Raw genomic sequence first — 110,401 nt, forward strand, 5'->3', positions numbered from 1 at the left:
CCATTTTTCTTTTCCTTTCTTTTCCTTTCTCTTTTTTCTTTCTTTCTCTCTCTCTCTCTCTTTCTTTCTTTCTTATTCTTTCCTCCCTTCCTTCTTTCTTTTGGAAGGATTTGATTGTTGATTTGATTGATTAAATATAAATTTAATAAATGATGAATAATAATAATACTACCTGCTTTGGGGGAGGATGAATTTTTCCCCCCTCGGGTGCCGAAATCAAGGCTTGGGGAGATGCGACGCAAGGTGATTGTATCAGAAATCAACCAATCGAGCAATAAAATAATTCACTATGCTGTGAAAACATTGTTTTATTTCTTATAGGGTGTCAAACTCATTTATCAAGCTGGCCCCTCCCACTCTCAGCCACGCCCAGTGAGGTCCCAAAAGGCCTCGGGGTCTCTAAGGGAGTAACCAAATGGAAACCAAGGTGGAAGGGACCCTGGAGGTCTTCTAGTCCAACCCCTCCGCTGGATCTGGAGACCTCCATCTCTATTTCAGAGAACATGGGTGATTGGTTTGTTCTTTACAACCTGTAGCGAAGTAGCGCACACATCGTCCAGTGGCAGGTGGTTCCAGTGATTAATGGGAAGAAAGAAAGAGCGAGAAGGAGAAAGAGAGAAGAAGGAAAGAAAGAAAGAATGAATGAAATAAGGAAGGAAGGAAGAAAGAAAGAAAAAAAGGAAGGAAGGAAGGAAGAAAAAGAGAACCAGGAAGGAAGGAAAGAAAGAAGAGAGAAAGAAACAGAGAAGGAAAGAAAAAGAGGAAAAGAAAGAGAAGAAAGAGAGGAAGAAATAAAGGACGAGAAAGAGGGAGGGAGAGAAAGAAAGAAAGGAGAGAGGAAAAGATAGGAGGAAAGAAAAAGAAGAAAAGAAAGTGGGAAGGAGGGAGGAAGAGAGAAAGAGAGAGAAATATAAAAGGAAAGAAAAAGAAGAAGAAAAGAGAGAGAGAAGGTAAGAAAGTAGGGAGGGAGGGATGGTGGAAAGGAACAGAGAGAAAGAAAAAAGAGAAAGAAAGTAAAAGGAAGGAAGTTAAGGAAAGAAAGGAGAGAGAAAGAAGGAAAGAAAAAGGAACAGTAGGGAGGGAGGGTGGGAGGAAGAGAGAAAGTGAAAGAAAGAGGAAGAAAAATGAGAAAGAAAGTAAGAAAGAAGGAAGGAAGGAGAGAGAGAGGAAGAGAAGGAAAGAAAAAAGAGAGAAAAAAAGAGAAAGAAAGTAGGAAGCGAGGGAGGGAGAGGGAATGAGAGGAAAGAAAAAGAGAGGAAGAAAAAAGCAAGAAGGAAGAAAGAAAGAAGAAGGAAGGAAGGAAAGAGAGAAAGGAAAGGAGGGAGGGGAAAAGAAAGAAAAAAGGAAGGAAGGAAGACAGACAGACAGAAAAAAAGAAAGGAAAAGAGTCATGTGCTTTCCCCGCAGAGGACAGGCACCCCCGGAGCGGGGAGGGGAGGGGCCGCCCCCCGGGCGCTCTCATTGGCTGGCTCGATCCTCCGTCTCTCGCTTTCTTTCACTTTCTGCAGCTTTCGCTCTCTCGCGGATCAGGTAGGGCTGAAATGGGTCTGGGGGCGGCTCAGAGGTAAAGGAAGAAGGAGGAAGGAAGGTGGAGGAGAAGGGGAGGAGGTGGTGGAAGGGAGGAGGAGGAAGAGGAAGAAAGGAGGAGGAAGAGGAGGGGGAGGGACGAGGAGGAGGAGGTGGAAGGGAGGAGGAGGAAGAGGAAGAAAGGAGGAGGAGGGGGAGGGACGAGGAGGAGGAGGAAGAAGAGGAGGAGGTGAAAGGGAGGAGGAGGAAGAGGAGGGACGAGGGACGAGGAGGAGGAGGTGGAAGGGAGGAGGAGGAAGAGGAGGGGGGAGGGATGAGGAGGAGGAGGTGGAAGGGAGGAGGAGGAAGAAAGGAGGAGGTGGAACGGGGGAGGAGGAAGAGGAGGGGGAGGGGGGAGGAGGAGGAGGAGGAAGAAGAGGAGAAGGTGAAAGGTAGGAGGAAGAGGAAGAGGAAGAAAAGAGGAGGAGGAGGTGGAAGGGAGGAGGAGGAAGAGGAAGAAAGGAGGAGGAAGAGGAGGGGGAGGGACGAGGAGGAGGAGGTGGAAGGGAGGAGGAGGAAGAGGAAGAAAGGAGGAGGAGGGGGAGGGACGAGGAGGAGGAGGAAGAAGAGGAGGAGGTGAAAGGGAGGAGGAGGAAGAGGAGGGACGAGGGACGAGGAGGAGGAGGTGGAAGGGAGGAGGAGGAAGAGGAGGGGGGAGGGATGAGGAGGAGGAGGTGGAAGGGAGGAGGAGGAAGAAAGGAGGAGGTGGAACGGGGGAGGAGGAAGAGGAGGGGGAGGGGGGAGGAGGAGGAGGAGGAAGAAGAGGAGGAGGTGAAAGGTAGGAGGAAGAGGAAGAGGAAGAAAAGAGGAGGAGGAGGTGGAAGGGAGGAGGAGGAAGAGGGGAGGGGAGAAGGAGAAGGAGGAGGAAAAGCAGGAGAAAGAGGAGAAGGGGAGGAGGGGGAGGAGATGGAAGGGGGGAGGTGAAGGAGGAAGATTAGAGGGGAGGAGGAGAGGAGGAGGTGGTAGAAGGAAGAAGAGGACAAGAGGAGGAGGTGGAAGGGAGGAGGAGGAAGAGGAAGAAAGGAGGAGGAGGAGGTGGAAGGGAGGAGGAGGAAGAGGAAGAAAGGAGTAGGAGGAGGTGGAAGGGGGGAGGAGGAAGAGGAGGGGAGGGACGAGAGGAGGAGGTGGAAGGTGGAGGTAGGTGGAAGAGGAGGGGGAGGGGGGAGGAGGAGGAGGAGGAAGAAGAGGAGGAGGTGAAAGGTAGGAGGAAGAGGAAGAGGAAGAAAAGAGGAGGAGGAGGTGGAAGGGAGGAGGAGGAAGAGGGGAGGGGAGAAGGAGAAGGAGGAGGAAAAGCAGGAGAAAGAGGAGAAGGGGAGGAGGGGGAGGAGATGGAAGGGGGGAGGTGAAGGAGGAAGATTAGAGGGGAGGAGGAGAGGAGGAGGTGGTAGAAGGAAGAAGAGGACAAGAGGAGGAGGTGGAAGGGAGGAGGAGGAAGAGGAAGAAAGGAGGAGGAGGAGGTGGAAGGGAGGAGGAGGAAGAGGAAGAAAGGAGGAGGAGGAGGTGGAAGGGGGGAGGAGGAAGAGGAGGGGGAGGGACGAGGAGGAGGAGGTGGAAGGTAGGAGGAAGAGGAAGGGGAAGAAAAGAGGAGGAGGAGGTGGAAGGGAGGAGGAGGAAGATTAGAGGGGAGGAGGAGGAGAGGCAGAGGTGGTGGAAGGGAGGAAGAAGAGGAGGAAGTGGGGGGGAGAGGAGGAGAAGGAGGAGGAGGGGAGGAGGAGGGAAGAAGGAGGAGGTGGAGGTGGAAGAGGAGGGAGGAAGAGGAGGTGGGGTCTCCTTCCCCAAGGAGAGGCTCTTGGCAGCTTGGCTTCTCCCGGGCTCCCTCAAAAGAAAAAGGGAAGGAGAGAACGAGAGAAGAAGAAAGAGAGAAAGAAACTATGAAGGGAGGGAGGGAAGAGAGAGGAAGGAAGAGAGGAAGGAAGGGGAGAGGGAGAGAGAGAAGGAAAGAAAGAGAGGAAGAAAAGAAGAAAGAAAGAGGAGGAAAGAAAAAGAGAAAGAAAAAATGAGAAAGAAAAGAGAAAGAAAAAGAAGGAAAAAGAAAGAAAGAAAGGGTGGGTGGGTGGGTGAGAGAGCACAAAAGAAAGAAAGAGAAGGAAAGAAAAAGAGGAAGAGAGAGGAGGAAAGAATTAAAAAACAGGAAGAAAAAGAGAGAGAGAGAGAAAGAAAAGGAAGAGAAAGAAATAAAAGAAAAAGAAGGAAGGAAAGAGACAGAAAGAGAGGTGGAAAGAAAGAATTAGAAAAGGAGAGAGAAAAAAGAAGAAAGAAAAAGAAAGAAGGAAGGAAAATAGGAAAGAAAGGAAGGAATGAGAGAGAGAAAGAAAGGGAGGGAAGGTGAGAGAGAAAGAAAGAATAGAGAGGGAAAGAATGAGAAATAAAAGAGAAAGAAAAAGGAAGGAAGGAAGATAGGAGAGAAAGCAAGGAAGGAAGGGAGAGAAAGAAAGAAATGGAGGGAGGGTAAGAGAGAGAGAGAAAAGGAGAGAAAGAAAGTGAAAGGAAAGAAAAAGGGAGAGAAAGAATGAAAGAAAAAAGGAACAGAAAGAAAAAGAGAGAAGGAAAGAAAAAGAGAGACAGAAATAAAAGAAAAAAAGGAAGGAAAGAGAAATAGAAAAATAGAGAGAGGAGGAAAGAAAAAGGAAGAACAGGAAAAAGAGAAGAGATATAAGAGAAGAAAAGGAAGGAAGAAGAAAGAAAGAAGGAAGAAAGAGGAAGGAAGGGAGAAAACAAAAAGGAAGGAACAAAAGAAAGGGAAAAAGGAAAGAAAGGAAGGAAGGAAGTAGAAAGAAAGGGAGGGAGGGAGAAAAGAAAGGAGAAGGGAAAAGGAAAGAAAGGGCAGGAAGGAAAGATGGAAGGAGGGAAGGGACAAAGGAAGGAAGAAAGGAGAGAGAAAAAAACAGCTTTGGATTCTGATTTCTCCCCGCAGAAATTTTGAGGAGTGGGAGATCAGAAGTGGCTTTGAAGGAAGGATGGATGCTGAGAGAGGTAAAAGTTCCTTTTTTATTTTTTTATAAAAAAAATTATTGATTTTCATATAAATAATATAATAATATAATAAAATATAAAATAATATAATATTATAAAATATATAATATATACTATACCGTAACGTAACGTAACGTAACATAATATAATACCTCAAATGATTATAGGAGGTAAAAGTTCCTAAACTTATCCCGGATAGATTTTTGGGGAAACCCAGAAGAAAGGCAGAAGGGGAGGGAAAGGGAAGGAGAAAGAGGGAGGGAGGGAGGAAAAGAAAGGAAGAGGGAAAGAGGGAATGAGAAAAAGGAATGAAGGGGAGGAAGGAAGGAAAGAATGAGTAAGAAAGTAAAAGGAAGAAAGAGGAGAGAAAAAAGGAAGGAAAGGATGTAGGAAGGAAGATAGAGGATAAAGGAAGAAAGAAGGGAGGGGGAAAGAGGGAAGAAGAAAAGGAAGGGAGAAAGAAGGAGGGGAGGAAGAAAGGAAAGAAGGAGGAAAATAAGAAAGAGAAGGTGGGCGATGAGGAAGAGAGAAACAGAAAGAAAGGAAAGAAGGAAAGGATGAAGAAAGGTAGCAAAAATAGAGGATGAAGGAAGAAAGGATGGAGGGGGAAAGAGGAAAGGAGAAAAGAAAAAAGTGGGAGGGAGGAAAGGAGAAAAGTAAGAAAGAGAAGGAGGGGGGAGGAGGAGATAAACAGGAAGGAAGGGATGAAAGAAGGAAGAAAAATAGAGGAGGAAGGAAGAAAAGAGGGAGGGGAAAAGAAGGAAGGGGAAAAATAAAGAAAGGAGGATAAGGAGAGAAATAGGAAGGAAGGAGTGAGGGATGAAGGAAGGAAGGAAAATAGAAGATGAAGCAAAAAAGGAAAGGGGAAAAAAGGAAGGATAAAAATAAGAAAGAAAGAAGGGGGTGAAGGAAGGAAAGAAAGAAAAAGTAAGAAAGGAAAGGAGGGGACGAGAAAGAGAGAAACAGGAAGGAAGGGTAGAAGGAAGGGCAGGATGGGGAATGGAAGAAAATAGAGAAGGAAAAAAGACAGGGAGGGGGAAAGAAGAAAGGAGACAAATGGGAAAGAAAGGAAGAGGGGGAGGATAGAAAGGAAGGATGGAAAGAAAAGAAGGAAAAAGAAAGGAAGAAACATAGGAAGGGAGAAAAGAGAAAAAGGAAGAAAAGAAAGAAGGAAAGGGAAAAAGGGAAAGGAAGGAGGGAAGGAAGGAGAAAGAAAGAAAAGAAAGGGAGGGATGGAGGGAGAGAGAGAGAAAGAGAGAAGAAAAGAAAAAGTGAAACAAAGGGAGAGAGGAAAAGAGAGGAAGAAAAGAGAGAAAGAGAAAGGAAGGAAAGAGGGAGGAAGGAAGGAGGGAGGGAAGGAGGGAGGAAAAAAGGAAGGAAGGAGGGAAGGAAGGAAGGAACAACAACACTCCAGGAGTACAGTGGATGTCAGCATTTCTGTAACACTCTCTTCAGAATCCGCAGGAAACGATGCCGAGCTCCGGCTGATTCTGGTTGGAAAATCCGGAGGCGGGAGGAGCGCCACGGGCAACACTATCATTGGCCGGAAGGCATTCGAGTCCATCGTGTCAGCAAAAACCACCACCTTAAAGTGCCAAAGGGCTCAGGGAACCTGGCGCGACTGGAAGCTCTCCGTGGTTGATACATCGGCCATGTTCGACGCTGATGGCTACACGCCTACGGTGCGACAGGAGATCATCGCTTGCGTCCGGCTCTCCTCACCCGGCCCACACGTCTTCATCTTGGTGACCCAGGTGGGACGCTTCACCGCCGAAGATGCGGTGGCCGCCAAGTGTGTCCGGGAGATCTTTGGGCTCAAGTCGGTCAGTCACACCGTCATCCTCTTCACCTGCGTGGAGGATTTGGGCGGGGGCTCTCTGCAGGAATATGTCTGCGGGTCCGACAACAGGAACCTGCGTGACCTGATCCGGCGGTGTGGGAATTGCTTCTGTGGGTTCAACAACAGGGCTGCCGGCGCTGAGCGGGAGAGACAAGTCTCTGAGTTGATGGAGATGGTGCAGGGAATTGTTTCCCAGAACGGCGGTCGATACTACATCAACCAACTGTACTTGGAGCCTGACTTACAGGATGAGCATGTCCAAATGGTCATCAAGCAGAACCAAGAGTCAGCCCAAAGAAGTAACATGTTCTCTGTCTGCTTCCTTCTGTTCTGTTGTGTCATTTGTGTTTGCAGACCGGTGTTGTCCTGCCTGAAATGTGTATTTGCCGTGGCGTTTTCTCGCCTGAGGAGTGCATTTGCTGTGGCGTTTCCCGGCCTGAGCAGCACATTTGCCGCGGCGTTTTCCCGCCTGAAGACCGTATTTGCCCCAGTGTTTTCCCGCCTGAGGACTGCATTTGCCGCAGCATTTTCCTGCCTGAGGAGTGCATTCGCCGCGGCGTTTCGATACTTCTCTTAAGTATTCGAATCCCGACTCAGTTTTGCCTCCGGGTGATGAGAGTGACACTAACTAACACAAACTTGTAGCATTTTGAAGACTTGTCTAATTCATGGAGATCTTTGTCATCCTCCAGAGAAAAGTGCTACAAGTTAGCCAAGCACTCTGAGCACGTTCTGAAGTAAAATAAAACGTCCTGAGGTAAAGTTAAACATCCTGAGATAAAAATGAAACATCCTGAGGTAAAATCAAATGGCCTGAGGTAAAAATCAAATGGGGTACAGAAGACAAGAGAAGAAAATAGGTGGGGGGAAAGGGAAACGCCCCCTTTACCCTTGTGGCAACCAATCGCAGCGTAGATGACCTCATGCATGAGTCAGTCTGCAACTAATCAATACAATGATGTGTTCTGGCCTAGTATATATTTTACTGTTCCAGTTACTAAATTCAATTTCCAACAGCAAGAGAGAAAAGAGAAGAGAGGAGAGGAACTGAACTTTACTTGGAATATATGTCTTTATTGCTCAGGTTTCTTTCAATATTCTCCCTCTTTCAATATTATCAATATTTATTCTTGGTGTATTTACAGCAATAGCACTTAACGTACAATTTCATATCATTTTTACAGCCCTCTCTAAACGGTTTACCGAGTCAGACCCCCAACAATCTAGGTCTTCATTTTACCGACCTCGGAAGGACGGAAGGCTGAGTCAACTGCTCTGTTTCCATTCTTTAAATATCTGGGGGGAAAACCCAAATTCTTAGGGCTGACTGAATTGTCTGAACGGCTCCCCCCCGGCCCCTGACAAAGCAGCCCCTATTTGAGGTAGTCCTCAACTTATGATGGTTCATTTAGCAACCACTGAAACTTCCTTGGCGTGGGAAAAAAATGTGAACCAGGACCATTTTTCATCATTAACAAGGTTTTTTCAGTATTTCCCATGTTCACGATTGGCATGTGGGCGTTTGACTGCGACTCACATTTATGACGGTGGCAGTGGCCCAATGCATGTGTGTTTGTTTGTGTTTGTGACACAATCCCTTTTTGTGACCTTCCAACGAGGCAAAGTCCATGAGGAAGCCGGGTTTGCTTAACGACTGTGGGGATTTAGTTAACAATGCTGAGGAGAAACATTGTCATAGGAAACCGCAGGCTCACAAGAAACATCTGGCTCAGCAACATAAATTGCAGGGGAGGGCCTTATTTGAGGTCTTGGGTCAAGGACAAGCTGCATGGTATTCTCTATATCAGTGTTTTTCAACCAGTGTGCCGTGGCACACTAGTGTGCCGCGAGACATGGTCAGGTGTGCCGCGAAGCTCAGAGAGAGAAAGAAAACAAGAGAGAGAGAAAGAAAGAAAAAAGAGAGAGAAAGAGAGAGAGAGAGAGAAAGCAAGCAAGAGAGAGAAAGAAAACAAGAGAGAAAGAAAGACAGAGAAAGAAAGCAAGAGAGAGAAAGAAAACAAGAGAGAAAGACAGAGAAAGAAAGCAAGAGAGAGAAAGCAAGAGAGAGAGAGAGAATAAGAGAGAAAGAAAGCAAGAGAGAGCAAGAAAGAAAGAGAGAGAGAGAGAGAGAGAATAAGAGAGAAAGAAAGCAAGAGAGAGCAAGAAAGAGAGAGAGAGAGAGAAAGAGAGGGAGGGAAGGTGGGAGAGAGAAAGACATAGAGGGAGGTAGGGAGGGAGAGAGAAATAGAGCAAAAAAGAGGAAAGAAGGAAGAGAGAAAGAAAGAGGAATGGAGAGAGAGAGAGAAAAAAAAGAGGAAGGGAGAGAAAGAGGGAGGGAGAAATAGAGCGAAAGGAAGAGATAATTTTTGTCCAAACTTTTTTTAGCCCCCCCCCCCTCAATGTGCCCCAAGGTTTTGTAAATGTAAAAAATGTGCCATGGCTCAAAAAAGGTTGAAAATCACTGCTCTATATAACATGTTTCGCTTTCCCGTAACTGGTCAAAGGAATCTCGACTTTTCTTTTGAATTTTCCCTGGATGTGTTACGGTAAGTATCGAAGAAACATCCTGAGGTAAAAATCAAACATCCTGAGGTAAAAAAATCAAACATCCTGAGGTAAAAATAAAATGTCCTTAGGTAAAATCAAATGGGGTAAAGAAGCAAGAGAAGAAAAAAGGTGGGGGGAAAGGGAAACACCCCTTTTCTTTTGAATTTTCCCTGGATATGTTAACTAGCAAAGAAACATCCTGAGGTAAAAATCAAACATCCTGAGGTAAAAAATCAAACATCCTGAGGTAAAATCAAATGGGGTACAGAAGGCAAGACAAGAAAAAAGGTGGGGGAAAAGAGAAATGCCCCTTTTCTTTTGAATTTTCCCTGGATGAGTTAAGTATCAGAGAAAATGCAAGCGGCTATCTGAGGTTCCAAACTGTGAAGAGTGCACCCCTTTTTTTAATCATACCCTGCTGAATAAATTGGAATAAAAAAGGCATTCTTGTCCTGGGTTTGCTTATTTATTCATTTATTTTTTTTGATTGATTGATGATTGATATGCTGCCCCTCTCTGAAGACTGTATCTACTGATTTAAAAAGAGCAGGCAGGTGGCTGGGCGCTAATAAAGATGGCACTAATAAAGATCTTTCTTAGATGTTGTTCCCTGTGAATTCATCTCCTTAACCGTCGGCGGTAGTCTAAAGCAAAGAACACAAGTTGGGCAAAGTCTCTTTCCTCAAGTTGGGCAAAGCCTCTTTTAAACATCCAGAGTTAACAAATCAAACATCCTGAGGTAAAAAATCAAATGTCCTGAGGAAAAATCAAATAATAGCCCATAATCCACACCATCTGACTCTTGTTGGCAAAACACCCGGGAGCAAGTTGCAGGAAACCTGATGGATTTCAACCAGGAAAGTTTTTGAAGTCGAAGATTTAGGACAGAATGAACAAAGTTGTTTCCCACAAATTGGTCTGCTGTTTTCCTCACTTAAATAGGCTATGGGAGTGGCAGGGTGAGAAACCAGTGGGTTGCTTTGGAGGGTGGCGCTGGCCCGGGTGGAAGCAGGGCCTTTTCTGCAGCATCCCTCTTCCCTCTTTGCATTGCCCTTCATGATTTTTCTTAGCTGTCGTTCTCTGTGAATTAATTTCTTTAACAGTTGGCAATAGTCCAAGCCAAAGAACACCAGTCAGACAAAATGTCTTCGGATAAGAGTCGATAATCTACACAATTGTAATGTTGTTGGGAAGGAAAGAAAGAAAGAAAGAAAGAAAGAGATGGTAGATAGCAAGGAAAGAAGAGGAAAAAGAAAAGGAAGAGGGAAAAGGAAAGGAAGGAAGGAAGACAGACAGACAAAAAAAAGGAAAAGAAACAAAGTTGGCAGGAAGGAAAGAAGACATAGAAAAAAAGAAGGGGAGGGAGGGAAAAGAAAGAGGCAAGTGTAGTGGACGGAAGGAAGGGATACAAAGATGGAAAGAAAAAAAAGATGGTAGGAAGGAAAGAAGAAAAAAGAAAGAATGAAAGAAAAAGAAAGGAAGGAAAGGGAGGGAGGAAGAAAGAAAGATGGCAACAAGGGAAAAAAGGAGAAAAATAAAAAGGGAGGGAAGAAGGAAAAAGCAAAAAAGAAAGAAAAAGGAAGGAAGGAAAAAAGGTGAAGGAAGGAAGGAGGTAATGGAAAGGAAGGAAAAGGAAAGAGAGAGAAATAAATAGATGAGGGAGGGACAAAGGAAGGAAAGAAAGAATAAAATGGTGGGAAGGAAGGAAAGAAGACAAAGGAAAGAAAAAGGAAAAAAGAAGGGGGAAGGAAGAAAAAGAAGGGAAGGGAGAAAGGAAAGAAGGCAGAAAAGAAAAGAAGAAAGGAAGGAATGAAAGATTGATTTGATTATTTTTATTTTATTTTCTATTGATTTGATTTCCTTATTTTTATTTTATTTTATTTTACGGCCTGCCAGGTCCCTTCCGACTCTGGTCTACTCTCAATTCCTTGCTGCGCTGATGATCCCTTCCAACTCTATTGTACTGCCCTTCTGGAAGGGTTTGGATGACCGCCAAACCCCCCCTCGCCCCACCCCATTTTTCATTTTCACTTATTCATTTGTCCAATACATAAATACATTGGAAGAAAATAGACATGTGATAATATAAAAGAGGGTGAAGGTGAACTTAGAGGAGAGGATATATGAAAGGAAGAGAATGTATAAGATAGGTGAAAGAAAGGAAAGACTATTGGACAGGGGACCTGGAGAGGTCAATCGTGGAGAGTCCAGGAAGAAGTTTTGGGGGTGTTCCCTTCCGACGGCGACCCGTGGTTTTTTTGTGTGTGTGCGCGTGTTGTGTGTTTGTGTAAGAGAGAGACTTTTCTCCAACCACGCGATTTCCAAGAAAAACCCCTTTCGCTTTCGTTGTTTCTCGGGGGAAAGTGGGGGGGGGGGGCGAGCTGGGATGCTGGGCGCAGCCAATGGGAAGGGAGATTCCGCCCCCACCCCCGCCTAGAGCCCCATCCCCCAACTGCCTCCCCGAAGAAGAAATTCAGACAGAGAGAAGCGACCCTCACGGATTGTTCGACGGCTCAGGTTGGGGTCCGTCCGGTCAAGACTCTCGGTTGGGGGGGCAGAAAAGTGGGGGGAGGCAAGCTGGAAGCCCCCCCCCAAGAAGAGGCTCCGCTGGCTTGGCTCGCGGGGTGGGGGGGAGTTGGAATAGATGATCCCCGAGGACGTCCCTTTATAAAACGGGCTAAAGGGGAGCGGGAGGGGCTGGTTGAGGGGGGGAGGGCATGCCCCCCCCAGTTGGGGTCCCTCCGATTCCTCCCTGGGTGGGGTGGGATGGGAGCTTCCTGGCTGGGTCTTTACTTTCCCTCCCTCCCTTTTTATCCCTCTTTCCTTCCCTCTCTCTCCTTCCTCCATCCTTCCCTCCCCTTTTCCTTCCTCCATCCTTCCCTCCCCTTTTCCTTCCTTCCTTTCTTCCCCCCTCCCTCTCTTCTCTCTCTCCTTCCCTTCCTTCCTTATTTCCCTCCCTTCCTCCTTTTCCTCCCTTTCTTTCCTCCATTCCTATCTCCTCCTTCCTTCTTTCCTCCCTCCCCCCTGCTTATTTCCCCCCTCCTTCTTTTCTCTCTTCCTATCCCCTCCCTCCTTTCTTCTTTCCCTCCTTTCCCTCCCTCCTTTCCCTCCCTCCTTTCCTCCCTTCCTATCTCTTCCTTCCTTCTTTCCCTCCTTCTATCCTCCCTCCTTCCTTATTTTCCTCCTTTATCCTCCATTCCTATCAACTCCCTCCTTCTTTCTTTCCATCCGTCTTTTTTCCCTTCCTATCTCCTCCCTCCCCTCCCCTGTCTTTCCTTATTTCCCTCCTCCTTTCCTCCCTCCCTATCTCTTCCCCCTCCCTTCGTCCTGCCTTCCTTATTTTCCTCCCTGTCTTTCCTCCATTCCTATCATCTCCCTCCCCTCCATTTCTCCTTCCTTCTTTCCCTCTTCTTTCCTTCCTCCCTTCTTTCACTCTTCTCATTGAGCATTGAGTGTGGCTGGTCAACCAGGTTTGAATCCATCTGGAGGTGTTTGCTGTCCATCCCACATTTTTTCTGCTTTCTCTTGTAGCGGGTGATGGGGTTCGCTTGGAAATTCCGTAAGGCATTTGACACAGTCGACCAAAACCGATGCTCCAGTTTGTCAAATGCCTTACGGAATTTCCAAGTAAACCACATTCCACGGCATTCCTCTGGTCCACTAATTTTCTTTCTTTCCTCCCTTGAATTTCTCTGGCCTCTTTTGAGGGTTGGGGGGAGGAAACTTCCTGACTGATACCCACTTTTTTTGCTTTTCACACAGAAACATCTAAATTTGCGCCGTGCGATTTCTAAGGAAATGTCTGAAAATATGCAAGGTAAATTGGTTTGGGCGGGGAGGGGAGTAGTCGGTAAGAGCTGTGGTCCTGGTTGGGGCGGAAGGGCTATGAGGACCTTATGCTTGTTAAGCGCTGGGAAAACCTAGGAGATTCGAACGACGGGAAGTCCTCGACTTTACGACCGGCATGGAGATCCCAATATTTCTGTCATTAAGTGAGACATTGAAGAGAATTTTGCTCTGTTTTACTATTTTTCTTGCCAAGTCTTTCCAGATGGGAGACTACAGGTAATTCTCACCTTACGACCAAAATGGAATCCTAAATTTTTTGGTCATTAAGTGAGACATTTGTCAAAGGGAGTTTGTCAAAGGGAGTTTCCTCCCCCCCTTTAATGTCATTAAGTGAATTGGGCTTCCCCGTTGAAATTTGCCCATGGTGCGCGCACCCACTGCGATGGTCATCAATACAAATTAGTTGCCAAGGGTCCGAATTTCAATGGCGTGATGGGGGAATGCGAGAACAACCGTAAGTGTGAATGAACGGTAATAAGTCCTCTTGGCCGTTGTAACCTTGGAGGTCCGTGAACTGAACTTTTGTGGTTGAGAATTGCTGGTAGAAAGGAAGATTCATTGGAAGGTTAAGTTCCCTATAGGAATCTGACTTACTAAAAGTCGGGGGAAATAAGTGGGAGATAAGAAAGACATTGAAGATGGGGTGGATTTAGATGGCTTATGAGTGCTCAGGGGTTCATGACTGACAGATGGACGGACGGACAGAGAGATAGATAGATAGATAGATAGATAGATAGATAGATAGATAGATAGATAGATAGATAGATAGATAGATAGATACCATAGATGGATATGATAGGTGGATGGATGGATGGATAGAGATGGATGGATGGATAGATAGATAGATGGATACCATAGATGGATATGATAGATAGATGATAGATAGATAGATAGATAGATAGATAGATAGATAGATAGATAGATAGATACCATAGACAGATAGATACCATAGATAGATATCAGAGAGATACCATAGATGGATGGATGGATATAGTGAAGGGCTATCAAATTTTTATGCGAGATGCCCTGCATTTTCTTTCAACATCTTTTGGTGCAAATTGGGTGCTCTGGGTTAGAGCTGCATTTTCGCTACCCTACTGCATTTCCCCAGTCTGGTCAGCAGCCCACCCCTGGATGGATAGATAAATAGATAGAGGAATAGATAGAATAGATAGTTACCAAAGATAAATACCATAGATAGATGATAGATAGATAGATAGATAGATAGATAGATAGATAGATAGATAGATAGATAGATAGATAGATAGATAGATTAGGTAGGTAGGTAGATACAATAGATACCATAGATGGATGGGTGGATGGACAGATAGACAAAACCATATAGATACCATAGATGCATGGATGGGTGGGTGGGTGGATGGGTAGATGGATGGATGGAAAGATAGATAGATAGATAGATAGATAGATAGATAGATAGATAGATAGATAGATAGATAGATAGATAGATAGATAGATAGATACCATAGATGGATATGATAGGTGGATGGATGGATGGATAGAGATGGATGGATGGATAGATAGATAGATGGATACCATAGATGGATATGATAGATAGATAGATAGATAGATAGATAGATACCATAGACAGATAGATACCATAGATAGATATCAGAGAGATACCATAGATGGATGGATGGATATAGTGAAGGGCTATCAAATTTTTATGCGAGATGCCCTGCATTTTCTTTCAACATCTTTTGGTGCAAATTGGGTGCTCTGGGTTAGAGCTGCATTTTCGCTACCCTACTGCGTTTCCCCAGTCTGGTCAGCAGCCCACCCCTGGATGGATAGATAAATAGATAGAGGAATAGATAGAATAGATAGTTACCAAAGATAAATACCATAGATAGATGATAGATAGATAGATAGATAGATAGATAGATAGATAGATAGATAGATAGATAGATAGAGATAGATAGATAGATAGATAGATAGATAGATAGATAGATAGATAGATAGATAGATAGATAGATAGATTAGGTAGATTAGGTAGGTAGGTAGGTAGGTAAGTAGATACAATAGATACCATAGATGGATGGGTGGATGGACAGATAGACAAAACCATATAGATACCATAGATGCATGGATGGGTGGGTGGGTGGATGGGTAGATGGATGGATGGAAAGATAGATAGATAGATAGATAGATAGATAGATAGATAGATAGATAGATAGATAGATAGATAGATAGATAGATAGATAGATAGATATAGATACCATAGATGGATGGGTGGATGGATGGATGGACGGACGGATAGACAAAACCATATAGATACCATAGATGAATGGATGGGTGGGTGGATGTATAGATAGATAAATACCGGTAGATAGATACAGTACATAGATAGATAGATATGATAGATAGATAGATAGATAGATAGATAGATAGATAGATAGATAGATAGATACCACCATAGATGGATGGATGGATGGATAGATGGATGGACGGATGGACGGATAGACACCATATAGATACCATAGATGAATGGATGGATATATGGGTGGGTGGGTGAACAAATAGATAGACACCATAGATAGCTATGATAGGGAGGGAGGGAGGTGATAGGTTGTGATAAATGTTAAGTTGTGATAAATAAACCTAGATGAGGGGTGAGAGAAAGAGGGGGGAGGGATAGAGGGAGAACGAGAGAGCGTGTGAGATGTGAAACTCCAGGAAAATCAGGAGATTTGGGCAGTTCAAACAAGTCTCAGGATTTAGGGCCCGTTGAAGCTCCTTACAACAACTGACCTAATGGTTAAGGGAAATGAGCGAGAGATAAGAAAGGCTGAATTTAGATCTCTCGTGAGCCGGCAGGGATTCACGACCGACAACTCGTTTGACACCTCCTCCGGGCATCTCCCGCAATGCTGCTAACCAGTCCTCTTTCTTCTCTCTCCTTCCCCCCTTTGGGTTGTAGGGCCCGAGCGACGGATCGTCCTCGTGGGCAAAACCGGCCAAGGGAAAAGCGCGACAGCAAACACCATCCTTGGAAGGAATGTCTTTAAATCCGACATCAGTAACATTTCCACCACCCAGTGTTGCCAAAAGGAGGAGACCATGCTCCATGGCAGGAAGGTGGTGGTGGTTGACACACCCGGGTTCTTTGACACGGGGCGTACCAAGGAAGAAACGGCCAAAGAAGTCAGCAGGTGTGTGAAGTTTTCCTCCCCGGGCCCTCACGTCATCATTCAGGTGATCCGTCCAGGATGTTTCACCCAAGAAGAGAAGGATGTAGCTCGCTTGATCAAGGAGATCTTCCATCTGAAGGCCAGCAAATACATGATCGTCTTGTTTACCCGCAAAGAGGACCTGGGAACGAAGACCCTGAAAAAATTCATCGAGGAGGGGCACCAGGAGCTGGTCGACCAGATGGCGCAGTGCGGGAACCGCTACCTTGCTTTCAGCAACATTGCGAAAGGGGAGGAACAAGAAGCTCAGATGGAAGAGCTGATGACCATGATTGATCAGCTGGTGCAGGAGAACAAAGATGCCCCTTGCTACACAGAAGATATGATGGAGGAAGACAAGGAGAACCTAAAAAAAACCCAATATCGTTTCTGGTCGTGGTGTTCTTTGCTTTAGGCTCCTCCCCCCCCCCAAAAAAATTTCTGAGCTTCTGCTCCACAATTCTGCGTTTGTGATCTTTTCTGCTCCATCTCCGAATGATCCAGTTCTCTGTGTTCCTACTTTCTTTTCCATCTTCCTTCCTTCCATCCTTCCTCTCTCCCTCCCTCCATTCATTCATTCATTCATCTTTTCCTTTTCTCCCTTTTCTTCCTTCCTCCCTCCCTTTCCTTCCTCTCTGTCCTTCCTTTCTCCCTTTTCTTCCTTCCTCTCTCCCCCCTTCCTTCCTTTCTTCCTCTCCTTCCTTCCTCCCTTTCCTTGTTTCCTCTCCCTTCTCTATTTTAAAAAAACAACAACCTTCCTCCCTCTTCTTTCTTCCTTCCTTCCTCCCCCCTTTCCTTCCTTCCTTTCTTCTATCTTTCCTCCCTCTCCCTTTCCTTTGCTCCTTCCTTCCTCCTTTTCTTTCATTCTTTCTCTTTCCTTCCTTCCTTCCTTCTTTCCATTCCTCCCTCTCCCTTTCCTTCTCTCATTCACCCTACTGCCCCATCTTCTTTCTCCTCCCTCCTTTCCTTCCTCCCTGTTTCCTTTTTGCCTTCCTCCCTCCCTCGCTCATACCACCTCGATGCTCCATGAGCTGCACCAGTTACCGATTGGTCTCCCAACGCAATTCAAGGGGTTGGTTATCACCTATAAAAGCCCTATATGGCTCAGGACCACAATATCTGTGGGACTGCCTTCTGCCACATACCTCCCAGCAATGAATAAGAACACACAGAGTCAATCTTCTCCACGTCCTATCAGCCAAACAATGTCGGCTAGCGGGCCCCTGTGGAAGGGCCTTCTCGGTGGTGGCTCAGGCTCTATAGAACCAAGTGTTTCCAGAGATTCATATCCTTCCGACCTTACCGGCCTTCCAAAAAGCTGTAAAGACCTGGGTGATGCGGCCAAGAATGATAAGTGACAGAGAGTATACGTGCTTTAACGGTGTTTTGCTAATGAATGTTTTATATTGTTTTAGAAATTACTTTTATTTGTTGGAAGTCGCCCACAAATCAATACATTCATAAACTGACAAGTCGATAAATTGATAAATCAATAAATCGACCAACCAATCAATCAACCAATCAATCCCTTCCTGTTTCCTGGGGTAAATTCATATTTTCTTAAACGTGGCTACCTATTTTCCACAAAGCCGTCTGCTTGCCTTTTTTTAATGTACCCAATAAATCCCCTCGCTTATCCTCAAGTTGTATGTGTGCGTGTGTTGTTTTGCGGTGGGGAAATCGGGGAGGTAGGGGGGGTGTTTTGGCATCTCCGAGAAAGGCTTCGAGGACCCCCGGTTGGGAAAACAGAAGCAACTAGCTCTTTGAAACATCTAGTTGGAAATTCAATCAGATGTGGCATCCCAGTGCGCGGAGGCAAGTGGTAAGAAGGAAATGTTGAGACTGGGATTTGATTCTGGATGAGGAGGCCGACCTGGCATGTGTGACTGAGACTTGGCTGGGCCCAGAGGAAGGAGTTCCTCTCATGAAATTTGCCCAGCTGGGTTTCAGGTATGGCATCAACCGCGACCCCAGGGAAGGGGGGGAGGAGTGCCTATTATAGCCAGGGAGAGCCTGCGCCTAATTAGACTCGTTGCTCCAGAGATTGTGGGTTGTGAGTCCCTCCTTGTGAAGTTGGACTTAGGGGTTCAGGTGGGTTTGTTACTCACGTATCTGCCTCCCAGCTGCGTGCCAGCAGCCCTGCCTGTGCTGCTTGAGGAGGTAGCCAGGCTGGCGGTGGGATTCCTCAAACTTATAGTCTTGGGGAATCTTAACCTGCCGTTGCTCAGCGAAACCTCTGGGTTGGCACAGGAGTTCATGGCCACCATGACAGCCATGGACCTGACCCAAGTAGTACAGGGTCCGACTCACGAGGGAGGACACGCACCCGACATGGTATTCCTCTCTGAGCAATTGAGTAATGGTCTGAGACTAAGGGGCTTAGATGTGTTGCCTTTGTCATGGTCAGACCATTTTCTATTACGGCTGGACTTCCTGGCTCCAATCCTTAGAAACATAGAAACATAGAAGACTGACGGCAGAAAAAGACCTCTTGGTCCATCTAGTCTGCCCTTTTACTATTTCCTGTATTTTATCTTAGGATGGATATATGTTTATCCCAGGCATGTTTAAATTCAGTTACTGTGGATTTCCCAACCACGTCTGCTGGAAGTTTGTTCCAAGGATCTACTACTCTTTCAGTAAAATAATATTTTCTCATGTTGCCTTTGATCTTTCCCCCAACTAACTTCAGATTGTGTCCCCTTGTTCTTGTGTTCACTTTCCTGTTAAAAACACTTCCCTCCTGAACCCTATTTAACCCTTTAACATATTTAAATGTTTCGATCATGTCCCCCCTTTTCCTTCTGTCTTCCAGACTATACAGATTGAGTTCATGAAGTCTTTCCTGATACGTTTTATACTTAACACCTTCCACCATTCTTGTAGCCCGTCTTTGGACCCGTTCAATTTTGTCAATATCTTTTTGTAGGTGAGGTCTCCAGAACTGAACACAGTACTCCAAATGTGGTCTCACCAGCGCTCTATATAAGGGGATCACAATCTCCCTCTTCCTGCTTGTTATACCCCTAGCTATGCAGCCAAGCATCCTACTTGCCTTTCCTACCGCCCGACCACACTGTTCACCCATTTTGAGACTGTCAGAAATCACTACCCCTAAATCCTTCTCTTCTGAAGTTTTTGCTAACACAGAACTGCCAATGCAATACTCAGATTTAGGATTCCTTTTCCCCAAGTGCATTATTTTACATTTGGAAACATTAAACTGCAGTTTCCATTGCTTTGACCATTTATCTAGTAACGCTAAATCATTTACCATATTACAGACCCCTCCAGGAATATCAACCCTATTGCACACTTTAGAGTCATCGGCAAATAGGCAAACCTTCCCTACCAAACCTTCCCCTATGTCACTCACAAACATATTAAAAAGAATAGGACCCAGAACAGACCCTTGTGGCACACCGCTTGTAACCTGACTCTGCTCAGAATACTCGCCATTAACAATAACTCTCTGATGTCTATGCTTCAGCCAGCTTGAAATCCACTGAACTATCCAGGGATTAAGTCCAATCTTCACTAATTTATCTATCAGCTCTTTATGTGGAACCGTATCAAAGGCTTTGCTGAAGTCCAGATAGGCAATATCCACGGCACCACCTTGATCCAACACCTTTGTGACATAGTCAAAGAACTCAATGAGATTAGTCTGACACGATTTGCCTTCAGTAAAGCCATGCTGATTTGGGTCCAATAAGTTATTGTTTTTTAGATGCTGATTTATCCTCTTTTTGAGTAGAGTCTCCATCATTTTAACTACAACTGATGTCAAGCTAACTGGCCTGTAGTTACCAGCTTCTTCTATACTGCCCTTCTTGTGGATAGGCACAACACTGGCCATTCTCCAATCCTCAGGAACATCTCCTGTTAACAGGGATTTGTTAAACAAATCAGTCAGGGGGGTAGCAATGATAGATCTGAGTTCTTTAAGAACTCTGGGGTGGATGCCATCTGGACCCATTGCCTTATTTATCTTTAATCTTTCAAGTTCTTCTAAGACATCGGCTTCTAAGATCACTGGAGCTGAATCCGTACAGCTGGAAGCAATGCTATATCCCTCTATAGTATTATTATTATTTTGTAAGGTGTCTTTTGAGAAAACTGAACAGAAGTAGCTATTGAAATGGTCAGCGATCTCCTTATTCCCATCAATGTATGTATTATTCCCGGTACTAAGCTTTGTGATGCTGCAGTTTTTCTTCTTCCTATCACTAATATATCTGAAGAAGGTTTTATCCCCCTTCTTTACAGATTTTGCTATTTCTTCCTCTTTTGAGGCTTTAGCAGCATATATTATCTGTTTCGCCTCCTTCTGTCTCATTTTATACACCTCTCTATCAGCTATACTTCCAGACTCTTTATACCTCCTATAGGCAGCCTTTTTTTCCTTGACTATAGCCCTTACATCATTGCTAAACCATAGCGGTTTCTTCTTCCTTTTACCTTTAGTTACTTGCTTTACATAAAGTCTTGTGGCTTTTAAGATGGCCTTTTTTAATACAGTCCACTGGGTGCTTGCTCCTGCCATTTTATCCCTCCCCTTTAATTCATTATTTAAATATTCCCCCATTGCATTAAAATTTGTTTTTCTGAAATCCAATACTTTGGTTGCAGTATAGGATTGCTCACCATCAGTTTTTACATCAAACCACAAACATAGATGGTCACTGCAACCTAAATTTTCTCCCACCTTGACCTCTGAAACCCGATTCCCATTGGTAAAAACTAAATCTAGAATATTCTCCCCTCTAGTTGGTGTCTTAACTAGCTGTGCCATAGCTGCTCCTGTAAAGGCCTCTACTATATTCTTACTTTTGCATGTAAGGGCACTGGGGATATTCCAGTCAACATCAGGCATGTTGAAATCACCCATAACCACAATATCTCCCTTTACTGCCATTAGGGTAATCTCATCCACCATCTTGTTGTCATGTTCCTCAGATTGCCCTGGAGGCCTATAGATCACCCCAATTCTAATGTCAGAACCGTCTTTATTTTGCATGCAAATCCAGAGGGTCTCCAGATCTTTACATGTATTTTGAATTAGTATTGTTTTTAGACTTTCTTTAACATAAATGGCTACTCCACCTCCCCTTCTCTCTATTCTATCCTTCCTATACAGTGTATATCCTGGTATGGATATTTCCCATTCATTAGAATCCCTAAACCATGTCTCAGTTATGGCAACCAGATCCAAATTATCTCTAGATATTATGGCCATTAACTCACAGAGCTTGTTGCTCAAGCTTCGAGCATTTGTGTACATTACCCGAAGAACATTATTTTCATTATTAGTTTGCCCCTTATCATCAGCAACTACATCTATTTAATTTACAGCTCCCTTTTCATAAGCTTCCAGAAACTGATTTATCCTCATTGGTCGGGGACAGAAATCCTCCACATCTGGTACATCTCTGTCCCCTTTACCTAGTTTAAATGCCTGTCCAAAAAAGTTCTGAATTCCTCACCGAGCACCTGGGCACCTCTGTATGATGGATGCAAACCATCCCTCTTAAACAACTCCCTATTAGACCACCTATTGACATCATGACTTACATAACCAAAACCTTCAGCTTTACACCACTGCCTTAACCACACATTAAACTCTCTGATACAACTTGTTTTACCCTCCTGGCCACAAACCGGTAACACCTTCCCCGCAGGGAGGTGGAACCGATTAAGATGTTCCGCCCCAGGCACCTGATGGATCCAGAAGGTTTTCAGAAGGCGCTTGGGGTTATTCCAGATGCACTCATCCACAGTTCGGCAGAGTCTCTTGCTGAGGCTTGGAACAAGGCTGCAGCGGTGGCTCTCGACCGGATTGCGCCATTGCGACCTCTCCGCGGCATTAGACCCCGTAGAGCTCCATGGTACAATGAGGAGCTCCGAGAGTTGAAATGCCAGAAGAGTCTAGAGAAGCGATGGGGGAAGAGTAAGTCCGAATCCGATCGAACACTTGTAAGAGCTTTTATTAAGACTTACAAAGTGGCGCTCAAGGCCGCAAGATGCACGTATCATGCCACCTTGATTGCATCAGCGGAATCCTGCCCGGCCGCTCTGTTTAGGGTGACCCACTCCAGTGGTTCTCCTCCTACCTCTCTGGTCGGTTGCAGTCGGTGTTAGTGGGGGGTCAGAGGTCGACCTCTAGGTCTCTCCCTTGTGGTGTGCCTCAGGGGTCGGTCCTCTCCCCCCTGCTATTTAATATCTACATGAAACCGCTGGGTGAGATAATCCAAGGGCATGGGGTGAGGTATCATCAGTATGCGGATGATACCCAGTTGTACATCTCCACCCCATGTCCAGTCAACGAAGCAGTGGAAGTGATGTGCCGGTGCCTGGAGGCTGTTGGGGTCTGGATGGGTGTCAACAGACTCAAACTCAACCCAGATAAGACGGAGTGGCTGTCCGTCCATAACCCGGGGGGGGGGGAATTATTGACCCCCTCAGAGAGGGTCCGCAACTTGGGCATCCTCCTCGATCCACAGCTCACATTAGAGAAACATCTTTCAGCTGGGGCAAGGAGGGCGTTTGCCCAGGTTCGCCTGGTGCACCAGTTGCGGCCCTATCTGGACTGGGACTCACTGCTCACAGTCACTCATGCCCTCATCACCTCGAGGTTCGACTACTGTAATGTTCTCTACATGGGGCTACCTTTGAAAAGTGTTCAGAAATTTCAGATCATGCAGAATGCAGCTGCGAGAGCAATCATGGGCTTTCCAAGATATGCCCATGTCACACCAATTCTCCGCAGTCTGCATTGGTTGCCGATCAATTTCCGGTCACAATTCAAAGTGTTGGTTATGACCTATAAAGCCCTTCATGGCATCGGACCAGAATACCTCCGGGACTGCCTTCTGCCGCACGAATCCCAGCGACCGGTTAGGTCCCACAGAGTTGGCCTTCTCCGGGTCCCGTCGACTAAACAATGTCGTTTAGCGGGACCCAGGAGAAGAGCCTTCTCTGTGGTGGCCCCGACCCTCTGGAACCAGCTCCCCCCGGAGATTAGAGCTGCCTCCACCCTCCTTGCCTTTCGTAAAGTTCTTAAGACCCATCTCTGCCGTCAGGCATGGGGAAACTGACACATCTCCCCCGGGCCTATACAGTTTATACATGGAATGTTTGTGTGTGTGTTTGCTTTTAATAATGGAGATTTTAGTGTTTTTTAAATTATTAGATTTGTTTTTTACATTGTTCTTGTTATTGTTGTGAGTCTACGGATAGGGGCAGCATACAAATCTAATAAATAAAATTTGGCCACGCGGTTGTCAGTCCTGGCTTTGCCCTGTTTGTTGTTCCCTTGACGTTGTAGGAAACATAGAAACATAGAAACATAGAAGTCTGACGGCAGAAAAAGACCTCATGGTCCATCTAGTCTGCCCTTATACTATTTTCTGTATTTTATCTTAGGATGGATATATGTTTATCCCAGGCATGTTTAAATTCACGAGCCCTTTCCCGATGTTGTTTTTACTCAGAGGTTCAAGACAAAAGGAGAGAGCTCCAAAGGTAGAGCAGAAGAGGGAAAGGCAGGTAGCCCTCGAGTTACAACCCTTCCCTTAGGGAGCAGAATTACAACAGTGCAGAAATTTGAATTTGAAAATGGAAGCAACTCGCTTTCTGGTTTCAATTTGAAATTTTGAATTTGAAAAAGGAAGCGACTAGCTTTTGGATTTGGTATTTGAAATTCGAGTTGGAAAATGGCGGGTGGGCAGATCCTCACACAATATTCAGATCTAATCAAAATCTCACTCTGAGGCACGCCAAATCTTTCGCAAGGAGGTGCGTGAGCATGAGATTTCGGCAGTTTCACAAAGGAAGGCAAAACCCGGCAAAATCTCACACTTGCCCGTGTTCTCGCACAGTATTTCTTACCTCTTTTATCTTATATATTCTCTATATATATATTCTCTTCCTATCCACTTCCCTTCTTTTTACTTCCTATCTTTATATATATATTCCTAATGTATATTCTCTCTCATATGTATTGTATACAGTATTGGACAAAGAATAAATAAATAAATAAAGTATTTGACTTTCCGCACATGCACAGGGAGTGAATCTCGCTCCAGCATGTGTATGCGCCACGGTTGCGGATCTCCATGGGAAGTGCACTGATAGTAACAGAAAGCAGAATCTGCCACTGCTTCTGACTTAAAGCCCAAGGACGTAGAGCGGACAACAGATACAAACTTAATGTCAACTGCTCCAAACTCAACTGCAGGAAAGACAACTTTAGTAAGTGAGTAGTTGATGACTGGAACTCCCTACCGGACTCTGCAGTATCGTCACCTAACCCCGCAAAGCTTTACCCTTAGCTAGACTATCCACTGTTGACCTCTCCTGATTCCTAAGAGGTCAGTTAGGAGTGTCGTAAGTGCGACAGTGTGCCTTCCGTCCTCTGTCCTAATTTTTTTCTCTTACTAGTATCATGTACTTGACAAAACAAATAAAACAAATAAACAAACAAGTAAATAAATAAATAAACTCCCCTAGTCACTGCAGAACGATACCATGGTCGATACTATCAAAAGCCTTTTTGCTTCCTTTCGTTTTGTTTTATTGCGAGTTCAAAGCATTGTTATATCTTTGTATACCACCCATATGTACTCGACAAAACAAACAAACAAACAAACAAACAAACAAATAAATAAGTTTCCTAAAATGTCAAGGGAAGGACAAGCAGGGCAAAGCCAGAACTGACAACCGTGCACCCAAATCACCGAATCTTAATGGTTCCTTCTTTCTACGTGCCTCCACGCACTGGGATGTCACAGGCAATAAAAATCCAGGTGGGCCTTTCTCCCCCTTGAGCCTTTTTCCCTTGTGCTGCTGGGTGGGGGAGGGGGTGCTCCATCAAAAAGGGGGAGGACAGGGAAGTCCACCTGTTTTGAAAAGATAAGGGAGGAACGGACGGAGCCACCTCTCACCTTCTTGGCCTTTCTTTTTTTTTTATTTAAAATAAATGTTTATTGTTAAAATAAATTTTTATTTCTGTGTTAAAAACACAGAAACAGATCATTGTCTTGTCAATTTGTAAGTACAATTGTAAGATGTCTGTTGTATGACAGTACAACATATATCCCCTTCCCTCCCCCCTCCTCTGCTGTTTCTTTTACAGCTTATCTCGTTATAGATTCACGGTCATTCGTATCAGCGATAGAAATAATAATAATAATACAGGTAAAAAGAATTTATCAGCAAATAAGTAAAGTATTAATCATCTATATTTGGATTGTTTTTGTATTTTCTTTTACTTTTTATTTTAACCTTATGTACAGCTATTCTTTTTTCGGTTGTTGTTTTTTTAAAATAGATTTTTTATTGGTTTTGCACATAAAAGTTACATAAACAAACATAAAACAGTGCACAGTGCATGTGCCCATCACCCAACTGACAATACCACCACCACCACCACCAATTGCGGGCGGTTCAAATATTTACTAGTTTATATATCTATATCTCTATCTCTATCTATCTCTATCTATCTCTATCTATCTACCTACCTACCTGTTGTGGTTCAGCCTGGGACCCCTCCGGGAATGGCTGATTTGCTGTCGGTGTCCAGCTCAGAGGCTGAGGACCAGGAGGGGCAGACTGACGAAGAAGCTGAATCCCAGGCTGAAGATGAAGGACAGCCAGAGTTCCACCAGGGGGAGCTCTCCCCAGCAAGCAGCCTGGATTCCCTGGGGGAGGATGCTAGTGACTTCATAGATATGCGACAGAGGAGAGCTAACGAGAGAAGAACGCAGTTGGCTAGGTATTACCAGCATTAGTGGTTGCAGCTGGGTTTGGGTGTGGTGCTCTTGGGAAAGGATAAAAGGTGGCCCCACCCTTCCTGGCTTGTGGAGTTTTATCTTGGAGATTCGTGAGACCTGTCTGTGAACTTTGGTGGCTACAATCCTGGTTTGTGCCTTGGACTCTTGAAACCTTGGGGGGGGGGTGCCAGCAAGAAGCTTTTGGAATTGACTGGACATCAGGACCCTGTTGTAAAGTATTGTAACCTGTCTGCTGTGAAGACAGGTCTTCCTTTATGCTTATTTTTTCCTGCTATAAATTACTTTTGGATTTTACCAGAGTGTCTGGCTGTTTTTTCAGTGGGTGTGGAGGTCTGGGAAAACCCAGACAGAACACCTACCTATCTACAATCAAGCATTTTTTTAATCCTATCTCTTCCCTTCTATTGATGCACCTGGGCTTTGATTTTCCACCAAGTGATATCCCGGCAGCGCTTTGCAGGTGAGCACTTTCGCTTCCGGGCTCCGAAGAAGAGCGACTTTTGCCCTCTTTAGGGGAGAGCCATGGGTAGGGGAGGGAGGAGGCCGAGAGGGGGAAGGCTAGGTTATGGGGAGGGAGGGAGAGACAGGAGGCGGCAGGGAGGGGAGAATGGAAAGGGCAAAGAAGAGGAGGGAGGGAGGGAGAGGGAGGAGGAGACAAAGAGGGAGGGGAGGGGGAAGCAGAGAAGGGGAGGGAGGGGGTGAAGGAGAGAGAGTGGAAGAAGGAGACAGGGAATTCGGGCTGGCCCTTCAAGACCCTAGTCACAATTTCCCACTGTTGTCCCTTCTGTGATTCTGGAAGAGACTGGAGCAGGGGGTTGGGCTGGATGACCGCCGAGGTCCCTTCCTAGTTTGATTGGGTCAGGGTTCTCCTGCTGGAGCAGGGGGTTGCACTAGATCAGTGATGCCAAACCACAGGTGGCACATGGAGCCATATCTGCTGGCACGCGAGCTGTTGCCCCAGCTCAGTTCCAACGTGTAAGCATGTGCCAACCAGGTGATTTTTGGCGGCTCACACTGAGACTCTGAGAGGGCATTTTTGGCTTCCAGAGAACCTCTGGGGGGATGGGGGAGGGTACTTTTACCCTCCCCCAGCCCCAGGGAAGGCTTTGGAGCCTGGGGAGGGTGAAACATGAGCCTCTTGGACTCACTAAAAGTTGGGAAATAGGCTGTTTCTGACCAGGGGGCAGGAAAAGCTGTTTTTGCATTGAATTATGGGCATAGGCACTCGCACATGAGCAATAGCACTCAGACACGCTATTTCGGCACCCGAGGAAAAAAGGTTTGCCATCATTGGACTAGATGATCTCCAAGGCCCCTTTTCTAAATTTCCCTCAGTCTAATTTCTCTCCTTTTACCTCAATGTAATTTCTCTCCTTTTCCTCTCAGTTCTCTTTCCCTATTTTCTGTCAGTCTAATTTCTCTACCTTTCCTTCAGTCTCTCTACCTTTCCTGTCAGGCCTCTTTCTCTACCTTTCTCTCAGTCTAATTTGTCTTCCTTTCCCTTAGTCTAATTTCTCTACCTTTCCCTCAGTCTAATTTCTCTAGATTTCCTCTCAGTCCTCTTTCTCTATCTTTCTCTCAGTCTCATTTCTCTACCTTTCCCTCAGTTTCTCTACCTTTCCCATAGTCTAGTTTCTTTACCTTTCCTCTCAGGCCTCTTTCTCTGCCTTTCCCTCAGTCTAATTTCTCTAGATTTTCCTGTCTAATTTCTCTCCCTTTCCCTCAGTCTCTCTAACTTTCCCTCAGTATAGTTTTTTTTACCTTTCCTCTAAGGCCTCTCTCTACCTTTCCCTCAGTCTAATTTCCCTAGATTTCCTCTCAGGCCTCTTTCTCTATCTTTCCTTCAGTCTAATTTCTTTACCTTTCGCTCAGTCAAATTTCTTCAGATTTCCTCTCAGGCCTCTTTCTCTACCTTTCCATCAGTCTAGCATCTCTACTTTTCCCTCAGTCTAATTCCTCTACTTTTCCTCTCAGGCCTCTTTCTCTAACTTTCCCTCGGTCTAATTTTTCTACCTTTCCTTCAGTCTAATTCCTCTACCTTTCCTCTCAGGCCTCTTTCTCTACCATTCCCTCAGTCTAATTTCTTTAGATTTCCCCTCAGGCCTGTTTCTCTACTTTTCCCTGTCTAATTTCTCCACCTTTCCCTCAGTGTGATTTCTCTATCTTTCCTCTCAGGCCTCTTTCTCTACCTGTCAAGTCATTTGCACCCCTCCCCCAGTCTCAAGGATAACATCCTGAATGACAGAATCACAGTGACTCAGAAGGGACCTCCGAGGTCATCTAGTCCAACCCCCTGCTAGAGAAGGAGATGCTTAAGCATATGCGAGTGGGGAGGGGACTTCCGGGGTCATCTCGTCCAGCCCCCTGCTCAAGCAGGTGACCCTGACAGAATCACAAAGCTGGAAGGGACCCCTGAGGTCATCTAGTCTATCCCTCTGCCCAAGCAGGAGACTTATGGAATGAAAGGGTTGGACAGGACCTTGAAGATCTTCTAGTCCAACCCCTTGCCCCAACAGACGACCTTTACAGGATTACAGAATCGGAAGGGACCTCGGAGGTGATCTAGTCCAGTCCCCTTCTCAACCAGGAGACATAACAGAATGAGAGTTGGAAGGGACCTCAGGGGTCATCTAGGCCAACCCACTCCTCAAGCAGGAGACCCTCCAGAATCACACAGTGATTCTAGGGTCATCTAGTCCATCCCCCTTTCACCCAGGAGACATAATAGAATTTATAGCGGAAAGGGACCTTGGAGGTCATCTAACTCTCTGCCAAACAGGAGGTCATCTCCTCCTCTCCATGGGATGTATGTGGTCCAAACCTGCCCCCACTCCCCTCCCTCCTCCCTCCCACAATCCCAGGGATGGAGACAGGACCTGCATGTCAACAGCCAAAAACAAAAGTCAAAAGCCCAACAATACTTGGAAATCACGTGAGGGCCAAGAAAAAACTGAACGGAAACACCATAGACACACACCCAGCCAGTGTCAACACAAAAGGAATGCCAGCTCACCGCAAACAAGGCTATTTTTCTCCCCGTTCTTGAATTGAACAACGGTGCTTCTGATTGTGTTCCCTCAACCACTCCAGCAAAGACCAGCTTCCCTTTGAGAGACCTTGGAGATCATCTACTCCATCCCCCATCTCAACCAGGAGACAGTAACAGAATTAGAGTGAAAAGGGCCTCAGAGGTCATCTAGTCCATTCCCCTTCCCAACCAAGAGACCTAACAGAATTTATAATGGGAAGGGGACATTAAATGTCATCTGGTCCAACCCTATGCTCAATAAAGAGGCTGACAAATTTGGAGGGGATATTAGAGGTCATCTAGTCCAACCCTATGCTGAATAAAGAGACTGACAGATTTGAAGGGGACACTGGAGGTCATCTAATTCAACCCTACGCTCAATAAAAAGACCGCCAGATTTCAAGGGGACACTGGAGGTCATCTAGTCCAACCCTATGCTCAATAAAGAGACTGACAGATTTAGAGGGGACATTGGATGTCATCTAGTCCAACCCCATGCTCAATAAAGAGACTGACAGATTTGGAAGTCACATTAGAGGTCATCTAGTCCAACCCTATGCTCAATAAAGAGACTGACAGATTTGGAGGGGACATTAGAGGTCATCTGGTCCAACCCCATGCTCAATAAAGAGACTGACAGATTTGGAGGGGACATTAGAGGTCATCTGGTCCAACCCCATGCTCAATAAAGATACTGGCAGATTTGGAGGGGACATTAGAGGTCATCTGGTCCAACCCCATGCTCAATAAAGAGACTGACAGATTTGGAGGAGACATAGAGGTCATCTGGTCCAACCCCATGCTGAATAAAGAGACTGACAGATTTGGAGGGGACATTAGAGGTCATCTGGTCCAACCCCCTAGTCAATAAAGAGTGACAGAGGGGACACTGGAGGTCATCTATTCCAACCCTTTGATTGATAAAAAGTCTGACAGATTTAGAGGGGACATTGGAGGTCATGTATTCCAGCCCTACGCTCAATAAAGAGAATAACAGATATAGAGAGGTCATTGGAGGTCATCTAGTCCAATCCCATGATCAATAAAGAGACCGACAGATTTAGAGGGGACATTGGAGGTCATCTATACCAACCCCATGGTCAATAAACAGACTGAGAGATTTAGAGGGGACATTGGAGGTCATCTATTCCAACCCCATGCTCAATAAAGAGACTGCCAGATTTAGAGGGGAAATTAGAGGTCATCTAGTATAACCCCTTGATCAATAAAGAGACTGATAGAGTTAGAGGGGACACTGGAGGTAATCTAGTCCAACCCCATGCTCAATAAAGAGACTGACAGATTTGGAGGGGACACTGGAGGTCATCTAGTCCAACCCCATGCTCAATAAGAAGACAGAGGTAGAAGGAACCCTAGCGTCCTCTAGTCCAACCCCCTCCTCAAGCAAGGTACCCTTAGAGAATAATAAGAGTTTGAAGGACCTAAGAGGACATCTAATCCACCACTCTGAGAAGAGACCCTGGAGGTCATCTAGTCCAGCCCTCTGCTCAAGTGGGAGACCCTGAAAGAATCATGGAAGGAGAGAGTCACAAGGGACACCAGAGGCCATCTAGTCCAAGTGGGAGACCTGAATCATGGAAGGAGAGAGTAGAGAAGGGACCGTGGAGGTTATCTAGTCCATCCTCCTGCTCAAGTGGGAGACCCCTAAAGAATCATGGAAGGAGAGAGTGAGAAGGGACCCCGGAGGTCATCTAGTCCACCCCCCTGCTCAAATGGGAGACCCTGAAAGAATCATGGAAGGAGAGTGAGTAGGGACCCTGGAGGTCATCTAGTCAACCCCCCTGCTCAAGTGGTAGACTTACAGGTTTGGAGGGGACATTGGAGGTCATCTAGTCCAACCCCCTCCTCAAGCAAGAATCATAGAGTTCGAAGGGGACTTCGGAGGTCATCTATCCTATGTCCCAGCAAGAGATAGGCCAAATTAACTCTTTTGGGGGGGGGGGGTTAGATTATCTCTCCCTGCTTTCCCCCGCCCACCACCACAAGACGACCCCCCCCACTCCAACACTGGTCCAAACTGGGACGCTGTTGACTGGGAGGGAGAAGGTGGGCCTGGCCCTAAATTTGGGGGAGGCGAGGAGAGGGGGAGGAAGGTGGAAGATGGGTGGTGGAGGCGGGGGGGGGGTTGAAAGCCCCCTCCTCACCCCCTCCGGCGTGGGTGAGGGCTGGAGAGGCAACGGCGAGACCCTCAACCACCACAGAGTCCAGAGGGGGGGGTTGGGGCGAGAGACTGCGCAGGCGCGTTAGGGATAGGGTGGGGAGGGGGGCTCCCCTTCCCTATTCGTATGGAGGGGGGGACATAACCCCCCCTCACCTCCCGGCCACCCGCGAGAAGGCGGGGAGGAAGCGGGCGGGCGGGGTGGCAGAGGCGAGGCTTTCCCTCACTTTCCCTTTCGCTTTCCCTTTCTGGGACTTTCGCCGAAGGAGCCGCCGAGGAAGCCCGACGCTCTGCAGCAAGCAGGCGAGTAGAAGAGGGGAAGGGGGGAGGGAGGGAGGAGGGAAGGGGTCCACTCGGGAAGACCCCCCCCAAAACCCCCACCCACTTCAACCCCCCTCCCTCCCCACCGGACTCCCCTCTCTCGGCTCTCTTGTTGCTTTTTCCCCCAAGAAGAAAGTGGAGGGGGGGTTCCTTCTGGATGACCTTTGAGGTCCCCCCCACCTCTAAGCTCATCTCTAGCCCCTTTCTGGGGGCGCCGGGGAGGGAAGAAAGAGGGGGGGGCGGTTGGGTTTTCAGGCTGGTGTGTGTGTGTGTGTGTGTTTTGAATGCAATGGGTTTTTTTTTTTTACTATTTCTCCCCACTCCCCCGTAGAAGACATCTCTCTCGCTCCCCCCCAAGTGCTGGGGTGGGGGGGCAGCCTCCCCCAAAATAGCATCGGCTGGACCATTCCAGGGTGACAGGGGGGGCAATCAGAAGCCAGGTGAGAAAATATGATTTGAGGGTTAGATGGGTAGAGGCTTAGAACAAACTCCCAGCAGAGGTGGTTGGTGAATCCACAGGAACTGGGATCAACATAGACCCTGAGATATAATACAAGGTGGCATACAAATCTAAATAATAATAATAATAATAATAATAATAATAATAATAATAATAATGTTGTTGTTGTTGTTGTTATTATTATTATTATTATTATTATTATTATTATTATTATTATTCCATCGATCCCAGTCCTAGAAGACCCAACTTGGACTCCCCCTAGACTAGAAGACCTCCAAGGTCCCTTCCAGCCCTTGGATTCTATGACTTGGACAGGGGGGTTGGATTAGAATATTGGTAGGCCACTTCTGTGACATGTGGACTTCAACTCCCAGCATTCCTCAGTTAGCATGACAGTCTTCTGGGAAGGCTCAGCCAGGCCATAAATTTGTGTAGGCCAAGGCTAGGCTGAACTGGCTCTTTCTATGACCCGTGGACTTCAACTCCCAGCATTACTCAGCTAGCCTGGATTGGCTCAGGAATAGTGATGGGTGAACCCAACGGTGTTCAGCTTTGGCGAGTTCGGATGAACTTCACACAAAGTTTTGCTGAACCCGAACGGTCTGTGGCGTCAAAGCTCCGCCTCCGGAATCCCATCATTTTTTATTTTTACGGATTTTTTATTTTTATTTATTTTCATTTTTACGAAAAAGGACGCTGCAGTGGCGCCGCAAGCAAAGAGAAGTCCTTTCACGTAAAAATATTCTTTTTATTTTTACGTGAAAGGGCCTCCCTTTGCTTGCAGCGCTACTGCGGTGTCCTTTCACATAAAAATATATTTTTTAATTTTTACATGAAAAGACCTCCCATTGCTTGTGGCGCCGCAAGCAAAGGGAGCTGGGGAATCCCACGAAGAGATTCCAGGGGTGGAGCTTTGACATCACGTATACCGGCAGGTTGCTAAGCATGCCAAGGTGATCACTTCCTGGATTCCGGGGCAGCCCTAGAATAATGGAGGGTGGATGGAATCCAGGAAGTGATCACCTTGGCATGCTTAGCAACCTGCTGGTATACGTGACGTCTAAACATTGCCCCCGGAATCCCTTCTTGGGATTCCTCAGCTCCTTTTGTGCCTCCCGACCGGCCGACAGCTCCCCAGTGTTCGCCTTCCTCCACCTCCACCGGCGCCCGGTTCCTCCTTCTCTTCATAGCAGATGACAGCCGGGCGATGGCTTTTGCGGCATTCGGCATAAACGCCAAACTGGAGCACAATTTTTTCAAAAAAATTAGATTAGGCTTCGGCATGCCGAACACCGCAAAATTTGGTACAGACCCAAATTGTGCGGGTTCAGTTCGCCCAACACTACTCAGGAATTCTGGGAGTGGAAGTCCACAAGTCCTAGAAGAGACCACTTGGCCTCCCCCTAGACTAGAAGACCTTCAAGGTCCCTTCCAGCCCTCGGATTCTATGATCTTGAGGGAGGGGGGCTTGGATTAGAATATTGGTAGGCCAAGTGGGCTCTTCTGTGACATGTGGACTTCAACTCCCAGAATTCCTGAGCTAGCATGACAGTCTTCTGGGAAGGCTCAGCCAGGCCATAAATTTTTGTAGGCCGAGCTGGCTCTTTCTATGACACATGGACTTCAACTCCCAGCATTCCTCAGCTAGTCTGGATTGGCTCAGGAATGCTGGGAGTTGAAGTCCAACAAGTCACAGAAGAGTCCACTTGGGCTAGCTCTGGCCTAGGCGTCCACTCATTACTCCAATGCTCCATGCGCTGTGCCAGCTTCCGATTGGTCTCCGCTCCCAATTCAAGGAGTTGGTTCTCCCCCATAAAGCCCTACGTGGCTTATTACTACACAAAGCTATCATCATACTTATATTGTCTCATTTACCTCAGGCAGGGCTCCAGAGGGTATCGCCTGTGGGCAGGGCTGTGAGGTGTCCCTCAGCTGGAGGGGCGGGGCCTGTGCTGAGGAGAAGGCGAGGGCATGGCCATTTTGTGGCTCTCTTTTTTTCCTGCCCTTTCTGAGGGGAGCAGCCACACCTCCAATTTGCATACTCCTGCCTACCGGGCACTTGAGAGCCGGGATAGGCCATGTTGGCTCTTCTGGGACTTGTGAACTTCAACTGCCAGAATTCCTGAGCCAATTCAGGCTAGCTGAGGAATTCTGGGAGTTGAAGTCCACAAGTCTTGGCCTAGCTCTGGCCTAGGCGCATCCTTGATACTCCAACGCTCCGTGCACTGCGCCGGCTTCCGATTGGTCTCTGGTCACAATTCAAGGGGTTTGTTCTCCCCCACAAAGCCCTACGTGGTCTACATATGGGACCGTCTCCCCACGACCAATTAGAGCCCGCAGGGTCAGCCTACTCCGGGCCCTGTCGATTAAACAGTGTCAGTTGGCAGGGCCTTTTCTGTGGTGGCCTCTGCTCTTTGGAACCAACCCCCCCACCTCCCAAGGTCTGCATGGCCACCTTCTGAAGACTTGAAAACCTGGCTTTGCCGGCAGGCCCAAGAGCCGCGAGTGATTGACAGCTGTCTATCCGGCCGAGACGCAAATAGTTTTTATTAATTATTTACAATATAACCTAAACAAACACAAACGTACAAACTACACAGAAATAAAGAAATAAGGTATACATACAATGGATATAGAATTAAAGTATAAATGCATTATGTCCTAGTTGGGTTTTCAAAATATGCGCTGACTAACAATGAATGTTCGGATGGACCTAGGCTGCAATTTTTATAGTTTTTATTTAGTTTATTTTTTTAATTTATTATTAGAGTTGAAAGGGACCATGTAGGTCATCAAGTCCAACACCCTGACTGAGCAGTAATCCTAAAGCACCCCAGCCAAATGGTGGTCCAATCTCCTCTTGAAAGTGTCCAGAGTGTTCACAACCTCTGCAGGCAGCTATTGACAATTAAGACATAGAGCGTAAACAAATGCACAAACTACATAGAAATATAGAACGTAGGTACAAATACAATATATATATATATATATATATATATATATATATATATATATATATAGAGAGAGAGAGAGAGAGAGAGAGAGAGAGAGAGAGAGAGAGAGAGAAATAAAGTATAAGTGCATTATATACTATTCGCTATGTACACATCTCTATCCTAGTGGAAATGTAACCCAAAACAAGCAGGCCACACCAAGTGTCATCGAAAGAGTTGACTGGCACTTTGAACAGTTTTTTTAAAAAATTGAATCTATTTTGCTTTGTAATGCTTGTTGTAAGTGGCCAAGCGCTTAGATAGATAGGTAGGTAGGTAGATAGATAGATTTAGATAGATAGATAGATAGATAGATAGATAGATAGATAGATAGATAGATAGATGTAGGTAGGTAGATAGATAGATAGATAGATAGATAGATAGATAGATAGATAGATAGATAGATAGATGTAGGTAGGTAGGTAGCTAGAGAGAGAGAGAGAGAGAGAGATAGGAGATAGCTAGATAGCTAGAGGTAGGTAGGTAGACAGGCAGGCAGGCAGGCAGACAGACACAGAGAGAGAGAGAGAGAGAGAGATTTCGTTTTTGCTGAAGAAAACATTTTGCAGGAACGTGTGAGGCTGCAGCCAGAATGAGAGACTGGGCCACGTAGCTGCTAGAGGAAGGAAGTGGGCGGGTGTCCCCTAGCTAAGGAATTTGACGAAGGAATCAGACAATGATTTGTGACGTGTCAAGTTAGCATTTGAACAAGTCACGGATCCAACCGTTAAATGGGCACAAAATTTTGGCAACACAACAGAATTGGGTAAGTGGAGAGAACAACACAGGGACTCTAGCAATGGCCCTTGAAGAGAACGTTTTATGGGATGGCAGACGTCATCCAGAAATAATAATAATAATAATAATAATAATAATAATAATAATAATAATAATAATAATTTTAAAAAAACTAAAATCCCTGAAGGGGAGAGAAAGAGGAAATAGGCGGAGAGAGGTAGAGGTGGGTTGCAGAGATGGAAGGAAGGAAGGAAGGAAGGAAGGAAGGAAGGAAGGAAGGAGAGAAGGGAAGGAAGAGAAATGTGAAACCAGAGTGATTATTTATTAACAGGATAGGCAGATATGACTATAAAAGAGACCAGCTAGAAAGATCTAATAATATATGTCGTGGATATGTTTGTACGGTGTATGCATTGATATGAATATGGAGCTAATAAAATTGTTTTTTAAAAAGTTTCTATGGAATTTGTTTCCCTGACTCCTTTTAGGAGAGGGCAACATATAAATAACAACAGCAGCAGCAACAACAACAATAATTATAATAATAGTCACATTCCGAGGAGTTTGCATAATTCATGGGAAGGGAGGGAGGGAAATGGGTGGAGTAAAATGCTTGTTGGCCCGTCCAGAGGATTCCTATTGATGTTGGGCATTCTGGTGACAGTCTTGCCTTTGGTTTTCAGGGACTCGACCTCCTCCTCCTCCTCCCGTCTGGCCTGGTTTATTTTTTCATTCTTCCTTCGGCCTCTTGTCGATTTCCTCGGTTACATTGTTCCTGCTAGATGACCTCCAGGGTCCCTGCCAACCTTGTGATGACTCTGATTCGGTTCGGGTCTCCTGCACGAGCAGGGGGTTGGACTAGCTGACCTCCCGAGGCCCCTTCAAACCAAAGAGTTTGCGCTGGACAACCTCTGAGGTCCCAATTCTGTCCTTTCCTTCTTCCGGGGGGGAGGGTTTGTTGTCTCCTGTGTGAGTGGGGTTTGGGCTAGATGACCTCTGAGGTCCCTTCCGGCTCGTTCCTGATTCTGTTCCTTCCCCCCCTCTCCGCACCAGGCCAAAGGAATCCCCTTGCAACCGCCGGAACCCGAAAATGGCCTACCAGTCAACTTGTGAGACCGACCACGTAGATCTGAGACCTTCTGAAACGGTTTGTGTGTGTATGTGTGAAAGTATGCATGTTTTGGAAAGGGGGGAGGTTCAGAATTTGGGGGGGGACAGAGAAGCCTCGAGGGACCTCCCCTTCCCACTTCTTGTTAGCTGGGGGAAGGGCTACCCAGCAGCTTCGGGGCAGGGCCTTGGATGTGGTGGCTCTGGTTTCTAGGAAGGAGACAGCTGGAACTCCGGGCATCATGAACTGCGTCTGACCTCTGTTTCCATTCCGCTCTTCCAGGAAGTCACGGACGAGGAGTCAGTGGAGGGTAAGCGAGAAGACCACGCCCGGCATCGGAGGGTGGTGGCAATGGTTTCCTTAGGGGCCTTCAATGCACTCGGAGAGCCAGTGGATCCCAGTTCAGAAGGGCCGCGGTGGTGGATCTCTCCCCATAGCCTTGGCTGAACCACTGTGGGCCCTCCAGGGTGAACCGAGGGAGGATTGGGAAAGTTCTGTGCAGTTGTTGGGGGGCGTGCCCTATTCAGCCTGCTGCAAAATGGCACGGTGGCGTCTCTCCAGCCTTCGGGAGGCCAAAAATGGCCGGTATCCAGATTTCGAGCCCTTCCAGTCGGCCTGTTTTCGGCCCTCCCAGAGCCTTTGCGCCAGCCTGGCACTTACGCGGCATCCAAAATGGGCCATGTGGAGATTGCAGGGACGGACGGGATAGGGAGGGTGCTGCCCGCCGTGTTCTTGCAACTATTCCTGTGGCAAAACGGATGTAAAAATTAACCTCCGGTTCTGGTCAACCCATCCTTACCAGCTGACTCCCCCCCTTGGTGGTAGCCCCTTCGCCACTCGAGCCCCTTCCCACCTTCCGTGAGGGTCTCTGCTGCCCACCAACTGTCCCCTTTGGCCTCGGTCCGCAATCTGCTGGACTTTAGGGTCTTAGACGGTGTCCGTTTCGGGGCTCGAGGATGCCCCGACATGCCAGAATATAGCCCCCCCCCCTGTGAGTCTTCCTGGGCATGTGAGAAATCTGTTGATTCCTTTGTGTAAGAAAGATTGAGGAAGGAAGAAAGAGAAAGAAAGGGAGGGAGAGAAAAATAGAAAGGAAGGGAGGGAGGAAGAGAGAAAGAGGAAGGAAAGCAAAGAGAAAGAAAGGGGGAGAGAGAATTAGAGAGGGAGGGAAGCAGGAAGAGAGAGAAAGAAAGGGAGGAAGGAAGAGAGAAAAATAGGGAGGGAAGGAGGGAGAGAGACAGAAAGGAAGGAAGGAAGAGAGAGAGAAAGAAAGGGAGAAAGGAGGAAGAGAGAGAAAGGAAGGAAGGGAGAGGAAAAAAGAGGGAGGGAGAGAGAAATAGAGAGAAAGTGAGGCAGGAAGAGAGAGAAAGAAAGGGAGGGAGAGGAGAGATGGAGGGAAGAAGGGAAGAAGGAAGAGAGAGCAAAAGAGAGGAAGATTTCTAAAAAAATTCTGACATCCCACCACCGTTCCCCGTAAGCTGCGCCCATGAGCAGGCGCGCACCCCCAAATACCCCCGCGCATGCCCTTTTCCATGGGCGCACGCTCCCCATCCCCCTGCCAGCCCGCAGGGGGGCAGGGAGGCACCGGCAGTAAAAGGAAAGGGAGCCGCGGCCACCCCTGCCTCCCCACCATGCCTCCGACCCCCTCGCGCCCCTTGCTTCTCGGCCCTGCCCCCCGCTCGCCCAATCCGCCCTCTTTCCTCCTCCGCCACCTCCTGCCTTGGTGCGCGACTTCTCCCACGGCGGCGGTGGCTGCGAGACGAAAGCGCTGCCAGCCAGGGGGCTGCGAGAGAGTGCTTTCTCCGCGGGCTTCGGGAATGCCCGTCCCACCCCTCTCGCAGCCCCTTCGCTGGGAGTGCTTTCATCCCAGACTTCCAGCAAGGGGGCTGCAGTAGAGGCAGGGCAGGCGTTCCCGAAGGGCAGGGTGATCAGCTGTGAGGCGGAGCTCTGGAACTGAGGCACTGATGGCGAGGGGGCTGGGAGAAAGCGCTCTCCCAGCCCCTTCGCCGTCGGTGCCTCAGTTCCGGAGCTCCGCCTCACAGCTGATCACCCTGCCGCCGCCCCACGGCTATTGCCCAATGCCACTGCTAAGAGAGAGAGAGAAAGGGTGGGGGAGAGAGATAGCAAGAGAGAGAAGAGAAAGAAAGCAAGAGAGATAGAGAGAAAGAGTGAGAGAGAAAGAGAGATGAAAGGGGGAGAGAGAGCTAGCAAGAGAGAGAAGAGAAAGCAAGCAAGAGAGATAGAAAGAAAGAGTGAGAGAGAAAGAAAGCAATAGAGAGAGAGAGAGAAAGAGAGAGAGAAAGAGAGAGAGAGAGAGAGCAAGAGGGGGAGTGAGAAAGAGAGAGAAATGACTCTTGATTTAAAGCATATGGTAAAAAGCACCCAAAAAATAACATAGAAAAAAAAACCAGCCATTTGTGTGTGTGTGTGAACTCTTGAATCATTTCCAGTAGCTCACCTCTAATTGGAAATGGTTCAAGAGTTCACACACACACACGGGGGGAGGAGACAGGGATGGAAAAAGAGAAGATAATAATAGTAATAGATTTTTGTTTTGTTTTATTATTAATTTCTTTTAATTAAAAAAAGGGAATTTTTTTCTTATTTATTTATTTATTTATTTTTCTATGCCGCCCAGTCCCAAAGGGACTGTCGCTCAGACACTATACTTTTCCGCCCACACCGAAAAAAATTAGAGGGAACATTGCATCCCACTTCCAAACCAATGTGGAACATCTTACTTGATAGAGATCCCTTTGCTCGATCCCTTTGCCTAACATCATCTTCCAAATTCGCAGGGGGAGACGACGAACTCCGGCTGATCCTCGTCGGAAAGACCGGCGGTGGGAAGAGCGCCACAGGCAACACCCTCCTCGGCCGGAAGGCGTTCGAGTCTGTCACGGGGCCCCAGGCCACCACCCTGCGGTGCCAAAAGGGGCAGGGGGACCTGCAGGACATGAAGATCTCTGTGGTCGACACACCTGCCATGTTCGATTCCCATGACTACAACGCGATTGTACGGCGGGATATCATCGATTGCGTGGAGCTCTCCCGGCCCGGCCCCCATGTCCTCATTTTGGTGACCCAGGTGGGACGCTTCACCGCCGAAGATGCCACCGCTGTTAAGTGCGTCTGGGATATCTTTGGGCCCGGGGCTGCCCGCCGCACGATTGTCCTCTTCACCTGCGTGGAGGATTTAGCTGCAACCCCCCTGCAGGAGTACGTTCGGAAGTCCAAGAACGACAATCTGCAAGAAGTGATCCGGCGGTGCGGTGACCGCTTCTGCGGGTTCAACAACCGAGCCGAGGGTACCGAGCGGGAGAGGCAGGTCTCAGCGCTAATGGTGACTGTACAGAAAACCATTGCGGCGAACGGGGGCGGATACTACACCAACCAGCTATACCAAATCGGTCACCTAAGCGACGAGAACGTCAAAGCGTTCCTGGCTGAGAAGAAACCAGGCAGAGAAAGGGCCTCCTGGAGACGCTGGAGCACCACCGAAATTGTGACAGTGGCTGTGTCAGTCTGCTTGTTTGTGCTCATTGTGGTTGCCATTGTTCTCATGGCCTGCTATCTGTGAGAGGATGTCTCCTTTGGAACCGTCTGGTTCGGGTCCACCACCAAATGAGACCGGAGAGAGACGTCGACAGATAGTTCAGACTGTGGAAACAACGATTGCCACCTACCTGCCTTCCACTCAAGGCCTATAAATTCCATATATATATATATATTCTGTGTATTCCATTTATATATATAAATATATATTCTATAAATTCCATATATATATATATATATTCTATATATTTCCTACATATACAGTGGTACCTCATCTTATGAACTTAATTCATTCCGTGACCAGGTTCGTAAGAAAAAGTGCGTTAGAAGAAGCAATTTTTTCCCACAGGAATCCATGTTAAAGCAGATGATGCGTGCAAACCCATTAGGATAATCCAAAACTTTAAGGCGTAAGTGGGGGAAGCAGTGGTGGCAAGAGGGGAAAGTGGCAGAAAGTGGGGGAAGTGGCAGCAAGAGGGGAAAGTGGTAGCGACGGGGCAGCGGTAGCGAGCAGGGAAAGTGGTGGCTCGAGGGGAAAGTGGGCTTGAGCAGAGGAAGCAGTGGTGAGCGGAGGAAGTGGTGGCGAGTGGGGGCACCAGCAGTGAGAGGGGAAAGTGGCAGCAACAGGGGGCAATGGCAGCGAGGGGGGAAAGTGGCACCAAGAAGGGGCAGCGGCGGCGAGAGGGGAAGGTGGCAGCAAGAGGGAGCAGCGGTGGCAAGCAGAGGAAGCGGTGGCAAGTGGGGGCAGCAGCGGTGAGAGGCGAAAGCGGCAGTGAGAGGGGGAAGGGGCAACGTGTGGGGGGAAGCAGTGGCGAGCGGAGGAGCTGCGCAGGGCGTGAAGGATGGCTAGGCTGGGAGATTGAAGCAAACCGAGGTGCTGGGGCGGGTGCAGAAAGCTCACGGATGCACCGCCTTCTCTCTCTCCTCCGACACCTTCGCGCTCTGCAATGACGGTAGGGGAAGGGATGCGGGGGTAGAGACCACGCACGGCAAAGCCTGGCTCCAGTTCCCTAGCAACCACCAGAGCCGGGAAAAAGCGCTTGTTTTGGCCGTGGCTCACAGCAGCCGCCACCGCCGAGAGAGAAGTGCGGCAAGCAATGCATGCTCGGGTTCATAAGTGGAAAACAGTTTGTCAGAAGAGGCCAAAAAAATTGCGAACCCCCCGTTCGGATCTAGGAAAGTCCGAAAGTAGAGGCGTTTGTAGGTAGAGGTACCGCTGTATATTCTATATATTCCATATAGAAGCCCCATGGCCCACTTCCCTGCCTTTTTCCAGTATGAGATTTTTTATTTTTCTCCACCATAACGTAAAACCATATATAGTTATAAACACAACAACAATGCTTCAAATCATTCATGTACATAAAGTTTTCTTTTCTTATTGCTCCCTCAATGGAGGCTCTGATCTCTCTTCAGCTAAAATTTTCTATGAATTTTGTACAATATTATCAATTCTTAAAAATCTAAATAAAAATGTTTCCTCTCCCTCTTACTATAAAAAGTTACATCAATGCAAAGAATAATAAAATCTAAATTTTATTACTTTTTTAAAAAAAAAATCCTGCCTTTTGAGGGGAGCTGTTGCTGTTCTACTGCTTCCTTCCTTCCTTCTTTCTTTCTATTTCTTTCTATTTCATTCTTTTGTTCGTTCCTTCCTTTCTTCTTCCTTTCTTTTTCTTTATTTCCTTCCTTCCATCCCTTCCTCTATTCCTTCCTTTCCCTCTTTCCTCCCTTCCCTCCATCCTCCTCTATTCCTCCCTCCCTCCTGCAAATCCTTCCTTCCCTCTCTATTCCTTTGCTCCTTCCTCCCTTCCCTCCTTCCTCTTCTATTCCTTCCTTCCTTCCTCCTTCCTCCTCTATTCCTTCCTTCCTTTCCCTCCTTCCTCTCTTCCCTTCCTCCTCTATTCCTTCCCCCCTCCCTTCCTCCTCTATTTCTTCCCTCCTTCCTTTTCTATTCCTTCCTTCTCTATTCCTTCCTCCTTCCTCTACTCCTTCCTTCCTCATCCCTTCCTTCCTCTTCTATTCCTTCCTTCCTTCTCTCCCTCCTCTATTCCTCCCTCCCTCCCTTCCCTCCTTCCTCCTTTAAATTTTGGAATTTTCTTCTTAAAGGGCAGTTATATTAAAACAAGGGTTAAAAAACACAGATAAGTGAGAATATAAGAAACGGACTGAACATTAGTGCCTAAATTTAGTAGAAAAAAGCTAATAGCTGTTCTGCCGGGCTCTCTGATAGAAGCCTCCCGAAAATTCAAGGGTATAAATTTCAGACACGCACGTTTGAATGTTCAAAACAATGTTCTTTATCACAAAATTCAAAAGAAACAAAGCACCCTTTTTGTATTGCAAAGAGCACTCTTCCCCAAAACAACCTTGTAGGCTGTACAAGTCCCTTAACCAGTCCTTAAGTACTTAGCTAGTAGCTGTGAAGAAACGTCACAGCCCTCCTTCTTCCAATGAAGTGAAACGCACACACTTTACTCTGCTTTGGTGTCAAAGGTGTGAAAAATCCACAAAGTTCAGAAACAGCGAGGCACGATCCAAACTAGCACACTGCTATTTATAGCAGCAGTCCTAATTACTGGAGCTCCACCCAAACACAGGTGGTCTCTCTTATCTCCTGTAATATGTCCTCAATTGGTCTTTTCTACGCATAACTCTGCGCCTGCGTGGGTCCAAGCCTTCCTCATCTGAAGTGACTGAAGATAAGGAAGATTGGCTTCCTGGGCTGTGTGCCAAGCCCCGCTCTTCCAAGTCACCCCCACCTTCTTCATCTGAGGAAACTGCACTTCCTGACTCTGCCGGCAACAAAACAGGCCTAGGACATGTTGACGGTTCCCCTGCTTCCACCTCCACATTCCCTGGGGCAGGAGCTGGGCCAGAGCCAACCACAACAATAGCTGATATAAATTTTGACAGCTAGCAGTGTTTTGAACCTAAATGAAAACAAAACAATCTTTGAAATCCAGATGACAAAATGAGACAAGATAAATAAGGTCTATCGAAACAAAATAGATATATAATTAACAACTATTTTACACCTTTACTACACACAGCTCCCTTGGATTTCCTCCATCACGTATCCATCAAGGACTTCGCACACATCCGATCTTGAGTCGTCATGTCACTCCTGAGTCTAGTTCCGTGTGTTTCCCCCCCCCAAAAAAATTGGAGGAGGGTTTAATCCGCTGGGGATTCTTCCGGCTTCCATGGCCGCGCAATACGAATCCTTCCTGCCGTCGCGTGATATCATAACATTCTTTCCCCGTTATTTTTTTTGTTCCGTTACACCAAGCGGGAAGAGTTCCAGTTTCGTATCAAATTTCAGCCTGGGGATTTCCGGATTTGATCCCGAATTTTATTTTTTTAATTTTGAAGCACAAAAGCACCATGGACCAGTTGTCCCTTGGGATCTCGACGGCACATTCGCTTTCCCCTTGGTGGCTGGCCATTTCAGGGAAGCCGGTTGGTGCGGCACCGGCAGGAAAAAGGGAGACGTTGCCAGCGGTTCTTTCCTTCGCTCAGCTTGGCCTTCCATTTCTCTAATGGCGTTTTGCCCCCCAAAATAAGACCCAGGCGTCTGTTTTGCGCGGAGGGCTCTGTAAAAAGCTCTCGGGGCCAGGATGATGAATCCGTGGTATGAGTGGTACGCAGTGGTACGCAGAATCATATCAAAGGGCATGCGAGACGTTGCCATGAGTCAGCTCCAGCACATATGCATGGGCTTACTAGCTAAGTTTTGGCCATGGAAAAGGCCGTTTCAGCCCCCCAAAGGCTCCTGGGAAGCTTCTGTGATGCTGTGGCATGCAAAAACTCCACCCAAGGGGGAAAATTGGAAATTCGGAAAAACAGACTCCCTGGTTTGCCCCTATTTTTCACACTCCAGGCCTTCCAGAAGCTTCCTTGAAGATTTTGGAGCGCGGAAAACAGCACAACAGGGAAAGCGGATGTCTGTTTTTCCGAACATCCAGGTTTCCTGTTTGACCTTTTTTTCACAGTCGCTGATGAGATTAGAATAGAATAGAATTTGTATGAGAGTAGAATTCAGAATAGAATAGAATTCGTAATAGAATAGAGTTCAGAATAGAATAGAATTCAGAATAGAGTAGAATAGAATTCAGAATAGAATAGAATTCAGAATAGAATAGAATTCAGAATAGAATAGAATTCAGAATAGAATAGAATTTTTAATAGAATAGAATTTTCAATAGAATTCTTAATATAATAGGATTCAGAAAAGAATAGAATTCGTAATAGAATAGAATTCGTAATAGAATAGAATTCAGAATAGAATAGAATTCAGAATAGAATTGAATTCAGAATAGAATGGAATTCAGAATAGAATAAAATTCTTAATAGAATAGAATTTGTAATAGAATAGAAACTAATCAATGAAGGGGACATCTGGGGCGCAGCCCGGTGAGCAGGCAGGAGAGAGCAACACTCCGTTCTCTCAGACCTGGGTCCTGACATTTAGAGGCCGAAATTTTGGCACATCCACACCGGAGGAGTGGGTGAAGAAGCGGCGGTTCCTTCGAGCGTGGTGGTGGAAAGCAAACACCCTGTGTGAAGAAAGGAGAGCTGCCAAACTCCGACGCAGGAGAGCTGCCAACCAACATGGCGACCGTAGTGCTGTGACTGCCCATTGCAACAGAGGAAGCAAGGAAAGATATTACGATTCTGTTTTTACGAGTAAAGAGACCCAATACGGCAATTAAGCAAAATATTGGAGTAGATAAATAAGCGATAATATAGCAAGTGAGACAGTAAATTATAAAAGAAACCACTAAAGTTAAGTAGTGGCTACCTGGCGGTGGGGGGAGCGAAGAAGAAAAAAAGAAAAGAGAAGGAGACATAAAAGCTAGTACACGAGCTGTGAGAACGCCAAAACAAAAAAGCCCCAATAAAATATTGGAAAAACTAAACTTTATAAGAAAAGGGACTGTAATTGAAATGGACTGTTAGCTGTGTATCCTGAAAAATGCTGGTGATCTAGTTGACAGTTTTATTTAACCACGGGAGTGGATTTGATGGCGATGGTGGTTTCACGGAGACGGAGACTACGGAGATTGCGGAGGTTGTGGCGTTTGCAGAGGCAGAGTCTGAGAGCTGAAAAGAGCATTAGCCCTTTAAGTGACGGTAATAGAGTTTGGAAGAATGGAAGGTACCGGCAGGAGGAATCAGAGGAAGGTGATACAATCCGGAAAAGAAAGATAGAAGGAACCAGAGGGAGACGAGTTAAAGAGAAAGAGTGGCGCCATTTAACAAACGTGTAAAGAGGAGGGGGGGGAAAGGCGAACAATGGATAAAGGAAACTTTAACTTCAACATTAACTGGGGCAAAGGAAGCGGTGAACTAAAAGAATTAGAGGAGGAAATGGCAACAGATGGTAACAGACAGTGACAGAGAACTCTGTTTTCTAACCTTTTTTCTTTCTGGCGATCATTGTGAATAAGGAACTTGAAAGACGAAGTATCTAAGACGAATTAAGAACTGTGAAAAAGACTCATAAAAAAACCAACCTAAATTAACTTAAATCTTTGATGAATTGAACTCTATTGATTGAACACTATTAACTGTTAATTATTAATTATTACTATCGCTATTGCTATTACTATTGATTGAAAGGGGGGAAAGAAAAAAAAGAATCTTGTTTACTATATTATAAGTGTTAATAAGAACGTAAGATTTATTAAGGTATTTAAGATAGTTATTTCTATAATTAGCTACATAATTACTGAAACATCTTTCAGCTGTGGCGAGGGGGGCGTTTGCCCAGGTTCACCTGGTGCACCAGTTGCGGCCCTACCTGGACCGGGAGTCATTGCTCACAGTCACTCATGCCCTCATCACCTCGAGGCTCGACTACTGTAACGCTCTCTACATGGGGCGACCTTTGAAAAGTGTTCGGAAACTTCAGATCATGCAGAATGCAGCTGCGAAAGCAATCATGGGCTTCCCCAAATATGCTCATGTTACTCCAACACTCCGCAGTCTGCATTGGTTCAGTTTCCGGTCACAATTCAAAGTGTTGGTCATCACCTATAAAGCCCTTCATGGCACCGGACCAGGTTATCTACGAGACAGCCTTCTGCCGCATGAATCCCAGTGATCAGTTATGTCCCACAGAGTTGGTCTCCTCCGGGTCCCATCAACTAAACAATGTTGTTTGGTGGGACCCGGAGGAAGAGCCTTCTCTGTGGCGGCTCCAACCCTCTGGAGTCAGCTCCAGAGATTAGAACTGCCCCCACTCTCATTGCCTTTCATAAACTCCTCAAAACCCAACTCTGTCGTCAAGCTTGGGGGAACTGAAACATATCTCCCTGCCTATGTAGGGTGTTTTTTTTTGGTATGATATGACTGTATGTATGTTTTTTTATATATTGGGGTTTCTTGTTTTTTAGACTTTTTAAATGTATTGTTATTTTAGATTCTAACTATTAGATTTGTCATTGTATATTGTTTTTATCATTGCTGTGAGCCACCCCGAGTCTACGGAGAGGGGCGGCATTCAAATCTAATAATAATAATAATAATAATAATAATAATAATAATAATAATAATAATTTGTTAGTTGGGATTTTCTTTTTTGTTTTATGAATTATTACTAAAAGATTTAAATATTATCAATAATATAGATCAATCAATATACATTAAGATATAGATTAAGATCAAGATTAAGATTGATTTAGAATTAAATTCATTTAGTATCTACATTACAATATATGTTGGGTTTAACAATTTTAAAACTAATAATTATTAATAATATTACTATATATAGAATCATTATTTATTCTTCCTATTGAAAGGGAAATGCTGAGGAAAATTGTATGGTACAGTGGACTGAAGTAGTTAAAGCAATTAAAATGTCAACATTTCAGAAATATGTAAAAAAACCTCCCTCTAACCCAATCTTACCAACAGGTTCATCCTCAACCAAAAAATCAATAACCAGCATGTTAGCAACCGAAAAAACAAGCAATACTTCACAATCAACACAGGAAACATTATTGGCAATCCAAGAAGCAATGTTAAAACTCCAGGAAAAAATAGACAGAAATCATGAGACAATGAGGGAAGATATGCAAAGAATGGATAATAAAATAGAAATAATCCATCAAATCTTAGAGAAAAATGCAAAAAGGATAGAACAAATTGAAAAAAGAGTGGAACAAAATGAAAAAAAAGTAGCTACAATAGATCAAAAGCTTATGCTGATGAACAAAGAGTTAGAAGAATCAATAATTAATTTACAGATGGACAGAGCAGAGTTTTATATTAAAGTAAAATATAGAAGAAGATAAAAATGAAAATCGAGTAGAGACAATGACAGAAATGATAGCCAATATTCTACAAAAAGATAAGCAAGAAACTGCAAATGGAATAGATGAAATTTACAGGGTGCATAGTAACTATGCCCGGAAACATAAGCTCCCTAGAGAAGTACATGTGAGGTGTGCCAAAAAAGAAATTAGAAATGAAATATTAAAAATTACAAAAGATGAAACAGGAGTACATAAAGGGAAAGAAATTAGAATTCTTAAGCAAATACCAAAAGAACTAAGGGACAACCGAAGAGGATATCGGCCATTGGCAGAACAATTAAATAAAAGGAAAATCTTCTTCAGATGGTTAGTTCCAGAAGGAATGCTTGTCACATGGAAAGGGAGAAAAATCAAAATAGACAATGAATTAATGGCACAGGAATTTTATGAGGAATTTATAGTAGAAGAAAGATCAGAACTAGAAAGCAAAAGTCAGGAAGAACAACCCTTAATAGACCTAGATAGTGGGAAAGAAGGAACATCCAGAGGTAAAGAACAGGAAGAAGAAAGAATGCTCACAAGAGCACAGAAGGAAAACAGAATAAATAGAAGGCAAATACGGAACTAAGTGGGTGTGGAAAGAATGGTTAATCTACTCTCAATCAATGTAAATGGTTTAAATTCATATGTCAAAAGAAAACGTATATTTAGCTGTTGTGGTTAGCTCTGGCCCTGCTCCTGCCCCAAGGACTGTGGATGTGGGGGAGACATCTACATGCTGCAGGCCTGTTTTGCCCCCAGTGGAATCTGCTGATGAAGGCTCCTCTGACCAAGAAGACATGAGTGACAGGGAGGAGGAGAGTGTGGCAGACAGCTCAGATCAATTATCTAGCTTCTCCTTGGATTCAGAACAAGAGTTAATGATACAGCCACGCATGTGGAGAACGATGCATAGGCAACAACAACTGAGAGATTATTATCAAAGAAAATGAGGCCACCTGTGGTTGGGTGGGGCTGTGGTCATTAGTGATTAGGGTTTGGCCATTGTGGAGGATTATCTGATCGTTGTGTTTCATGACTGCTTTGCTGCCTTTGATCTTTGTGTGCTAATTTTCCCCCGCTTTGAAACTAACCCAGAGCAAAGTGTGTTTCACTTTGTGAAAGAATAAGGACTGTGAATTGCCTCACAGCTGCAAGCTAAGTATCACAGAACTGATAAAGGACTTGTACAAATTACCAATTTGTTTGGAGACAAATGCTCTTTGCTATACCAAAAGAGTGCTCTGTTTATTTGCATTTTCAGTATAAAGAACATTGTTTTGAATTTTCAAACGTGTGTGTGTCTGAAATTGTATCTGTGCATTTTTGGGAGGATTCTACCAGAGAGCAAACTACAAGAACAAAATTTGAATATTATCTGTTTACAAGAAGTGCACATTTCACAAGAAAATGAAAAACAATTAGAAAATGAGAAATTAGGAAGAGTATTTACAGCCCTATCACATAATAAAAAAAGAGCGTTTGCGGTATATGTGAAAAAAGAACTAGATCCCCAAAAAATATATGCTGACAAAAAAGGAAGAATCTTAATAATCTCAGTTTTAATTTTCAATGTACAAGTAACACTAGTAGTTATATATGCACCAAATAAAAATCTTAAAACCTTTTTTTATAATTTACATCAGAAATTAGTAGAATTGGAAGTTTATTATTTATTTTATTTATTATTTAGATTTGTATGCCGCCCCTCTCCGAAGATATTTGTGTTATTGGAGATTTTAATGGTATAATTGATGCTATTAAAGATTATAAAATTGTTAATAAAAATTTATACAAAAAAAGAAAAATGCTCCCGAAAACATTCCACCAAATGTGTGAAGAATTAAGTTTGAGAGATTGTTGGAGATTGTGGGTTACGCGCCATTTTATTCAGACTTTGCTTAATGTCAAGGCTGCCAGTCAGAATTCAGACAAATAAAACTCAGAGTCCTTTCATTTAAGGTTCAAAGTGAATTTATCAAAATCAGAACTTGAAACATCAAAAGCAAAGCAAAGTCTGAATAAAATGGCTCATAACCCACATACTAAAACCCCTTATTTCACCCCACTGTTGGGCATCCGCCCAATCTCCATTGTCCAGACGCATCAGGTAGTCCAAGATGCTCCTCCCAGGCTTCTCAGGAATGTGTCTGTCTAACGGTCTCCTCCATACCTGGGAAAACAAAACTTAACACAACTTTTCTCCTCCTGCACACTTCCCAACCCCCGTTTATTATCTACCCCTCCCCGTCTCTATGTCAACCAAGCAAAGAATGCAGCAGCAGGCAGCGCAGGTTGACATTAAGAAATAAAAATAAAAGAGAATACACATTTTATTCTAATGCCCAACAAAGCTGGTCCAGAATAAATATGGCCTGGGCTAACAGCAAAGTAGAAAATTAATTAACCCAGATTCAAATTGATATAAACGATTGGGCAGACCATAATCCAATAAAAATTTTATGGAAAGGTGAAGTTAGGAAAAATAAAAAATGGATGTTAAATTTGCAACTACTAAAAGATCAAGACTATATAGGTTGGATCAAAAAAGAAATGGAATTATTTCTTAAAGAAAACAATAATTCAGAAACTTCTTTGCAGAATTTATGGGACACAGCCAAAGCTTACCAGAGAGGATTAACAATAGCCTATGCATCCAGAAAAAATAAAGAAAAAAGACAAAATAAAAACGAATGGATATGTAAATTGAAAAACCAAAATATAAGACAACAAATTACACTAATTAAACATAAATTAGAACTATTAGACCAAGAAGCGGTAATAAGAAAATTAAGAGCAGTAAAACAAAATCAATTTGAAAATGCAAACAAACCAGGTAGATGGTTATCTTATAAATTGAGGAAAGAAAAAGAAAAAAATTAATTCAACAGTTAATAGATAAGAATAAAATAACACACCATCAACTAGAAAGAAAGAAAGAAATAGCATTAGAATACTATAAAGAACTATATCACAATGATAACATTAGTGAAGATGATATATTAAAATACTTAAAAATCTAAAATTAAGTCTATAAGCAAAGAAGATAAAGAAATGCTAAATAAAGAAATAACTAAAGAAGAGTTAGAAAAGGCAATCATGAAACAGAACAATAATAAAACCCCTGGGCCAGATGGACTTCCAATTGAATTTTACAAAGCAACACTACATATAACAGGAGACCTATTATTAGAAATTTACAATAATACGTTAAAAAATGCAGTATATTTTATTTATTTATTTTATTTATTGGATTTGTATGCTTCTATCATGGCAAGAAGCCAATATAACATTGACACACAAAGAAGGAACAGATGCAGATCAAATTAAAAATTACAGACCAATATCTTTGCTGAATGTAGATTGCAAATTATATATGTCATATATATATATTATAGCAGAAAGACTGAGAAAAATATTAAACAAAACAATACATCCAGACCAGAATGGTTTTCTGCCTAATAGACAAATCAGATACAATACTAGAATAACCTTAAATATGTTAGAATACTACGAAACCCATAGTGACAAAGAATTCACAATGCTATTTTTGGATGCCAAAAAAGCTTTCAATAACTTAAATTGGGACTTCTTTAAAAAATTAATAAAAATTATGGAATTTGGACCAAATTTTGAAAATATGATAAACAAAATTTACAAAAGGCAAGGATTCTAATTAATGGAGATCTGACAGATACAGTTGACATTAGGAAGGGAGTGAGACAAGGGTGTCCGCTCTCCCCTTTAATTTTTATAATGTCAATTGAAATCTTACTAAATCAAATCAGGGCAAATCCTCAAATACAAGATTAAACAACAAATTTACAAAACACAGGCATTTGCAGATGATCTAGTTTTCTTTCTAGAAGAGCCAGCCATTTCAATATTACATCTACTAAAAGAACTGGAAACATATGGAAATGTAGCTGGTCTTAAAATAAATAGGAATAAAACCAAAATACTAACCAAAAACTGCAAACAAGACCAAACTACGACATTAATAGAAAAAACTGGATTTCAAATAGAAAAAAAAATCAAATACTGTACTTAGGAATTTGGTTCACATTGAGATACTCATCTTTAAAAGAATTAAATTATACGAAATTCTAAATAAAACTAAAGAAGACTTAGAAAAATGGTCCAATTTAAATCTATCTTTAATGGGAAGGATTAATACTATAAAATCTAATATACTTCCAAGACGGCTATATCTTTTTCTAACAGCACCAATTCAATTAGATTAAAAAAAATTCTCAAATATAAACAGAATAATTTCTAAATTTATTTGGCACAACAAAAAACCAAGTATAAGTATTAAAGCATTGCAGGATTCAAGAGTGAAAGGAGGATTTGGCCTTCCGAACTTAGAATTATATTACCAGGCAGCCAAATTATTATGGATCAAAGAATGGATCAATTTGGACAATACTAGAATACTAACAATAGAAGGACATAATATTAACGAGGGTTGGCATGCACATTTGTGGGAAAGGGAACATATAAAACATTCACATTTCAGACAGCACCAGATTTGGAGTACCCTACTGGAATACTGGCGGAAAGTAAGGAAAAACAAATTAAGGTCCCTTTCAACTCTAATTAGAATTAGAATTCGGAAGAGAATTCGGAAGAGAAAAGAATAGGATAGAATTCAGAATAGAATAGAATTTGCAATCGAATAGTATTCATAATGGAACAGAAACTAATTGATGGAACACATCAATAAATGGGTGGAAACTAATCAAGGAGAGAAGCAACTTAGAATTAAGGAGAAATTTCCTGATTGAACAGTATAATAATAATAATAATAATAATAATAATAATAATAATAATAATAATATAACGCCCCTCTCCAAGGACATGGAGCAGGAGAGGAGTTGCCTCCAGAAATTCTGACGGCTTCACCACTGGATGTTGTCACTTGTCTCAATTTATATGAAGGTCTGCTACTCAAAGGGGGAGGCTGGACTAGAAGACCTCCGAGGTCCCTCCCAGTTCTATTCTATTCTGATGTAATCAAGGGGGATTCCCTCTTCTCTGAGTCATGGCTGCCCCAAAGATACTGTTTTAAAAATGCCCCCTGGGCCTCTCTTGGCTTTTGGTTTCTTATCTCATCCCCGAACCTTCATCAGAACCTGAGGAATCTTCCAGGATGAGGAACGAAACCTCTTCAAGGGAAAAAGAAACCCACCAAGCGTCCGGCATGCTTCCATTCAGAGTCCAGGAAAGAAAGAATTCCAACTCCATTTGATCGAGAGGAGACCTTTTATTGGACAAGCAGTGAAGGCGACCAAAGCAGAGTAAATTATGAGTAAAAAGCCACGTAAAAGGCATAGGCGAAGAAACCCCCAAACCCTCCCCCCAGGCAATTCATCCAATCCCCATGTCATGAGAGGTCAGGTGGGGCACACTGGCTGTTGGGTCTTCTCCCACCGGCCTCTCGAAGCCGTTGACCTTGAGCACGCAGTAAAGACCGCCACGTAGTCTGGACGAGTAAATCTCTCCGAACGATTTATTTCACAACAAACGGGACAACCACCAGCATGCTTCCCCCGCTCCCAAATACCTAACCTCCCCCCCGTTACTCTGACAAGAAAAATGGACGCTGACCCAACATCCAGTGGCTTCAAAGCACCACTGGGATGAAGAAGCGGCCAAGGAAAGCCGTGGTCATCTCCTCCAACCCAGATAGGTTCGAACGGCATCTTTCCAGGATCTCCGTCAGGGATCAGAGGATGGTACACAACCCCAGAGGTACGTATCTCTTGTCTTTCTCCAACATCTCTTTGGTGTAATAGGGTTTGGCTCCGTTGTCGCGGACGAGGGCGTCCACCATCTGAATCAGCTCATTGACCTGCTCCCATCGTTCCTCCTCTCCCGCCTTGTTGTTGAACGCCAGGCACCGATTCCCACAACTCTTGATTTGCTCCCTCAGAGGCACCAAGCTTTTGCCTCCCTCGGACAGCATCTCTTGGAGAGGGCCGCCCTCCAGATCCTCCTTCCGGGTGAATAAGACGATCATGTAGGCCTTGACTTTGAGGTTGAAGATGCTCTTGATGATCTGGGCGACCTCCATCTCCTCCTTGCTGAAATGGCCCAGGCGGATGACCTGAAGAATGACGTGAGGGCCAGGCGAGCAGAAATCCACACATTTCTTGACTTCCTCAATCGTCACAGACTGTTCGCAGTTGGTATCAAAAAAGCCCGGTGTGTCAATCACAGCCAGGATCCTCCCATCCGGCAGGACACTCATGGCCTTTTTACATTTGGCGGTGATGGATCTGGCCTCCATCCTGGATAGAAATGCTTCCTCCCCTAAAATGGTGTTCCCGGTGGCGCTTTTCCCGTTGCCCGTTTTGCCAACCATGACAATCCTCAGGTCTGAAACTGAAAGGAAGAGAAAGGACAAAGGAGTCAGAAGCCGCCCCTCACTCGTGTGGAAGACAATGAACAGAACGGCAAGAAGGACACAAGTGACCAGGGGAAAGCAGAATGGCTTCACTCGTTCTTTGCACCCGTCGGTCTACAAGGAGATGGAAAGAGTCCAACCCATCAAAAACAGGATGATAAAAACCAGACTAGACATAAAAATGAACGGAAGTGGGAAAATGGTAAAAATATATCCCGGTCTTGCTAGGGAGAGGCAGGTATGGAGCTAGCCGTTCCAGGGGAAGGAGGGATCGCTGCTTAGTAGCAATCTCTTCTTCCGGCACCTTGAACTTAACTCAAGGCACTGGTAATGAGTGTAATTCTGGCCCTGGGCTCAAGCTGTTGCTACTCAAAGCCAGGTCGGTGGTAAATAAAGCTCTCCTCATCCAGGATTTGATCCTGGATGAGGAGGCCGACCTGGCTTGTGTGACCAAAACCTGGCTGGGCCCGGAGGGAGGAGTTCCTCTCTCTGAAATTTGCCCAGCCGGGTTTTGGATATGGCATCGGGGAAAGGGGGGAGGGGTGGCTATTATAGCCAGGGAGAGCCTTTGCCTGCGTAGACTCATTGCTCCAGAGATCGCGGATTGCGAGTCCCTCCTGGTGAAGTTGGACTTAGGGGTTCAGGTGTGCTTGTTACTCACGTACCTGCCTCCCAGCTGCATGTCAACAGCCCTGCCTGTGCTGCTGGAGGAGGTAGCTGGGTTGGCGGTGGAGTTCCCCAGACTTATGGTCTTGGGGGACCTTAACCTGCCATCGCTTGGTGAAACCTCTGGGCTAGCACAGGAGTTCATAGCCACCACGACAGCCATGGACCTGACTCAAGTAGTGCAGGGTCCGACTCATGAGGTGGGGCACGGACCCGACATTGTATTCCTCTCTGAGCAATTGAGTAATGATCTGAGATGAAGGGGCTTAGAAGTGCTGCCTTTGTCATGGTCAGATCATTTTCTACTGCGATTTAACTTCCTGGCTTTAATCCTTCTCCACAGGGAGGCAGAACCGATTAAGAAGTTCCGCCCCAGGCGCCTGATGGACCCAGAGAGCTTTCAGAGGGCGCTTGGGGTTATTCCAGATACACTCATCCACAGTTCGGCAGAGTCTCTTGCTGAGGCCTGGAACAAGGCTGCAGCGGAGACTCTTGACCAGATTGCGCCGTTGCGACCTCTCTGTGGCACTAGACCCCATAGAGCACCATGGTTCAATGAGGAGCTCCGGGAGTTGAAATGCCAGAAGAGATGTCTAGAGAAGCGATGGAGGAAGAGTAAGTCTGAATCCGATCGAACACTTGTAAGAGCTCATATTAAGACTTACAAAGTGGCGCTCAAGGCGGCAAGAAGTGCGTACCATGCCGCCTTAATTGTATCAGCGGAATCTCGCCCGGCCACTCTGTTTAGGGTGACCCACTCTTTTCTTAACCAGGGGGGAGTTGGGGAGCCCTTGCAGAGTAGTGCCAAGGACTTCAACACATTTTTCGCAGACCTCGACTCCGATTGGATAGCAGAGTTGACTGACAATGAGTCAGTCGAGGTGACTGCGGCCCGTACTTGTCCACCTGTCTGGGAAGAGTTTGATCTGGTGACACCTGATGAAGTGAACAAGGCCATTGGAACTGTGAGTTCCGCCACCTGCTTACTGGATCCGTGTCCCTCCTGGCTGGTTTCGGCCAGCAGAGAGGTGGACATGGAGCTGGGTCCAGGAGATTGTCCACGCCTCCTTGGGGAGGGGATCCTTTTTGGCTCCCTATAAGGAGGCGCTTGTGCACCCTCTCCTCAAGAAGCCTTCCTTGGACCCAGCCATACTTAATAACTATTGTCCAGTCTCCAACCTTCCCTTTATGGGGAAGGTTGTTGAGAAGGTGGTGGCGCTCCAGCTCCAGTGGTCCTTGGAAGAAGCTGATTATCTAGGTCCCCAATAGTCAGGTTTCAGGCCCGGTTACAGCACGGAAACTGCTTTGGTCGCATTGATGGATGATCTCTGGCAGGCCCGGGACAGGGGTTTATCCTCTGTCCTGGTGCTCCTTGACCTCTCAGCAGCTTTCGATACCATCGACCATAGTATCCTTCTGTGCCAGCTGGAGGGGTTGGGAGTGGGAGGCACTGTTCTTCAATGGTTCTCTTCCTACTTCTCCGGTCGGTCACAGTCGGTGTTAGTGGGAGGTCAGAAGTCGACCTCTAGGTCTCTCCCTCGTGGGGTGCCTCAGGGGTCAGTCCTCTCCCCCCTGCTATTTAATATCTACATGAAACCGCTGGGTGAGATCATCCAAGGGCATGGGGTGAGGTATCATCAGTATGCTGATGATACCCAGCTTTACATCTCCACCCCATGTCCAATCAACGAAGCAGTGGAAGTGACGTGCTGGTGTCTGGAGGCTGTTGGGGCCTGGATGGGTGTGAACAGACTCAAACTCAACCCTGATAAGATGGAGTGGCTGTGGGTTTTGCCTCCCAAGGACAATTCCATCTGTCCATCCATCACCCTGGGGGGGGGAATTATTGACCCCCTTGGAGAGGGTCCGCAACTTGGGCGTCCTCCTCGATCCACAGCTCACATTAGAGAAACATCTTTCAGCTGTGGCGAGGGGGGCGTTTGCCCAGGTTCGCCTGGTGCACCGGTTGCGGCCCTATTTGGACTGGGAGTCACTGCTCACAGTCACTCATGCCCTCATCACCTCGAGGCTTGACTACTGTAACACACTCTACATGGGGCTACCTTTGAAGAGTGTTCGGAAACTTCCATTCGTGCAGAATGCAGCTGCAAGAGCAATCATGGGCTTTCCCAAACTCCGCAGTCTGCATTGGTTGCCGATCAGTTTCCGGTGACAATTCAAAGTGTTGGTCATCACCTATAAAGCCCTTCATGACACCAGACCAGGATATCTATGAGACCGCCTTCTGCCGCATGAATCCCAGCGACCGGTTAGGTCCCACAGAGTTACTCTCCTCCAGGTCCCGTCAACTAAAAAATGTTGTTTGGCGGGACCCAGAGGAAGAGCCTTCTCTGTGGCGGCTCCGACCCTCTGGAGTCAGCTCCCTCCAGAGATTAGAACTGCTCCCACCCTCCTTGCCTTTCGTAAACTCCTTAAAACCCACCTCTGTCATCAAGCGTGGGGGAACTGGAACATCTCCTCCTGCCTATGTAGTTTTCTGTGTATGATATGACTGTATGTATGTTTTTTTATATATTGGGGTTTCTTGTTTTTTAGACTTTTTAAATGTATTATTGTTATTTTAGATTCTAACTATTAGATTTGTTATTATATGTTGTTTTTATCATTGCTGTAAGCCGTCCCGAGTCTACGGAGAGGGGCGGCATACGAATCTAATAATTAATAATAATAATAAATAATAAATAGTAAGAGAAGACCTGAACTCAGGGGTGTTGAACTCGATTTCACTGAGGGCCACATCAGTGTTGTGTTTGACCTCAGAGGACTGGGGGGTGCATAGCCAGCTTGATGTCACTCCTGTTTCGGTGCCTGGGCTCTTCCGGTGAAAACATGCCCCCAGGCTCCATTTTCAGTTATGATGAGGTCCTACAACCTTGAGGAAACGGAGCTCAGAGGCACGACCAGGTTTAATCACTCCATGGGCCGGACCCACTCCTAGGCCTTCAGTTTGGACCCCTCACCCCCACGCTTAACTACTATAAATCGTAATGAATATAAATACCAAGATCGGACGGATGGCAACTCAGAATTCTGAGGGAGCCGGCCGATGGGCTGTCTTTCTCCATCATGTCTTTGGTGTAATAGGGGTTGCGTTGGTTCTTTCGGCGGAGGGCATCCACCATCTGAATCAGCTCGGCGACCTGATCCTGCTGTTCGTCCCCTTCTGCCTGGGTGTTGAAAGCCAGGCACCGATTCCCACAACTCTCGATTAGCACCCTCACAGGCCTCAAGCTTTCGCCTGCCTCAGAGAGCATCTCTTGCAGAGGGCGACCCCTCAGGTCCTCCTGGGTGAACAAGAGGATTGTGTAGGCCCTGGCTTTATGGCTGAAGAGGCTTTTGAGGATCCAGGTGACCTCCATCTCCTCCTGGCTGATGTGGTCCAGGCGGAGGACATGGAGAAAGACGTGGGGGCCTGGGGAGCAGAGGTCCATGCATTTCACCACTTCCGCAATTGTCTCCAACGGACGGCATCTGGTATCGAAAAAGCCCGGCGTGTTGACCACGGCCATGGTCCTCCCATCCGGCAGGACAGTCGTTGCCTTTTCACATTGGACGGATATGTTCTCGATCTTGGGTATGAATGCTATCTTCCCTAAAATGGTGTTCCAAATAACACTTTTCCCATTGCCCATTTTGCCGACCATGACGATCCTCAGGTCCGAAACTGAAAGGGAAGAGAAAGGACAAAAGGGTCAGAAGCCGCCCATCGCTCACCGGAAAGAGAAAGAATGGGGGAGAATGGCGACCAGGAGAAACTCGTTCTTTGCACCCGTTGGTCTAGGAGGGGAGGAATGAGTCCGACCCACCAAAAACGGGATGATAAAAAACAACACTAGAAATAAAAATTAACCTCAGCGAGAAAATGGCAAGAAGACATCTGTGTTTCTCCCGGTGAAAGCAGGCTCCATTTTTAGCTGCAATGACCTCTGTGGGTTGGCCCTTCGCTATTTCCAGGGCAACCCCATGGACCAGATTTAATCACCTGGTGGTCCACCAGGCTCCATTTTCAGCTGTGACAACCTCCTACAACCTTGAGAAAATGGAGCTTGGAGGTGCCATGGGCTGGTCCTTCACCGATCTCTGGGGTGGCAGAGGGTCGGAATATTTCAGTGTTGCTGGGGAGAGGCAGATATGGCGGGGGCCACGGAGTTAGCCGTTCCAGGGGAACGAGGGACCGTTGCTTAATAACGGTCGCTTGTTCCAACTCTGTGAGCCCAATCCTGGGTACTGGTGATGAGTGTAACTCTGGCCCTGGACTCAGGTTGCTGCTGCTTAATGCCAGGTCGGTGGTAAATAAAGCTCTCCTCATCCGGGATTTGATCCTGGATGAGGAGGCCGACCTGGCATGTATCACTGAAACCTGGCTGGGCCCAGAGGGAGGTGTTCCTCTCTCTGAAATTTGCCCAGCTGGGTTTCAGATATGGCATCAACCTCGACCCCAGGGAAGGGGGGGAGGAGTGGCTATTATAGCCAGGGAGAGCCTTTGCCTACGTGGACTCATTGCTCCGGAAATTGCGGGTTGCGAGTCACTCTTTATGAGGTTGGACTTAGGGGTTCAGGTGGGCTTATTTCTCACGTACCTGCCTCCCAGCTGCGTGTCAAAAGCCCTGCCTGTGCTACTCGAGGAGGTAGCCGGGTTGGCGGTGGAGTTCCCCAGACTTATTGTCTTGGGGGACTTCAACCTGCCGTCACTCGGCGAAACCTCGGGGTTGGCACAGGAGTTCATGGCCACCATGACAGCCATGGACCTGACTCAAGTAGTACGGGGTCCGACTCATGAGGGGGGGCACGCACCTGACATGGTATTCCTTTCCGAGCAATTGAGCAATGGTCTGAGACTAAGGGGCTTAGAAGCAGTGCCTTTGTCATGGTCAGACCATTTTCTACTAAGGCTTGACTTCCTGGCTCCAATCCTTCCCCGCAGGGAGGCGGAACCAATGAAGATGTTCCGCCCCAGACGCCTAATGGATCCAGAGGGTTTCCAGACGGCGCTTGGGGTTATTCCAGAGGCACTCATCCACAGTTCGGTGGAGTCTCTTGCGGAGGCCTGGAATACGGCTGCTGCGGAGGCTCTCGACCGGATTGCGCCTTTGCGACCTCTCCGTGGCGCTAGACCCCGTAGAGCCCCATGGTTCAACGAGGAGCTCCGGGAGTTGAAATGCCAAAAGAGACGTCTAGAGAAGCGATGGAGGAAGAGTAGGTCTGAATCTGATCGAACACTTGTAAGAGCTTTTATTAAGACTTACAAAGTGGCGCTCAAGGCGGCAAGATGCGCGTACCATGCCGCCTTGATTGCATCAGCGGAATCCCGCCCGGCCGCTCTGTTTAGGGTGACCCGCTCCCTTCTTAACCAGGGGGGAGTTGGGGAGCCCTTGCAGAGTAGTGCCGAGGAGTTTAACACGTTTTTCGCTGATAAAGTCGCTCAGATCCGGGCCGACCTCAACTCCAATTGTAAAACAGAGTCGACTGACAACGAGTCAGTCGAGGTGACTGGGGCACGTACTTGTCCACCTGTCTGGGAAGAGTTTGATCTGGTGACACCTGATGAAGTGGACAAGGCCATTGGAGCTGTGAGTTCCGCCACCTGTTTACTGGATCCGTGTCCCTCCTGGTTGGTCTCGGCCAGCAGGGAGGTGACACGGAGCTGGGCCCAGGAGATTACCAACGCTTCCTTGGGGAGGGGAGTTTTTCCATCACTCTATAAAGAAGCGCTTGTGCGCCCCCTCCTCAAGAAGCCTTCCCTGGACCCAGCAGTACTCAACAACTATCGTCCAGTCTCCAACCTTCCCTTCATGGGGAAGGTTGTCGAGAAGGTGGTGGCACTCCAGCTCCAGCGGTCCTTGGAAGAAGCCGATTATCTAGGTCCCCAGCAGTCGGGCTTCAGGCCCGGTTACAGCACAGAAACCGCTTTGGTCGCGTTGATGGATGATCTCTGGCGGGCCCGGGACAGGGGTTTATCCTCTGTCCTGGTGCTCCTCGATCTCTCAGCGGCTTTCGATACCATCGACCATGGTATCCTTCTGCACCGGTTGGAGGGGTTGGGGGTGGGAGGCACTGTGCTTCAGTGGTTCTCCTCCTACCTGTCTGGCCGGTTGCAGTCGGTGTTAGTGGGGGGTCAGAGGTCGACTCCGAGGTCTCTCCCTTGTGGGGTGCCTCAGGGGTCGGTCCTCTCCCCCTTGCTATTTAACATCTACATGAAACCGCTGGGTGAGATCATCCAAGGACATGGGGTGAGGTATCATCAATATGCCGATGATACCCAGCTTTACATCTCCACCCCATGCCCAGTCAACGAAGCGGTGGAAGTGATGTGCCGGTGCCTGGAGGCTGTTGGGGCCTGGATGGGTGTCAACAGACTCAAGCTCAACCCGGATAAGACGGAGTGGCTGTGGGTTTTGCCTCCCAAGGACAATCCCATCTGTCCGTCCATTACCCTGGGGGGGGAATCATTGACCCCCTCAGAGAGGGTCCGCAACTTGGGCGTCCTCCTCGATCCACAGCTCACATTAGAGAACCACCTTTCAGCTGTGGCGAGGGGGGCGTTTGCCCAGGTTCGCCTGGTGCACCAGTTGCGGCCCTATCTGGACCGGGACTCATTACTCACAGTCACTCATGCCCTCATCACCTCGAGGTTCGACTACTGTAATGCTCTCTACATGGGGCTACCTTTGAAAAGTGTTCGGAAACTTCAGATCGTGCAGAATGCAGCTGCGAGAGCAGTCATGGGCTTACCCAGGTATGCCCATGTTTCTCCATCACTCCGCAGTCTGCATTGGCTGCCGATCAGTTTCCGGTCACAATTCAAAGTGTTGGTTATGACCTTTAAAGCCCTTCATGGCACTGGACCAGAATATCTCCGAGACCGCCTTCTGCCGCACGAATCCCAGCGACCGATTCGGTCCCACAGAGTGGGCCTCCTCCGGGTCCCGTCAACTAAACAATGCCGGTTGGCGGGCCCCAGGGGGAGAGCCTTCTCTGTGGCGGCACCGGCCCTCTGGAACCAACTCCCCCCGGAGATCAGAACTGCCCCTACTCTTCCTGCCTTCCGTAAACTCCTCAAAACCCACCTTTGCCGTCAGGCATGGGGAAACTAAACATCTCCTCTGGGCACGTTGAAGTTATATATGGTATGCCTGTATGTGTGTATGTTAGTATAGGGGATTTTCTTAAACTCATAATATTTTAATTAATTGGATTGTATTGGATTGTTTTTCACTTGTTGTGAGCCGCCCCGAGTCTTCGGAGAGGGGCGGCATACAAATCCAAATAATAAATAAATAAATAAATAAATAAATAAATATTTGCAGGGTGGCCCCATGGACCATATCTAAGACCCTGTGGGCCAGATTCAGCCCCTGAGCCTTGAGTTTGACCCCCCACTTAACTACTCTAAATCTTAACAAATATAAACCACCAAGATCTGTCGGATGACACCTCAGAGTACTGAAGGAGCCAACAGATGTGAGGCCCAAACCATTGTACCATATTTTTCACAGACCCTGGAGGACCAGGGAACAACCTGAAGGTTGGAGAAGAGCTGATGGAAAGTGGACCCAGGAAACTATTATGATAATTGATATCAATTTGCAGGGACTTCCATAAGACATTCAACAGAGTAGACCACAAACTGTTTCTTCGTTAGCTAGAAAAAAATGGGGGATACACAGAATCTACCCCTGATAGATTTGTAACTGGCTGATGAACCACCAAGAGTGGTCCTACATCTCCATACAGGGATGTAAGCAGTGGGATACCAGAAGTAGGCCAAATACTCTCCGGTACCTTCAGAAATGACCCAGAGGAAGGAATAAAAGGGGGACTTGTCAACGGTCCAGAGGACACTAAGGAGACGGGAATAGCCATCACCCTGGAAGAGCGGCTGAAGAGGACAGCTCCCACCCTCGGCAAACCGAGACATACCTGGCTCACTTGCACCCACATTGCCTGACTGGGCTGCACCCATGTTGCCGTCTCTCGGCTACTCCTGCGACGATCTTCAGGTTTTCTAAGAGGAAGAAGAAACCAAGCAGGGAGTTGAGGGGCTGGAGAAGGAAGGACGTCCAGGGAGCGAAAAGGAACAGAAGGACCGAAATGGGAGGGGAAGTGGGGTTTTTTCCAGGGTTGTCGTAATGGTGAACCGTCACACCGCGGATGGTCGAAAGTCAAGGATTGCCTGTAATGACGAGAGTGGTGCAAGTTTTCCTAATGTGATGTGTTCCCCCCCTACTTTCCTTGAATGTATTTTCAATGTAGAATACGGTGATACCTCGTTTTACGAACCCCGCTTCATACGGATTTTTCAGGATACAAACCCGGTGCTTCAGATTTCTTTGCCTCTTCTTCTGAACTATTTTTACCTGACGACCCTGAGCGGCTGCCGCTGGGATGCCCCACCTCCGGACCTCCATTGTCAGCCAAAGCGCGGGGATTCCCCTGAGGCTCCCCTCGCTGGGATTCAAAGCAGCGCCGGCAAAAATGAAGGGAATCTGCTGACAACGGAAGTCCGGAGGTGGGGATTCCCAGCGAGGGGAGCCTCAGGGGAATCCCAGCGCTTCGGCTGGCAACGAAAGTCCGGAGGCAGGGATTCCCAGCGGCGTAAGGCAAAGGGGGTGACTTTTGGGATGGGGTTGCATGCATTATTTGCTTTTACATTGATTCCTATGGGGAAAATGGCTTTGTCTTATGAACATTTCATCTTACGAACCTGGTCACACAACGAATGAAGTTCGTAAGACAAGGTACCACTATATACCTGGATTACGTTTTGGCAGCAAAATCGTTCCTCCCATCGGTTGTTATCATAAATATCCCTCCGATTTGAATTGCTTTAAAGGAAGAGAGGGCAAACTCGACCACATCGGGGGCCTCATCAATGTTATGCTGAAGGGGTGGCCAGGGGGGCATTTGACACAGGCTCAAGTCACACTTTCTCCTGTCTCTTTCTTTGGACAGGACTCTCGCCAGCCTCCAGCAGCCCTCTGCTGGCCAAAAACCAGCTCCAGAGAAGCCCCAGGGGGCCCTGTCAGTACCATATCCTTTATTGGTTGGGTTTCCAACATATGAAGATAAACCAGCATTGTATGTTAGGAGAAAATAGTGGTGTTACTTTAAGAGCTGGGTAGCAATTATGAGCCGGGCTGCAATTTAGCCCTACAAGGAGACCGATGTGCCGCCCTCTGCCCCCTTCTGTGGTTGTATCCTGTAGTTGCATACTGTTATGTTGGGCTTTGTTGCACTGCATCTGCTCTGTTGCCTTACACTGTATTGTCGGTGATATATGCGGGTTAGTATCGATGCACTTTGCTGTGTGCAAATAAGAGAACATGTTATATCGCTGTGTGCTAAATGATACACATGTATGCTGTGTGCAAGTAAGAGATTATACTATACTGTTATGTGCTAAGTTTTGCTGCTTGCTATTACTATCAGAGAATAAACTGGGCTGATACCAAATTGGTGACGGTATATCTGCTGCGTGCAATATACTGTGTAGAATATACTCTAGCGCAGTGGGCTAAATGGTATATGTATGTGCTGTGTGGGTTACAAGCTGTGGTCACAAGCAGCGGTCATCCTCATCTTCGAAAAAGGAGATCCCGGCCTCGTTGAGGACTGCACAGCGATCTCTCTGTGCTGCGTCACCTGCAGAGTCATGGAATCAATCATCAACCGATCACCACCGATAACATGGCCGCCCTCCAGAAATACCTTGACTTTGTGTCTGAATGGTCCAACACCTGGCAACTCCAAATCTCAACCAACACATGCTCTGTCCTACATGTTGGCAAAAAGTATCAGAACACTAAATACAAGCTGAACAAACACGACCTAAGCGTAGCCCATAAAATCATCGGCTACAACGTCCTTCCTGTTAACGACTACTTCAGCTTCAACTACAACAACACCCAAGCACATAACAGATATAAACTTAATGTAAGCCGCTCCAAACTCAACTGCAGGAAATACAACTTTTGTAACCGAGTAGTTGATGCAGGGAACTCACTACCAGACTCTGTAGTATCCTCACTTGACCCTCAAAAATTTACCCTGAGACTCTCCATGGTCGACCTCTCCCGATTCCTCAGAGGTGAGTAAGGGGCGTGCAGAGGTGCCCCAGCCGGCCTTCCGTCCCCTCCCCTGATGTTTCTCTCTCTCATTTGTATCATGGATGTAAACATCGTTGTATCTTTACATACCCCTGGTATGTACTTGACAAGAGAAATAAATATAAATAAATAAATAAAAATAAATAAATAAATAAATATTTTTTTCTTTCATTAAAACCTGTTGCAAAGAGAGAAAGAGGAAGGGTGGGAGGGAGTGGGGGAGAAAGAAAGAAAGAAAGTTAGTTCAGGCTTATTAATATAAATATCCTTTCTCTCGTTAAGACCAGTTACAAAGAAAGAGGAAGGAAGGAAGGGAGGGAGGGAGGGAGGGAGGGAGGAAGAGTGTGTGAGAAAGAAGGAAAGAGAAAGATAGAAAGAAAGAAAGAAAGAGAGTAAGTGAGTAAGTAAGTAAGTTCAGGCATATTAATATAAATATTCTTTCTCTCCTTAAGACCAGTTACAAAGAAAGAGGAAGGAAGGAAGGAAGGAAGGAAGGGAGAAAGAGTGTGAGAAAGAAGGAAAGAAAAAGAAAGAAAGAGGAAGGAAGGAAGGAAAGAGGGAGAAAGTCAAAGAGGGAGGAAGGAAAGAAAGAAGAAGGGAAGAAAAAATACAGAAAGAAAGGAAGGAAGGAAAGACAGACAGACAGACAGAAAGAAAGAAAGAAAGAAAGAAAGAAAGAAAGAAAGAAAGAAAGACTGACCTGAGAACGGAAGAGAGAAAGGGACCCTCTGGAGCCAACGGATCAGAGACCCCTCCCCTCTCTTCTTTCCTCCCTGCGGGGGGGGGTTCCCCCTCCCTCCCAGGGACTCCCCCGCCCCCCCAAAGAAAAGGAGGGAGGGTCGCAGTCTGGAAGTCGGATGAGGCGGGGCCCCTCCCTCCCCCCTGCTGGGAGCCCCCCCCCCAATTGGCATGCCCAGCCTCTGCGCCTCGGCGTGGGGGGAGGGAGAACCAGCCCCCCCGGGAAGCCCACCTGAACGGCTGCGTCGCCTTCCCACGAGCAATTTCGGAACATCGACGCTGGGCGCTGTCGCTTTCCCTCCAACTTTCGCTTTCGCCATCATCGAGTGGCAGGAGTTGGGAGGGAACCTGGGAGGTCATCCGGTCCAGCCCCCTCTTCCAGCAGGAGACCCTTAGAGAATCATAAGAGTTGGAAGGGACCCCAGAGGTCATCCAGTCCAGCCCTCGAGTTGAGCAGAAGATGCTTATACAATCACAGAAGAAACGTTTGTTATCTAGTCCAACCCCCTCCTCAAGCAGGGGACCCTGACGAAAATAAAGAACAGAAAATCGGAAATCTCCTTTAGTTCTGCTGCTTGGGGTGGAGGGTTGGGCTGGATGACCTCTGGGGTCCCTTTCCAACGCTTTGGTTTGGAAAAACCCCTTTAGTAAATATATGTACTGTACATTGCAAAAAAGAAGACAAACAAATAATCTAACGTTCAGACGGGTAAATACTTAGACAGTTGTACATTCGCTTCTATATCCATGTATATAAATATAAATACAAATACAAATACAAATATACGTACAAATATAAATATACAGCTCAAAAAAAAAATTAAAGGGAACCCTCAAAGAACATTTCCGAGATCTCAATGAATGAAATATTCTCACTGAATTGGCACAACAGCCAGTGAAATGGACTGTCAATCAGTGTTGTTTCCCAAGCGGACAGTTTAATTTCACAGAAGTTTGATTTACTTGGAGTTATACTCTGTTGTTTAAACGTTCCCTTTATTTTTTTGACCACTGTATAAATATATATAAATAGTTTTTATTGTATTGCTGATTTTATTGCTATATTTTTATTGTTGTTTTATTTATGATTATTGTTAGCCACTCTGAGATAGATAGATGATAGATAGATAGATAGATAGATAGATAGATAGATAGATAGATAGATAGTAGATAGATAGATAGATAGTAGATAGTTGGATGGATGCAGATAGATGGATGGATGGATGGAGGAATGGATGGACAGACAGACAGACAGACCTATTAATATTCTAGCTGTTGGAAGGCGGGAGAGGGTGTGCTCGGACTAGATGACCTCCAGGGTCCCTTGCTCAACGCTTGTCATATGTCTCTGGGTGCAACGGGGGGGGGGACGCCCCAAAGTAAACTGAGCGGGTGGGAAGAAGAGGCAGGAAAGCGAAAATCGCAGGGAAAGGAGAAGTGAAAGCCGGGAGGGGGGCGGCGGCGGGGCTGCCTGGAAGTCCCGTGATTGGAGCACCAACCCCCTCCCCCACCCACAGGAAAAGGGGGTCGCTTCCCCCTCCCTCCCTCCCTCCCCGCCCCAACGGAAGGGGGGAGAGGAGAGTCGGGTGTCCGTCCGCGAGGAGGCATCGGGAAGGTTCTCCTGAGTGGAGGGTCCGACTTGCCGACCTCCGGGGACCCCTTTGCCCGCTCCGCTCTTGAGAGCCGCCTGCCGGGTTGGGAAGGTGAGTCCGCGCAGAGGGAGGGGGGAGAAGAGGAGGAGGAAGAAGAGAGTTAGCCCAATCCTCCCCCCCCCCCGCACACACACACTCTGGCTGCTTGCGATTGAAAAGCTGTGTGTGTGTGTGTGTGTGTTGGACTAGTTGACCTCCGAGGGTCCCTTCCCACTCTCTTCTGATTCTCTCCCCTCCCAGGCTAAAGAAATCCCCTGGAATCCCCCCCCCAAGAATGACCTACCAGTTAATTCCGGACACAGCCTGGGTGCAACTAATGGTATGTGTATGTGTGTGTGTGGGTTTAAATTCTGAAGTGCCCCCCTCAAAGAATGAGGGTCACCCTCCCCCTTTCTCCCTTGCTTGACCCCCCCCCTGCCTTCCCTCTCCCCCTCCCTCCCTCTCCCTCCTTGGCTCTCTTCCAATCGTCTCAACCCCCCCCCCCATTCATTGGGGTGGGAGGGTCATTTTCTGGGGGGGGCAAGGCTTCTTGGGGGGGTGGTCAAGACCCCCCATTCTGACCCGTCTTTCCTTTCTGCCCTTTCCAGGCCGCCGCCAATGAGGACATCACACCCGGTAAGCAAGGAGGCCCCGCATGACTTTTGAGGAGGGGGCGGGGGTAGTCTTACAGGGGTCATCGGCATGCTTGGAGAGCCGGGGGACTGAGTCTTCACTGGCAGACCAAGGAGGCGGAGCTGAGACTTGGCCCATACCCAGTCCCTAACTCTCCCTCCCTCCCTCCCCAAACCTCCCAGGCCACCTTCCCCTTCAGGGGCTAGCCTGCTTTGCTCCCTGAACAGACGGCGTCAGAGTTGCGGGCTCTCTAAAGATGAGCTGATTCGCCACGTGGCCTGTTCTGTGCTCTCTTGACCTCGCGACGTGCCAATGGCACCCTGAGCAAGTTGCGGCCTTCGGGAAATACAGGTGGCCGCCGCTCCAAAAATCCACAACATGCCGTGCTGAGAAATGAAGGCCATGAGCAACCCCCCCCCCCCAGTAATTTTTACCGGAATCATGCCGGTGGTGCATGCCTGGAGCGAGACTCCGTGCTCTATTTCTACCTCTATTTCTACCACCGGAATGTTGTTCCTGGCATTCCGGCGCGTGGCCCATCCCTGCTTCCGCGTGACAGACGTCTCCCGGTTCCTATTTTTCTAATGTCGTCTTCCAAATTTGCAGGGGGAGACAACGAACTTCGGCTGATCCTCGTTGGAAAACCCGGCAGTGGGAAGAGCACGATGGGCAACACTCTCCTTGGCCGGGAGGAGTTTGAGACCCTCATGGGACCCAAGGCCGCCACCCCACCACGGTGCAAAAAAGGGAAGGGGACCCTGCAGGGGAGGAATATCTCCGTGGTTGACATGTCCGGCATGTTTGAGTCCCACGACTACAATGAGATGGTACGACGAGAGATCCAGAATTGTGTGGAACTCTCCCGGCCCGGCCCCCATGCCCTGATTCTGGTGAGCCAGGCAGGACGCTTCACCGCCGAAGATGCCACTGCCGCAAAGTGCGTCCGGGATATCTTTGGGCCTGGGTCTGCCCGGCACACAATCGTCCTGTTCACCTGCATGGAGGATTTAGCTGGGACTCCCCTGCCGGAGTACATTCGGATGTCCAAGGACAGGAATCTGCAGGAAGTCCTCTGGCGGTGCAGCGACTGCTTCTGCGGCTTTGACAACCAGGCTGAGGGCGCCGAGCGTGAGGGGCAGGTCTTGGCGCTCATGGAGGCGGTGCGGAGGACTGTTTCAGCAAACAAGGGCAAATGGTACACCAACCAGCTGTACAAACAGCAGGACTTACAAGACGAGCACGTTGCGGAGTTCCTGGCCGAGAAGAAATGGAACCGAGAAAGGGCGGAACGGCGATCCTGGTGCTCGGTTGAAGTGGTGAAACTGGTCGTGTGGTGTGGCTTGTTCGTGGCCGCGGGGATCATTCTCATGAACCACTACATGTGAGGGGACATCTCCTTCGTAACCGTCGGGTTTGGTCCCGCGACCGGACATGACAGATACAGCCGTTGACGGAGAGTTCGGACTGCAGAAACAACGTGTGCAACCTGCCTGCCTTCTGTTGAGGACCTGCCGTATTTTGGAGACTATAAGACGCCACTTTCCCCCCACTAATAATAATAATAATTAATAATAATAATTTATTAGATTTGTATGCCACCCCCTCTCTGAAGACTCCAGGTGGAGGTCCAAACCTCGGTCTCCGGCGCTGAGTCCTCGCCAGCCTCCCGACACTCTGACTTTGGATCCTGGCTGTATTTCACTTTCTCAACTTGGCCTCCCCACGTTTCTCCAAAAAGAAGACCTGATCTTCAATTTTTTGGGGGTGGGGGGATGCTCCAAATTAAGCACCAGGACTTATTTTCAGGGAAACACAATATGGTGAGGCCACGGGAAAGCTGAGTCAGTGGATCGGGCCAGGCAGCCGCAGAAGTCTCGTCTTAGCACAGTGGCCCCATGGATGGAAGCCCAGGCTTGTGGCGGAAGACGGGCAATTCTGACCTGCAGCACGGACGGCCAGCAAACATGAGCGAAATGGAGAGGAGCCTCCTACAGATGCCTGCCCCACACCGAATAGAAGATAGAATAGAAGACAGAACAGAAAATGTTATTGTATTGCTTCTTCCCCACCTTTTACAGCCCTGTTTACTCCCAGGAGATTCCGAGAGAGGCCCCACAGAGGCTTCTTCCCCGCCTTTTCTGGCCCTGTTTCCTCCCAGGAGATTCCGAGACAGGCCCCACGGAGGCTTCTTCCCTAGAAAGGTTCATAAGTAGAGGCGTTCTTAGGTGGAGGCACCACTGTCCAGGAGCATGCTAATACAAGATTGAATCCAATCAGAGGTCCGTTTCCAGGAGAGGGAACCGAAATGGCCAGCAATGATAGGTTGCCGCTTGCCAATCAAATGGACTTACAGAATGTCAAATCTGGCATTGAACTGGGGCCTTAACCTCGAAGGCTGCTTTTTGGTGAATTCAAGTGAAGCCACGAAATTGTCATCTAGTCCAAGGGGAGGCCACGTGGGCTCTTCTGTGTGCCTTGGGGACTTCAACTCCCAGAATGCCTGAGCCAATCCGTGCCAGCTGAGGGATTCTGGGAGTTGAAGTCCACCTGTCCTAGAAGAGCCCACTTGGCCTCCAGCTGGTGTAGGGTGACTCCGAATCCTCCTAGTTATGGCTGGGTCTTTCTTTCTTTCCTTCTTTCTTTCTTTCTTCCCTTCCTCTTTCTTTCTTTTCTTTTTCCTTTCCTTTTCTTCCTTCCTCTTTATTTCTTTCCTCCCTCCCTCCCTTGTTCTTTTTTCTGTCTTCCTTCTTTCCTTCCTTCCTACCATCCTCCTTCCTTCCTTCCTTCCTCTTCCTTCCTCCATCCATCCATCCCTTCCTTTTTTCCTGTCTTCTTTCTTTCCTCACTTTTTCCTTCCTTCCTTTTTTCTTTCATCTTTCTTTCTTTTTTTCTGTCTTCTTTCTTTCCTTCCTTCCTAGCATTCTCCTTTCTTCCTGCCTTCTTATCTCTTTCTTTCTTTTCTTTTTTCCTTTCCTTTCCTTTTTTTTCTTTCTTTTTCTGTCTTCTTTCCTTCCTACCTACCATTCTCCTTCCTTCCTTCTTTCTTTTTTTCGGGGGGTGTATAATTGTTATATTTCTTTTTCTTTCAACATACAATAAAACAACCTGAGCCATAGAAAACACAGAATCAATGCTTAAAATAATAATTAATAATATTTCTTAGATATGTTAAACATTCTGCAAGAGAGAAAAGCGCTAATCCTACTTTCCATCTGCCCCTTTTATCCTCTTCTTTGCTAAGTTAATTCAAATTCACCACACGTGAGATATATTTCATCTACAAATAACAATATTATAAAATCCAGTCCCTTATACATTATTCCCTTTTTTGATTTATAATAAAACATCAACATCTGAACCTCTTAACTCAATATCTAATTTAATCCTTTCATCTCTGGCCAATGCTGCCACCAGTCTTTCTTTCTTTCTTTCTTCCTTCCTTTCCTCCCTCCCTTTCTTTTTTCTTTTCTTTTTTCCTCTTTCTTTCCTTTCTTCATAAAATCCTCCTTCCTTCTTTTCTTCCTTCCTTCCTTCCTTTCTCTTTCTTTCTCCTTCCTTCCTCTCTCTCTCTTTCTTCATTTCTCTCTTTTCTTTTTTCCTTTCCTTTCTTCCTCTTTCTTTCCTTCCTTCCTACCATCCTCCTTTCTTTCTTCTTTCCCTCTTCCTTCCTCTTTCTTCCTTTCTTTCTCCTTCCTTCCTCTCCTTCCTTCCTGTTTCTTTCTTTTTTCTGTCTTCTTTCCTTCCTTCCTACCATCCTGCTTCCTTCCTTCCTCTTTCTTTCTTTCTTTCTTCTGGTCTCCTTCCTTCCTCTCTCTTTCCTTCCTTCCTCTTTCTTTCTTCTGTCTTCTTCCTTCCTTCCTTCTTTACCAGCCAAGCCTTTTCTCTGAAGAGCTTTCCCTTCCCCTGAGGAACCTTCTAGGACAAAGAGTGAAACCTCTTCAAGGAGAAAAAAACAAAGCCCAGTAGCATTTTTGGGGGTGCGGTGGGGAAAACACGACCGAGACAAAGCAGCCCAGGAACACCGAGGGCATCGACTCTGACCCAGGCGGGTTGGAACGGCACCTGCCCATCTGGGGTGAAGGCGCCCCTGGGTCATAGGATGGCAGAAGGCCATCCCTGCGTGTGTCTCTTGTCTTCCTCCAACATGTCTTCTGTGTAGTCGGGGTCAGCTCTGTTCTCGCGGATGAGGGCATCCACCGTATTCCCTGGATTGGACTGCAGTGTACACCCTTAAATTGTTTATGACTATATTATTATTATTATTATTATTATCACTATTATTATTACTATTATTATTATTACTATTATTATTATTATTATTATTATTATTATTATTATTATTATTTAGATTTGTATGCCACCCATGTCCAGAAGACTCCAGATTATTATATCCAGTTATAATATATATAACTGAGTATGACAAATAATAATAATAACGACAACAACAACAATCATAATATCAATCACATATTCAGCTGCTGCAAAAAGATCGTGCAGAGTGACTACAAGCATAGACACAGTATTGTGGCACGGATGATCTACTGGAATCTACTGCATCTACCTTTGTAGCAGGCAGCCTTATAGTCTTGAAATAATTTTATTTCCTGTACCGGTCAATAATTTATCTAATATGCTTGGTGTCAAATCTATCCCATGCTCTTTTGCATCTGCTTTGTATCTAAATTGTATCTGCACACTTGATTGTTATATTTTGGTTGCCTAGTTATTATTTTATTATTATTATTTATTAGATTGGCATGCTGCCCCTCTCCGAAGCCATGGAGATGGGCGGGAAGTTCTTCCCTGCTTTTAATTTTTCCTGTTCCATCTAGGATATTTATTTATAGAATTAATATACCCCTCAGCTATTATGGTTTATGTATGGTTTGTTTGGGTTGTATGATGGTTTTTTTATTATAAGGGTTTTTTAAATTGCTTGGATTTCTACATTGTATATTGTTCATTGCGAGCTGCTCAGAATCCTCAGAGAGGGGTGGCATACAAATCTAATTAATAATAATAATAATAATAATAATGTTGTTATTATTATATTATTGTAATTGTAATTATTATTATTAATAATAATAATAATAATAACAACAATAATAGCAACAACGATAATGATAATGATAATAATATATTTACTTATTTACTTGTTTGTCAAGTAGGTATTGGAGGTATACAAAGATATGATACTAGTAAGAGAAACATTAGGACCGGGGCTGTAAATCTCGGTACTATAATATAATGTTTTCTTTATATTTCTGTCCATATTGTAACAATAATAATAATAATAATTATTATTATTATTATTATTTATTAGTTGGTATGCCGTCCCTCTCCGAAGACTCGTAATTGTAATTATTGCATCTCTTAATAGGTGTTTTCTAAAATACCATTGGGATTTTCCCTTTGCTCCACAGAAAAAAGTGCCAAATATATATTACTGAGTATGACAAATTAAAAAAATAAAAATAAAAATAAAATTCAACACCATCGTACTGGACATTCTCTTAACCAAACTCAATCAGCTAGTGGGACCTGAACACACTTGTAAGTGGATCACAAGCTTCCTAACAGACAGGAAGCAGCAGGTGAAGCTAGGAAAAATCACATCAGATACATGTACAATTAGCAAAGGGGTCCCTTCGAGGCTGTGTAGTCTGACCCCTTCTCTTCTCTCTATACATTAATGACTGCATCTCAAACAATCCATCTGTTAATCTACTGAAGTTTGCAGACGATACAAAAGTGATCAGACTCATTTGAGACAATGATGATTCCGCATACGGACAGGAGGTTGAACAACTATCCTTGTGGTGCGACTGGAACAACCTAGAACCAAACACACTCAGAACCGTAGAAATGATGGTAGACTTTAGGAGGAACCCTCCCATCCTTCCACCTCTCACAATGCTAGGCAACACAGTATCAACAGTAGAGACCTTCAAATGTCTAGGTTCTGTTGTATCTCAAATGGACCTAAAATGGTCACCTAACATCAAAAGTGTCATCAAAAAAGCACAACAAAGGATGTTCTTTCTGCACCAGCTCAGGAAGCTCAAACTCCGGGACTGCCTTCTGCCGCACGAATCCCAGCGACCAGTTAGATCCCACAGAGTTGGCCTTCTCTGGGTCCCGTCAATTAAACAATGTCATCTGGCAGGACCCAGAGGAAGATCCTTCTCTGTGGCAGCCCCGACCCTCTGGAACCAGCTCCCCCCAGAGATCAGAATTGCCCCCACCCTCCTCACCTTTTGTAAGCTTCTGAAAACCCACCTCTGTCGTCAGGCATGGGGGAATTGAGATATTCCTTCTCCCCAAGCCTATACAATTTATGTATGGTATGTTTGTGTGTATGTTTGGTTTTTTAATAAGGGTTTTTTAACTATTTGAAATATTAGATTTGTTATATGCTGTTTTGATTATTGTTGTTAGCCGCCCTGAGTTTACGGAGAGGGGAAGCATACAAATCTAATAAATAAATAAATAAATAAATAAATAAACTGCCCAAGGATCTGCTGATCCAGTTCTACAGAGGAATCCTTGAGTCTGTCATCTGCACCTCCATTACTGTATGTTTCGGTTCTGCAACCCAAAAGGACCGACACAGACTTCAGAGGAGAATCAGAACTGCAGAAGAAACAATTGCTGCCAATCTGCCTTCCATTGAGGACCGAGTCAAAAAGAGGGCTGTGAAAATATTTACTGACCCCTCACATCCTGGACACAAACTGTTCCAACTCCGACCCTCAAAACGTCGCTGCAGAGCACCGCACACCAAGACATGAGGGCAGTTTTTTCCAGAACGCCATCACTCTGCTAAACTAAGAATTCCCTCATCACTATTTATTACTATTTACTACTATAGCGCTACTATTTCTACTAGTTATTTCTCATCATTCCTATCATCCTTTTCCTCCCACTTAGGACTGTATGAGTGTAACTTGTTGCTTGTATCCTAAGATTTTTATTGATATTGATTGTTTCTTCATTGCTTATTTGACCCCTACAACAACCATGAAGTGTTGGACCTCCTGATTCTGGACAAATGCATCTTTTCTTTTATGGACACTGAGAGCATCTGCTCCAAAGACAAATTCCTCGTGTGTCCCATCACACCTGGCCAAGATCTATTCACATTGGGATTTTCCCCATGCTCCACAGAAAAGAGTGCCAAATATATATTACTATGACAAATAAAAATAATAAAAATAAAATTATTATTATTATTATTATTATTAAATTTATTAATTACACCCCTCACAACAAGAAAAATACAAACCATCTAGAAATCTAAATCTAAAAAAATACCATCCTGTTTTGGGATAGTCTAACCATGGGGGGGGGGGAGTGCAAGTATATTAATATCAATATTTTAAAATTGACTCATTATCCTCTTGTCTGTTAGAATGAGAAGGGCATAATGAGTCCACTTTAAAATAAAATATTTCATAACAATCAACCGAAGAGAAATTATAAGACAGTTCAGTTCATGGGTCAAACAATATGCAATAACTGCATATAAAATTTGATATGCAGCATTTCAACAGCCAGGAGAGAAATAAGATTTTTCTCTCTCCCTTTTTATAAAATGGAAAGTCTAAAAACTTTTGTCTTTGTTTCATTTTGGGTCTTTTTTCCTGTTTTTGTCCTTTCTGGTTGACTTCTTGACTTCTTTGCTCGTCGTTGCTTCGGTTATTATGATGATAGACATAATATAATCTATTATATAATATATATTGTCAGCTATTCTTGTCAAAATAGATTTACATTTTTTTAAAAAAATAATAATAGTACTGCATATCCATATTTTTGGAGAGGACCATCAAGACCTCTTCAACTTCAGGGTACGGAGCAGGAACCCCTCCCCCTTCTTTTCTCTCCCTTCCCCCCAGGAACAGGGGTCAGAAATTGGCTCCGGTCTCCCACTCTGGGAGGGGGGAAAGGCTGGACTAGAGGACCTCTAGGGTCCCCTCCAACTCCGCTCCCCTGTCCCCAGTGGAAAGTTGGTAGGCATCCCCCCCCTTCCATTCCACGTCGAACAATATCCACTTCTTCTATCTACCTACCTATCCATCCGTTTCTCTCTCTTCATACATCCATCTACCTCTCTATCATATGCCTGCCTGCCTGCCTATCTGCCTATCTATCTATCTATCTATCTATCTATCTATCTATCTATCTATCTATCTATCTACCTACCTACCTAGCTATCCATCCGTTTCTTTTTTTTAAAAAAAAAATCTCTATTAAATTTTCCTATGTCATTCCAATCACACATTATTTTGGATTACAGATTATACATGATCTCTATTAACATTCTGACAATAAATTTTGACCAGTTTCATTTCATTATATACATTGTATTTCATATTTTTAAATTCTAAAATCTATTACGTTCAGTAATTTTACATGGTAACTGTAGGTCGTTTCAATTGTGCTGTTGTTTCATATTGTATTGCTTTTATATTCTCTTTTGAACCCATTCATGCCATTTTTGCCATGTTCTTTTTGATTCTATGTCTTTATTTCCCTTAATTGAGTTCGTGAGTTCGTCCATCTCCACACAGGCATATATCTTATCCGTTTCTATCTCGCTATCTGTTCCTCTACCCATCCATCCCTTTCTATATCTATCTATCTATCTATCCATCTATCCATCCATCTATCCATCCATCCATCTACTTCGCTATCGTCTGTCTGTCTGTCTTTCTCTCTATCTACCTACCTACCTACCTACCTACATCTATCTAGACTAGTCCAAGAAAGAAACCCTCCACCGTCGCCCAGGATTAGATTCCGCCACACACGCGTCTTCCCTTCCAACCCTCTTCCTGTGTCTCCGTGGGGGCCAGTTTGGAAGGCGCGCCCCTCCCCCTCCGTCCCACCTTGAACAAACACCCGCGTGTTGCCAAACGGCGGGAAAGGGAAAGGAAAGCGAAAGTGGCCTGCGACCTGTCTGCCTGGATACCACGTGATTGCAAGAAAGAGAGACCCGCCCGCCCGCAGGAAAAGGGAGGGGGTGCTGCCCACCCAGGCTGTTTCCCCCCCCCACTCCAGGCTTCCTCCCAGCGGACGGTGGTGGGTGGGAGGGGAAGAGAAGGGGAGGGCGGGTTTCGATCCTGTGCCCTGAAATTTTATGAAAACGTTCACACGAGGCGTTTGGACCAAGAGAGCAGAAAACCAAAAACGGTTTGCAGAGCGGGCACTCTTCATAAGAGAAAAGACACTTGTACAGAAGCTAAAGAGCAGGTTCTATACTATTACACAGAATTCCTTGCCTAAATATGGTCTACATCCTCTTTCCTTTCTCCTAAAGATGAATAGTTGGGCAAGGTTGCAAACCCTTCCTGCCCCTCCCCCTCCCTCTTGCATGTAAGCGGGAGCCCTTCCCCCCCTGCCTGGGGTGGAGAGCGGGGAGGGGGGCCAAGCTGGGGAGGGGAGACCGAGGAGGATGGAGCTCCGCAGGGAAGAGAACGCAGAACAGGCTGCAATTCGGAACAGAACAGAGAAGGATGCAGAACAGAATGCAATTCTTAATAGAATAGAACTTGGAATCGATTTCAGTTTTCCCCAAAATTAACCAATTACTAATAGTTGTTGTTGCTGCTGCTGCTGTTAGGAATAGAATAGAATTCAGAATAGAATTTGGAATAGGAATAGAAATGGAATAGAATAAGTAAAGTAGAAAAGAATGAGTAGAATAGAATGAGTTCGGAGATTAGAATATATAGTATAGAGTAGAGTAGAATAGAATGAGTAGATTAGAATGAGTAAAGTGTAGAGCAGGGGTCCCCAAACTTTTTACACAAGGGGCCAGTTCACTGTTCCTCGGACTGTTGGAGGGCTGGACTATAACAAAACCCTATGAATAAATCCCTATGCACTCTGCACATATTTTAAAGTAAAAAACAAAATGGGAACATGCTATTTGGAGGGGGGAAGAAGTTTGAAATTCATATATGTTTATGTTTTGTTTTTAATTTTCTTTTGTTAACATCTGATTGGCTATACAAGGTTTTCTTGGCTTATAGAAAAATGTATAAAGAAAGAAGGAAGCACTTTGGCATAATGGTTAATAAGTTAGAAATATAATTGGTGCTGTACCTTTTGAAGGGACGTTAAGTAGGGAATTTAATTAAAAGAAAATGAATGTAATTGGATGAGGAAATTAGACAAAAAACTTTTGCAACTTTTTTGATGATTGATATTAGTGACTAACAAATACCGCATTTTATTCATGGAAAATCAGATGGTACACTGTGTTGTTTGAATGTATGTTAAAAGAAAAAAAATTCCCCCCCAAACAGTCCTTCCTTCCTTCCTCTGTCCCTCCATTCCTTCCTTCCTTCCTTCCTCTCCACTTCTCTTTCCCTCCCTCTCTTTTCCTTTTCTTTCTCTCTCTCTCTCTTTTCCCTCTCTCACAAAAACCTGTGCCCTGCCATGCGACTCGGGGGTGGGGGGGAGGGAGAAGCTCCGCAGTGAACGCCCAAATTATCAATATGTATTTAAAGTATGCTTAACGTTCAACAAAGCCAATGTCTAAAAAATATGAGAGAATTCTTGAAAAATGAGAGAAAATAAGAAGGTGGTTTTTTATGAGGGTGTTTTTTTAATCCCCACAAAATATCCTGTGAGAAAGCTTTTTCAATTTAACACATAGCTGAGACCCATGTAATGTGATGATCACTTATTGTTTCAAAGAACAATTCCAATATTAAAAAGTCTAAGCGGGCAGGATGAAGTAACTTGAGGGGGTGCGTCTCTGTCTCTCTCTCTCTCTGCTGAAATAATGAGCCTCCCTGCAAGTCAACTTACGGGAACGGTGGAGAGGAGGCGAGGCAACACTTCTGGTGTAGGCACAAGTCTTCTGCTCTTGTTTCCTGGGGGATTTTTTTGCTTCCTGCTTCTTCCCGGTGGTGGGAAGAATATCAGCAGGAGGGGGTGGTGCGTGGTCCCCGGACAGAGCCGGAGAAGCCGGGCGGGGCTCAGAGCCCATGGGACCTTCTCCAGGCCCACACCAGATCAGCTGTCGGGCAGGAGAAACGGTGCCGGCTCTACCGCACAGGGTTTGAAAAACCTGCATGGAGTTTGTTTTTTGCCTGCGTGGCCACACGACCACCCAGGCTAGAGAGAACAGTGGGCAGGAGCACAGGATGCGGGTGCCTCCTGTGCCTCTGCTCCCGTTACTCACCCACGGGCCAGATAAAGGGCCTCGGGGCTGCATGCGGCCCGTGGGCCGTAGTTTGGGGACCGCTGGTGTAGAGTATAGAGTACAGTAGAGTAGCATGGAATAGAATTCAGAATAGAATAAGATTCAAAATACAGTAGAATAGAATTCAGAATAGAATTTGGAGTTGGGATAGAAATAGAACAGAATAAGTAAATTAGAGTAGAAAAGAATGAATAGGATAGAATGAGTTCAGAGAATAGAATAAGTAGAGTACAATAGAATGAATAGAATGGAATGAGTAAAGTATATAGAGTATAGAGTATATAGTACATTAGAGTAGAATAGAATAAGTAGAGTAGTATAGAATGAGTAAATTATAGAGTAGAATAGAAAGGAATAGAATTCAGAGTAGAATAGAATGGAATATTGACAAAATTGAACGGGTCCAAAGACGGGCTACAAGAATGGTGGAATGTCTTAAGCATAAAACGTATCAGGAAAGACTTCATGGACTCCATCTGTAGAGTCTGGACTGGAGGACAGAAGGGAAAGGGGGGACACGATGGAAACATTTAAATGTTAAAGGGTTAAATAAGGTTCAGGAGGGAAGTGTTTTTAATAGGAAAGTGAACCCAAGAACAAGGGGTCACAATCTGAAGTTAGTTGGGGGAGAGATCAAAAGCAAATGAGAAAATATTATTTCACTGAAAGAGTAGTAGATCCTTGGAACAAACTTCCAGCAGACGTGGTAGATAAATCCACAGGAACTGAATGTCAGACTTCTATGTTTCTATGTTTCTAGCATGGTTTTGCTTCTGCACAGGAGAAGACTCTTAAGGGCGATAAAGCACTTATTGAAAGAAGGAAGGCAGCTATCTAATAATAGTAACAACAGAGTTGGAAGGGACCTTGGAGGTCTTCTAGTCCGACTCTCTGCTTAGAGGTTACAAGACGGGCGACAAAAATGGTGGGAGCTCTTCAGCATCCAACTGATCAGGAAAGACTTCATGGACTCCATCTGTCTAGTCTGGAGGACGGAAGGGAAAGGGGGGGACACCATGGAGAGATTTAAACGTGTGAAAGGGTTAAATAAGGTTCAGGAGGGAAGTGTTTTTCAGTGAATCCAAGAACAAGGGGTCACAATCTGAGGTTAGTCGGAGGAAAGATCAGAAGCAACATGAGAAAATATTATTTGACTGAAAGAGTAGTAGATCCTTGGAACAAACTTCCAGCAGATGTGGTAGATAAATCCACAGTAACTGAATTTAAACATGCCTGGGATAAACATAGATCCATCCTAAGATAAAATACAGGAAATAGTATAAGGGCAGACGAGATGGACCATGAGGTCTTTTTCTGCCATCAATCTTCTAGGTTTCTATGAAGAGGGGGAAGAGGAGAAGGAAGAAGAAGAGGAAGAGGAGGTGGAGGAGGAAGAGGAGGAGGGAGAGAAGGAGAGTAGGAAGTAAAGGAAGAAGAGGAGGAGGAAGAAGAGGGGTAAGAGGAAGAGGAGGAAGAAGAAGAGGAAGAGGAGGTGGAGGAGGAAGAAGAAAAGGAGGTGGTGGAGGAGGAAAATGAAGAGGAGAGAGGAGGAGGAAGAGGCAGAGGAGGAGGGAAAGGAGGAAGAAGAAGGAGGAGGTGGAGGAGGAAGTGGAGGAGGCGGGAGAGGAGGAGAGGAGGAAGAAAAGGAGGAAGAAGAGGGGGAGGAGGAAGGGGGAGGAGGAAGAGGTGGGAGGGGGAGAGGAGGAGGAGGAAGAGGGGGAGGAGGAAGAGGTGGGAGGGGAAGAGGAGGAGGAAAGGACGGTGAGATGCTAGATGTTTTGCCGACGTCTCATGACCGAAACATGGAACGCCATCAGTGTTGGAAAGGAGGAATGAAGAGGAGAGTTGGCGCAAGAGCCTCTCCCTCCCGCATCCCGGCGGCTTGCATCTAAAAACGGAGGTTTTGGGGGGGCAGTTGGGTCTGGATGACCTCCGAGGGTCCCTACCGCGGGATTGGGTGGCCTGGAAGGCAAATCCATTCACGTTGCAGCCCCTTTCACTCTTGCAATGGGTTTTCATTGATTGATGGATGAGATGGGTATGCAGGGTGGCTGGAGATGGAGTTGGGAGGGGACCTAGTCATCTAGTCCAGCCCCCTCCTCAAGCAGGAGACTCTTAGAGAATTGTCTGTCTGTCTCCCTATCTACCTCCCTATCTTATAAACCTACCTGTCCCTATTTTATCTACCTATCTCTATCTTATCATCTACCTACTTATCTACCTCCCTATCTCTATCTTATCTACCTACCTATCTACCTATCTCTATCTCATCTAACTCCCTACCTACCTATATCTTATCTACCTCCCTATCTTATCATCTACTTACCTATCCTATCTACCTACCTATCTCTATTTTATCTACCTATCTCTATCTTATCTACCTACTTACCTATCTTATCTACATACTTATCTTATCTACATACCTATCTCTATCTTACCTATCTATCTATCTACCTACCTATATCTTGTCTACATACCTATCTTATCATCTTCCTATCTCTATTTTATGTACCTACCTATCTATCCTATCATCATATACCTACCTATTTTATCATCTACATACCTATGTCTATCTAATCTATTTATCTCTATCTTACCTCCCTCCCTCCCTCTATCTTATCTACCTCCCTATCTTATCATCTACCTACCTATATTGTATATACCTACCTACTTTATCACCTACCTACCTCTATCTCATCTATCTACCTACATACCTATCTCTATCTTATCTACCTACCTATCTTATCATCTACCTATCTCTATCGTGTCTACGTACCTACCTACTTCTATCTTATCTACCTATCTATCTTATCATCTACCTACCTACCTATATCTTATCTACCTACCCACCTCTATCTTATCTACCTACCTATCTCTATCTGATCTTCCTACCTACCTCTATCTTATCTATCTACCTACCTACCTACCTCTATCTTATCTACCTACCCACCTGCCTCTATCTTATCTACCTACCCACCTCGATCTTAACTACCTACCTATCTCTATCTGATCTTCCTACCTACCTCTATCTTATGTATCTACCTACCTATCTCTATCTTGTCTACCTACCTACCTAATCTACCTACCTACCTACCTCTATCTTATCTACCAACCCACCTCTATCTTATCTACCTACCTACCTATCTCTACCTTGTCTACCTACCTTTCTCTATCTTATCTACCTACCCACCTCTATCTGATCTTCCTACCTACCTCTATCTTATCTATCTACCTACCTACCTCTATCTGATCTTCCTACCCACCTCTATCTTATCTACCTACCTACCTACCTCTATCTTATCTACCTACCTACCTAATCTACCTACCTACCTACCTCTATCTTATCTACCAACCCACCTCTATCTTATCTACCTACCTACCTATCTCTACCTTGTCTACCTACCTTTCTCTATCTTATCTACCTACCCACCTCTATCTGATCTTCCTACCTACCTCTATCTTATCTATCTACCTACCTACCTCTATCTGATCTTCCTACCCACCTCTATCTTATCTATCTACCTACCTACCTCTATCTGATCTTCCTACCCACCTCTATCTTATCTATCTACCTACCTACCTCTATCTGATCTTCCTACCTACCTCTATCTTATCTACCTACCTATCTCTATCTGATCTTCCTACCTACCTCTATCTTATCTATCTACCTACCTACCTACCTCTATCTTATCTACCTACCCACCTCGATCTTAACTACCTACCTATCTCTATCTGATCTTCCTACCTACCTCTATCTTATGTATCTATCTACCTATCTCTATCTTGTCTACCTACCTACCTAATCTACCTACCTACCTACCTCTATCTTATCTACCAACCCACCTCTATCTTATCTACCTACCTACCTATCTCTACCTTGTCTACCTACCTTTCTCTATCTTATCTACCTACCTACCTACCTACCTCTATCTTATCTACCTACCCACCTCGATCTTAACTACCTACCTATCTCTATCTGATCTTCCTACCTACCTCTATCTTATGTATCTATCTACCTATCTCTATCTTGTCTACCTACCTACCTAATCTACCTACCTACCTACCTCTATCTTATCTACCAACCCACCTCTATCTTATCTACCTACCTACCTATCTCTACCTTGTCTACCTACCTTTCTCTATCTTATCTACCTACCCACCTCTATCTGATCTTCCTACCCACCTCTATCTTATCTACCTACCTACCTACCTACCTCTATCTTATCTACCTACCTACCTAATCTACCTACCTACCTCTATCTTATCTACCAACCCACCTCTATCTTATCTACCTACCTACCTATCTCTACCTTGTCTACCTACCTTTCTCTATCTTATCTACCTACCCACCTCTATCTGATCTTCCTACCTACCTCTATCTTATCTATCTACCTACCTACCTCTATCTTATGTATCTATCTACCTATCTCTATCTTGTCTACCTACCTACCTAATCTACCTACCTACCTCTATCTTATCTACCAACCCACCTCTATCTTATCTACCTACCTACCTATCTCTACCTTGTCTACCTACCTTTCTCTATCTTATCTACCTACCCACCTCTATCTGATCTTCCTACCTACCTCTATCTGATCTTCCTACCCACCTCTATCTTATCTATCTACCTACCTACCTCTATCTGATCTTCCAACCCACCTCTATCTTATCTATCTACCTACCTACCTCTATCTGATCTTCCTACCTACCTCTATCTTATCTACCTACCCACCTCGATCTTAACTACCTACCTATCTCTATCTGATCTTCCTACCTACCTCTATCTTATGTATCTATCTACCTATCTCTATCTTGTCTACCTACCTACCTAATCTACCTACCTACCTACCTCTATCTTATCTACCAACCCACCTCTATCTTATCTACCTACCTACCTATCTCTACCTTGTCTACCTACCTTTCTCTATCTTATCTACCTACCCACCTCTATCTGATCTTCCTACCCACCTCTATCTTATCTACCTACCTACCTACCTACCTCTATCTTATCTACCTACCTACCTAATCTACCTACCTACCTCTATCTTATCTACCAACCCACCTCTATCTTATCTACCTACCTACCTATCTCTACCTTGTCTACCTACCTTTCTCTATCTTATCTACCTACCCACCTCTATCTGATCTTCCTACCTACCTCTATCTTATCTATCTACCTACCTACCTCTATCTTATGTATCTATCTACCTATCTCTATCTTGTCTACCTACCTACCTAATCTACCTACCTACCTCTATCTTATCTACCAACCCACCTCTATCTTATCTACCTACCTACCTATCTCTACCTTGTCTACCTACCTTTCTCTATCTTATCTACCTACCCACCTCTATCTGATCTTCCTACCTACCTCTATCTGATCTTCCTACCCACCTCTATCTTATCTATCTACCTACCTACCTCTATCTGATCTTCCTACCCACCTCTATCTTATCTATCTACCTACCTACCTCTATCTGATCTTCCTACCTACCTCTATCTTATCTACCTACCCACCTCGATCTTAACTACCTACCTATCTCTATCTGATCTTCCTACCTACCTCTATCTTATGTATCTATCTACCTATCTCTATCTTGTCTACCTACCTACCTAATCTACCTACCTACCTACCTCTATCTTATCTACCAACCCACCTCTATCTTATCTACCTACCTACCTATCTCTACCTTGTCTACCTACCTTTCTCTATCTTATCTACCTACCCACCTCTATCTGATCTTCCTACCCACCTCTATCTTATCTACCTACCTACCTACCTACCTCTATCTTATCTACCTACCTACCTAATCTACCTACCTACCTCTATCTTATCTACCAACCCACCTCTATCTTATCTACCTACCTACCTATCTCTACCTTGTCTACCTACCTTTCTCTATCTTATCTACCTACCCACCTCTATCTGATCTTCCTACCTACCTCTATCTTATCTATCTACCTACCTACCTCTATCTTATGTATCTATCTACCTATCTCTATCTTGTCTACCTACCTACCTAATCTACCTACCTACCTCTATCTTATCTACCAACCCACCTCTATCTTATCTACCTACCTACCTATCTCTACCTTGTCTACCTACCTTTCTCTATCTTATCTACCTACCCACCTCTATCTGATCTACCTACCTACCTCTATCTGATCTTCCTACCCACCTCTATCTTATCTATCTACCTACCTACCTCTATCTGATCTTCCTACCCACCTCTATCTTATCTATCTACCTACCTACCTCTATCTGATCTTCCTACCTACCTCTATCTTATCTACCTACCTATCTCTATCTGATCTTCCTACCTACCTCTATCTTATCTATCTACCTACCTACCTACCTCTATCTTATCTACCTACCCACCTCGATCTTAACTACCTACCTATCTCTATCTGATCTTCCTACCTACCTCTATCTTATGTATCTATCTACCTATCTCTATCTTGTCTACCTACCTACCTAATCTACCTACCTACCTACCTCTATCTTATCTACCAACCCACCTCTATCTTATCTACCTACCTACCTATCTCTACCTTGTCTACCTACCTTTCTCTATCTTATCTACCTACCTACCTACCTACCTCTATCTTATCTACCTACCCACCTCGATCTTAACTACCTACCTATCTCTATCTGATCTTCCTACCTACCTCTATCTTATGTATCTATCTACCTATCTCTATCTTGTCTACCTACCTACCTAATCTACCTACCTACCTACCTCTATCTTATCTACCAACCCACCTCTATCTTATCTACCTACCTACCTATCTCTACCTTGTCTACCTACCTTTCTCTATCTTATCTACCTACCCACCTCTATCTGATCTTCCTACCCACCTCTATCTTATCTACCTACCTACCTACCTACCTCTATCTTATCTACCTACCTACCTAATCTACCTACCTACCTCTATCTTATCTACCAACCCACCTCTATCTTATCTACCTACCTACCTATCTCTACCTTGTCTACCTACCTTTCTCTATCTTATCTACCTACCCACCTCTATCTGATCTTCCTACCTACCTCTATCTTATCTATCTACCTACCTACCTCTATCTTATGTATCTATCTACCTATCTCTATCTTGTCTACCTACCTACCTAATCTACCTACCTACCTCTATCTTATCTACCAACCCACCTCTATCTTATCTACCTACCTACCTATCTCTACCTTGTCTACCTACCTTTCTCTATCTTATCTACCTACCCACCTCTATCTGATCTTCCTACCTACCTCTATCTTATCTATCTACCTACCCACCTCTATCTGATCTTCCTACCCACCTCTATCTTATCTATCTACCTACCTACCTCTATCTGATCTTCCTACCCACCTCTATCTTATCTACCTACCTACCTACCTCTATCTTATCTACCTACCTACCTAATCTACCTACCTACCTCTATCTTATCTACCAACCCACCTCTATCTTATCTACCTACCTACCTATCTCTACCTTGTCTACCTACCTTTCTCTATCTTATCTACCTACCCACCTCTATCTGATCTTCCTACCTACCTCTATCTTATCTATCTACCTACCTACCTCTATCTTATGTATCTATCTACCTATCTCTATCTTGTCTACCTACCTACCTAATCTACCTACCTACCTACCTCTATCTTATCTACCAACCCACCTCTATCTTATCTACCTACCTACCTATCTCTACCTTGTCTACCTACCTTTCTCTATCTTATCTACCTACCCACCTCTATCTTATCTATCTACCTACCTACCTCTATCTGATCTTCCTACCTACCTCTATCTTATCTACCTACCTACCTACCTCTATCTTATCTACCTACCTATCTATGGATTGTCTACCTACCTACCTCTATCTTATCTACCTACCTACCTATCTCTATCTTGTCTACCTACCTATCTCTATCTTATCTACCTACCCACCTCTATCTTATCTACCTACCTACCTCTATCTGATCTTCCTACCTACCTCTATCTTACCTACCTACCTACCTCTATCTTATCTACCTACCTACCTATCTATGGATTGTCTAGCTACCAACCTACCTCTATCTTATCTACCTACCCACTTGCCTCTATCTCATCTACCTACCTATCTCTATCTGATTTTCCTACCTACCTCTGTCTTATCTACCTACCTACCTATCTCTATCTTATCTACCTACCTATCTCTATCTGATTTTCCTACCTACCTCTATCTTATCTACCTACCTACCTACCTACCTCTATCTTATCTACCTACCCACCTCTATCTTATCTACCTACCTATCTCTATCTGATTTTCCTACCTACCTCTATCTTATCTACCTACCTACCTACCTCTATCTTATCTACCTACCTATCTGTATCTGATTTTCCTACCTACCTCTATCTTATCTACCTACCTACCTACCTCTATCTTATCTACCTACCCACTTGCCTCTATCTCATCTACCTACCTATCTCTATCTGATTTTCCTACCTACCTCTGTCTTATCTACCTACCTCCCTATCTCTATCTTATCTACCTACCTATCTCTATCTGATTTTCCTACCTACCTCTATCTTATCTACCTACCTACCTACCTACCTCTATCTTATATACCTACCCACCTCTATCTTATCTACCTACCTATCTCTATCTGATTTTCCTACCTACCTCTATCTTATCTACCTACCTACCTATCTCGATCTTATCTACCTACCTATCTCTATCTGATTTTCCTACCTACCTCTATCTTGTCTACCTACCTACCTCTATCTTATCTACCTACCCACCTCTATCTTATCTACCTACCTATCTCTATCTTGTCTTCCTACCTACCTCTATCTTATCTACCTACCTATCTCTATCTTGTCTACCTACCTATCTATCTCTATCTTATCTACCTACCTACCTATCTTATCATATACCTACCTATCTCTATCTAATCTATCTACCTACTCCCTATCTCTATCTTATCTAGCTATCTACCTATCGCTATCTTATCTACCTACCAACCCATCTCTATCTTATTTACCTATCTACCTACCTATCTCTATCTTGTCTACCTACCTATCTCTATCTTGTCTACCTACCTATCTCTATCTTGTCTACCTACCTATCTCTATCTTATCTACCTACCTATCTCTATCTGATTTTCCTACCTACCTCTATCTTATCTACCTACCTACCTACCTACCTCTATCTTATCTACCTACCCACCTCTATCTTATCTACATACCTACCTACCTACCTCTATCTTATCTACCTACCTACCTAATCTACCTACCTACCTACCTCTATCTTATCTACCAACCCACCTCTATCTTATCTACCTACCTACCTATCTCTACCTTGTCTACCTACCTTTCTCTATCTTATCTACCTACCCACCTCTATCTGATCTTCCTACCTACCTCTATCTTATTTATCTACCTACCTACCTCTATCTGATCTTCCTACCTATCTCTATCTTATCTATCTACCTACCTACCTCTATCTGATCTTCCTACCCACCTCTATCTTATCTACCTACCTACCTACCTCTATCTTATCTACCTACCTAATCTACCTACCTACCTACCTCTATCTTATCTACCAACCCACCTCTATCTTATCTACCTACCTACCTATCTCTACCTTGTCTACCTACCTTTCTCTATCTTATCTACCTACCCACCTCTATCTGATCTTCCTACCTACCTCTATCTTATCTATCTACCTACCTACCTCTATCTTATGTATCTATCTACCTATCTCTATCTTGTCTACCTACCTACCTAATCTACCTACCTACCTACCTCTATCTTATCTACCAACCCACCTCTATCTTATCTACCTACCTACCTATCTCTACCTTGTCTACCTACCTTTCTCTATCTTATCTACCTACCCACCTCTATCTGATCTTCCTACCTACCTCTATCTTATCTATCTACCTACCTACCTCTATCTGATCTTCCTACCCACCTCTATCTTATCTATCTACCTACCTACCTCTATCTGATCTTCCTACCCACCTCTATCTTATCTACCTACCTACCTACCTAATCTACCTACCTACCTACCTCTATCTTATCTACCTACCTACCTCTATCTTATCTACCTACCTACCTAATCTACCTACCTACCTACCTACCTCTATCTTATCTACCTACCTACCTACCTCTATCTTATCTACCTACCTAATCTACCTACCTACCTCTATCTTATCTACCTACCTACCTAATCTACCTACCCACCTACCTCTATCTTATCTACCTACCTACCTAATCTACCTACCTACCTCTATCTTATCTACCTACCTACCTACCTCTATCTTATCTACCTACCTACCTAATCTACCTACCTACCTACCTCTATCTTATCTACCTACCTACCTACCTCTATCTTATCTACCTACCTAATCTACCTACCTACCTACCTCTATCTTATCTACCTACCTACCTAATCTACCTACCTACCTACCTCTATCTTATCTACCAACCCACCTCTATCTTATCTACCTACCTACCTATCTCTACCTTGTCTACCTACCTTTCTCTATCTTATCTACCTACCCACCTCTATCTTATCTATCTACCTACCTACCTCTATCTGATCTTCCTACCTACCTCTATCTTATCTACCTACCTACCTACCTCTATCTTATCTACCTACCTATCTATGGATTGTCTACCTACCTACCCACCTCTATCTTATCTACCTACCTACCTATCTCTATCTTGTCTACCTACCTATCTCTATCTTATCTACCTACCCACCTCTATCTTATCTACCTACCTACCTCTATCTGATCTTCCTACCTACCTCTATCTTACCTACCTACCTACCTATATCTTATCTACCTACCTACCTATCTATGGATTGTCTAGCTACCAACCTACCTCTATCTTATCTACCTACCCACTTGCCTCTATCTCATCTACCTACCTATCTCTATCTGATTTTCCTACCTACCTCTGTCTTATCTACCTACCTACCTATCTCTATCTTATCTACCTACCTATCTCTCTGATTTTCCTACCTACCTCTATCTTATCTACCTACCTACCTACCTACCTACCTCTATCTTATCTACCTACCCACCTCTATCTTATCTACCTACCTATCTCTATCTGATTTTCCTACCTACCTCTATCTTATCTACCTACCTACCTACCTACCTCTATCTTATCTACCTACCTATCTCTATCTGATTTTCCTACCTACCTCTATCTTATCTACCTACCTACCTACCTACCTACCTCTATCTTATCTACCTACCCACTTGCCTCTATCTCATCTACCTACCTATCTCTATCTGATTTTCCTACCTACCTCTGTCTTATCTACCTACCTACCTATCTCTATCTTATCTACCTACCTATCTCTATCTGATTTTCCTACCTACCTCTATCTTATCTACCTACCTACCTACCTACCTCTATCTTATCTACCTACCCACCTCTATCTTATCTACCTACCTATCTCTATCTGATTTTCCTACCTACCTCTATCTTATCTACCTACCTACCTACCTACCTCTATCTTATCTACCTACCCACCTCTATCTTATCTACCTACCTATCTCTATCTGATTTTCCTACCTACCTCTATCTTGTCTACCTACCTACCTACCCACCTCTATCTTATCTACCTACCTATCTCTATCTTGTCTTCCTACCTACCTCTATCTTATCTACCTACCTATCTCTATCTTGTCTACCTACCTATCTATCTCTATCTTATCTACCTACCTACCTATCTTATCATATACCTACCTATCTCTATCTAATCTATCTACCTACTCCCTATCTCTATCTTATCTAGCTATCTACCTATCGCTATCTTATCTACCTACCAACCCATCTCTATCTTATTTACCTATCTACCTACCTATCTCTATCTTGTCTACCTACCTATCTCTATCTTGTCTACCTACCTATCTCTATCTTGTCTACCTACCTATCTCTATCTTATCTACCTACCTATCTCTATCTGATTTTCCTACCTACCTCTATCTTATCTACCTACCTACCTCTATCTTATCTACCTACCCACCTCTATCTTATCTACCTACCTACCTACCTCTATCTTATCTACCTACCTACCTAATCTACCTACCTACCTACCTCTATCTTATCTACCAACCCACCTCTATCTTATCTACCTACCTACCTATCTCTACCTTGTCTACCTACCTTTCTCTATCTTATCTACCTACCCACCTCTATCTGATCTTCCTACCTACCTCTATCTTATCTATCTACCTACCTACCTCTATCTGATCTTCCTACCCACCTCTATCTTATCTATCTACCTACCTACCTCTATCTGATCTTCCTACCCACCTCTATCTTATCTACCTACCTACCTACCTCTATCTTATCTACCTACCTACCTAATCTACCTACCTACCTACCTCTATCTTATCTACCAACCCACCTCTATCTTATCTACCTACCTACCTATCTCTACCTTGTCTACCTACCTTTCTCTATCTTATCTACCTACCCACCTCTATCTGATCTTCCTACCTACCTCTATCTTATCTATCTACCTACCTACCTCTATCTTATGTATCTATCTACCTATCTCTATCTTGTCTACCTACCTACCTAATCTACCTACCTACCTACCTCTATCTTATCTACCAACCCACCTCTATCTTATCTACCTACCTACCTATCTCTACCTTGTCTACCTACCTTTCTCTATCTTATCTACCTACCCACCTCTATCTGATCTTCCTACCTACCTCTATCTTATCTATCTACCTACCCACCTCTATCTGATCTTCCTACCCACCTCTATCTTATCTATCTACCTACCTACCTCTATCTGATCTTCCTACCCACCTCTATCTTATCTACCTACCTACCTAATCTACCTACCTACCTACCTCTGTCTTATCTACCTACCTACCTACCTCTATCTTATCTACCTACCTACCTAATCTACCTACCTACCTACCTCTATGTTATCTACCTACCTACCTACCTCTATCTTATCTACCTACCTAATCTACCTACCTACCTACCTCTTTCTTATCTACCTACCTACCTAATCTACCTACCTACCTCTATCTTATCTACCTACCTACCTAATCTACCTACCTACCTACCTCTATCTTATCTACCTACCTACCTACCTCTATCTTATCTACCTACCTACCTAATCTACCTACCTACCTACCTCTATCTTATCTACCTACCTACCTACCTCTATCTTATCTACCTACCTACCTAATCTACCTACCTACCTCTATCTTATCTACCTACCTAACTAATCTACCTACCTACCTACCTCTATCTTATCTACCAACCCACCTCTATCTTATCTACCTACCTACCTATCTCTACCTTGTCTACCTACCTTTCTCTATCTTATCTACCTACCCACCTCTATCTTATCTATCTACCTACCTACCTCTATCTGATCTTCCTACCTACCTCTATCTTATCTACCTACCTACCTCTATCTTATCTACCTACCTATCTATGGATTGTCTACCTACCTACCTACCTCTATCTTATCTACCTACCTACCTATCTCTATCTTGTCTACCTACCTATCTCTATCTTATCTACCTACCCACCTCTATCTTATCTACCTACCTACCTCTATCTGATCTTCCTACCTACCTCTATCTTACCTACCTACCTACCTCTATCTTATCTACCTACCTACCTATCTATGGATTGTCTAGCTACCAACCTACCTCTATCTTATCTACCTACCCACTTGCCTCTATCTCATCTACCTACCTATCTCTATCTGATTTTCCTACCTACCTCTATCTTGTCTACCTACCTACCTACCTACCTCTATCTTATCTACCTACCCACCTCTATCTTATCTACCTACCTATCTCTATCTTGTCTTCCTACCTACCTCTATCTTATCTACCTACCTATCTCTATCTTGTCTACCTACCTATCTATCTCTATCTTATCTACCTACCTACCTATCTTATCATATACCTACCTATCTCTATCTAATCTATCTACCTACTCCCTATCTCTATCTTATCTAGCTATCTACCTATCGCTATCTTATCTACCTACCAACCCATCTCTATCTTATTTACCTATCTACCTACCTATCTCTATCTTGTCTACCTACCTATCTCTATCTTGTCTACCTACCTATCTCTATCTTGTCTACCTACCTATCTCTATCTTATCTACCTACCTATCTCTATCTGATTTTCCTACCTACCTCTATCTTATCTACCTACCTACCTACCTACCTCTATCTTATCTACCTACCCACCTCTATCTTATCTACATACCTACCTACCTACCTCTATCTTATCTACCTACCTACCTAATCTACCTACCTACCTACCTCTATCTTATCTACCAACCCACCTCTATCTTATCTACCTACCTACCTATCTCTACCTTGTCTACCTACCTTTCTCTATCTTATCTACCTACCCACCTCTATCTGATCTTCCTACCTACCTCTATCTTATTTATCTACCTACCTACCTCTATCTGATCTTCCTACCCACCTCTATCTTATCTATCTACCTACCTACCTCTATCTGATCTTCCTACCCACCTCTATCTTATCTACCTACCTACCTACCTCTATCTTATCTACCTACCTACCTAATCTACCTACCTACCTACCTCTATTTTATCTACCAACCCACCTCTATCTTATCTACCTACCTACCTATCTCTACCTTGTCTACCTACCTTTCTCTATCTTATCTATCTACCCACCTCTATCTGATCTTCCTACCTACCTCTATCTTATCTATCTACCTACCTACCTCTATCTTATGTATCTATCTACCTATCTCTATCTTGTCTACCTACCTAATCTACCTACCTACCTCTATCTTATCTACCAACCCACCTCTATCTTATCTACCTACCTACCTACCTCTATCTTATCTACCAACCCACCTCTATCTTATCTACCTACCTACCTATCTCTACCTTGTCTACCTACCTTTCTCTATCTTATCTACCTACCCACCTCTATCTGATCTTCCTACCTACCTCTATCTTATCTATCTACCTACCTACCTCTATCTGATCTTCCTACCCACCTCTATCTTATCTATCTACCTACCTACCTCTATCTGATCTTCCTACCCACCTCTATCTTATCTACCTACCTACCTAATCTACCTACCTACCTACCTCTGTCTTATCTACCTACCTACCTACCTCTATCTTATCTACCTACCTACCTAATCTACCTACCTACCTACCTCTATGTTATCTACCTACCTACCTACCTCTATCTTATCTACCTACCTAATCTACCTACCTACCTACCTCTATCTTATCTACCTACCTACCTAATCTACCTACCTACCTACCTCTATCTTATCTACCTACCTACCTAATCTACCTACCTACCTACCTCTATCTTATCTACCTACCTACCTACCTCTATCTTATCTACCTACCTACCTAATCTACCTACCTACCTACCTCTATCTTATCTACCTACCTACCTCTATCTTATCTACCTACCTACCTAATCTACCTACCTACCTACCTCTATCTTATCTACCTACCTACCTAATCTACCTACCTACCTACCTCTATCTTATCTACCAACCCACCTCTATCTTATCTACCTACCTACCTATCTCTACCTTGTCTACCTACCTTTCTCTATCTTATCTACCTACCCACCTCTATCTTATCTATCTACCTACCTACCTCTATCTGATCTTCCTACCTACCTCTATCTTATCTACCTACCTACCTACCTCTATCTTATCTACCTACCTATCTATGGATTGTCTACCTACCTACCTACCTCTATCTTATCTACCTACCTACCTATCTCTATCTTGTCTACCTACCTATCTCTATCTTATCTACCTACCCACCTCTATCTTATCTACCTACCTACCTCTATCTGATCTTCCTACCTACCTCTATCTTACCTACCTACCTACCTCTATCTTATCTACCTACCTACCTATCTATGGATTGTCTAGCTACCTACCTACCTCTATCTTATCTACCTACCTACCTATCTCTATCTTGTCTACCTACCTATCTCTATCTTATCTACCTACCCACCTCTATCTTATCTACCTACCTATCTCTATCTTGTCTTCCTACCTACCTCTATCTTATCTACCTACCTATCTCTATCTTGTCTACCTACCTATCTATCTCTATCTTATCTACCTACCTACCTATCTTATCATATACCTACCTATCTCTATCTAATCTATCTACTTACTCCCTATCTCTATCTTATCTAGCTATCTACCTATCGCTATCTTATCTACCTACCAACCCATCTCTATCTTATTTACCTATCTACCTACCTATCTCTATCTTGTCTACCTACCTATCTCTATCTTGTCTACCTACCTATCTCTATCTTGTCTACCTACCTATCTCTATCTTATCTACCTACCTATCTCTATCTGATTTTCCTACCTACCTCTATCTTATCTACCTACCTACCTACCTCTATCTTATCTACCTACCCACCTCTATCTTATCTACCTACCTATCTCTATCTTGTCTTCCTACCTACCTACCTCTATCTTATCTACCTACCTATCTCTATCTTGTCTACCTACCTATCTATCTCTATCTTATCTACCTACCTACCTATCTTATCATATACCTACCTATCTCTATCTAATCTATCTACCTACTCCCTATCTCTATCTTATCTAGCTATCTACCTATCGCTATCTTATCTACCTACCAACCCATCTCTATCTTATTTACCTATCTACCTACCTACCTATCTCTATCTTGTCTACCTACCTATCTCTATCTTGTCTACCTACCTATCTCTATCTTATCTACCTACCTATCTTATCATATACCTACCTATCTCTATCTAATCTATCTACCTACTCCCTATCTCTATCTTATCTAGCTATCTACCTATCGCTATCTTATCTACCTACAACCCATCTCTATCTTATTTACCTATGTACCTATCACTATCTTATCTACCTACCTACCTCTATCTTGTCTACCTACCTCTATCTTATCTATCAACCTATCTCTATCTTATCTACCTATCTACCTGTCTCTATATCTACCTACCTAATGGGCGAAAGGGTTCCGGTTTTTGTTATGTGTATATCCAGTATGTGTATGTCATGAGTAGTGTGTCATATTCAACATGTTTGCTACACAAAGGTCCAAACTTTTCCAATTTTTCTGCTTTGTGTGCTATATGTATGTATGAATATATATACACATATACACATATATACATATGATGGTCTTGGTATATTCGGGTTTCTTCCCATGTAGGATTTGGAAATTTCTGGCGATGTTTCGACAAGGTCCCACTCGTCATCTTCAATCTGGTGTTTCTGTCCTTGTTCTCAGGCGAACACACAGAACAAGGACAGAAACACCAGCCTGAAGATGACGAGTGGGATCTCGTTGAAACATCGCCAGAAATTTCCAAATCCTACACGGGAAGAAACCCGAATATACCAAGACCATCATACCTGTACCCGTGAAAATCTACAAAAACAAATATATACATATATACGTATATACACATATATACGTATATACATATATATACATATATATACATATACACACACATACATACATACACACTTATAATTCAAACTTTATATAAAAAAATTTTAAAGCCAAGAAGAGAAATAAAAATAAAACTTTTTCAAAAGTCCACCACTTTTTTTCGAATTCTTTCTTCTGTGTCTGTGTGCCCTTTGTCCTTTTACCCGGTGCAAACTCCAGATTTCGGGTCCGCGGAGTATCTTGCACCATAAACTCCTTTCGTTGACTTTGGTTGATGGAAAGGTGAAGCAACCTGTCAATCCTGGGTTTGATATTTGATTTTATTGATCTGGTTTTCGACATCTCCGAAGGCCGGGATCCAAAGGTTGCTGCGGAGAGAAGTTCTCCATAGTTACTCATTAGTTACTCCTTAGTTACTCACCACCATCTCTCCCCAAAGGTAAAAGCCTTGAACATGGCCGCGGAGATAACTTAACTTATTAGTTACTCATTAAACCTTTAATATGGTTTGCCAAATATGTATGTTCATTTTTATATTATTATTTCTATATTATTTTTGTATTTTTATATTATTTTTATATTATCATATTTTTTACCATTTTATATTATTTTGTATTTCTATATTATTTTTGCATTTATATTTTTATATTTTCATACTTTTAACTCTTTTTATATTATTTTGCATTTTGATATTACGATACCTCGTCTTACAAACTTAATTGGTTCCGGGACGAGGTTTGTAAAGTGAAAAGTTTGTAAGACGAAACAATGTTTCCCATAGGAATCAATGGAAAAGCGATTAATGCATGCAAGCCCAAAACTCACCCCTTTTGCCAGCTGAAGCGCCCGTTTTTGCACTGCTGGGATTCTCCTGAGGCTCCCCTTCATGGGAAACCCCACTTCCGGACTTCTGTGTTTTTGTGATGCTGCAGGGGAATGCCAGCAGCGCAAAAACGGATGCTTTGCTGGCAACAGAAGTCCAAAGGTGGGGCATCCCAGTGGCGGCAGCTTGGGTTAAACCCCAGGTTTGTATCTCAAAAAGTTTGTAAGACGAGGTATCACTGTATTTTTAGATTTTCGTTTTTATATTATTTCTATATTATTTTTGAATTTTGATATTATTTTTATATTTTGATATTATATTTATATTTTTATCTTTTCATATTTTTTGCTATTTTGCTATTATTTTTAGATGTTCATTTTTATATTATTTCCATATTATTTTTGTATTTTTATATTATATTTATATTTTTAGGAGAGTGGGAGCTGCAGCTGGAAGGGAGCTGGGAGGTCATCTAGATAAATCCACGCTGGAGACACGAGGGCACGCGTGTTGCAGTGGGGGTGGTCGAGCCATATCACGATCACTGGCGCACACACGCAAGCGCCAACCAGCGCATTTTTGGGCTTGGAGGGAGGCCGTGTCTCTCCGGAGTGGGAAAAACTGCGCGGCGGGCAAACTGGATGTCCCGAAATACGGAGTGATGGAAGCTTCCAAAAGGCCCGGAGTGCAAAAAACAGCCCAATAGGCAGTTCTACTATCATCATCATCATCATCTCTCTCTTTGTGTCATCTACCTACCTATCTGTCTCTCTATCCATCCATCCATCCATCCATCCATCCATCCATCCATCCATCCATCCATCCATCTATCTATCTATCTATCTATCTATCTATCTATCTATTTTTATCTATTTATCTATCTTTATCTATCTATCTATCTATCTATCTCCATCCATCCATCCATCTCCATCCATATCTATCTATCTTTCTATCTCTTCCATCCATCCATCTACCTGAAGGAAAATAAAATAAATTGAAATAAAATAAAGAAATGAAATAAGAAAAGAACAGAACGTTTGCTTTGTTTGCTTCCCCTTCCTCCCTTCTTTTTCCTCCTGCCCTTCTCCCTCTTTCTTCCCCCTCTCCTTCCTTTCTTCTCCTTCCTTCCTTCTTTTTCCTCCTGCCCTTCCTCTTTCTTCTCCCTCTCCTTCCATCCTTCCTTCCTTTTCTCCTCCTCCCCTCCCCCCTTCTTTCTTCCCCCTCCCCTTCCTTCCTTCCTTCTCCTGCTCCCCTTCCTTCCCTCTTTCTTCCCCCTCTCCTTCGTTCCTTCCATCCATCCTTCCTTTTCTCCTCCTCCCCTTCCCTCTCTCTCTTTATTCCCCCTCTTCTTCCTTCCTTCCTTTTCTACCCCTCCCTTCCCCTCCCCTCCCCTCCTGGCTAGCTGGAGGCAGCCTTGGGCAATCGGAAGGGACTTTGCTCCCCGGGGCTGTTTGTGGCGCCAAAGGGGGCCTGGCACCCATCAGGCACTGCCCAGCCAATGCCGCATGGCCCTGCCAGGACCTGCCCCCCCCACTGCTACCTGTGGCCCTCCCCTTCCCTCCCTGCCGGGAGAGAGATGGATAAGTAGGGGCAGCCCGCGAGGGAAAGGAAGGGAAGGACGGAGGAAAGCCCATTAGCCACAGCTCAGGCAGTCCTGAAGTGAGTGGGGCTGGGGGGAGAGAGGGAGAGGGGAGAGCAGGAGTGAGTAAGGAAAGAAGAAGAAAGGAAGAAGGAAGGGAGGAGAAAAGGAAGGAGATGAAAGGAGAAGGAGAGAGGGAAGGAGGGAGGGAGGAAGAGCAGGAGTGAGGGAGGAAGGAAAGAGAGAAGGAAGGAAGGAGGGAAGAAGGAAGGAGAGAAGGGAGGGAGGGAGGAGATGGAAGGAGAGGGAGAGCAGGAGTGAATAAGTAAAGGAGAGAAGAAAGGAGGAAAGAGGGAAGGAGGAAGGAAGGAAGGAGGTGGAAGGAGAAATAGCAGCAAGGGAGGAAGAGCAGGAGTAAGTAAAGAAGGAAGGAAGATGAAAGAAGAAGGAGGGAAGGAAGGAGGGAGGAGGAGCAGGAGGGAGTAAGTAAAGGAGAGAAGAAAGGAAGGAAGGAAAGAAGGAAGATGAAAGAAGAGGGAGGGAAGAAGAGCAGGAGTAAGTAAAGAAGGGAGGAAAGAGGGAAGGAAGGAAAGAAAAAGGTGGAAGGAGGAGGAGGAGGAGAGAGGAGGAGCAGGAGTAAGTAAGAAGGAAGGAAGGTAGGAAGGAAGGAAGATGAAAGAAGGAGGGAGGGAAGGAGGGAGGAGCAGAAGTAAAGGAAGGAAAGAGGGAAGGAAGGAAGGAAAAAGGTGGAAGGAGAAATAGGAGCGAGGAAGGAAGAGCATGAGTAAGGAAGGAAGGAAGGAAGGAAGGAAGATGAAATAAGAATGAGGGAGGGAGGAGAAGCAGGTGTAAGTAAGTAAAAAAAGAAGGAAAGAAGAAAGGAAGGAAGGAAAAAGGTGGAAGGAGCAGGAGGGAGGAATTAAGTAAAGAAGGAAGGAAAGAGATGGAAGGAGAAGGAGGAGTGAAGGAGGAAGAGCAGGAGTAAGTAAATAAAGAAGGATAGAAGAAACAAAGGAAGGAAGGAACAAAGGAAGGAAGGAAGGAGACGGAAGGAGGGAGGGAGGAAGAGCAAGAGTAAGTAAAGGATAGAAGAAAGAAAGGAAAGAAGGATAGAAGAAAGGATGGAACAAGGAATGAAATAAAGGAGATGGAAGGAGGAGGAGGAGGGAGGGAAGGAAGGAGGGAGAGCAGGAATGAGTAAGTAAAGAAGGAAGGAAGGAAGGAGGGAGATGAAAGGAGAAGGGAGGGGAGAAAGTGAGAGCAGGAGAAAGTAAGTCAAGAAAGATAGAAGGAAGGAAGGCAGGAGGAAGCCGGGTCCCATAAGCCACAGCCCAGGTGGCCCCCAAGCGAGTGGGACTTGGAGGGAGGGAGGGAAGGCGGGAGAGAGGAAGAGCAGGAGTGAGTAAGTATAGAATTAAGTAAGTAAGCAAAGAAGGATAGAAGGAAGAAAGGAGATGGAAGTAGAAGGAGGAGGGAGAGAAAGAATAAATAAGTATAGAAGTAAGTATAGAAGTAAGCAAAGAAGAATAGAGGGAGGGAGGGAAGGAAGGAAGGAGATGGAAATAGGAGGAAGGCGGGAGGAAGAAGGGAGGGAGGTTAGGGGTCTGCTGGGGGGGAAGTTTGCCCGCAATTGAACTGGATGGGAGATCGGAAAGATCCCAAATTCCCCTCCTTCCATTTTTCCTTTCTTCTTTGCTTTCTTCTCCCTAATCCTGCCTGCCTCCTTTCCTCTCTCCTCCTTTCCTTCCTTCCCACCCTCCGTCCCTTCCCTCCCACTGTCTTTCTTTCTCCCATCTCCTTCCTCCCCTCTCCTTCCTTCTCCTCTCCCTTCCTCTTCCTTTCCTTCCTTCATTTATTCACTCGCTTCTGCTCACTTTCCCTCCCTCCCTTTCTTTCTCCCCTCTCCTTCCTTCTCCTACCTACCTTCCTTCCTTCTCCTCCTCCTTCCCTCCCTCTTTCTTCCCCCTCTCTTTCCTTTCTTCCTTCTCCTCTCTGCTTGCCTTCTTTCCTCTTTCTTCCTTCCTTCTGCTCCTCCCCCTTCCTTCCCTCCCTCACTCTTTCTTCTTCCCTTCCTTTCTTCTTCTTTCTCCTGCCTGCTTGCCTCCCTTCCTCTTCCTTCCTTCCCTTCCTTCCCTCCCTTCTTTCATTCCCTCCTTCCTCCTTTGTTCCTTCTTCCTTCCTTCCCTCCCACCCTTTCTTTCTCCCCTCTCTTCTTCATCCCCCCCTTCCTTCTCCTGCCTGCCTACATACCTCCCTTCCTTCCTCTTCCCTTCCTTCCTTACACTAAGTGTGCATGCGCTCGTGAGTCCCTGTTGCATGCCTCTCCTCCTTCTACCCACAGGCCCGTCGCAATGTGGACCTTACTAGCCTACGCAGTGGGCACCCTCTGCCTTTTCGTCCAGGCAGCACAAGACGTGTTGCCGCCACTTACCCGACACAAGGCCTCCATTTTCTCTGACTTGAGCCCGGCGGAGCTACGCGCCGTCCGGGCGTTCCTGATGAGCCAGCCTGAGCTGGGACTCAGACCGAGCCAAGACGGGACCCTCGCCAAAAACAGCCTCTTCCTTATCGAAATGCTGCCGCCAAAGAAAAGCCAGGCCTTGTGCTACCTCACCGATGGGACACAGCCCCCGCGGCGCCGTGCCCGAGCCGTCATCTTCTTTGGCGCTGGCGTCCGGCCTAACATCACTGAGTACATCGTGGGGCCTTTGCCCACGCCGACATTCTATCGCTCGACAGGCCATCCGGTGGCCTTCAGTAGCCGACCGATGACACAACTGGAATACCGGCTGCTCTATGGCAGGCTGGTGGAACTCCTGGACCCATTGAAGGAGTTCTTGAAGGACGTTTCAGGCTTCGGACTCCGTGATTGTCGCGAGCAGTGCCTGACCTTCACCGACACGGCGCCGCGTGGCCTGGCATCTGGCGAACGGCAGACGTGGGTCATTCTCCAGCGGGAGGTCGACGGCTTCTTCCTGCATCCCGTTGGGTTGGAAGTCCTCATCGATCACCGGGACTTGGACCCGTCCCAGTGGTCCGTCAAGACCGTGTGGTACAACGGGCGCTACTTCAGCAGTCCGCTGCAATTGGCTGAGCGTTATGCACAAGGTGAGGTGTCCATCGTCCGGCTGGTCCCTCACCCAGATGAAACCCTCTTCTCCAGCTTTGCGCCACGTGGGCAGTTCCATGCTGGGCCCCCGAGCAATGCTCACGGGGCCAAAGTCTGTGAGCCGCAGGGACGCCGCTACACTGTGCAGGGCAACCTGGTGGAGTACAGCGGATGGAGCCTGGCTTTCCGGCTACGCACCTCAACTGGCCTGCAGCTTTTTGACGTGCGTTTCAATGGTGAGCGGGTCGCCTACGAGGTGAGCGTGCAGGAGGCCATCGCTTTCTATGGCGGGGCCTCCCCAGCAACCATGCAGACGAAATATATCGATGTTGGCTGGGGCATGGGAAGTGTCACTCACGAACTGGCCCCCGGCATCGACTGTCCGGAAACGGCAACTTTTCTCGACGCCTACCACCACTACGATGCCGATGCGCCGATCCGTTATCCCCGTGCCGTGTGCGTCTTCGAGCTGCCGACAGGCGTGCCATTGCGCCGACACTTCGACAGCGACTTCCATGGGGGTTCCACCTTCTACGCCGGGCTGGAGGGCCACGCTTTGGTGATCCGGACCACATCCACCGTCTACAACTACGACTACATTTGGGACGTTCTCCTGTTCCCAAACGGTGTTCTGGAGACCAAGGTCCATGCCACGGGCTATGTCCATGCCTCCTTCTACACACCGGAGGGGGACCACTACGGGACCCGCCTCCACGCTCACCTGCTCGGCAACGTCCACACCCATCTGGTACACTACAAGATCGACCTGGACGTCGCAGGTGAATTCTCGGGCGGTCTGTGGCATGTGGGAGTGGTAGGTTCGAATCTTCCCCATGACGCCTGCATTCTTTTGGTCCGGTGGGCCGTCTCCGAAATTGTCGGCACCATCTTTTTAATGACCCCCCTGTCAATCCAAGGGTGTCAAACCCAAATTGATGGAGGGGCGTGATGGGTTGAAATTGACCTTGGCGGGTTGAGATAGTTGTGGTTGTAGTAGGTTACTACCGGTGCACCCGATGCGGTAATCCGGTAGTGGTGCGCCGATTGGACCAGACGGGGATTACTCCCTTCTTTCTCAATTTCCTCTCTTCCTTCCTTCTGTCCTTTCCTCCCTCTTTATTTCTTTTCTATCTTTCTTTCTTTCTTTCTTCCTCTTCCTTTCCCACCCTCATTCACTTTCTTCTATCCTTCCCTCTTGTTCCTTCCCTTCTTCCTCAATTTCCTCCCTCCCTCCCTTTCTTTTTCTCTCACTATTTCTTTCCCAACCATGTTCAGTTCCTTCTATCCTTTCCTCTCCTTCCCTCCCTTCTTCCTCAATTCCACCCTCACTCCCTTCTGTCATTTGTCCTTCCTTCCTTCTTTCCTTTGTTCCTTCGTTCCTTCCTTCCTTTCCCAACCAGTTCCTTCTATCCTTTCTTCTCCTTCCCTCCCTTCCTATATTTCTTCCTACCTTCCTTGTTTCCCCTCCTTCTCTTTTGCACTCAATTCATTTCCTTCTATTCTTCCCTCTTAGTGCCTCCCTTCTTCCTCAATTTCCTCCATCCCTTTTATCCTTTCTTCCCTTTCTTTCATTTTTTATTTCTCTCTCTTTTTCTTTCTTTCTTTTTCTCTCTTCCTTCCTTCCTTTAATTAAGTTAAATTAAATTAAATCATAAATTAAATTAAATCATAAATTAAATTAAATTATAAATAAAATAAAATAAAATTATAAATTTAATTTAATTTAATTATAAATTAAATTAAATTAGAAACTAAGCTGAAATTAAATTAAATTATACATTAAATTAAACATTACATTAAATTAAGTTAGAAATTAAATTGATATTAAATTTAAATTGATATTAAATTATAAATTAAATTAAATTATAAATTAAATTAATTAAATTAAATTAAATTATAAAGTAAATAAAATAATAATAAATTTAATTATACATGAAATGAAAGATTACATTAAATTAAGTTAGAAATCAAATTGTCGTTAAATTATAAATTAAACTAAATTATAAATTGTCAAATAATTTTAGATATGTCTGTTGTATGTCGTCCCGAGTCTGCAGAGAGGGGCAGCATACAAATCTAATAAATTATTATTATTATTAATTATTAAATTAAATTATAAATTAAATTAATTAATTAAATTCATAAGCCACCCGCCTCTGTGCGGACTCCAGGTGGTGTACGACAGACATATCTAAAACACGTTTGGCCTTCTTTGCAGGGACCGCCAACAGCTTCGAGACGGTGGACGTGGCCTTCGAGAACATCTCCCTCCCCTGGCAACCGGGCCACCGGCTGGTGCAGCCCCGCTTAAAGCGGGAGCCCCACCTGCGAGAGCGCCAGGCCGCCTTCCCCATCGGCAAGCCCCTGCCCCGCTACTTCCTGGTCACCAACCCCGGCCGCAGGAACCGCTGGGGCCAGCCGCGCAGCTACCGGCTGCAGCTCAATTCCCACGCCGGCCTGGTCCTGCCGCGCCGCTGGAAAGAAGAGAATGGGGTCCCTTGGAGCAGGTGAGCTGGGACGGTTGCATCAAGGATGCAGCGTTTCTCGATCTCGCCTTCCCCCCGCCCCGTGGAGCCTTGTGGAAGGAGCGCCGTTCTAACGGGGCATGAGAAATCTTCAGGAGTTCGTGCCAAGCGAACTTCCTTCGTTCCCTTCTCGTTTTCTCTCTTTTCTTCCTCTCATTCTTTCTCATCCCCCTTTCTTTCTTCTGTTCCCCCTTCTTTTTTCTTTCTTCATTCCTTCGTACCATTTCTTCCTTCCTTCCTTTCTCTTTCCCTCTCTTTCCTCCTTCCTTCCTTTCCTTCCTTCTTTCTTTCTCCAATCTATCTCCACCCTCTTTCCTTTTCTTCCCTTTTTCTCTTTCTTTCTGTTCTTCTCCCTTCCTCCCTCTATCCCTCCCCAACTCTTCCTTTCTTTCCCTTCCTTCTTCCGTTTCTCCTTTTTTATTATCTTCCTTCCTTCCTTCTGTCCATTCTTCCTACTGTCCTTTCTTTCTTTCTTTCTTTCTCTTCCTTCCTTCCTTTTTTCTTCTTCTTCTCCTTTCCTCCCTTTATCCCACCCTCCCTCTTTCTTTCCCTTCCTTCTTCCATTTCTTTTTTATTTCCTTCCTTCCTTTTTGTCATCCTTCTTTCCTTCTGTCCTTTTTTTCTTTTCCTTTTTTCTTTTTCTTCTCCCTTCCTCCCTCTATCCCTCCACCTCTTTCTTTCTTTCCCTTCCTTCTTCCATTTCTTTTTTATTTTCTTCCTTCCTTTTTGTCATCCTTCCTTCCTTCTGTCCTTTCTTTCTTTTTTCTTTTTCTTCTTCCTTTTTTCTTCTCCCTTCCTCCCTCTATCCCTCCCCCCTCTTTCTTTCCCTTCCTTCTTCCATTTTTCCTTTTTTATTAACTTCCTTCTTTCCTTCTGTCCTTCCTTCCTTCCTTCTGTTCTTTATTTCTTCCTTCCTTCTGTCCTTTTTCTTTCTCTTCCTTCCTTTTTTTCTTCTCCCTTCCTCCATCTATCTCTCCCCCCTCTTTCTTTCCCTTCCTTCTTCCATTTCTCCTTTTTATTATCTTTCTCCCTTGTCCTTCCTTCCTTCTTTCCTTCCATCCTTCCTTCAACTTTCTGTCTTTCCATCTGTCTGTCTCTCTGCCTCTTTTCTCTTTCTGTCTGTATGTGTCTTTCTTTCTGTCTGTCTGTGTCTTTCTCTATGTCTTTCTTTCGTTCTTTCCCTTCCTTCTTCCATTTCTCCTTTTTTATTATCTTTCTTCCTTCCTTGTCTCCTTCATTCCTTCCTTCCTTCAACTTTGTCTTTCCATCTGTCTGTCTCTCTGCCTTTCTTTTGTTTTTCTGTCTGTGTCTTTCTTTCTTTCTTTCTTTCTGTTTGTCTGTGTCTTTCTTTCTTCCTGTCTTTCTGTGTCTTTCTTTCTTTCTTCCCCTATCCCTCCCTTCTCTCATTTATTTTCTTCCTTCCGTCCTTCTTCCATTTTTTCCATCTTTCTCCTTCCTTCCTTCCTTCCTTCCCTCCTTCTCTCTTTCTTCTGTTCCCCCTTCTTTTTTCTTTCTTCATTCCTTCGTACCATTTCTTCCTTCCTTCCTTTCTCTTTCCCTCTCTTTCCTCCTTCCTTCCTTTCCTTCCTTCTTTCTTTCTCCAATCTATCTCCACCCTCTTTCCTTTTCTTCCCTTTTTCTCTTTCTTTCTGTTCTTCTCCCTTCCTCCCTCTATCCCTCCCCAACTCTTCCTTTCTTTCCCTCCCTTCTTCCGTTTCTCCTTTTTTATTATCTTCCTTCCTTCCTTCTGTCCATTCTTCCTACTGTCCTTTCTTTCTTTCTTTCTCTTCCTTCCTTCCTTTTTTCTTCTTCTTCTCCTTTCCTCCCTTTATCCCACCCTCCCTCTTTCTTTCCCTTCCTTCTTCCATTTCTTTATTTCCTTCCTTCCTTTTTGTCATCCTTCTTTCCTTCTGTCCTTTTTTTCTTCTTTCCTTTTTTCTTTTTCTTCTCCCTTCCTCCCTCTATCCCTCCACCTCTTTCTTTCTTTCCCTTCCTTCTTCCATTTCTTTTTTATTTTCTTCCTTCCTTTTTGTCATCCTTCCTTCCTTCTGTCCTTTCTTTCTTTTTTCTTTTTCTTCTTCCTTTTTTCTTCTCCCTTCCTCCCTCTATCCCTCCCTCCTCTTTCTTTCCCTTCCTTCTTCCATTTTTCCTTTTTTATTAACTTCCTTCTTTCCTTCTGTCCTTCCTTCCTTCCTTCTGTTCTTTATTTCTTCCTTCCTTCTGTCCTTTTTCTTTCTCTTCCTTCCTTTTTTTCTTCTCCCTTCCTCCATCTATCTCTCCCCCCTCTTTCTTTCCCTTCCTTCTTCCATTTCTCCTTTTTATTATCTTTCTCCCTTGTCCTTCCTTCCTTCCTTCTTTCCTTCCATCCTTCCTTCAACTTTCTGTCTTTCCATCTGTCTGTCTCTCTGCCTCTCTTTTCTCTTTCTGTCTGTATGTGTCTTTCTTTCTGTCTGTCTGTGTCTTTCTGTCTCTATGTCTTTCTTTCGTTCTTTCCCTTCCTTCTTCCATTTCTCCTTTTTTATTACCTTTCTTCCTTTCTTGTCTCCATTCCTTCCTTCCTTCAACTTTGTCTTTCCATCTGTCTGTCTCTCTGCCTTTCTTTTGTTTTTCTGTCTGTGTCTTTCTTTCTTTCTGTTTGTCTGTGTCTTTCTTTCTTTCTTCCCCTATCCCTCCCTTCTCTCATTTATTTTCTTCCTTCCGTCCTTCTTCCATTTTTTCCATCTTTCTCCTTCCTTCCTTCCCTCCCTCCCTCCTTCTCTCTCTTTCTCTGTTCCTCCTTCTCTTTCTTTCTTTCTGTTTCTTTTCATTCTACCTCTTCCTCTTTCCTTCTCTCTTTCGGGGTGGCTGGGCTTTGGGGTCTTAGTTCCACAGCTCCACCTTGAGGGTGGACTAATGGGTCTCAGCCCTCCAGTGATCTCTTCAAGGGGTCAGGGGAAAACAATTCAGGAGAGGGCGACGATCGGCGGAGGACAGGATGGGTCGAAAGACGGTGACCCAATTGTGGTTCCGAGATGGAGCCGTCAACACAACCGCCGTAGGAAGGGGTGGGAGGGAACCTGCGTCCTTGGACACGGGCAGGATTCTCGACAAGGTGGAGCAGGCTCACTTCGGACCCCTCCCAGCCAGAGATTGAGGCTAGACGTCTTCTCGGCAGGTACCACCTGGCCATGACGCAACACCACGAAAACGAAGCGGTCAGCAGCAGCTTGTACATCCAGAACGATCCATGGCAGCCCAGCGTCAGCTTTGAAAACTTCCTGCGGAATGATGAGAGCATCGACAATCAGGTCGGAAAGAAGCGGTTGTGTCTCAGTGTGTTTTGTGTGTTGATACATCTGTCTGCAGGTCGGATAGAAGTGGTTGTGTCTCAGTGTGTGTGTTGTACAAGGGCCTATGTACAGGTCGGAGAGAGGTGGTTGTGTCTCAGTGTGAATGTTGTTCATGCATCTATGTGCAGGTCAGAGGGAGGTGGTCATATCTCGGTGTGTGTGTTGTACAAGGCTCTATGTACAGGTCGGAGAGAGGTGGTTGTGTCTCGGTGTGTGTTTTGTATATGGGTCTATGTACAGGTCAGAGAGAGATGGTTGTGCCTCAGTGTGTGTGTGTGTTATGCATGGGTCTATGTACAGGTCAGAGAGAGGTGGTTGTGCCTCGGTGTGTGTGTTATGCATGGGTCTATGTACAGGTCAGAGAGAGGTGGTTGTGTCTTGGTGTGTGTGTTGTATATGGGTCTATGTACAGATCGGAGAGAGGCGATTGTGTCTCAGTGTGTGTGTTGTACAAAGGTCTATGTACAGGTCAGAGAGAGATGGTCATGTCTCGGTATGTGTGTTGTACATGGGTCTATGTACAGGTTGGAGAGAGGTGGTTGTGTCTTGGTGTGTGTGTTGTATATGGGTCTGTGTACAGATCGGAGAGAGGTGGTCCTGTCTCGGTATGTGTGTTGCAAATGGGTTTATGTACAGGTCAGAGAGAGGTGGTTGTGTCTCGGTGTGTGTTTTGTATATGGGTCTATGTACAGGTCGGAGAGAGGTGGTCGTGTCTCGGCATGTGTGTTGTGCTTGCATCTACTTGCAAGTCAGAGAGAGGTGGACATGTCTCGTGTGTGTTGTAAGTGCATCTATGTGCAGGTCGGAGAGAGATGGTTATGTCTTGGGGTATATTTTGTGAGCGCATCTATGTGCAGGTCGGACAGAGGTGGTCGTGTTTCGTTGTGTTGTGTTGTGTGTCCATGTGTTATTCCTAACTGGAGACTTCTTTCCGGCAGGATCTGGTGGCCTGGGCAACGGTGGGCTTCCTCCACATTCCCCACTCAGAGGATATCCCCAACACAGCGACGCCCGGCAACGTTGTGGGCTTCTTACTCCGCCCCTTCAACTTCTTTGACGAAGACCCCTCGGTGGCATCCCGACAGACAGTCATTGTCCATCCCAATGGAGATGGGAACAGTGTGCGGATTCAGCGCTGGACTCCATCAAGTCCCGGACACTGCGTGACAAACGAGCCCTTCAGTTACAATGGAACCTACCGGCCTGTTTAGCTCAGCAAGGACTTCCTCGAATGCACAACGTCAGTCGAGGACGTGTTTCGTTTCTGGGACTGGTGACGATCCTGCCTTCTGGCCCATTACTGACTCCGCAGCAAGATTTGAAGTCAGGGCGATAGGGGTATTTCAGCCCCGTAATCACCCTTTACTCGGAGGGTGGCTATTGGAGTAGAGCGCTCCCTGGGGACTATGGGAAGTCTTTGCCCCGCCTTGCAGGGCTGTTGTGCAAATAAATTGAGACACACCTTTCCAAGTGCGGTATGTGTAGAAATGATTTCATGGTGCAACACACTTCTCGGAACGCAATTTGTGACGTAGGGCCCAGAATGTCTTGTTTGTGTTGTACGTGCATTGCAAGTCAGAGAGAGGCGGTTGTGTCTAATGTGTTATGTATATGTCTGCGTGCAGGTTGGAGAGAGGCGGTTGTGTGTCAGTGTGTGTGTTGTGTGTGAGTCTACATGCAGGTTGGAGAGAGGCAGTTGTGTCTTGATGTGTATGTTGTGTTTGTATCTACATGCAGGTCGGAGAGAGGCGGTTGTAGGGCCCACAATGCTGAGTCCTGAGACCCCTTCCCCATGGACCATATGCCACTGAAGGTCCTGCCCCCAGGGCCAATCAACAACTCTCCTTCCCATGTGGTCCATGCAGCCACAACTCCCTCGTTTACGATCTCCCTGCTCACCGTTTGCGAAGTGGTTGTCCAGTCAGCAACACGGCGGCAAAGGAAATCGGGTTTCCCTCACGAATGTCGTTCGTCTGACAGGCGTGATGCCAGGACCGTTATACATACAAGCCAAACGGGTGGATTTTTCATCCTGCGAACTGCATGTGCATGTGTGTGAGACGCAATCATTGTTAAGTGTGACAAAAACCAGTTTTCAGCACCGTTGCAGATAAAGAAACCCTGCCAAGCCACTTCCGTTCCAGAGTTGATATGACTGTCCCTAGTTCCTCGGATGCTTACCATCACCTGAACTGGGTCCCAAGGATTGCATTCCCTTCTCTCCTCCCCTCAGACATGCAAGTAAAGTCCTTGTCTGAAATGTGTTGGGTTTTTACAACTTTTTTGGTCCACGTTGATGCGTCTCCGGGTTAAAATTACTTGCGCACCATCGTTAAAGGGAATTGGGCTTCACTGGTTAGAAGGTTGCCTGAGGGGGAAATCGTGCGAGTCCCCCTCCTGCCCAGACCTCCCAGATGTCCACGTCTGTCGTAAATGAGAGTCAGGAGGAGTCAAATGTCAAACATATGGCTGTGGGGGTGCGGTAAACGGATGTTAAGGTTGAGAAACAATGCTTTTTTCCCCAGTACCATTGTGACCAGACATAAGTTTAAGTGCCACTTTTTAAACGCACTTCCAGTGCACTCCGCAAACCCGTTGGTGGCATCTCTCGGCTGATTCGCGCAGCAGGAGTGGAATTCCACCAATTTGGACAAACCCCTCACTCCACCATGATTGCTTTGCCATGATGATCCGGTGGG

General features: G+C 45.2%; 4 protein-coding genes across 6 annotated transcripts; 3 read left to right on the top strand and 1 right to left on the bottom strand.

Moving 5' to 3' along the window:
• Positions 1-3,326: 3,326 nt before the first annotated feature.
• Positions 3,327-17,606, top strand: LOC139153198 (GTPase IMAP family member 8-like). The gene is made up of 5 exons (XM_070726833.1): positions 3,327-4,539; positions 5,995-6,953; positions 11,291-11,443; positions 12,689-12,743; positions 15,714-17,606. The coding sequence occupies exons 1-5, from the start codon at positions 4,524-4,526 to the stop codon at positions 16,376-16,378; spliced, it is 1,848 nt and encodes a 615-aa protein (XP_070582934.1). The 5' UTR covers positions 3,327-4,523; the 3' UTR covers positions 16,379-17,606.
• Positions 17,607-31,117: 13,511 nt separating this feature from the next.
• LOC139153199 (uncharacterized) lies at positions 31,118-69,029 on the top strand. Its single transcript, XM_070726834.1, has 16 exons — positions 31,118-31,267; positions 36,530-36,623; positions 36,798-36,894; positions 39,383-40,160; positions 41,097-41,229; positions 53,062-53,194; positions 53,239-53,445; positions 53,488-53,627; positions 57,749-58,110; positions 58,491-58,631; positions 63,489-63,557; positions 64,496-64,623; positions 67,062-67,083; positions 67,273-67,351; positions 67,620-67,647; positions 68,251-69,029. The coding sequence occupies exons 2-16, from the start codon at positions 36,567-36,569 to the stop codon at positions 69,027-69,029; spliced, it is 3,153 nt and encodes a 1,050-aa protein (XP_070582935.1). The 5' UTR covers positions 31,118-31,267; positions 36,530-36,566.
• On the bottom strand, positions 52,687-65,708 carry LOC139175763 (GTPase IMAP family member 8-like). Its single transcript, XM_070767035.1, has 4 exons — positions 65,613-65,708; positions 62,457-62,541; positions 57,538-58,200; positions 52,687-53,827 (listed from the first exon to the last, which is right to left on the bottom strand). The coding sequence occupies exons 2-4, from the start codon at positions 62,497-62,499 to the stop codon at positions 53,169-53,171; spliced, it is 1,365 nt and encodes a 454-aa protein (XP_070623136.1). The 5' UTR covers positions 62,500-62,541; positions 65,613-65,708; the 3' UTR covers positions 52,687-53,168.
• A 29,689-nt stretch (positions 69,030-98,718) lies between the features above and the next one.
• AOC1 (amine oxidase copper containing 1) lies at positions 98,719-109,172 on the top strand. 3 transcript variants are annotated; one of them, XM_070767140.1, is made up of 5 exons: positions 98,719-98,819; positions 101,081-102,627; positions 104,067-104,355; positions 107,528-107,660; positions 108,641-109,172. In XM_070767140.1, exons 2-5 carry the CDS (start codon positions 101,091-101,093, stop codon positions 108,911-108,913), a joined length of 2,232 nt encoding a protein of 743 aa, XP_070623241.1. In that variant the 5' UTR covers positions 98,719-98,819; positions 101,081-101,090; the 3' UTR covers positions 108,914-109,172. The 3 variants fall into 3 exon arrangements, with proteins under 3 accessions (XP_070623241.1, XP_070623240.1, XP_070623242.1); XM_070767139.1 differs by having other exon boundaries at positions 98,728-99,720; XM_070767141.1 differs by lacking the exon at positions 98,719-98,819 and adding an exon at positions 98,967-100,239.
• The last annotated feature ends 1,229 nt before the right edge of the window (positions 109,173-110,401 follow it).

The sequence above is a fragment of the Erythrolamprus reginae genome, chromosome Z (assembly GCF_031021105.1).
Source record: "Erythrolamprus reginae isolate rEryReg1 chromosome Z, rEryReg1.hap1, whole genome shotgun sequence".
NCBI lineage: Eukaryota > Metazoa > Chordata > Lepidosauria > Squamata > Dipsadidae > Erythrolamprus > Erythrolamprus reginae.

Bases quoted from the DNA above. Each gene is read 5' to 3' on its own strand.
- LOC139153198 (XM_070726833.1), top strand. The intron at 11,444-12,688 runs GTTGGGGTCCGT...CTTTTCACACAG, and splicing joins CGGATTGTTCGACGGCTCAG to AAACATCTAAATTTGCGCCG. The intron at 12,744-15,713 runs GTAAATTGGTTT...TTTGGGTTGTAG, and splicing joins AATGTCTGAAAATATGCAAG to GGCCCGAGCGACGGATCGTC.
- AOC1 (XM_070767139.1), top strand. From the start codon at position 99,683: ATGGAAGGAGAAGGAGGAGTGAAGGAGGAAGAGCAGGA. The intron at 99,721-101,080 runs GTAAGTAAATAA...TTCTACCCACAG, and splicing joins GTGAAGGAGGAAGAGCAGGA to GCCCGTCGCAATGTGGACCT. The intron at 107,661-108,640 runs GTCGGAAAGAAG...TCTTTCCGGCAG, and splicing joins ATGAGAGCATCGACAATCAG to GATCTGGTGGCCTGGGCAAC.
- LOC139153199 (XM_070726834.1), top strand. From the start codon at position 36,567: ATGGCCTACCAGTCAACTTGTGAGACCGACCACGTAGATCTGAGACCT. The intron at 40,161-41,096 runs GTGAGAGGATGT...CAATGACGGTAG, and splicing joins GTTCTCATGGCCTGCTATCT to GGGAAGGGATGCGGGGGTAG. The intron at 58,111-58,490 runs GTATGAATGCTA...CGCTATTTCCAG, and splicing joins GGATATGTTCTCGATCTTGG to GGCAACCCCATGGACCAGAT.
- LOC139175763 (XM_070767035.1), bottom strand. From the start codon at position 62,499: ATGGGTGCAGCCCAGTCAGGCAATGTGGGTGCAAGTGAGCCAG. The intron at 58,201-62,456 runs GTATGTCTCGGT...CTTCCCTTTCAG, and splicing joins TGTGGGTGCAAGTGAGCCAG to TTTCGGACCTGAGGATCGTC. The intron at 53,828-57,537 runs GTATTTATATTC...TCTTCCTTTCAG, and splicing joins TTGCCATCCGTCCGATCTTG to TTTCAGACCTGAGGATTGTC.